The sequence below is a fragment of the Vanessa atalanta genome, chromosome 19, assembly GCF_905147765.1.
Source record: "Vanessa atalanta chromosome 19, ilVanAtal1.2, whole genome shotgun sequence".
In the NCBI taxonomy this organism is placed as follows: domain Eukaryota; kingdom Metazoa; phylum Arthropoda; class Insecta; order Lepidoptera; family Nymphalidae; genus Vanessa; species Vanessa atalanta.
Window position 1 is genome coordinate 4,808,027 of NC_061889.1, and position 138,067 is coordinate 4,946,093.

At 31.7% G+C, this 138,067-nt stretch overlaps 21 protein-coding genes and 1 non-coding gene across 26 annotated transcripts; 10 read left to right on the forward strand and 12 right to left on the reverse strand.

Annotated features, from left to right (window-relative positions):
* Positions 1-465: 465 nt before the first annotated feature.
* On the reverse strand, positions 466-4,600 carry LOC125071423 (the record flags this gene model as incomplete). The annotated part of the gene is made up of 3 exons (XM_047681667.1): positions 466-1,175; positions 2,059-2,175; positions 4,426-4,600. Coding segments are annotated over 3 exons (867 nt in total), but the record flags the coding sequence as incomplete, so codon positions are not given.
* Positions 4,601-13,912: 9,312 nt separating this feature from the next.
* On the reverse strand, positions 13,913-14,807 carry LOC125071362 (proteasome assembly chaperone 2). The gene has a single exon (XM_047681576.1). It carries the CDS (start codon positions 14,680-14,682, stop codon positions 13,939-13,941), a length of 744 nt encoding a protein of 247 aa, XP_047537532.1. The 5' UTR covers positions 14,683-14,807; the 3' UTR covers positions 13,913-13,938.
* A 538-nt stretch (positions 14,808-15,345) lies between these two features.
* On the forward strand, positions 15,346-17,353 carry LOC125071287 (peroxisomal biogenesis factor 3). Its single transcript, XM_047681465.1, has 2 exons — positions 15,346-15,560; positions 15,796-17,353. Exon 2 carries the CDS (start codon positions 16,014-16,016, stop codon positions 17,133-17,135), a length of 1,122 nt encoding a protein of 373 aa, XP_047537421.1. The 5' UTR covers positions 15,346-15,560; positions 15,796-16,013; the 3' UTR covers positions 17,136-17,353.
* A 1,559-nt stretch (positions 17,354-18,912) lies between these two features.
* Positions 18,913-45,424, forward strand: LOC125071351 (glycoprotein 3-alpha-L-fucosyltransferase A). The gene is made up of 8 exons (XM_047681559.1): positions 18,913-19,128; positions 34,250-34,493; positions 34,601-34,749; positions 37,056-37,296; positions 37,552-37,749; positions 39,525-39,757; positions 42,117-42,288; positions 42,599-45,424. The coding sequence occupies exons 2-8, from the start codon at positions 34,323-34,325 to the stop codon at positions 42,779-42,781; spliced, it is 1,347 nt and encodes a 448-aa protein (XP_047537515.1). The 5' UTR covers positions 18,913-19,128; positions 34,250-34,322; the 3' UTR covers positions 42,782-45,424.
* Positions 45,425-46,902: 1,478 nt separating this feature from the next.
* LOC125071232 (scaffold attachment factor B2-like) lies at positions 46,903-56,458 on the forward strand. Of its 3 annotated transcripts, none has more exons than XM_047681347.1 (18): positions 46,903-47,174; positions 47,265-47,705; positions 47,951-47,978; positions 48,633-48,756; positions 49,287-49,321; positions 49,404-49,549; positions 49,641-49,758; positions 50,205-50,338; positions 50,439-50,561; positions 50,674-50,751; positions 51,515-51,675; positions 51,855-51,968; positions 52,112-52,238; positions 52,346-52,475; positions 52,971-53,058; positions 53,558-53,667; positions 54,303-54,467; positions 56,076-56,458. In XM_047681347.1, the coding sequence occupies exons 1-17, from the start codon at positions 47,055-47,057 to the stop codon at positions 54,461-54,463; spliced, it is 2,238 nt and encodes a 745-aa protein (XP_047537303.1). In that variant the 5' UTR covers positions 46,903-47,054; the 3' UTR covers positions 54,464-54,467; positions 56,076-56,458. The 3 variants fall into 3 exon arrangements, with proteins under 3 accessions (XP_047537303.1, XP_047537304.1, XP_047537302.1); XM_047681348.1 differs by having other exon boundaries at positions 51,518-51,675; positions 54,303-54,503; positions 56,076-56,457; XM_047681346.1 differs by having other exon boundaries at positions 54,303-54,503; positions 56,076-56,456.
* A 100-nt stretch (positions 56,459-56,558) lies between these two features.
* Positions 56,559-59,391, reverse strand: LOC125071233. The gene is made up of 4 exons (XM_047681349.1): positions 58,976-59,391; positions 58,356-58,750; positions 58,033-58,123; positions 56,559-57,251 (listed from the first exon to the last, which is right to left on the reverse strand). The coding sequence occupies exons 1-4, from the start codon at positions 59,219-59,221 to the stop codon at positions 56,898-56,900; spliced, it is 1,086 nt and encodes a 361-aa protein (XP_047537305.1). The 5' UTR covers positions 59,222-59,391; the 3' UTR covers positions 56,559-56,897.
* Positions 59,392-60,316: 925 nt separating this feature from the next.
* On the forward strand, positions 60,317-62,553 carry LOC125071473 (abasic site processing protein HMCES). The gene is made up of 5 exons (XM_047681732.1): positions 60,317-60,530; positions 60,601-60,841; positions 60,930-61,130; positions 61,611-61,823; positions 62,297-62,553. Exons 1-5 carry the CDS (start codon positions 60,511-60,513, stop codon positions 62,543-62,545), a joined length of 924 nt encoding a protein of 307 aa, XP_047537688.1. The 5' UTR covers positions 60,317-60,510; the 3' UTR covers positions 62,546-62,553.
* On the reverse strand, positions 62,481-65,115 carry LOC125071472. The gene is made up of 5 exons (XM_047681731.1): positions 64,845-65,115; positions 64,599-64,784; positions 63,722-64,504; positions 63,403-63,634; positions 62,481-63,332 (listed from the first exon to the last, which is right to left on the reverse strand). The coding sequence occupies exons 1-5, from the start codon at positions 64,953-64,955 to the stop codon at positions 63,232-63,234; spliced, it is 1,413 nt and encodes a 470-aa protein (XP_047537687.1). The 5' UTR covers positions 64,956-65,115; the 3' UTR covers positions 62,481-63,231.
* Positions 65,116-65,859: 744 nt separating this feature from the next.
* On the forward strand, positions 65,860-67,227 carry LOC125071432 (S-adenosylmethionine sensor upstream of mTORC1). The gene has a single exon (XM_047681679.1). The coding sequence runs from the start codon at positions 66,093-66,095 to the stop codon at positions 67,053-67,055; it is 963 nt and encodes a 320-aa protein (XP_047537635.1). The 5' UTR covers positions 65,860-66,092; the 3' UTR covers positions 67,056-67,227.
* Positions 67,228-67,547: 320 nt separating this feature from the next.
* On the reverse strand, positions 67,548-69,045 carry LOC125071433 (SAP domain-containing ribonucleoprotein). Its single transcript, XM_047681680.1, has one exon. The coding sequence runs from the start codon at positions 68,918-68,920 to the stop codon at positions 68,105-68,107; it is 816 nt and encodes a 271-aa protein (XP_047537636.1). The 5' UTR covers positions 68,921-69,045; the 3' UTR covers positions 67,548-68,104.
* Positions 69,046-73,810: 4,765 nt separating this feature from the next.
* LOC125071447 (E3 ubiquitin-protein ligase KCMF1) lies at positions 73,811-78,480 on the reverse strand. Of its 3 annotated transcripts, none has more exons than XM_047681699.1 (8): positions 78,279-78,480; positions 77,940-78,107; positions 77,174-77,310; positions 76,848-76,967; positions 75,793-75,887; positions 75,368-75,539; positions 75,141-75,294; positions 73,811-75,020 (listed from the first exon to the last, which is right to left on the reverse strand). In XM_047681699.1, exons 1-8 carry the CDS (start codon positions 78,292-78,294, stop codon positions 74,734-74,736), a joined length of 1,149 nt encoding a protein of 382 aa, XP_047537655.1. In that variant the 5' UTR covers positions 78,295-78,480; the 3' UTR covers positions 73,811-74,733. The 3 variants fall into 3 exon arrangements, with proteins under 3 accessions (XP_047537655.1, XP_047537656.1, XP_047537654.1); XM_047681700.1 differs by having other exon boundaries at positions 75,141-75,279; positions 75,368-75,548; XM_047681698.1 differs by having other exon boundaries at positions 75,368-75,548.
* Positions 78,481-78,879: 399 nt separating this feature from the next.
* LOC125071326 (histone acetyltransferase type B catalytic subunit) lies at positions 78,880-82,293 on the forward strand. Its single transcript, XM_047681524.1, has 8 exons — positions 78,880-79,255; positions 79,336-79,505; positions 80,013-80,184; positions 80,457-80,616; positions 80,791-80,956; positions 81,072-81,220; positions 81,299-81,467; positions 81,544-82,293. The coding sequence occupies exons 1-8, from the start codon at positions 79,195-79,197 to the stop codon at positions 81,709-81,711; spliced, it is 1,215 nt and encodes a 404-aa protein (XP_047537480.1). The 5' UTR covers positions 78,880-79,194; the 3' UTR covers positions 81,712-82,293.
* A 461-nt stretch (positions 82,294-82,754) lies between these two features.
* Positions 82,755-91,469, reverse strand: LOC125071342 (protein male-specific lethal-3). The gene is made up of 13 exons (XM_047681547.1): positions 91,096-91,469; positions 90,752-90,930; positions 90,520-90,644; positions 90,145-90,259; positions 88,007-88,195; positions 86,188-86,313; positions 85,772-85,932; positions 85,317-85,554; positions 84,824-84,925; positions 84,633-84,735; positions 84,030-84,117; positions 83,864-83,948; positions 82,755-83,063 (listed from the first exon to the last, which is right to left on the reverse strand). Exons 1-13 carry the CDS (start codon positions 91,195-91,197, stop codon positions 82,991-82,993), a joined length of 1,686 nt encoding a protein of 561 aa, XP_047537503.1. The 5' UTR covers positions 91,198-91,469; the 3' UTR covers positions 82,755-82,990.
* LOC125071619 lies at positions 89,950-90,040 on the forward strand. Its single transcript, XR_007119931.1, has one exon. It is a non-coding gene; the product is annotated as a U6atac minor spliceosomal RNA (small nuclear RNA).
* Positions 91,470-92,952: 1,483 nt separating the features above from the next.
* LOC125071517 (larval cuticle protein A2B-like) lies at positions 92,953-93,817 on the reverse strand. Its single transcript, XM_047681802.1, has 2 exons — positions 93,716-93,817; positions 92,953-93,631 (listed from the first exon to the last, which is right to left on the reverse strand). Exons 1-2 carry the CDS (start codon positions 93,725-93,727, stop codon positions 93,068-93,070), a joined length of 576 nt encoding a protein of 191 aa, XP_047537758.1. The 5' UTR covers positions 93,728-93,817; the 3' UTR covers positions 92,953-93,067.
* A 14,888-nt stretch (positions 93,818-108,705) lies between these two features.
* Positions 108,706-110,017, forward strand: LOC125071515 (cuticle protein 19.8-like). The gene is made up of 2 exons (XM_047681800.1): positions 108,706-108,752; positions 109,051-110,017. Exons 1-2 carry the CDS (start codon positions 108,741-108,743, stop codon positions 109,951-109,953), a joined length of 915 nt encoding a protein of 304 aa, XP_047537756.1. The 5' UTR covers positions 108,706-108,740; the 3' UTR covers positions 109,954-110,017.
* Positions 110,018-113,578: 3,561 nt separating this feature from the next.
* On the forward strand, positions 113,579-115,755 carry LOC125071518 (larval cuticle protein A2B-like). Its single transcript, XM_047681803.1, has 2 exons — positions 113,579-113,604; positions 115,336-115,755. The coding sequence occupies exons 1-2, from the start codon at positions 113,593-113,595 to the stop codon at positions 115,753-115,755; spliced, it is 432 nt and encodes a 143-aa protein (XP_047537759.1). The 5' UTR covers positions 113,579-113,592.
* A 3,116-nt stretch (positions 115,756-118,871) lies between these two features.
* LOC125071514 (outer dynein arm-docking complex subunit 4-like) lies at positions 118,872-120,653 on the reverse strand. Its single transcript, XM_047681798.1, has one exon. The coding sequence runs from the start codon at positions 120,651-120,653 to the stop codon at positions 118,872-118,874; it is 1,782 nt and encodes a 593-aa protein (XP_047537754.1).
* A 1,438-nt stretch (positions 120,654-122,091) lies between these two features.
* Positions 122,092-123,371, reverse strand: LOC125071516 (larval cuticle protein A2B-like). The gene is made up of 2 exons (XM_047681801.1): positions 123,329-123,371; positions 122,092-122,776 (listed from the first exon to the last, which is right to left on the reverse strand). The coding sequence occupies exons 1-2, from the start codon at positions 123,338-123,340 to the stop codon at positions 122,186-122,188; spliced, it is 603 nt and encodes a 200-aa protein (XP_047537757.1). The 5' UTR covers positions 123,341-123,371; the 3' UTR covers positions 122,092-122,185.
* A 5,686-nt stretch (positions 123,372-129,057) lies between these two features.
* Positions 129,058-132,996, reverse strand: LOC125071570 (cuticle protein-like). Its single transcript, XM_047681891.1, has 3 exons — positions 132,985-132,996; positions 131,915-132,496; positions 129,058-129,612 (listed from the first exon to the last, which is right to left on the reverse strand). The coding sequence occupies exons 1-3, from the start codon at positions 132,994-132,996 to the stop codon at positions 129,058-129,060; spliced, it is 1,149 nt and encodes a 382-aa protein (XP_047537847.1).
* Positions 132,997-133,586: 590 nt separating this feature from the next.
* LOC125071477 (cytochrome c oxidase subunit 5B, mitochondrial-like) lies at positions 133,587-135,431 on the forward strand. The gene is made up of 3 exons (XM_047681739.1): positions 133,587-133,649; positions 134,326-134,493; positions 135,217-135,431. The coding sequence occupies exons 1-3, from the start codon at positions 133,643-133,645 to the stop codon at positions 135,390-135,392; spliced, it is 351 nt and encodes a 116-aa protein (XP_047537695.1). The 5' UTR covers positions 133,587-133,642; the 3' UTR covers positions 135,393-135,431.
* A 1,086-nt stretch (positions 135,432-136,517) lies between these two features.
* On the reverse strand, positions 136,518-137,141 carry LOC125071571 (larval cuticle protein A2B-like). Its single transcript, XM_047681892.1, has 2 exons — positions 137,103-137,141; positions 136,518-137,024 (listed from the first exon to the last, which is right to left on the reverse strand). The coding sequence occupies exons 1-2, from the start codon at positions 137,109-137,111 to the stop codon at positions 136,518-136,520; spliced, it is 516 nt and encodes a 171-aa protein (XP_047537848.1). The 5' UTR covers positions 137,112-137,141.
* Positions 137,142-138,067: the final 926 nt, after the last annotated feature.

Below are 138,067 nucleotides of genomic sequence, written 5' to 3' on the forward strand. Positions count from 1 at the left end.
ATACATTACTTCAGAATTCTTAGACTTCTTTTAAAATAAACAATAATTTACATCGTTTTATAATGGCATGTAGTAAAGATTTGTAAAAGGACAACAATGTATAGTATCTTCAAAGATTGGTTTAAAATAAATTTAAAAAATCTTCAAAAATTCAAAATCAAATCATTCGAGTCAAAATATTGAAAATTAACAAACTTTCCTCGATCAAATCGCCTTATCAAAACATTTCACTTCAATTATTTTCTTTAAATACCACTAATTAAGTTAAATTACTGTGATCTGAAAATACCAATAAATGAATTAATCAGTTCTTATTTATTTTTAATAATTCTATTTATTGTAATTATTTAAAGACATATATTGTATTCTATATTTTGACAACGAGTTTGCAAATATCAAACCATTAGTAAAAAGTCGGACCCATAACTATTTTTAAATAGAAGTAAAAAAAACATATATGGAATTAGACAAAAAGGTGTTATTTGGAAATTTTGTTCCCTTAGTTATTCTAATTTAAAGTCAACGCTATGGACATTAAAATATTAAAAGACTCGTGTACAAATTTTTTAAACAAAGAATAACTTATTTCACTGTCAATATTTACCAAATCGCATGTCGATAAAATATTGTCAATGCTAATAAGTATGTATTTATAATTACGGGAGCTACTTTATTTTCTTCTGCTGGTAAGTAAGAACTAGGAGCGGCAGGAGCTGCCGCTTGAGACTTAGTCTCTTCAAAATTTCCGCTCCCCTCGACCTCATCCTCATCATCATCCGGTGGAACGGTTGCTTCGTGCTTCAAGGCTTCAGCCCGCGGTGGAACGTCTTCAGCAGCGCCAATTGATGTTAAACCAACCGTCGTTGATTGAGCGGAAAAAAGCGTTGTCTTTTTTTCCTCCGCGTCTCTAACAATGGTTATCGTTTCATACAATTCCATTTTAGTCACGTTCGCAAAAAAAGAGGATTTTAGAAACGTTTCGGTGAGCTCAGTGCTAGTGTTGGCAGGGATTTGCGTTGAAAAATTGAGTAGCTCATTTCGAAACTGAGAGGAGTACGGCGCGTTGCAGAGGTGATCGTTGCATATGCAGGTCATCTCTAGTGCCAATTTCGAATTATAAATTAATGAACAAGGTGACTCGCTTGCAGTTGCGCAGGTAAGTGTAGATGTAAAGTCTGGAATAGCACATTTCGTGGTTAATAAACATAGCTACAATATATTTCATACATAAAATAAATTAATATTCGATTAATTTATAAAATAAAACGTTAATAAGTACGGTATTGATTTTGTCATATACCAATATATTAAATATAAATAATTTTCCGACATCTGTTTTATTAATGTTGAAAGAGGTGAGTTATATTTCGATGCTATCAGAATCATTGTAATAATATTATCACAACCAGACATCATTTTACCAAATAGTTCTATAGACTTTGAGCTTTATAATTTATTATTACATCGAGCATTTCTCCTAGTTTATACTCGTACAATCTGGCAAAATTTATTGGAAGCAATTCAGCTTTTATTGGAAAATTGCGCCATTTTTCTGTAAACCTCATGGTCGAACGTGTTTAAAATATTTATTATAATGTATTTTAATTAATTCAACCAATTAAGGAGCAAAAACGTTTAAACGGTAAAATTTATATTATTACCATGTAATTACAATATTAACGAGTTTAAATAATACAAAAGTTTGTTTTGTTTTCATTTTTTGACTGGTGATAAAGATTAGCGCAGGTGACCCTTTTTACGTACCACCCTTATTTGTACTTCGCGAAAAGGATATTTATGGGATGATTGTATTCGGATGAATGATTGAGTTAGTCTTATTAGCACAGCTATTTAAATTACAGTCACATAATGCCAGTGTCTAATATAAATGTGAATCATTAGTAAACTATGAAACACATCTTCTTTTGCAAAATAAATTAATATGTTTTATAATTTAAACTTCAGTTTTTTCCAGTCGTAAATATATAATACTTACTTACTTATACATTTAGAAAGCAACTATAAGTCCTAAAAAGAATAAAAATGAATTAAACATACTGGGTGCACTCGCCACGGTGGCGCATAATGGCTGCCCAGCTGGACACACGACAGGCGAACTGTCGAGTTCACAACGTGCTTTGTGAGCACAGTGGTGGCATCTACGAGGCGATAAATCTGGAAATAAAAGTAGCATTAAAACAAAAACGACTTTTAGGTATTATCAAGTTTTTGTCTGGTTTATCTGATTCCAACGAAATGACGTGAGTCCTAACTTCGTCTGCTTCACCTGTTTGTGACAATTAAAAACTTAAAGTATCGTAAGATTAACTGAAAAAAAGCATTTGGTTTGCATATTTTAAGATACATTCTCTTATATCGGAAACAATTTATGCATTTTAAATAACTTTACATAAAGATCTTCGTCAAAAGTATCGTAACGAACTTTAAACTTCCTGATATAGTTTATACGTTAGTATTACGTATACGAGTCATTATGAATTAAAAGGTTTAATCTTAGATACATATCGCAACTCAGTGAAAAATAATATCAATGCATTGTAGCAATGACTTAAATGTTTGTATAAGTAGAAGTATGAAACAATAATAATTTTAAATTAAGTTTGCACATAATTATAATCCATCTAAACAATTTCTTACACAGCTCTATAAAATAAACAGGAAATTATTTACAATTATTTATTGACTTACCAAAATACTCATAAGTATATTACTTATTGAATACAAGAATGATAAATAAAGTTAGATAATGCTTAGTATTTCGGCTTTGTAATGAAGTTCGTTGTTTGGCAGGGTACGTACTGAGTGCAGATATCTTCATACCGCAAAGTCATAACTCAGTGGCACAGCTTTACTAGAGCCACTCAACACAACAACGAACTTTGTGTTTGCGCAAACCACTCCCAACTTCCTGTCCCCGGCTTTAAACACGTCTCTAGTAATTTATGAATTTTCTATATATATTTTATAAGACATCCCTCGCGCTTTGTCCTTTAATTGAAAATAACGCTATTTTCAAATTAAGATCTCTTACTTAAATTTCGTTGAATGTTAAAACAATAAATAATACTATTAAATTCAGCTTGTTTTCTTATGTAGCAAATCTATGTATGCACATAACAACACATAAATATATCATTTTATAATCAGGTCCTGAAATTTAATTTTATCAGAGCGATCTCAAAAGAAAATTGTTTCTAAAAGTTTATTGTTTTTAAATCAATATACTCGGTCATCGAAGCGATCAAAGATGAAATATAAATTTTGTATTATATTCAAGACATTAATTTTACTTTATTGTATCCATAAATGTAATCCAGTCTCATCCTAATACTTAAATATTTTTACAACGACAACAATTTAAATTAAAACTGTTGAAATTGTTAGCGCTTCTATTTCGACAAACAATAAAAGGGCTTTTTGGCGCAGACACAACCCCTTCAACAATGCCATTATAAGTACAATCATGCTTAATGCGTCGATCGCTTAACATGAGTGGGTTGGACAGCGACCTCAATAGGAAACATAAAATGTATTTTATCAAAAAAACATTAGTATTATGTTAAGAATTTTAATTATAATATTCGACGTTATAGGATTATATAGATGATACAAAACTGGTTGGTATTGTTTTTTATATGGATTAAAGATTAAATAAATAATAAATGCATATACTTTTTTTAAACAATAGTATTTCCGCAGCCTTTTCGATCTTGAAGTAGGTGTATTTTTTATTTTTTTTATTTACATCTGATTTATGAACCTTATCCTGACAGATAGAAGCTTTAAAATTTAAATTTAGGAATAAGGTTTCGGACTCGATACTTGAAAATGTTTAAAGCAAAACCATGCTTATGGTGTTAGTTTTTACATTAACTCGACTATACTGTATAAATGTGCACATGTATGTGATTTAATTAGGAAGTAACGGTTATTTACGTTATAAGTCGCAGATCAAATTGGTGTGTTCAACAAATCTACCGACTTATATAAAATATTATATTTATAAAAATGAAAGTTAGGGCTACATTATATAAAATAAATGTTAATTTTTATTAAATGGAACTATGTTTTATATACTTTAAATTTAAGTTTCATTAAACCAACAATTTGTCTTTAAATAAGTATTTTTTTTTGTATTAAGATTTTTTAGCAGACGCTAAGTGACTTTTCATTGTTAATAAAGTTATATGAAATGCTACTATTATTAATTTGGGTCGGAGTGAGATATTTTAAATGTAAATATGGCCCATTATTTTGCGAAATTATTATGTGTTTTTATTGTTCATTTACCATTTCTGTAACATGTGCATTTTTAATTGGATTTTTTTTAATTACATACAAATCCGAATACTACGTTGTGTAGTTTACAAAATCATAATATTTAAAAAAGATCTTTAGTTTTACCTTTCTGCTGTAAAGCGCCCGTTCGTACGTCTGCCACAAAAATTGCGAAAATGCTTAAAATCCACAACAACGAACACATTTTTATTACACTTGTTTTAGTTCCACTCTTATTCCTCAGTCTTCTTTTTTTTAATACACTTAAAAGTTTCTGTAGGGAGAGGCGCCGGCTAAAACGTGAATAATTTTCACATCAACGCGCATTATTTTGCAAAATCGCTAAAATGCTAACATTTACTTAATCACTTCTTTGTTCAGAAAATTAAACCATTTTGCAGCTTAATTTGTTTTAATCAGCTTGGCTTTAGGCGCCCTTTGGGCTTGCCCCTTAATATAATAAAATATTAATTGTTCTTTGTCTAACCAACTGTTAAATATTTCAAATAATTTTATCTTCGTAAATATTTTATGATATGAAATGAATAATAATAACATAAACTTTATTGAATTAAAAAAATTTTTATACTACTACTAACTCGGAAAGTTAAATATGTAAACACCAATTCTAAATAATGAAATTGATAATTAAATGATAAAATGATTATGACAACAACATTCGATTTCTTCAATTTTCCAATTCAGTCTCTCGTTCCCGACGTTAGCTGTAATAATAATTCTCTCTCAGCCGCAATAAAATCAATACTAATTAGGGTGATATCGAACAAAAACATAAAAAGATAGATTTAAAGTGTTTCTAAAGATATATTATACTAAATTTCTACATTAGAATTAAAAATTATTTAAAAATTTATACTATGACAATAAAAACAATACCAGAAGGAAATTTATTTATCACAATGATAAAACCACTAACATACGTTTCTTTTAATCGGTCAGTTTTGCACGAACCCGTAAAACGCGTATTTTAAAACGCTACGACGTAGCTAAACGCGTAGCGCTTTCAGCTACGTCACGTAGGCGACTGCCGTAGCGACCGAGATGCTGTGAACCCCAGTGGCTGTACTTATTCTCTCAAAAACATCTCAACATTCGACACAATCTCCTTGTTTTGTGCACATTGCTGTGTACATACTGAAAATGTAATAATTGCGTTAACAAAAACAGACATGTTGCTGGATTCTGTGGTAACGTAACCATTCGTTAATGTAACTTAGTTTATCAATATCATGTTAATGGCAACAAGCTGTCACTCAGTGGATTGCGTGGCAATTGAGTGGATGATTGTCTCTTATTTTGTAAGATACTTATACTATTAATCACAATTTTGATCATTTTCCCTTTTTATTCTTAAAAGGAGCATTTTATGCATATTTTGATTACAAACTATTTAATAATAATTATATTTTAATGAACCAGTATAAGTTACGATTGATAAAAGCTCATGATTTGTTATAATAAATATATTTGGTATGAAACCATTGCAACGATCAAATATAATATTGTAAAAGTGCATATGCGAAACAGTAGTATTGAAAACAATTTGACTAAAAAAGATGACACCTGCCCATTGAATTTTAACTGTGGGAAGAGTCACAAATCCGCATTGCGGGAGACTAAACATAATGATTTACAAATAAGTGTAATATTTTCTGGGCCGCAATAAATAAATCTTTCGAAAAAGTATCGGAGTTTTGGTATGAGGGTGGAGACAAACGACGGGGTGGATACATTAATTGGCAATTTCCGTATACAAATCTCCCATATTATTCATCGGAAATATTAGATAATAACGCTTACTTACGCGCTAGTCGATTATGACTTGAAAGGATACCGAATATTATATGAAAATAATATTTTTATTTTGTAACTACAACTGTACTAAATTTCTCAAGTATCTTTCGACTATTTTGTAATCAAAGGATTTTAACGAATGCGGAATTTAATGGACTCTTAAATAGAAAATATTTTTAAGATAAATTAAAATAGCAACATTATGAACAACAACAACAAGAAGACACAGTTATTTTTATAAAGTCTATCGTTATTATTCTGTCCTTAATTGTATATTTAAATTATTGCCATAGCTACAATTTATATTCCTTTTTTTATGTAACAGTTGAACATAGTAACATCTACACATTAATATATAATACACTCCATTACATGAAAGAGACCGAGTAAAGTAATTTCCACACGAACATATATTTTGTGAACATGAGATATGAAATAGATATACAAACATTATTATTATAATCATTACATAGTATAAAACAAAGTCGCTTACCGCTGTCTAGCTGTCCCTGTGTATGCTTAGATCTTTAATATTACACAACGGATTTGATGCGGTTTTTTTTAATAGAGTTATTCAAGAGGAAAGTTTATATGTATATGTGTGCATGTAGCACAATATAGTAGAGAAACATTGATAATTTTAGAGGTTTCTAATGTGATGTCATAAATAACCAAATTATTCAGCTTACATTGGCTCTAACAAACCCTGGCTAAACCCAACGAGATAGATCAAAATACGTAATAAAGTATTGTACACCTTAAAAGGTCTACCAAAAGTCTGTGATGGTATATGTTTGTCTCTTAGGGACAGCACACAATAACCATTTTTTATCTTTTACTTTTTACGAAAAATAATGGCTTATTTACGAAGCAATTTTAAGCAATACAGCATTAATCCAATAAAGTACATTGTGCATTTAATATAGATCAATATGGCTCTTTACTGCATGTAATTTAAATGAATATTTTCGAAGATATTACAGATTTAAAATGCAGGGACATAGCGGTTTGTATTGTCTAATGACAAAAAGCTATGGACTTTGTATATAATGACATTCTGTAGTACATATGTATATTTAGTATCAGTATTGCACCCGTACGAAGTATTTTATACCCGGGACGCTAGTATTTTATAATAGTTACGTATTGATTCAATAAATAGTTAATTCTCGTAGCTTTAATTTAAAAGAATGAAACAAAATGTGGTTATTTTGTTATAAAAAAAGATTTGCAATCAAAATATATGAAACCAATTAAAAGTTTGGTCGAGGAAACTTGTTACGTGGAACAATAATTATGCTTGTCGTTCACACTCCGCGCGAACTGTGACACCACGAGAATACCAACCTAGAACACTTGTTACAACTTCGAAGTTGTTAATGTATTTCGTTGTGATATTGCAGTAGAGACATACGTCTTTACTTTAATATTAAATAATTATAACAAAATCGATACATTCACACATACATATATATTATATTAATTAAATTCTTAATAGAATTGCTTGACTTTTTTAATATAGGTAACATTTTTTTCAGTTAATAACATTTAATTTAAAAAAGTAATTAAGCTTATGCTACATTTTCTGATACAAATGAATTGTAAGTGACTATTGACGTGTTAATGTAAAAGTTAAAAAAGTAGACATTGAAAATTGCAATTAGATAAAATGAAAAATACTGAAATTTCTACTTTTATAATATTTTACATACATTAGCAGCCTGTAAATTTCCCACTGCTGGGCTAAGGCCTTCTTTCCCTTTGAGGAGAAGGTTTGGAGCACCTAACATTAGTACAGTAATTTTGAAAGTAATTAATACAAATAATACAATTAGCAGAGCCAGCATCACTTGACTTGACTTCGACTGTACGAGTAATTCAGAGAAAATAGAACGGAGAAAGGGCGGTGACTTTAAAACGTAATGGAGTCGTAATCAGGGCGAAAGCAGTTTAATCAGGCGACAGTCGGCGCGGGTAGCTAATGCAATTACAAGATACGACTTAGAAGACACCGATCTTACGATACTTCACTTTTACTTAACACATAAGTACCTACACACACACACTTTTTTTAAATAATATGTGACAGTTCACTTCTTATATATAACTGAGTCACGATTGCACGGTGGTTAGTACACATGGATCTTAACCGAAATTTGCGGGTTTTAATCCGGAGTTTTCATGTGATTAAGTTTTATTATAATTTATCTCGTGCTATAAAGAAAATATGAAAAAATCATTCATTAAATAAAATTCTGACACAGCGTATCATCCCGCAGAACAGCAGCGTGGTGAAGTAAGCCTCCCCTTCTTACTAATAATTAGAGTCAATTGTGGTCAATCTCAAGTACTCCGTAATAAACTTAATTTAATATTTCATAATGATCAGGCAATTGTATAAAGTCATAATTAAAATGATCTTTACTTTATGCAAGTCGCTACAGTCTGGTTTTCGAATATTCATTGTCATGCTATCTTTCTAAATCAACAATACATATACAATAATACGCACATTAAAAATACACAGTAGGACCTACTCCAAAATTCAAATATTATTCAGTACTTTTGAAAAGTATGAAAATATAATAATCTGCCATTCAAAACATGCTTTGTCAAGGTAGCTTATATCACAGCCAGCCAACCTCATTATTTTAAATCATATAAAGTTTTTTTCCATATATTATATACTAGCCGACCCACCCAGGCTTGCACGGGCGCAATACTGATACGATAAATTCTACTGAATGTCTTTATATACAACGTCCACAGCTTTTTTTGTCAATAGACAATACAACCGCATCCCTCCATTTTAAATCTGTAATATCTTCAACTACATTCTGTAAAGGGCCATATTGATTTATATTACATGAACCATGTATTTAAGGTAGGTACTTAATTAGATAAGGATTATTGCTGTATTGCTTAATATCATTTCGTAAATAAGTCATTATTTCTAGTAAAAAGTAAAGGGAAAAAATTGTTAGCGTGGAACATCCAAAGTAAGCGAAAAAACATGTGTTTATTTACGACATCACATTAGAAACCTCTAAAATTATCAGTGTTTCTCTACCATATTATGCACGTAATACATGTAAATTTTCCTCTTGAATCACTCTATCTATTAAAAAAACCGCATCAAAATCCGTTGTGTCCTTTTAAATCTAAGCATACACAAAGACAGATAGACAGCGGAAAGCGTCTTGGTTTTATACTATGTAGTGATTTTAATACATACATCTATAAAATGGTATGGTATGGTACGTGATGGTATCAAGTAATTTACTAGCCAAAGTTTCTCTTTGTGTATAATTTTTCATATAACATACTAAAAATATCAAAGCTTTTTAACAACACTCGTTCGTTTTTTTACCCTCAAAATGAGCGACGATACGTCAATCTACGTCATCAACATTTGTTATCGAAGAAGCAATCATCAGTGGCGGAATATAAATGGGACCACTTTACGGTAATATTGATGTATCTTTGGTTAAAAATATTTTACGTATACTTTCTAATAAAATATTTTTCATATAATTTCTAAATATATCGCTCTCTCCCTGCAGAATAAAATGAATAAGTGAAGTGTGAATTTTATAAAAAAAAGTTTATAACACATCATCATTTTTCTTCAATAATAATAAAGTATATAATTATAATGTGAGCTGAAGTTTAATACATACACATATAATTCGTTTTTTTTTACAGTTACAATAAAAATCTTCACATTTTGATCTCCATCCCTCGGTTTCATACGTGTGAGGTTATTTTAAAAAAAATCTTTGAGTGTACATTTATAACGTATATATAAATCATCTCGACTTGCGTATTAAAATGAACTACTAAGCGGTTGGAGCTATTTCGATGATTTTTTTTGTGTGCTTATGAATGCGGCCCTGGACGGTTTAGATACTAATGTCATGCAACGCGTAATTTCATTATATTTATATATAAAATCCGGTGTGCGGTGTGTGAAAAATCCTTAATTTCAGCACCTTTCAAACCTCCTCTGGTTAAAAAATATATCCAAGTAAAGCCTTTGTTTTACTTTGTTGTACAATAAATAACCAGAAGGAACAGTTTTGTCTTTAAATTAACCTGCAAAAATATAAACGAACGCTTTGTTACAAAAAACAAATAGGTATGAATAAAATACAAGATGAATTTGAACATGTAAATATTACTAAACTTTATTTGCTATATTATTAAGAAAAAAGCGTCTCATTTTGATGTAATTGAAGCGTTCAGGGTCGTCGTTAATAATTCTTTATTTTCTCGAATGTAATGAATTTTATTTTGTGTGATAGAAACTGTTTTCTTTTAAATTGCAACTTTATTGAGTAAAGACTGCAGCGTAACTCATGCGATTCTTGCTGACGACATTAAACAATGTAGTTATCTCATTCGGTTCCTAGAGAAAACCTTTTTAATCCTTGTATCAGTACCAAATATTTAATTTATTTATAAGCTAGGCAGGTGTGCGCGAAATATTAATTCGGCTATTACAAACGCTTCCAACACAAATCGGATCACACCGCCTGAATATTAACATGTACAGAATCAGGATTCTCCGCGCTAGGATTACGCTTATACCACAATCGAAATGGACTGTGGATCTATTAATACCATTGTATAAAACATGAAATTATTGTTATTTTATTTTATGGTTAAACTTCATTTTTATATAATTCGTTTAATTCAAGAAAAAACAAAATGCTAAACTAAATTAAAACGCATCATTGAATGGAAAACGTAAATTTATTTAGTAGGAGCATCAAATTAAAATGTAGGACAATCAAAGTCAAAGTCAAAAATCTTTCTTCAATATAGAGGTGTTACATTTGCTTATTAATAATCAAAAATCTACCATAGTTTCGATACTAAATACCTCGGACCTGACAGGCGAACCGGTGAAAAAACACAGCAGGATTTTTTTATTAATATCCTATTTTACAATTATTGTTTTCATACAATAAAAATTAATATATTTTCGTTATTTGAAATAAATAACCTTAAGCCGATCAAAATAGCCTTAAGCCGATCACCAAATTCCCAAGTAGTTTTCTCTTTAGCACACAAACCCGTAAAAGAGTTACGATCCTTTTAAATTTTACAATTGAATATTTTGGAACGTTTTCTGGGATCCTTTTGTAAAAACGTATACATTGCCCCACATTAAAGTTACTAACATTGTCAAAAACAAATGAAGAAGCGGTATTATATAGTAATTATTTTGATTCTTTAAGCATACATCTTAAATAAACTTTTGGGCCCGAGTTATAGATTACACGAATAGCCCTCTTCTGCGCTTTACGCCAAATAACTAACTAAAATTTATAAATATGAATAATAACAATAATTAAAATTATAGATATATATTTGTTGGTAAAAATAAACAATAAAAGTTGAAAAAGTAACTACAAGAAACAAAACTACAAATCGCACTTGTTCTCTTAAAAAGTTCAGCGCCTAAGTTTTGTGGTCGTTTATAGAAATCTCTTTATCCAATAGAAAGCATTTCTTTTTTATGACGCCATAAAAGAGTTATTGCTTAGACGATAACAGGCTATTTATAACACTTGCGTCGCTCTCGCTGAAGCTTCACAGCTACGAGCTAACACATTTTATGCTTCCACGTAAATAATGATGCTACTTATCTGAGTCACAGATTTTAGCATTTGAATAACCAAACATTTATCAATATTATTATCTCACATATTATATCTTAATTTAAGCAAATATACTGGTAAGCTTTACTAATTTATGTAAAAACAATTCTGAAGTAAAACTAAATGTCTTGTTTTCAAAATATATAATAACGCTTTTCAATAAATAGAACAATATCAAATTACGTAGGAATGTACTTTAATTCTTAAGAAATTTAGTAAAATAATTTCATAAAAAGCCCTAGATCCTGCAATTTTATTCAAAATAAATATATACTATATTCAAGTAGTTACCTACGCTTTTTCAAATACGTTATTTTACAGTATTATATTTTACAACGCCAAACTAAGCTTGACCTAGTATCGATTCCGCATTTCGGATTGATACCGTTTTAAGTAATTGGGTAGTCCAGCTTTGTCGTTAGAAAATTTGGTTGAAATCATAATATATAATTCACAAGCAGTTCCGATCTTTCTAGTAAGCTATATAAAATTCAATTTCCTGATAATAAACAGTACAACATACTCGTAGTTTAAAATTATACCAAACGATACCGTAGAACTTATAAGAAAAAATATGGCGTAAATGTAGTTTTGTATATTAATGTGCAAATTAAATAAGTGTGCGTCCTTTTTCGCAAAAATGCATTGCCTCTTAGGCAGATAATTTTAACTAAATAAATGAGCCGAGGAGGCCCAGTGCAGTACTCAGAATACGTGGGCAACGACGAACGACCTCGTGATTAAAAGGGCCTCACATCCCCAAAACTTAGAATTAAACAACTGATATTTAATACGGTTACCTCGGTTTTGGGCACTCGAATATTGTAATAAATTAATATCTTGTTTGGTACATTTTGGTACAATCTGACGAGACAGATTGTAATCTAACGATGTTTGTAATCTTACGGATATATATAGAATAATGGGTACCTATGTATAAACTTTTATAATTTTCATTTATTAATATTTAGCAGATATTGTATTCAAACTGGTGTTCTACCTTATTCAAAAAATATATAATATGCATGTCTATAAAAAAATATATATTCAGTTAAAAAATCGTTTTATAAAATTCTACTGTTATAAAAGACAACGAAACGAAACTTTGTGATGATAGTGCTCTAATGCATCAAAGAGTCTCGCAAAATTTATTTTGCACACAAATATTTGGTCTTGAATCGCCACTATACTATGTAAACAATTTGATAATCGCAAGACTCGCTGTCTTCATATTTTACAGCTTCGTTGCTTCATCGAAAACAGATTCAAGACTCGATTATGATAACTTCATAATGACTACTTATTCAATTATAAATAAGTACTAATTATTATGAGACACTGATCACTGAACCTTAACGTGATATGCCCTCCAGAGAATTCTCTTTCGCCGTCACGTCATTCTCGTATTAAATATTTGCACATCATTAACTATAAATAAGTATATTATAAAGAATTATGCATATTTATTTCCTTAGATCATCTTATTATTGAAAAAGATCGCAGTTCGTTATTTTTATTTATATGGCTAGTAGTAGTGATCAAACTAAGTTATTATGACTATTAATTATCTAAGTATGTAAATCGGGTAGATAGACTCCGAGCATCATATCCACAGTGTTAGGACATATTTTACTGAATCTATTCAAAATCGAAATAAGGTTGTTTTTAAGTAGCTTCTACCAAGAATTTTTGAATTATCATTTAACACAGCTATAACAAATGTAAATCAGCCACTTGTATTAAGACATATATGTATATAGCAAGATAATAAAATGCCAAAACTATTATAGTTTTTTTAACTTAAGATTTAAATTTATTAATAACCAAAGTACAAAATGGACATTTTTTCTATAGTATAGGTATGATTGCTTTGTCCCAGATAGGATTAAATAATCTTTTCTTTACAAATGAGAATAATATAAAAGTTCTTAACTAGTTTTTTGTTTCACAAATTATACATATTTAAGATTTTATTTTTCACTTTTAATAAGGAGTACATTTGTGTTATGGACATACCATAACACAAATGTCCTTCTTCTCAAATCTTATAAAAAAAAAGACAATTTATAACATGCAAAAATTTACAATATAAATAGAATAGTTTAAATGGGTTTTATTAATAAAAAGCAAAATTTTATGAAATTATGAAAATATATTTTCAGTAAACATTTTGAGGTGGAGGTCTACCAAAGAGCAATGTCCAAGAGACAGGTTGTTTCAACTGTGTGAACAAGTCCTTTTCTTCAGAAAATAAAGGACACACAGTCATTAAGATCTTAATCATGTCATAAGCATCGGGTATGTTGTCACCTTCTGAACAATATTTATACAACACTAAACATGGTAAATTACTTTCTTGACATATTTTATAAAGTAGCGATGCAAATCCCCCGCCAAATATTTTTAAATCACCAGTATCATCTTCATGTTTCACTATGTCCGCATTTCTAATCTTGTCTGAATATGAACTTCCTTCACTTACCACATATCTAAATGGTGAAGAAAGAATATGTTTCTTTTCATGAGCATAGCTACTAGATAAAATAATCACATCCTTTATAAATTTATCTTTAAATATTTCTATTATTTCTTCGAGAAATTTTTTGGCGTATTTAAAAATCAATGGCGATTTTAGTTGTAGGACACATATCCTTTTGGAAACAGACTTATAAATTTCGCAGGAGGTTGAAAGACATCCAGATTTTAAATTGTATGGATCACTTCCTATAACAGGAATTTGTGCTGTACTGTATACCGATGCTATTTTCACCATACTTAATGAAGAAATAAGCAAGTCACATGAAAGTTGACCGACATTCCCGACAGCAACACTTGGAACGATTAAGGTATATTCATTAAGAGGGTTCTCATCACAAAATTTCCATATACTACTCTTATCCATATTTTTGTTTTTTGATTTTATTTCATAAAAAATAAGTCTTACGCGAATGTAATTAATTATAAAGAATTTTATAGAATTGGATGATATTTATATTAATGATTTTGACATAATATACAATATTTGACACAATGACATTCAAAAACAACGAACGTTTAAGAACAAAGAGTATATAAGTTTAAGAACGTCAAAAACTATTTCATTGACTGAAGACAGATATTTACAATTAAATCATATCGCGGTAGTCAAAATATAAATAAAATAAAGTATACAAATATAAATATTTTCAGAAAATAGCGTTATCGATAGTAGCAGTCCTTTCAAAGAAAATTATGCATAATATAAATAACTCACTGTGACAGTTTGGTTTTTTGTTATTTCTTTTTACAAATGTAAAACCCAACTAACATGAAACGGTAGACTTAGTACCGGTGCTTTTGAAGTGAGAAAAGGATAACTTCCTAACTCTAAAAGATAGATAGTATGAGTTTCTAGATCGAAAATATTAGTACATTTAAAAAAAATCGAATCACAAGTAATATTAATATTTTCCAGTATATGTAAAAGATATTACTTGACTGTTTCTTAAACATTAAAAGTTAGCGATCAATAGTAGATGTCTTTACATTTTAAACATCACTAAGATACGCCTATCGTAAGTTCTGACAAGTGTCAAAGTGACAAGTCCTTTCGCTTAAATTATGCGGTACTGATAGCGCCTGTTCTTATAATTAAAAATTAATATTTCGATAGGTATTTTGTCTCATACACAATAAAAAAAATATCAATAAAATATTTATTTGATTATGAATGAAGCACAAGGTGTGGATCCACAGTTTGAAGACTTTATCCTGACAGAAACACAAAAACAACGATTCCAGGTAACAATGATTTGATATTTCTTTAGTATTATTAAAAGGCGAATAGGAAAACTAACATGTTTTCCTCTTTAGATTTTTTGGCTTATAACATTATAGATTCTCGCCAATGTATTCTCGAGTATTTCAAGCGCAATATTTTTGTGATTCTTTATCCGACCTTTGCTCTTTTTCAAGATTTTATTATTCAACAATCTGTCATTCCTTACTAAAGTTTGTGTTATTATATTGTTTTCAGGTTTTAGTACACGGACTCACGGATACGTGTTGGGATACGTGTATGGGTCGACCTTCAATTCGTTTGGATTCCAAAACTGAAGTATGCATTATGAACTGTGTTGAAAGGTTTATTGACTCCACGACCTTTATAACGAAAAGACTTATGAATACAACTAAATACCGTTCTGACGCACCACTTGAATTTCAGTAGAAGAAAAAGTAAGGAAAAAATAAAAAATGTTTTCTATGATTAAAAACTTTTTGCAACGTCATAAGAGGAAATTTATAGTTACCGGTGCCGTGTTTGGCTCTTTATACTTGCTTATGGGCTATGCTCAAAAGAGGCTCAGGGAATGGCAAGAAAAAGAAGCAAAAAAATTCTTTGAAATGACTCGTAAAAAACAACACTTTGAAAGCACAGAAAGAACATGTAATCAAACTATACTTTCATTATCGAAAATAGTTTCTGAAAGTATTTTAAGTATACTTAACACTGAAGAGATTATACAAAAGTTGCAAGATAATCCTGATAATAAACTTGCTTTATGGGAACAAATGAAAGTAATGATTTTTACTAGGATTTGTGTCTTAATATATGCTTTGTCTATACTAAATGTCACTTTACGAGTGCAGTTGAATATAATTGGTGGATATCTGTACAGAGATTCGATGCATGAAGACGAACCTCTTATAGACAGTGAGCTACAAGCCAAATACTTATCTCTCTGTCATCATTTTGTTGGCCCAGGAGTTGAAGATTTAGCCAGGCAAATAGAAAGAGCTGTTAAAAGAGTTGTAGAGCCTATTTCTTTAAAAAAGAAAATCACCTTACAGGAAGTTGAACAAGTATTTTGGTCCATACAAACAATCTTGTGCACAGATACTAATGATGGTGACCCCATTAAAAAGATGGTTCATTATTTGGTGGACCATACTGAAATAAATGATGCTAAATTTGATACAATTGTTAAAGAAACAATGGACATATTAGAGAGTGATGAAGTAATGTCAGTTGCTATGTCTACAGTTAGTAGAAGTTTTTCTTCTATTGTGGATGAAGTGGCAAACTTATTTACTGCCAAATGGGTACCGACTAAGAAAAATCACTTAGAAGTCATAGAAGATCATGTTATTACAAATGGAGCCTTGAAATTGGGAGGCAATACAGATCCATTTATTGATGTGAACAAACTTGATATGCACTTTGTGAAGCTTTTGCCAGTGGTCAATGAACTTATTACAAAAAATACTTGCAAAAACAACACCAACATTCCAGACTTACTTACACAACAGCTTACATTAAATGAAAAGTTAAAAGTTCTTGGTGCAAATGTATATGAAGTGTTTAGCAATTTATAAAAACATATTGTAAATGTGATTTTTTTTTAAGTGAAACAAAATGCCTGTTAATTTTATTTGGAAAAATTGTAATGTAAAATTTAATTTACAATTATATTTACATTCATTGGTTTATAAATATGGAATTGTTTGCACATGTTGTGGGATGGTATAAAAATAAATATTTCTTATTTTATGTGTTACTCAATTTGGGGTCAGTAATAAAAGTGTATGATTAATTTGTTACCTTATTTCGAAGAAACCTAAAGATTATCACCAGTATAATGTAATTAACTATAGATACATAAGAACATATATTAAGAGATTAAATCAATTTAAAATTATTATACTTAAGTACATACATATTCTATGAGATTTTTGGTAACTATGGCACAATATTGATATGTGTATAATGCTTCTGAGTTTCGAATGAACTCTTCATAAAAACTTCTATAAAATGCAAACCATTATGTTATAATATGTATGAAGAACATAAAGGACAACTAAATATTCTATAAAAGCAAAGTTATCTTCAGCATCCTAAATTTTGTATTAAAAACCCTGTATCAGAGTACCTGCTCTGTAACCGTATGTGTTAGACGCGGTTGACCTTTTTAGGTATAAAATAGTCTATTCCTTGGGGTTCAAGCATGCTTCATACAATATTTCATAAAATTCTGTTCAGTGGATTAGCCGTGAAAGTGTAACACATTTATATTATTATACTAGATGAAAAAAAGATTCTTACTCTTAATACATATAGGAGGTATAGTGACAAATGAACACCTGCCGTTAGTGGTGACTATAGCTTTTAAGGCCATTGGCACTGAAATAAATATGAACTTTCGCCAAAATGCTACTAAACTAAAGACATGATAAGTTACGTCTCTTGTGTCTAAAATGATATGGGCTCCCACCACAGCACCACCTTGAAACCGATATACAACAATACTAAGTAGGAACCTAGTGCTGTTTAGCGATGATGTGGTACCTAACATTTCAATATTATTGTCATTTGTTATTTACATATTTTTTCATTAATTTAAAATAGACAGGCAGACAAGCAAATGGGATACTTGATGGTATGTGGTCACAACCACCCAGAAATTCAAACTGTAAGCAATATTAACCATCCCTTTTATCGATGCGCCAATGCGCCACCAACCTTGGGAAAAAATATATTATGTCTCTTGTTTCTGAAGTTTTACTAGCTCACTCACCCTTCAAACCTGAACACAACAATATTAAGTATTGCTGTGCGACTGTAGAAAATACAATGAGTGGGTGGTACCTACCCAGATGGGCTTGCAAAAAGCCTACAATGAAGTGAAATATGAAATAAAAAGTGTAGGTATGTTTATTAACGTTTCTACTATGAAAAATAGTTTAATTTATATCCAATAAAAATATGTCAATAATTTCATATCAAAATATTTTATGGCTGAATCTAATGACAAAATAAGCAGTCTGTTGATCCTAAGAAACGAGTTGCAAAAAAAAACAAAAAGATAAACCTTAAAAAATATAAAAAATCGCGCTTATACCTATTTAAATAAAAAATAAATATTATTAATAGTGTCAATTTAAAAGTCACAATACAGGTAGAAAATAATAATCCAATGAATTTCCTATATAAACTGCAGGTACAACTGAGAACATTATTCGAATTTTATAATAAAAGTAATAAGAGTCAGATAATATTGTGTCCAAACTCGAAACTAGCATGCATTGAGGGGTGTCCGAGTAATGCCGGCGTACGTCACGTCAATGCAGAGATATGCCGCAGACGGTACGAAATGCGCGCGCACTTAACCGCGCGCCGCCAATAACCCGTCGCAAAACGCGGCAAGCGCGCGCCTCTATCGATGAACAGTGAAACGTGCACACACCCGACTATATTGTGAAAATTTTGTGTTAAAAATTACTAACAGTGAAAAGTACCTATATAATCTAACAGAAATATTAAAATATTTTATATTAACTAAGAAGTTTTTCACGGGATACATGTTAATACGTAAGTCCATTCATAAAATTCATTTTTCTCAATTTATATTTTAGCAGGAAATAAGAATATGTTGTAAATATATTTAAGTAAATATTTAAAAAAAAAAAACAAAAATTTAATAAAACATTTTTTTTATTTTACGTTTAAGAAGAATAGGTCATAGTTTGTATACTTATTTAAAATTTATTATCGAAAAATAATTGTACATAATTAAAAAATTACTTATATAGTATACTTTAAGCAATCAAATTTATTATCTAAAAGTTTTTTTATCCTTTTGGTATACATACGTAATATTGATTATAGATAGTAGATTCAGATAAAATCGAACATATTTTTTTATTCATAACATTGCACGTATTATAATTACATTTGAGCACTAAAGTATCCGTATCATTGTGGGTATATCTCGCCATCAGTCCATATGTTTATGATACTCAAACAACGTTCGCATGCTTCTGCATAGCTGTTTATAGTTATGAAACCACATCGTCATTCAACGCTTGTATTCGACTTTATTAATCTAAACATTTTGGATAACATAAATCCTAGTTGATTGAAAGATTGGAAATATATACATATATATAGATCGTCTTATTTAGTCTTCTTTATAGTTACAATTAAAATTGATTAACGTGATAATTCTTTAAAAAAGTAGAAACGATGTAGTACGTAATATACTTATATATTTTTATATACCCAGTTAAGTTCAGTAGTTTTGTTAAAAATATTTTTCTGTCGTGGATTCATTTTATAACTCACAAAATTCCCTGCGATAATATATATTTTTTTAAATAATGATTTTTTTTATATTATATATACGTTACATACCTTCTATTTAACATACGCATTCTCCGCCTGTATTGTAAGCATCACCTCTTTTTTTAATTATTAATTCTTACAATAATCTACGTACAAACACGCCTAGGTAATGAATAAAATATTATTTTTAAATTACTTGATTTTAAAAGTTAAGCATTGTGTTGGTAAGTGTTTTAGATAATAGTGAATTAAGCCGTAATATTTATGAAAAAAATATTCAGTTTAAATCTATAAGTAAATAAATCAGTATTCTATGTCTCTCTAGGATAGAAGGTATCGCTCGCGAGAGCAGGCAATTAAAGGGAAAAGCTTATGATTGATCCTTGTGTAAACAGTACGTACGTGAAAATTTCTTCTTTCGTCAAGAGTTATTTTATTACGTACATAATTAAATAAGTATATATTGAAAAGCGAATATTTTTATTTCGTTAAATTTAGTTCTAAATTAATAACTTTCGTCTAAACTGCACGAATAAGTAAATAAATAAGAAAGGCAATAAATTATAAAAGCGCTCCCGTAATAAACAATAACTTAAGACGTATACCAAACCCTATTTGAATCATTAATCGAATTGATGTTATGTTATTTATTTTTAAAAATAAATTGATTAGTAAAGCTATACAAAAAAAATCGCTTCTGTTGTCGAAATTTCCCATACATAGTATCTATATATTTTTACTAAAGATATAGTAATACTATAGCCAATATTGTCGTTGAAATCGCCCAGATTGTCTTTTTTATCAAAAATAAAAAAATATATTTACATAATATTTACCCGAAACTATATTCTATACTACAATATCGATCAGATTAAAGGCTCATTTTGACCCAAAATAAATTAGAATTATAGTGTATCTCCTCATAATATTAATAGGATCTCGGACCTTAAATAAATTAAAAAAAAATGTTTATCAAACGATTCATATTTTCAATTTATTTTCATGATTATGTGACTCGTGTTAAGTAAGTACTTCCTATTCCATAGGTAGTTATAATAAATGCTTAGGATTAACGCAAGAAATTATAATTCTAACGGCGCATACTAAATAAGTAATTAAACTTACATTATATTAGTTTCCTCATTTATTCGGTATCATAACTATTGTTAATTATATTATATCTATCCCAGGAATTGGCAGGATGTCTATAGTGTATACTACAGTGCATGTATACTCTATCAATCGTCATCATCATAATTTATTTTATTTGTCTTAATACGTTAGTTTAGATTATTTTAGTACATATATAATAAATGTTTAATTGCCATTAATTATTTAATAGCATACAATTTTATAAAATAAACCTAAAAAATATATACGTAAGATACGATCTAAATGACAAATTTTGTTTATAATTTAAAATAATTAACCTCAATTAATTAAAATTGAATTGAATTGATGAAATCGTGACTTTGAGAAGAAGTATTTAAGTTGTTTTACGGTTCCTGTTTTAAAGGTTGTTACCAGAGGAAGAAATTACAGATAAGACATAGTTTATAACAGGTAAATATTATTTAATTCGGGAATAGTTTAGATTTATATATATATCTGGGTTTATTGTTTATATAGTTACAGCGAATATGATTGCAATCTTGTTTAAGAAAAACCTTAAACTCTTCTCAGAGCACGATGAAAATGATCAGAATGTCAGAAATTAATATACGACATTGACTGTCATCATTATGATATTTAAAGGATATACGCATCGAAATACAGTATCAGCGTGAATCAACTTAATCTTTTCGAGAGTAAGATACACGGTTTTTATGGAATAGCACTGCAGACAGCAAAAGATAAATGACTTACGTCTCCGTGTCTAAATGCATTTGCTTAAAGCAAGTGACAGATAATCTTCATTACAGATACTTTGAAATACAAAGTTATTTTAACATTTTATATGAACAATTTTTATCGAGGTTATATTACGTAGGTTATTCTATAAACAGTTTATTTTGATTCTTATGAAATATTGCATACAAATCGTAATTATCTCGAGATATAGAACGAAATATGTACTTTAGACACCTTAATAACTATAAGTCATTTTAAATTTATAAGAAAAATGGGAAATTAATTAATGTATAACAAAACTGTGGACGATAGGAAGATTATAACAAAATAATAAGAAATAAATTTTAAATGGCATTACTCGTAGACTACTACGGACTTATTACATTTGTATTGCTAAGTATATTCCATTCTTTGAGTGAGCCAGTGTGATTTAGATGAAGTACAAAATAGGTACATTAAATCTTACTCGAGACATGTATTACACACACATTTACAATAAAATAACTAGCTTATACCTCAAACATCGTCAACAGGCCCGTAAATCACCATTCTATAAACATAATTTTTATATAAATTTATTCTATACATTGTAAAAAACTGTTACATAATTATTTAAGCACAATATGAAATTACCATATTCCAGGTTTCAGAGACATATACTCTATTCCAACAATAATAGGAAAAAGCCAAATAAGCCATTTCATCATTGATCGAGAGTTTGATTAATTTATGATATTCACACTAAGAATTTGCGAAAAAATTGCATTTTTAAACGTCGACGAAAGTGTTAGTTGAAATTTGGTAGTAAAATTATAGTGGATATAAGTAGTTAAATGCAGTAGTGTAGAAGATATATTAATCATAAATTCTTAGCAGTGCACAATATAGCTGAGTTATTAGCAAATCGCATGAAATACGTATATCTAAGGTTTGTTTATCTTTTTTTCCCACTTCCATTGGAATAGGCTGTAGAGACGACTTCGTTGGTCTAGTAGCTCGAGGTACTGGGTTAATGTGTATTTCATCATAAAATTCTCATTAGCAACCCGAAGTCACATGAAGCCCTTGGACCTGCGCTTAAACTCATTCTGGCCGAGTCGGATCGGTCTATATTTCTAAATATATTCCAGCACACGCCTTCCCGTTGACCTGATCGATCAGGCTGTGAATTGATAGATTTCAAAAACACGCCTTCAGAATGTGAAAATCGATTTCACGTAAGCAACATAAATAATTGAAAATACAAACGAACCACTTCGTAATGGAAAAATGACTCGAATCAACCCGCCACCCGCAATAAGTATAAATTTTTCAGTCTACCGGTTTTCCTAATAAATAAATGACGATATATAAATTACATGAAAAAATTTAGTTGTTATTAGTTTATCGCCTACATTTGATATTTTTACCATTCCACGTATCTACGTTACTAACATACTTACATGTATCTAACATGTACTATATCTTATCATATTTACATACAATAGAGGAAAAAACTAAATAAATGTTATCGTCGTTTCTCTGTGCTATCTTTTTTATCAACTAATCGGTATTTGCAGAAACCAAATGCATATTGAATTTCCCTATACGTGGTATTATAATCAAAATATTAAAATTTATCGATGTAATTAATCATGCTCCATTAGGTTTATCTAAACATTTATGTCTTCAAACTTTTTTTATATTTAATTGATTTTATTTTTGACTATGATGTCACACCCTTTTTCTTTCTCATACGAATATATATGTACTAAATATTTTCCAAAATATTGTTTTACCTAAATAGTAAGTGGTAAACATCGTACATAGGCATTATTAAAATATTAACCCTCAAACCTTAAGAAATAAAATGTATTGAGCCTTGACCTTCGTGCATGGAGTTACACCGGCTCACTTACCCTTTAAACCGGAACAAAATAATACTAAGCTTTAGAGTTTAGATGTATATATAGTACCTACCCAGACATGCTCTAAATCACCGTACTTATCACCAAGTAAACATACATATATTATATATATATACTTCTATGCGCATACTTTTACATATCCGGTAATAAAAAAAAAAGAATGTGCGACAAGCTTGCACGCGGGAACATATCAAAGGAAATTATAGGTGTTGTAATGATTAATCAAAATTTCTTGATTAATAAAACTTGTAGTTCGATAGCGTTAATTAACAAAAGGAATCCTACTTTGATAATCACAAACGGAGGATCAGCATATAATAAAATTTATCACTTCTTTTTTAGTGAGATACAATTGGTTCTCTATTTTTTATTAACAATGAAAGAATTAAAAAGGTTAGAAATTGTAGCTTTTACATCATTCATAGTCTTAATCTTTTTTTCAAATTAAATTCATGTTCAACAATATAGAATTAATTAAATTAATGATATATACGTATGTATGTCGTGTTTGAAGATCAACTCACACTTATGTATAATCATGTTTTAGACTAGTCCAAACCCATTTTTATGTTTTGTAATTGGTTACGAGCACTTTAAGATTGCTATTGTTTTAATACGTTAGCTTAGTATTTTTTAAAATGTTTTTTGAACATTTATATGTACATTATTTGTTATAAAAATTCTAAATTCTAAAAAAATAATAATGCTTTATTTATGCCGTCATAATTAACATATTGTCTATCGACCTTAAAAAATAATAAAGGATCCTCAGAAAATAAATAAATATCTCAAATACATTAACATAGAAAGAAAAATCATTTATATACACCAACAATTTAAAAGGACCTACAATTGATCCTTGTAGAACACCTTTTTTTTCTAGAGATACAAACGATTTTAACACTGATTAATTGTGAGATTAAGTATGATATACTAGGAGATCTAAAGCTTTAGCGGTAACACTAGTTAAAGTTTTAACTTATATAAATGCGCTACTCCGAAGTGCGATTTCTATCTACCTGTGTTTTTCATTTTAGCATTATTTTCCAAATCTATCTATCATAATTTTTATTTTATTTCATTGGAAAATGAAGAATATAAAAAATACTAGAAATAACATCTTCGGCTTACTTTGACAGATTATGTTTCTTAATATTTTTTTCGCACGCGGTAAATCACGGTGCGAAATAAAATATATTTCATATTATTAGATACAACGATTAAATTATAATTAAAAATAGGTTGATTTGTATGTATTATGGCTTTCGCTGTTATCGTGAGCCACATCTGTCGGAGTGTGCTCGCGCATCACACGCCTATACAAACAAAACAGACGTAGGTAAATAGGTCGCTCAAAGATACGCAAAGTGTTGTAAATACATATACCCAGACAAGCGAGTGACAAGAAAAAATACTATAGTAAGCTTGAATATAAAATTAATTTCGTGCAACAATATCATCGGTTGTTAAAAAAAAAATACGATGTAAAAATATTATATCATTCCCAAATGTGTCAGGATGACCTTAAATACGTTATTATATGATAACCTTTTTAATATAATTCAATAAGGTTTTTTTTTGCTACACGTTTATCTTTTAAGTAAATCTAGTAAGTTGTATATTTATATCATACCATCGAATTTCAAATTAAAGTCTTTCAAAGTTTCCCAGTCGCAGGGAGCGAATTGGGAGTTTTTGCTCCTAAAAGCATAACTAACTAATAGGTTAAAACTATGTTAAATTTTTTACAAAAAAATATTGTCGTGGTTATTCCGAATTAATCCGAGCGCCAAAAAAATTTGAGAATACAGTGCCCTGTTATATCTTCAAAAATTATATAAATCAAAAAAATAATATTAAATTAGATTCTTTAATATAAGTACTTGGCATACATAGATTTTGAAAATATGGGTTTAAGACAAAATTGCGGACGTTTGCACATATCATAGCATTTTTCTACTAAAAATTAGTTATTGTTTTGCCTATACAAAACTTAAGCAACAAGTATATAAATAACTTAACTGATTCTGTGAACATTTATCTTATATATTGTAAATATAATAATTTACCTTACTTCCGGTATGACATCCATCGATTATAATATAAAAATTGTTGTATGTTTGGTATCAGTTGAATATTTTAAATAATTTGTAAAGGTCGGACTTGGTGGTAAACTAAAGAGGTGGATATATTTCCTTAACCTTACTCGATTGAAAGAAAGTGTAGATACCACCCTCTCAGCACATACTCCACGGTTCTGGTTTAAAAAGTGTGTAAACTAGTGTAACTACAAATATCAACCAAACTTCTTAGTTCCGCAATATGAGTGACGTATCGACAGTCAAGAGACACCAAAAAACCCTGGCAGCATTGGATCAGCTGCAATAATAATCCATATTCCCTTTAAAGTGCAAAATTCTTAATGTAATCGTACAAGTCTGGGATTTGACATTCGTGATGTCTATTCTCTAAGTTAGACTGTTAATAGCCCATAGCTAATTAATTAATACCTCACCCGTTTTGAAGAATGAAATTTGTATTTAACGATTCTTTTTTCTTTTAACTTACTTAAAACGAGTATTCGTTTTTAGAAACTATATTGCTATCTTTAAAAAAAATTCACGTACTTTAAGGAGATTATTCTTAATCATGGGGATAATACGATAAAACACTCTGACTTTGTAAAGACAAGCGTAAACATTTTAAATTTATATTAATATTTTCTTTTTTTTACAGATACATTATTTTTTAAAGCAGAATTTCCAGTTTATACAATGAAAATTATTATTAAAATTTCTATATATATTTTAAACAATAATTCTCCTCATAATAAATTGAAATGAATAAACGATTATGTAGGTACTTATTTCAAAATAGTATATAAATTAATACACAATACATACAGTTTATTCTTTACTTGATAACGTATAAGTATTAATAACTGTTTGTGTTCAATAAAATTATAATAATAATCAAGTTCCCTATTACACCAGAACGGGCGGGTGCGACGAAAGAAGCGACCTCGGAGTGTGAGAGAGGTAAGATTGAGGTGTGCTAGTTGGAACGTAGGACCGATGTCTGGAAGAGGAAGAGAACTATTGATAGATAGGGATACATGGTGGTGGAATGACGAAGTGCAAAATATATGTGGAAAACGGCTATCATGTTGTGAGGAAGGTCTTGAGCATGGATGTGGATGGATATAGAGGTAGGGGATGACCAAAGAAACGTTGGATAGATTGTGTGAAAGAGGTTATGGTTATAAAGGATGTTACTTGTGAGATGACGTCCAACAGAGAAGTTTTGAAGAAGAAGACATGCTGTGCCGACCCCAAGTAAAATTGGGTTAAGGGCAGGAGGATGATGATGATGATAACTTATTATCTATTAATTATTTTGTTCTATTATTTTTGTATTATATTTATTTTGCGCATGACTACACTAATGTAACTGCATAACGGTTTATGCGGTAATAAAACATTAACCTCATTAAAAAAAAAACATAATATATTAAAGATATAATTTACATAAAACAGCTTTTCTTTAATTGAGTACCCAATATTTATATAATTAACCATTAAGTTTGGTTTTGACGTTACGGTAGGTATACGATAGGTAGGTTAATCGTACTTCGGTTGCGATTTAGTTACGGTTCAGCTGAGTTTAATATTACTAAAAAATTAAAATAAAACTAACCGTTGTAAAATCATCAGTCTCAGACTAGGTATCACATATAGTTGTTTGTTGATAATCTGAGGAATAAAGTATAGATTAATACAGTCCTTGGATGGCCTGTTATCAAATCCGAGTGCTGTAAAAATACCATATAGGTGCTGTGTTTTTTATTTAAACGACACTTATGCAAGTTTGTATTGGCGACGCTTAGCGGATAATGCCTTTATCTGTTATATTTATCGCTCGTAACGTTGATAAAAATATCGTTTTTTACCTATTTCACAATATACATGAAGGTTCTAATAATCGTCAGTCTTCAATATAATTTCATTACTATTTTTGTACACATCATTTTTCTGTACGTCTGTATAAAAACTCACTTAACTTCTAAACGATTGAACCGATTTTGATGATTTTGACCCGGTGGCGCTGCACTATGAATCGAAGATTTTCTTAACAACATGAGTTCGGGACGAATAGCTTTTACCAAATATAATGTTTAAGTTGCAGAAATGTAGATAGAAACAAAAAAAACACTTGGTAACTTATTGATGTCCGGATTTGAAATCGGGGTTTTTCGGTGTTCCACATGTGCTATCGACTGGGTCATCTCTCTTCGTACACACACGCATTAGTTCTAAATTATTTTTAGAAACGGTTATTATTATTTGTATTTAGTTTTCTAATTTGTCTTCGTATACGAAGGTTATAATATTTTCCGAAACATAAGGGCACGTCTTTTAAGGCATCAATCATAAAGTAAATAGTATAAAACAGACTATTAAAAAAATCCTTTACCTAACTTTGCCCAGGTGTACTTTTACTTAACATACAGGTAAGTTAGAATGTATGACATATTACATTTTTTGTGGCTTTTATTTGTGCCAGTTATTGTACAGATTATTTTGTCAATGTCACGTGTGTACATTTTATATTCAAAGCTTATTTGCATAGTAAGTGTCTATCAATACCACGTTTAATAACATACCAGTTTTCTTATTATGCTAAATTGAAACAAAACAAAAACCAATGAAGTAAATGTAACTAGAGAAAAGCACAAAAACTCCGTGTTTTATTGATTTATTTATAAAAACTCTTTCAAACAACCAAAATGAACTTAGAGAAAAGGTTAACACTACGATCTAACTTTAAAATTAATACAATAGGTTGCTTTTGTTAGTAGTCGTTCAAAATAAACGGACCTACAGGCGTCTGATAAAAATCTTCCACATGTGTTTTCACCACTGGTTAGTGGAGAATTGTAGTGCAGTGGAATAAGCTCCAAACCTTTTCCTCGAAAACCGACAAGTACTGTTCATTCAACTATTCAAACGTGTATGTCATACAGCTAAATCATTGCATATAAAAAAAAAAATTATTGAGGCACCTGATAAAATTAAAATGACATGGAAAATTATTAATTGTGAAACTGGAAGAGTCAAAAATAACATCTCCGACTTTAGCTTATCTATTGACAACAATTTATTTTCCTCAGATCGGGATGTTGCAACTGTTTTTGAAAATTTTTTTGCTGACATTCCATTTTCGACAACTAACTCATTAAATTCCTCTCCTACCGTTGCTGAATCATTATTAAAAAACCATGTGGAAGAATGTAATATTAGCTTTAAATTTAATACAGTAAGTGTAAGTGATGTAATAAGTTCCTTCAGATCACTAGATATTAAGAAAACGGCCGATCTGTGGGGGATCTCTGTCAAGGTAGTCAATTCAATAATTGATGTAATCGAACCCTACCTTGTCACTATATTTAATAAATGTGTCCTTAGTGGCGTGTTTCCTGACCTCATGAAACATAGTAGAGTATTACCAATATTTAAATCAGGTAGTACATCAGACCCCAACAACTATAGGCCCATCTCTGTACTACCAACTCTTAGCAAGATCTTTGAAAAGTTATTACTAAATCAAATGCTAGTACATTTTAACAATAACAAGTTGCTACACAAGAAACAATTTGGATTTACAAGGGGTCGCTCGACAACTGACGCTGGTGTTGAGCTCGTTAAAAATATTTACAGGGCCTGGGAGGAGTCACAGGATGCCTTAGGGATATTTTGTGATTTATCTAAGGCCTTTGATTGTGTGCAACACGAAACTTTGGTCAGGAAGCTACGTCATTATGGAATTAGGGACACTGCACTCAGTCTTCTGATTTCGTATCTGAGCAATCGCATTCAGAGGGTTGATGTAAATGGAAAGAGATCTCCCGGGTCTCCAGTTACTGTGGGGGTCCCTCAAGGATCAATTCTTGGACCATTTCTCTTCCTTGTTTATATAAATGACCTGCCACATCTCCTAGGTGATAAACTCGAGATAGTATTGTTTGCTGATGATACTTCTTTAATTTTTAAAATAAAAAGACGTCTTTCGATATATGACGATGTGAACAATACTCTCTCTGAAATAGTAAATTGGTTTAGTGTTAATAATTTAATGTTAAATAGTAAAAAGACTAAATGTATTAAATTCACTACTCCCAATGTAAGATGTGTCAAAACGAGTGTACGTTTAAACGGGGAAGCATTAGATGTTTTAGAATCAACAGAGTTCCTTGGTATGACAATAGACTCTAAGCTCCAATGGGGCCCCCATATAAATAAATTGGCGAATAGACTTAGCTCTGCAGCCTATGCGGTAAAAAAAATTAGACTTTTGACTGATGTGGATACGGCACGCCTTGTGTACTTCAGTTATTTCCATAGTATAATGTCGTATGGCATCCTACTCTGGGGTAATGCAGCTGACATTAATACTATTTTTGTACTGCAGAAGAGGGCTATTCGTGCAATTTATAACCTGGTCCCAAAAGATTCGTTAAGAGGTAAATTTAAAGAAATTAAAATAATGACTGTCGCTTCTCAATTTGTTTTTGATAATGTTATGTATGTACGCAAAAACATAAATGATTTTCCCAGAAATTGTGACGTACATTCTATTAACACTAGGAACAAGAATAAACTTGTTACTCCAAGTACCCGATTACACAGGGTTAGTAACTCTTTTTTGGGGCAATGTATACGTTTTTACAACAGGATCCCAGAAAACGTTCAAAATTATTCAATTATAAAATTCAAAAGAGTCGTTAAAGAGCGTTTGTGTGCTAAAGGATATTACAACACTAATGACTTTTTAGTTGACTGCACACCTTGGGAATGAAATGATCGCCTCCAGGCTGTTTCAAACAACTAAAATATACTTATCATTGTACCTGCATGGAAAATGGTTAAAAAAAATAAAAAAAATATATCCCGCTGAGTTTCTTTCGCCGGTTCTTCTCAGGTCCGAGGTGCTAAATTCCGAACCGGTGGTAGATTTTTGACAATCAATAAGCAAGTGCAAACACTTCTATATTGAATAAAGATTTTTGACTTTGACTTTGACTTTTGACATTAACGGGCAGAAATTTTTCTCACCCTTAAATAAAATAAAGGTATGCAATGTTATATTACTTGACGGTTATAGTCCATTGCTAACATTATCTTACTTCGATAACAATATTATAAAGATATTCATTACTTCGTAATTATAAATCCAGGCTATAATCTTTAGTAATTTCGTTGTATTGTTAAATGGATATTCCGATTATTTAATCCAAAATAATCCCTAGATTATTATTGTCAAAATATATATAAAACTATTTATTTGAAAAAACGACAAAGACGATTTGACGAGACGAGATCGATTAAGAAGAGTTTCAACAAACATCTTCTTAATCATTTATCCTCTAATTCAAATAAATCAATTGTGTACACATCAAGTAATTATTACTAATGACTTACTTGTATAAAAGATTGATTATTTCAATTTAGTAATTTGCTTGAAATATTTATTTCAGTGTATATAAACATTATTTCATTCAAAGACAATGTTGCGAATAAAGTCGGAGTAGATGAATGCTTGTGTACTTGCAAAGTCAATTCCATTGGAACTCACGTGTTTTAGTAACAGACGTGCTGATAAAATATTGATGTTCAATATTTATAACAGAGAACAAGCTAGTAAGCGTCACGATCGCTTTATGTTTTGAACAATAGATACTTCGACGCGTGTACAAATACGTTAGTACTGTATAAAATGTATCTATTATACTTTTATTCAAATGCTTTATATGTATTTGAATAAAAGTATAATTATTATCATAAAAAGGTAATATTCAATATAAAGTATTCTTACTTTTATGATAATCACTTAATTAATAGAAGTATTTTTTTTTTATATCTTTTTTCTATTTTCGAATCTGCTATGTTATTCTGTAAGAAATTAAATTTTAGATCACTTGTATACTTGTTCTTTAACAAAAACTATCACGTTGACATGACAAAGGGTACGATTTTTGGTCAGTGCGACACTGTTTCAGACTTCCAACAATTTGTGGCCGCAACCAAAAATATATATCGCTACGATATATATATATATATTATTTATGTCGTAGTATTTACAAACAGAAGAATTTCCTTTTTTTGTATATAATATAGTCAGGCGGACCGGCAAATGATCCACCTGAGGGTAAGGGGTCACAATACACACATAGACAACAAATTAACAATTCCTTACATCACCAATGCGCCAACATCCTTACAAGCTAATTTATCGGTAGATGCACTGGCTCACTCACCATTCGAAACACAAAAATAATAAATATTGCTGTTTTGCCAAACAGCATAGCAGAATATCTGCCCTAGCAGCAAGTATTACGAACCAAGCCCGAATTACTACTAAGAATTACTTGACAGACAAACCAAATTCGTTTTATTGGCCCAATCAAATGGTTGTGTAGCTACTTGAAAGGTTCCGATTTGACGGGCAGAAGTTTTTAGCAAGTTTCATTATTACTTAGATTTGAGTAATCATCAATAAAAACACATTTTTTTTGTATATTTTATATTATATAGAAAATAAAATATCATTAAACAATAATATTACGTCTATGAAGTGATTATTAAATATATCATATATACAGTGGAAAATAACAGTTAGAACAGCTATTACGCTAATTTGAAGAGCACCGTTATTTGAGTTACTATTATTGTATTCTAGTATGTGTACTTAAGAATAGTGAAAAACCGTAATAAATTAGCGCCCCGAGTGACGCGCCACGCCAATGGGTCATTGACTAATAAACATTGTCAAGTTCATGAAACCTCCATTTACTTTAGTTATTAAGTTAAAGGAATATGTATCAATGGTCGGTGCATACTACATGTTACTCAGAACTATATCAATACATTCTAACTATAATATGTAATATATTTTTCGTAGTTATTTATATATTACACACAACAGAGGATAAAACTATTTATTAAAGCTCTCTGAATATAAGATTTTAAATTAACACGGGTATTTTTATTACTATAAGTATTTAAAACGGGATATTTCCTGTGCGTTGATAGTAATTATGGGCTCTAATTCTACTAACAATTTGACAGTTTATTGCAATCGAATCGAAACGTAATCGTTGCCGTTCAACTGAGTACCTATTTTACTAACGCAACGCTCCAGTTGCGATTCGGTCGTAGTTGAATCGAAATATAATCGGGATGGATCACAACTAATTCTCAGTTATGATTAAGCTGTGGTTAATTTGTATAAAAAATAGTCTTAGTTGGAATAGAATAGAATCAGGAACGTAACATTACCGTTATAAATAGAATTAACCCCAGGACGAACGATTTTATAAGTATGGAAGAAAAAAGATTGCATAATATACACAAATAATTATTCTTTAGAAATAGGCGTTGAATAGAATAATAGAAACTCTTTAAATAATGTAAATTAATTATAACGTCAAATTTTGTTTATGTAATGACATCGAAGTTAATGTCACAAATCAACTTTTGAACTATTTACATTTATTTATTAACATTTTTAGAATATTTTTTAGTAATGACATGAGATAATTGAATAGACTGTATGTAACGATTTTATATTTGTCAATAAGGCAACTTTACCGTATTTATAAACATATATTTATTTTATTTTTTTATAAATACAGACTAGGTACCAACTTTATATTATTCCAAAACTTTAACATGCATAAAACGCAAAGTTAGGAATATCGTTAAATAGCTTTTTAATAATGACAAGGGAACTGAAGATATACTATGTTAATATGAACTAACTGCCTGGTCTGGGGTAAAAAGAAGTGCAGGTGAAGAGTAGAGTACGGGTCTAATTACATTTAAATTAACATTTAAAACGACAATAAAGTCTTCTCGGTAAGACTGTCGGACATTCGAACTTTGAAAAGGATTGGAGGCTTGTTCCAAAGCATTATTCTAGTGGGTATTGGTGAACATATATACATACATATATCTTACAATGTTTTCCCCAGACTATACTCTCATTGAAGTTATTAACATTTAATTGCCTATTTTTATTCAAACTTATTATTTTAAATTAAAATAATTCAATCAATGTGATTCAATAATGAGATATCATGTGAGCATTGTAAAACGATAGATTTTTGTTAATTAGATCACAATCACTGAAAAAACAATTTAATGTTAGACTCATAAGACTCCAGACTGGGTTCTAATCCTAGGTTGGATAAATCAAAAGTCATAGGGCTTTTCTGCCTAGAAATTATCAATAGCAATCCGGAGTTTGGGCGTTGACGAGTTTACATTTCAATACCTCGGAAAGCACATTAAGAAAGATCTCTACGAAATTGTCGAAATTATAAACCCAGTTGAATTGCCGTCTCGTCGAATTATGAGAATCAGGGAATAGATAATAAGGTCTACAATATCACCTACGGAGGTAACTAATCTCCATTGCGAACGGCCGCCGTTCTACTCTAAGCAACACAATTCTACTCTACTGGCATTCCCCTCAAATTATATATGTAATATGTTTCCTTAAATAAAAAGTTTAATATGATAAGAAGCTTATAAAGAATAATTTGTTCGCAGATGTTAGTGACACGATAGTTATCGTGAGATGGGAGAACAAGTAAAACGGGTAGGGCGAGCGCGCTGACTGGGCATGTGGGCGCGCGCGGCGCGAATCCTGCGGCGCGTGGCGTTGCTGGTCCCGCTGTTGTTGACCGCGCTGGCGCTACTGCTGCTGCCGCGCCCTCCACCCTTCAGCACCTCAGCGCGGCTCCCATCACCACCATCTACCCAACCATTAGTCAGAGATGAATTTCACGCACAAGTACTTAACTTTTACCTTAGTAAATTATAATTATTCCACTTGATTGTTCTAAATTTAGTCTTAAAAACATATTTATACCGAGATTAACAATATAATTATTGTTTCAGAACTCTATAACAGAAAATGAAATTATATTTAACGAAGAAGGCGATGAGTTTTCTAAACGACCATGGTTCATATCTGGAGGTGAACAGCGTCCAAAACGTCATGAACCTCATGCTAAGATCTTCCCCGAAGATTCTCCAGGTGATGACAGGTAAAAAACGTCATTTAACCAAGCCTATCTAATACTTTAATATGACAAATATAAAATGAATACTTATCAAAACAAAAACATATGTATATTATAAGAACCTAGCCGGGTACCGGATGAGATATTCTATCGGAAACTTTATAAAGAAGTCTTTTCCTCATAATCACTACTCCAAACTCCGCTTTCCAAGTTTCTACCATTAGTCATCGCCATTTTAGCCAACAACCATGCATGCTTTTATCACAAATTTCATCCTCTTAAGGTACGAAATTTCAAAAACAATAGTGTTTTGGGTATAGACCCATTATCTTTTACTCTCAAATAAAACCGATTTATATATTTCAAGCATAGAAAAAGATGAACCTTTATACAAAAGTCCATCTCTAATTTCAACCTCTTCTATGATGAATTTTCAAAAATAATAATCTTCCATATACATAAACTTTTGTCTTATGTTTCATCCGATTAGGTGCCAATTTTGAAAAAAAATCTTCCCTAGTTAAACATCTCAGTTTCTTTAAAATATGTCTTTAACTCAGTAACATGGCATATGAACTCGTCATTTCTGATGTTCGGTAACTCTTACTGAGTTGACGAGTTTCGGTACAAACTTTCATCTTGATGAGTTTTCAAAAAGCTGTTACCTACATTCCATAAAAAATCCTGTGCAAAATTTCATCCCGTAGACCGAGCGGTTTAGGTTTTGCGTTATATAAGTTTGCAAATTTAGACACTATACATTAGGGTACTTATCTCATTTTAATAAGTTAGAAGTGTGTGATGTCTTACTCCAATTTTATTAAAATACTATGTTTATTATATACATATATACAGCCGGACGTAACCAATCTGAAAAAAATGAAACAATTTTTCTAAAAGACATTGTAATTTATATAATATTTATGTTGGTACTAGATAGATTATTTTTATAGTGTATTCCGAGTTAAACGGGTGCAATTAGAGTTTTATAAAAATATCACTAAATAATATAATGCGATTACTTTCGCCAAGCAATCTGCGCCTGTATTGAGATGACGTGAACATCTACAACCACAAAAACTTACAATTCGGGCCAACGTCTAATACGTTTTAATTCAATTTTGTAATGTCTCCATAAAATATGTTTTAAATTAAGTAATAAGTAGCATAAAGGGCAATTTTTATTTACGTATTTCTGTACTTTTTTATTTACTTTTTTTAAAACAAATTAATTTAACAGCCTCTTCGTTCTTGTTCTTATTTGAAGTCTAATAGTATACAGAAGAGTCGAACTTGATACATGAAAAATAAGATTTGATTTATGGTCGTATTTTTCGATGAGTCTAGATGTGTAAAAACCTACATATATATAAAACTAATTTTGAGAGGTTTATTAGTTTTAATATTTTTAAAAAATGTAAGTATCTTTAGTCACATTTTATTCGTGATATTAAGGAAATGCTCTGAAAACATTTAAAACGATTATTTTCTGTGATTGTCAAAACTGTTACTGCCAATACCGAAGCAAAACTTTGTTGCATTTAAAACTTGGCTCAGATTCAGAAAATAATTATATGTATATTTTATTATAACAATAAAAAGGAGATTCGAGTGGTTATTTTAAAATATCTATATTAAACAAGCATTTTATTTAGGGCGGTCCCCTGTAGATATCATCGGCAGCAATCTACAATGAAACATTCTAAGATTTAATTTTGACCTTTACGTACAGTAGTACATTGACGAGCATTCGCCTGTTATATAATATTCTAAAATTCGATTTTAAGTATTCTTCTACAGTCGAGTCGGGTTTTTTTACTCTGTAATGCAAGATTCTTCTCTTTCATTGACGTAGCGTGGTGGAATATGCTCCAAACCTTCTCCACAAAAGGAGAGGAGGCCTTAGCCCAGCAGTGGGAAATTTACAGGCTGCTAATGTATGTAATGATTGACGTCTTTCTCGTTGGTCTAGTGACTAAATATAGGACCGCAGTTCAAATCCCAGGTTGGACCGATACAATGTTATTGGATTTTTTACGTAGCCTTCGCCTAAACTCTTTCTGTTCGTGTCGGAGTGTCCCTTGAGATTGGCCTCCGGAGCCGAAATCGGTCAAAAGGACATTATTATCTCAATGATGTAATGTTACAAATTGTATCATTAAAGGTTGCATACTGTAATGCTCAGCTCTTCTAACTCATTTATGTTATTATCGAATCTGAACTGTTACAATGTAAGCTAATACCCCCGCTGAGGGAGGGCTGAGGTATCGCATCAATCAAAATGTATTGCTTCCACACTTACATATGTTAAAAACAATTTTTTCAAACAGGATTGTCGAGCAATTAATGTATACGTTGCCAAAAGATGAAGATGTGCCTATCAAGAAAATATTACTAGCGAACGGGTTAGGAGCCTGGGGGGTATCAGGTGGAAGAACCGAGTTCATCAGGAACAAATGTCCCGTTGATCGGTGCACGTTAACAGCGGACTCACGGGAGGCCGCCACGGCTGATGCTATATTGTATAAAGACCACCATACACCCTTTAATGTTAAAAGACCAATTAATCAGGTAAGGACATAAATATAGTCTTTTGTCATTATAGATTATGATTACATTTAAATTAACCAAGTAATTTATGTTCACAGTTATTTATAGTTAACCTACTTGTAATGTGTATTTATTAATCATTACAGAATAATACCTAAATAATTGTTAGTTGACGTATGGACGCAAATTTAATAAGCCCACCCATATATTAGACATATTAGATTAGTACCTCGCGATCTTTATTTAGATATTCGACATTCTCCTTTATGCTTTCAGATTTGGATACTATATTATTTAGAATGTCCATACCACACAGCATCTCTTCGTCCTACGTCCCTGGACGTATTCAACTGGACGGCGACCTATCGTCGGGATTCGGACATAGTGGCTCCGTACGAGCGATGGGTTTATCACGATGCATTAAACACAGAGAAAGATTTAGAGAGGAATTATGCTGCAAATAAAACAAAAAAGGTACTTTTTTTAAATTTATTTAGTTATTTGAACATATCACAAAAATCATAAATAAAAAAAACTCTAGTAATCTCAATGCGTTTTTTTTTTGTTTTAAACAAATTTTCAATCACGTTTTGGCAAAGTTTTAATTAAACACAATATGTTTACCCAAAGTCTCAATGTTAAATTTATTTTAATCAAAGACTCACATTTTATCGGTTTGTTTAAACCGGTAACAATTCTTAATTACACAAATAAAACAGACTCCCACAGAGTCACTATTCGATATACATACAAGTACGTCATATGAACACACGTACATGCACGTGTTTGTAAGGAATGCTTAATACGACAATAAAATCAGTTTCCAAATACAAAATCAACTCCAAATATAAAGCCTACCACAAAAGGCATCTGAATATTCATCGCTAACTCGTTAAATGATTCTATCAATCAATAATCTTTGTTCTTGAAATGGTATTTTATTATCAGTACAGTAAATATTACGCATTAATAATCATATCATCAGGTTGTATATATATATAATTATAAATAATACCTGCAAGCAGAGCCATCTCAAATTATCCTGGCGCCCTTGGGCACCCATGAATTTGGGGTCATTTTGGTAGATATTTACTACCATGTACAAATAATTTGCTTATATCTTAAGGTTATAGTATATATATTTCTATCATGAAATGCACGTTTATAGCTTTCTACTTTTAATATCGACTATCGTCAAGCCTAGTCTTTTAATAAATACGTTAGTTATTTCTTACAAATATGTCAATTTCGAAAATATAATGTATAATAGCAGTTAACGTAAGCACAAACGTGTGAAATTTGTTGTTGGTTCTTCGGGGCCCTATAAAGATGGGGGCCCTGGGCACCCTCCGTGCACGTGCTCTATGGTAAAGACGGTAATACCTGGAAGGAATTGTGCATTCAATCATTTCATTCAACGAAGTAGTTTGGTATGATTTTCTTGCGGGTCACGATTTTGAGTAGATTAGAACGCTAGGTGCGATAGGTTCATTAAATATGAAAACGAACTTGTTATTTTTCACAATGACGTCATGAAACTTATTTAACACTGTACTCAAACTGTAAATTGTATAATTTTAGTAATTAAAATTTATACCTAGTCTTAATGAGACTAGTTTTGTGTACTATTTAATGTTTTTTGTTATTTATATTCCAGAAATTAAACAGATTTGTAATAAGGTCAGAATCAGACACACACATACACACAAACTACTATACATAAACAAATAGATAGGTAAATGAATTCTTTATCGCATGAATTAGAATAATGACCGAAAATGCTCTTTGAACTTCTTCTCGTAAATGAAAATAGACATGCTAGTGTCGATCAGTATTGCAGTGAGTTTTAAAGTCTCGATATTTAATCAATAGAGTTGTAAAAGACACGCAACAGAAGTTGAAAATTGTAACGACGGAGAAAATTACAAAGATACAAGAGAGTTAAACGTTATCGAAGTTAGTTAGTTGATAAATTATTAAGCAAAAATTAGCAGATTTTCGTGACAGAATTATTTAACAATTATTAATTAGTCGAACTTAGTATGCATTTAAGCAAGCCAGTAGACGAACGAGGCACTTGCCGCGATAGTACTATAGGGCCAATATAAAATTAGACGTACCTAATATGGATTTGTATTTGTATTATTTGTTGAGAGTGTATCATGATTGGAGTAACTGTCTTTATCTGTTAGTTTCTTCTGTTAGTTACTATCTGCCACATTAAATACAAACATATATCTCAATCACAGGTCGCATGGTTCGTCTCAAACTGCCACGCCAGGAACCGACGTTTACAATATGCCAGACAATTGTCCAAGTTCATTCCGGTCGATATCTACGGCGCATGCGGCTCCCACCACTGTCCGCGCGCTGATCCCAACTGTTTGGAAATGTTGGATAAGGAGTATAAGTTTTATCTGGCTTTCGAAAATTCCAACTGTCGTGATTACGTCACTGAGAAATTTTTCGTAAACGGATTGCAGTAAGTGTCCTTTTATATTATATTGTCCTTTTATATAAATATACTTCGTTTATTACATCAGTCCTAGTATGAATAAGCAAGTATTATTAGGTACAAATGCAGAGTTATATGAATGCTAGAATTCCTTCACCATAATGACATTGGAAATGTGTATGGCTAAAGCCGATATACAGATTGTCAGAACGCTGTCTAATAACTCTTACTACACATAGTTTATGACTTAATTCAAAGAAATAGAGTGCCCTAAGCCGCTCTAATGAGGCAATCTTATATCGCCTGGTGTAATACACTTTTACCTTTCACAAGATCACTTAGGTCTATGAAAATAAAAACTCTATCCTTCTGTTTCTAATTTTTTCTACTAAAGTAACAATTGAATTTGGCAACGTTATAATTAATTAAAACAGTGTTAATGATTTTCGAATACTTTAATTATGCATATATTTATCTTGTATATGTAGATAAGTGTTTATTTTAATTAATAAGTATTTTATTTTTCCAACTGTAACATGTTATCAGAAAATAATCGTAACGAATTTATTGTTACCTCAAGGGCATAGCGATAAGAAAGTTCTAAAACCGTATACGTTTATGATTATGAAAAAACTATTTATACGACCCATTTATATTTTCTAATTTTCTAACAAAATTACATGTGTCGTCAAGTTATATGAACTATTTAAATGATTTGTAGAACTTGACGATCTTGACATATTGGTTATGTCAAGCTTTTTAATTATTGCATAAAAATCAAAATATATTTAGAATACAGAACGTATTATTGTTAAAAAAAAAGTATAAGTTAAAATCTGTAAAAAAGTAGCATACAATTATGCTAAAACTATTTTGAAATTGAAACATTAAAATCGAATCATTAGTTTTCACAACACAACGTCTTGTCGTAAATCGTACCACGACGCGACGTCGTATCGCGTACATCTTTGTTTTGGCCTAATGAGATACGTTGCATTCGCACACAGCACATAGTACGTGTAAACGCTTCTTTTAATTAAGTGTGGTTTTAATTAATTTACTTACAATTATAAATCTCTAATCAAATCTGATTTCAAGCATAATTTAACAATATTGTTAGCTCTTAACTCAATTCAATACTATCATAACTATCTTCTTTTTGTATAAATCGGATTAAGCCGTTACGCTGGTAAAAATAAAAAATAAATAACGAAAGAAATCCAAAGTGTCGTTGAATTTTCTATTTTACTATTTGGAAATATCTGTGGAAGTAAACTTAAACTAGACAATTAAATAAGTTTTAGAAGCCGATAATAATTAATATACATATAATTTGCGTTAAAGAAAATTTTCAAAAGTCAATGTATAAAATAATTAGTATTTAAATTACCAAAAATTTTATTAGCAGCCTGTAAATTTCCCACTGCTGGGCTAAAGGCCTCCTCTCCCTTGAGGAGAAGGTTTGGAGCATACTCCAACACGCTGCTCCAATGCGGGTTGGTGGAATACACATGTGGCAGAATTTCGTTGAAATTAGACACATGCAGCTTTCCTCACGATGTTTTCCTTCACCGCCGAGCACGAGATGAGTTATAAACACAAATTAAGCACATGAAAATTCAGTGGGTTTGAACCCGAAATCATCGGTTAAGATGCACGCGTTCTAACCACTGGGCCATCTCGGCTCATACCATAAAAATTACAAATCCATTATTTTGTAGTCGGTGTTGGTATCCTTTACGGCTGATAAAGTTTCAGGCAAAAGCTAACATATGTAAAAAAAAATTTTAGTTTTAAAAATAAGAGCTTTTAATTTTTAACTCTGTATAAACAACGCTAATATGGCCAAAACACGACGTCAAATCAGTGCGCCGCGCGAAATCATAGCACAATGCGACTTAACATCGTAACGTGTATGTTTTGGCCCTTAAAAGAAACACGTATCATTGCTTATCCTCTATCTTCTTTATCCTACTTTTCTACCTTATATTAAATATCGTAAAGTATAACTTAGTCAATATTTTTATTCAAATTGATTCCCACTCAGCGAACATATCAAAAGTAATGGATATATCTACGTCCTATACATAAAAAACCAAAATACTTATTTATCTCTCTTAGAATTGGACTTCTTTTTCAAATTTAAATGTGGCTAAACATTGAAATTTTTACATCCTTCTTTTTTCAATCATAAATGAATTTATAAAAGATCGTTAAATTTTACTTTGTAATCTAATGCCTAATAATATTGTAATAAAATATGAAAAAAATAATTAATACTCCTCGTGCACTTTAACCCACAGAAACCACCTCTGTTTTTGCGGTGTTGTTTTCGTAATATTATTATAATTATATTTTGTAACAATATACAATTGTTATTTACCAGACATGACGTCGTACCCATAGTAATGGGAGCACGTCCCCCCGAATATGCAGCAGTGGCGCCACATAATTCATACATTCACGTCGAAGAATTCGCTGGACCAGAAGAGTTAGCTGCTTATCTGCGACGCTTAGACGAGGATGACACACTTTACAACTCATATTTCAAGTGGAAAGTAAGTACCACAACTGGACTATAGTTAAAGGGCTCGTAGGACATATCGTTATAAACCACAGCCAGGGCGGTATTTCTCAAGTCAAGGATGGAGTTTGTAGTGTTTGTTTGAGTTCATCTGACTATGATAGTGTAGAATCACCATCACTATCATAGTCAGATGAAATAGCAATACAGAACGACCACACCAATGGTACCGGGACCAATGGCTTCACGTGTTTTCTGAGGCACGGACGCCTCGACATGAGATTCAAAGATTAATCATTGTATCGTTTTTAATATCGGTTACCCAACATAACATTGACTTACAGGGCACAGGCGAATTCATTAATACGTACTTCTTCTGTCGCGTGTGTGCGATGGTCCACGCAAACGGCCGGCGCCAGCGTAGTGCTCACTACACCGACGTGCAGGCGTGGTGGCGCGACGGCGCCTGTACGCGCACCGAGTGGCGCGCCACGCGTGATCAGCAAAGCCTACGAGACCCGCCATAATCAATTAGCTGTATATTAAAAAAACCCTTAATTCTTAATTGACAACCAAAAGACAAGGTCAAGACAGAACTACGTAAAACATCCATTGTACCTACATTTTAAAGGCAATTTGATTTTTGAGACAGTCATTAAACGCACATTACGCTCGAGCTTTATCGTCGCATCTCTGTAAATTGCAACCCCATAAATGGTCCTATAAAAATATTTAACCACACATGTGAAGTATCGATAAATATTTAATCTTTAAATTAAAATCGCATCATTAACGTGGATTACTTTGAAAAGACGACCTCATTCTCTTAAGCACAAAATATTAAGTGTTACTTAAATTTTATTTCTAGTTTTAATAAAATATTTTATGAAACGTGTTTTTTTTAAGTGGGAAAGTATGAGGGGAAATCTTAAAAATATATCAATTACATTAAGTATTATAATCTAAACAGTCAAGCATTAGTTGTTCATATTTATTTTTCTTTGTATCTATCTACTTCGAATCGGTGGTAATGGCTACAATTATTGCACACATAGACTGATATAACACCGGCGAAAAATGGGATATGATTTTAAGTGTTTATGTTGTTCTAAGAACGAAAATGGAATTTTTCACAGAATATTTTCGTTTGACCAAAAAGATGGTATAGCATTAAAAAAAAGGCAACAACAACAATAATTGTACCAAAAATGATTTTTTATCATTTATAACGTTATGGTTGAAATTTTTCCTATACTGTCTCAGTTTAAAAATAATACACGATAATATATTTTTTATTAAGTATTTGTTATGTTAAAGTGGTTAATTGAATAGTGTACTTATTGTACGACAATTTTTGACTTTGATTTTTTTGCGAATTGTACTTAGTTCAAAAACATTCCACCTACCATAATAAAAAAAAATACTATTCGCGTCCATTATGAATATTAGTCCACGACGGCGTTGAATTTACTCTATACATAGTATGATATTATATGTATTGCGTCGATAGAATGTTTTGAATCATGTTATAGTTGCAATTACTATATCGAGGATTTTGAAAAACGAGAATATTCTTAAATTAATTGTTAAATTATTTATGCTTACTTCGTTGTTACCATAAAATGTTTGTGAACGAGACCTGATAAATAAAATACCTAATTAACACGATAGGTACATAAAAACGTTGATAAGTTTTAATTATATGCAAGATGCGCATGTTTCTGTCAGAAAAATAGATACTTTTAAGATTAGATGGTATTGTTATACGCTTTATGTTAAATATTTATATTTCTAAGGAAAAGACATTAATTTGTTATTTTTATTAAAATACTATTGCATACTGAGCCAGTAATTATAATTATTATATTTAAAAACTTTTGCTTTTTTTTCTGTTTACTGTGTTTTTAGTTTTTATTTACTTAATATAATATATTTTTAAGAATTAATGCAATGTAATAGTTATGAAAAAGTAGTGTTTTAGACCATACAGGGCATTTTAAGTACTGCAAACCCTTTGATTCAAAGGTTTTTACCGTACATTATTTTTCTTTATTAGATTTAATGTGACAATTATTCAATTATCAATATAATAATATAATAAAAAAACGAAACAAAATATGAACTAAACCATAAAGTTCAGTGTTTTCTAAAATTAAAATAAAGCTGATAAAAAATCAATGTAGCTACGTCACGCTTAACACTGTAAACCTAAAGATGTTCCAATATTCTTTACTAATCTCGTTTCATTTGTTTTACTCGATAAGCCTTTTGCCAATTCCTTATGCAACAAGTGCGAGCTTACGAGAAATATATTGTTTATTATTTGTACAAATAAACTAATTTTGTTTTATATTATTTTTTACACATAATGTATTTGTATATGTCTGTACATAGTCTTCAAAAATCTTGTTAGAATCAAGCTCATGTGTCTAGTCATGGCGCTAATGGAAATTGAGCACAAAAAGTATTTTTTACATGCGATTTTAATAAGTGTTATTATTTAATTATAGCACAAAGTGTTATTTTAGTTATAACATACCATATTGCATTTTATAAGTTATTTTGCACTTCTCTAAGAAGTTTTCTATGTTTACCTTAAGAGTATTTAAAGTTTGATTAATAATTATGTTGCAAGTGTTTTTTAATAACTGTTTTTACCAGTTAGAAGTATAATAAATTTATTTCATCAAATGTTCATCAAACACAAAAAAATAAAATATTTTGTATGTATTCAATATATGTTTCTATGTCCAAATACCGAAAATTGTATGTTTTTTCTTTACGGTTTTTAAATTTTTTTGAGTCAATATTTTGTGTGTATTGCCATAAATATTATTTCAGTTACCATAAAAACCTATGGTTAAATTTTATTGTGAATGTCAGGAAATCGACTAAAATATAATTTTGTTTATGATGTATTATTCTCATATTCATTAGAAATCTTGCAAGTAATAATTTATGGACTAATATTACCTAATATATATCATGATATTAAAACACAAAGTATGTATTTGAAATTTTGTGTGTTAATTTTTCAATAAAAAAAAAACTGTTACATAAATATAATTAAAATTTGAGAAGGGACATGAATTAAGTTTTAGTTACAATCTTTTCAATCCAATTTTATACAATATTTTCTTGTAACAAGCACATTCTTATATACTTAATCGTTTCTAACTTAAGTAAGTGTCTGAAATTCTTTAGTGCTAAATAGTTAATTAGAATGCATAGTTTTAAAAGTTATCGATTTATTTTAAGTTTACCAAAAAACTACACCAGTCAAAGATTAGTTCTTTGTTATATTTGTATTTAATAAAAATCTATAATATTTAAATAAATAAATTTCTCACACTTGAACATTTTGAAAAAAAAAATATTTTTTTACATCTGGAATAGTATTTATACATTGATTAATTTTGTAACATTAACTAAATAATGCAATAATACATCTTGCTTGTACAGTATTACCATAAAAATGTTACTTTAATATAATATAAATAGCAGTTTTGTCACTGTTCAAATAAATGAATCCAAACAAAAAATGGTATTTCATTATTAACATTTATGACTTACTTTATACATCTTTAACATTTTAATATTATTGATATTCTCAAGTATTTGTATCTGAATATTAACACAATCAAAGACAAAATTAATAGTATTTTGAAAAATATCTTTTGCTTTGTGTAGATTTTGAGGGACCAAAACGCCAAACCAATTTAAGGGATTTACTATACTGGCACTGGTTTTAGCTATCTTTAGTTGTTTTATATTATCCTCTACGATGGTATCACAAGTCACAGATGCCGAAAATTCTGTACTACTCTCTGTTGGCAGTCTCTCCTTACTAACGGAATTCTGCCCCATGATATACCTAGATTTAGCCAAATGAATACTTCCATTATTAATACTTCTTTCTATATTCAGTTCACAGCTAATTTTATCTTCCATAAGATGCAGCTGTCGCAGAACGAGCTTGTCTAACAAATCACAAGCTATTTTCATTTCACTAACTGTAATTACAAAAGAGAAACCATGGAATGCAATTAATTTATTTTACACTAGAATTATAACACTATCACACTATCTTACCATTTTCGTAAGCAGTCATTATGAAATAATTTATATAATATATTTAATTTTAGGTTTATTAATAGTTATGTCTATTTGTATTTTATGGGTAATTTTAAATTTATGAAATACTACTTTATAAGTTTACTATTTCAACGTTTCAGTTTCAGTCAGTGTTTATCTTTTTATAAATCACATGATGACATTATTGACAATTGACATTGTCATTAGCCTTTTTTTTCTCAAAAGTCATATGTATATTCAGAGACTATTTAATATCTTTTTCCTACGTGACATTGGCGAAATAATCTGTCCGTCGGCACAACTAAAACCATTAAAATACATTGAATTAATACTTTCAAATTTGACTTTACTATAACTTGACTTTAAATACCAGTTCCACTTTTTTTCACAATAGTGTAACGTTGTAATAATATACTCTTTACTTACAAGCAGTTGCATTGGAAATGAAAAAAAAAAACTGCTGCTCTATGAGCAGACAGCCACAGAGCTTAATAAAATAAACATACCATAGCCAACAAAAACAAGATCAATTTTTCGTCATAGGTATTAGGACTAATGTGTGCCTGAAACGAACCGCCATTTTGATCTTTGCTACGTAAAAATTAGCATCGTCTGTGAGATCTTGCTAAGATATTTTATATTGCTAGATTATAAATTGCATATTTACGGATATTATTAGAATCCAGCTCAAAATACCATCGGGCGATGTCGGAACGGAAACGATTATTGGAAGATCTTCGGGTAATAGATTTACGCGCTGAGTTAGAGAAGCGAAACCTAGATAAAAGCGGTGTCCGCGGTGTGCTCATACAACGTTTGTCAAAGGTAATAAATAATAATGATTCCACATTAAACCTATATTTAAAGATTAACTAATCTCTTAAAGTATTTTATTTTATATTATATTTTTCGTAGCATTTGGAAGAACAAGGTATTGATCCAACTACATTTACTTTTGAATTGACCACTGCTGATCCAAAGACACCTTCTAAGAGAACTAGACGCACCGAAAGTTCCCTTGAAACGGCTGAGTCTGAAGATACTCCTGCCATGGAAGATATGATCGTTCAAGACACCGCCGGAGACGAGGAAGAAACAGAACAAGCTGAAGGAAATAAAAAAAATAAATCTGCGAAAGATTCTCCAAAGAAATCAGAAGAAAAAATGGAAGTAGAAGATACTGAGAAAGTTAATAGAAAACGGGAGAGCAAAGATGAAGCCGAAGCTTCCCAAGCTAAAAAACAATGTCTTGATAAAAATATTAAACACGAGGAAGACCATAAAACGGAAAATAATACAGATGCTGAGGATAGCATTAATTTAGATATTGGAGATGACGAATTATTAAATGAAGAGGTATGTTTCTATGTCTTCAAAGTGAATTTTAAGCTACCTTTAGTTAAAACAAATCTTTCTAATGGATTTCTGATGGAAATAGACTAGATTTTTCAATTTAAAACTATTTAAATAAAACTGAAATATTATGAATAATGTTCTATTTTTTTAATTGTCTCATTGCCTAACAATGATTGTGTTGCATTCATTCTACATTAATCTCATCCTATCATAACTAAACACTAAATAAAACTTTTCTATTACAGACTGATAATGCTGGAAAACTAAAAAAAGGTAAGATTTTATAGAAGTATTCAATTATGCATAATTGTGTTTAAATACAATTGTAAACAAAAACAACGTGGTTTAAAGCTTATTTGTGATCATTTAATTTTTCAAAAATGTATTAAATTACTTATGTATACTAATTGAATGCATTGTGAAGTGACAATGATATTGAAGTGGACAATGAGAAGAATGTTCATAGAATGGGCATCTACAAATCAAAATGGCATCTGCCACCAGGGGAAATTGAAGAAAATAACATATGCACCGGAGGAAGAAAAATCTGTGCAAATGGAGCATTTGTCACCATCCTAATATTACTATTTGAATTCATCCATCTCAAATACCTTGTTACAGTGGCTCTTCTATTTTAATAATTAATGAGACTTCTTGCGCCTTCCCAGTATTGATCAGTAATAATATATACTACATAATTGACACAGGAATAATACCTTTGGCCATTGTATTACATCCATGTGTCATAGAGACACTGGTGTTAATATCAAATCAAGTTTTCAGGTCAAGATGACTTATTTCATCAAAAAAACATCTAAGAAACATAGTCCTGTTAGTGTAATATTTCACAAGAAGAAGGAAAAGCAGGGCGGGCCGCTCTTGTCGAGCGACCTGTGCTGACCAAGCTGACTGTTACCACTGACGTAGATGACGCCGCGCGAGAGGAACCTGCGGCGGCCTCGGGCGACGACGTGGAGCAGAAGGACACCGCGTCTGCTGACACCGCATCATCAGAAAACCAACAAGTAATCACCGAAGCAACAGCCACTAGGTTGGTGAACATCGAATGGTCGTCGCGACGCCGCCTCCTTGCAGCTATATACCTCGATATTCACGTTCGAATATTTTTTATCGTTATCACTTACAAAGTTTTGCACCAAATTATGACTGGAGACTGGAGTCAACAACAGACAACAGCTTACTGAAACGTCTCTGAGATGTTAAGGAATATGCATCTTGGGCTTGATTTGGAATTGACACTAAGGTGAAAGAGTATGAAGCTATCTGCAGACCAGCATTGGGCCATCTGGAAGACTCCATTACAGAACATATGATTACATATTGAGTGCTACACTCAAGTGATCACCTCCATCAGTACACCGACTACAGCCATAGAAGAAATACTACATCTGCAGCATACACAATATGCGGTGGAGTAATGGTGCAAAACTTTGTAGATGATGTGTGTGTATCTAAAAATATAAGTTAGGAATACATAAAAACCTAATGCAACAAAATTAGATTTAGTAAATGATCCTAAATATAATTATGAATCATTAAAACTTTTTTTTTTAATTTCAGTAATGATACAGAGAAAAATGAGAAAGAAGAAAAAGGTATTTACTTTTTGAGTTATGATATATTAGAAATTTTAATGCCAAGAAAAGATTTAAATTTACTTTTGTTATTTCATTTAAGATGAGAAAGACAAGGAAGGAGAAAATGATAAAAGAGAGAAGAAAGATGAAAATAAAGAGGGTGGTGCTCGTAATCTGTGGGTTAGTGGCCTGTCAGGAGATACTAGGGCTAAAGATTTGAAGCAATTGTGTAGCAAGCATGGCAAGGTAATATTTTGAATATTGAAGTACTTTCATTATAGGATATCTTTAATGTTAAAAAAGTTAAAAAAGTAATAGTAATGTTATTTTGACTCAGGTTATTGGTGCCAAAGTTGTAACTAATGCCCGTACACCTGGATCTCGCTGCTATGGATATGTGACAATGGCTAGTGCTTTAGATGCCGAAAATTGCATCAAAAATTTACACAGAACAGGTATGTAATCTTTAGTGATTTTCCGTTAATGTCCCAGGCTAGCAAACTATACAGAAATCATTTTTAAGTATGTGTATGTATATGTTATACAGCATCTAGATGACTAATAAAGTGCCTATATAAAACATTTCCGAATGTATGTGCTTTGCCTCAGTTATTCAGCATATTGTGTAAATATTCTAGATCCAGACTTATGTAATAAGGCACTAAAAATATGTAAAAACATTTTTTATGGTTAAATTTTCTCAATCCATCATTAACAAGGTATTGTTGTTCAATTAAACGTTTGCCTAGCCATGTTTTAATTTTAAGCGACAAAACTTTCTTTAATGTAATCAGTTTTTTTTGTTGATTGACACTATATTTTATTATAAATAAAAATTACATTTATGCAAATGTTTTAACTCATGTAGTATGCAAAATGTAAAAAAGTACTTATTCTACAGAACTACATGGGCGTATGATATCTGTGGAGAAGGCTAAATCTGAATCAGAGTCATCTTCACGCCGACAACCGTCTTCTGTTCGTCCAGAAAGGCGCTCAAGCATAGATCGTAAAGACGAAATCAAAGAAAATCTAGTAAGTTTCGATAACTGTGATGCAAATATATTGGAATAAGATTGTAGTGAGATTAATGACAAAATATATTACTTACTATAATGTTACATTTTTTTTAAAGGAAACTAAAGAAGGGGTCGAAAAAGTGGTTGATTTAAAACCGAAGAAAGAGGGTGATATTTCTGGGGCAGAAAGTACCAGATCTACATCGCGCACTAGAGAAAAATCACATCGATCAGATAAGGTAAGTTGAATATGAGCAGAACCTATAATATGCATATGAATACTGTAACAAAAACTGTTACAATATATATCGATTAAATCTGATATTGTGCAAAACATTTCCATTTACACAGGAGAGAGCCAGGCGTAGCTCTAGAAGTCGTGAACGAAGGAGATCGCCCCGGGAAGTTCTTTCGTTTTCTAAAATATGGGTAAGCTAATTTTATCACCTACTTCCAAAATTTGAAATCTTAGCACTTGACTAACTGATAGATAACACATAGCCTAAGCTGGTTGCTCATTTCCCAGGTCTAAGAAATTTAGAAAAATGTAGCTTAATTTATAATTATAGCAACTAATTAATTTTGTTGAAGTAAATGCACCCTAATGGTAAAAAAGAGAGCATCCACCGAGTTATCTGAAAACTCTTACGTTTGCGAAATGGCCCAGGGCCGCAATGGCTCAGTAGTATTATGTAAATCTTTACACAAAATCAAACAAGCACCACTGAATTTCCATGTCCTTAATATGCTTTAAACCATGAACATACATAATAATAGTATGATAAAATAGTACACAAATTAATTTCGTTCAAAAAAAAATTTAGTTTTGCAATAGAAGCATTTTGTATGCTATCTGGGGTCCTCACCGTATACATATTGCCCCGCAAAAGATTTACTGACTCTTTGCGACTAACAGGAGCAATTAGTTTGTTTTTATTCCTTCTTATGTGTGTATTGAGTATCACATTTTTTTACAAAATCGTTATTATTTTTCCGTACATACATAACATTACAGTATATTATATTGAGAAGCAACAGTCAATGTCTTGATATTTTTAAATTGATGACTCATGTGTATGATATGTGTGCTATCTATAACCCCTCCTGGGTTATAGGTACCAGCAGCATAATAGTGTAAAGGCTTTTACTGTTATCGATAAAAAATAGTGTAAAGACGTCTATTTTTCGGCAGAAGGAACGCGACGTAGCACGCGCTCGCGAGCGGTCGCGCGCCGCGCGCGAGGAGGAGCGCCGGCGCCGCGCGGCCGAGGACGCGCTGCGCGAGCGAGAGCGCCGACAGCGGCAGGAGAAGCACCGCCTCGCACTCGAGCGAGAGAAGCTGCGAGCAGAGAGGTTCGGGCTCCTCTTATAAGTTACTTAAGCAATCGAAGCACATAAAGAGTTAACTTACAGTACAAGCTTATTTTATTATTTTAATCTAATCTACCATGTATAAAATGTGGAAAATTTTGAAAAAACAATATTTAACAAATCCTATTATACAAAAATCTTATAATAATACATTGTTTCAGAGAAAAAATTGAACGAGAGAAAAATGAACTGCTCAGACTAGAGCGCGAAAGGCATAGATTAGAACGCGAGAAACTGGAACTTGAAAGATTAGAATTAAAAAGAGCACAACTACGGTTTGTATCATAACACAATTATTAAATATACTAAGCGTAACTAGTTTTCTATGTAATATGTTCTATTTACGATTGTAAATTACCATTACAAAAATAATATATTATATATATAATAATAATATTATCTATAATTCAACTGATAGATTAGAGGAAGAAAGACGTAAGCGTGGATATGAAAATAGTGCATATCGAAAGCCAGCCGCCAGCCCACCCCCTGAACCTGGCTATGAGCGAGACTCAAGACACAAACGGCCCCCGCCTCCGCCAATGGTGAGCATCCATCGCACAAACTACTCATCTGACAAAGATTTACCGACTTTATATGCGTAAAAAAATGTAATAAACTCATTAATGTATATAATTTTCAATGTTAACAGGCGTCAAGTCGCGGACAGTTCGAAGCGCCGCCGCCGCCGCGTTTCGAGATGACGGCCGCGTATGAGCGCAGTGCCGACAAGCGCGAAAGAGATCGGGATTATAAGCGAGACTACTCACGACACGTTTCTTGTAAGATATTAATGATAACGTTCTCGTTAGTCTAGTGGCTAGATATAAGTCATCAATCCCGAGGTGCACTTGGGTTCAAACCTGAGTTCGGACCTATAAAAAGTTAGGGCTTTATTGTAGAAAATTTTCAATAATAATCCGGCGTTTGAATGTTGGAAGTGCTTAAATACTCATGCTTCGAAAACGCGTATAGCCATTCGTCCTGCGCCTGTAATCTTTCCGGTCATGTCGGATTCGGATCAGATCGGATTATGAGAGTGCACTTGTGCTTGCGCCCACACATGTGTACTACAATATGTTGATGGCTAGTTTCCTGAGTTTAATTGCTGTGGCGGAAATCGGTCATGACGAAACCATGCGCAGCAACAAAAAAACTTTTTTTCCATTCAATACCTTGCGAATGACCGTCATAGCCAAAATCGATTGAATTTATATAGCTTGTGCCAGTTATCTTAGATTATAGCGGCTGTCCAACTTAGTTATTTTTTTTTGCAGCGGGTAGTATAAAATATCCAAGTAATGGAAGTACTACTGAGGATTCGAGGCAACAAATTCGACCAGGCACTAGACCTAAAGAAACAGGGTGAGTTTAACTAAGGATTAAACTCTAAAAACAAATAAATAAATATATATATATGTCGGAGAAGCAGGATGCCGAACAGTTGGGTTCGGGGATTGATCCGACATTTGTAAGACTATGTGGGCGTGCAATGGAGATATTCACAAAATAAAACGTATTTAATATCGTCTAATCACTGTATTCATTGATTCAATAATCGTACACCACAATAATATCAAAGGATTACAATAATTCATCTCGATTAAGAGCAAATGGGTTTGCAAGCAACCATCGCATTCGAGAAGCTTGTCAAAACATAACGACTCGCGTTGCCATGACACTTACAACTCCATTCGGGGTGACCCGCTCTTATAAGTAAATCAGCCATCAAACATTATTGCCAACTACTCGATTCATTAATTATCCAAATCAACAACTAAAGTAACCACGCTCCGATATATATATATTAATAATTCTCATAACAATTGATATTTTATGTAATAAATCAAACAAAATTTAATAGCCGATATGACTCGCGAGAGAGCCCTACATATCGCCCCTCGCCTGGCAAGCCAGAACCTAGAAGTTGGAATGCTTCTAGTAGATACCCAGATGCAGCTGCGCCTTCTAAAGGTAAATTTATTACGTATTTTTAAACTGTAACTTGAAATTTCTGAATCAACGAAATTGTTCTTCAAAGTAAAAAAAATATAGATTATCTAACTTAGGCGTAGGTCGAAGTTCTTATAGTAAAAGTATCTAATTTGAGAGGTGAGTCATAGTAAAAGTAGTTAACTCCTTAATTTTAATTGTATTGATTGGTGTAAAAAATATGCTTTCAGTTACATAGAAGCCTTGCTGGTACACTACGTACCATCAAATACTTATTGTATTATGAAATATCGATAAACATCCCCCTGCTATTTTGTTTCCAAAATGTAAAATTAATTAAACTATTGTTACCTTAATAGCAGTAATCACTAGTTCATATTGCGAAATTAGTAAGTAGTTTGATAGCCCATACGTACTTGAAATAAGTAATTGAACAAAGCTGGATAAGTGTTCATCCATAAAACGAGATTGAAGTGAAAATCTATCACCTTAAAATCATGAAGTTGATAATAATTAAGGATCTGAATAGTTCTCCTATACAGTACTAATTAAACAAAATAATTATAAAAAATACTTTAAAATATTTAAGCTGCTTCGATAGTTTGATCTGAAATTATTTCATTGGTATTTAAGTACACTTGTACATTTACTCTCAGGCAGTGGCACCGGGGGCAGCGAGACGTGGTCCAGCGGTGAGGCGCGTTACGGCGGTGCGTATGAAGCGCGCTACCCGCCCGCCTACGCCGCGCCGCCTCCTGCTGCGCCTTACGCCGACCGTTATCCGCCCACCGCCAGAGACTACGCGCGCAAGTACTGACGAGGTCGAGAACTACGACACATACATGGCCTTTAAATTGGTGAATTTCTAGATAAATTCTTAAATCATTAAAATCCGAGGTATAAGTTTAAATATAAAGTATAGCCTAGATCAATTGGAGTTTGGATTTAATTTGCTAATAAGGAACAAAAATTAAATTATAGTGTCAAAGCCACATTGGATACCTGTAGGGTTAGGGACAGTATCACTTACATAAATATGGCATGGAAACAGTGTTACTAGTGAAGGGCAATAATATCAGCATTGTACATCAGAAAGAAAGATTTATACATATATTTTTTTCAAAGTCACAAATCCAATTTACAAATTAATAAAAGAATCACCATATTTTAAATTTGAACATTATACAAAACTACTTGTGGCTCTAGTAATTAGTTAGAAGGTCTTTAGTTACAAATGTTAATCTTTCTAGTAGATATCAGTATAATGTTAGATACACATAACACACCATTGCTTTGTTACTACCTGCTTTTCCAGTACTAGGTTTTCTATAGATCCGGAAGTATAAAAGAAGCCGAATTTTATGCCTTCATTCGTAATGTTAATATCTGGGTTAATTCCTGTTTTAATTTCTCGTTAAGTTTTATAATCTCATGCTCTGTTGTATGGTCTTTGTCTATGGTGGTACTTGTAATGTTTTCTTGTAATTCTCACTATCTCATCTCTTTCGAGAATTTCGTGTTTTCCATCATTGAGAGATTGGTTTATGAGTTCATTGCAGCCTTTCTTTAAACTTTGGAACTTTGTGATATTCTTTGCAATAACTGCTCTTTATTCATTATCATAATATTTCCTGATTGTTGCTTTATTAGTTAGATAACTCTTTTAGTGTTTCCCTAAATTAATTGGTTTTGTGCTCTATAGTCAAAGTTCAGCTCATATAGAGATTTAAGTGTTTTGTTGCTAAAGATTTTATGCTGGATAGTATTTCTTTCATTTAATTCTCTTATCAAATCTAAGACTTTCTGTTTCTATTTCTTGTAGTTACTTGTTCAGGGGTTGTAAATCTTCCAAATTAATTGATAGACAGACCATGTAATGTATTCTTGTATGTAGCCACTTTTCTTCTCAGTTGTCTTAAGTTGTTATGATAGAGCATTGAAATCCCTTTTACTGATATTAGGCTTTTTAATCTTCAGGTTATATCTTAATCAGTGGTCATGCAGGAAGCTTATTTTTTTAAACACCTCTTTGTAATTCATAAAAAAATTAATGAAAACTCAGGATATAAACAATTTTCATTTTTTGTTTTATAGTCTGGAACACCACGGCTATCAACCCATGTTCATTTTCTAGAAGTTTCTTCTCAAAAAATGTTTCCATAATAGATAGCTTATTTCCGTACCCAAATTGTATCTAACTTTCACCCCATTCATTCCATACTTCATTCTAAATTTCAACAAAATTTGAACCACATCAGCCACTTTCGAAAAATCCAAAATTAATTTATATATACAAGAATTGCTTATTCAATAATATTAGATAACTACTGAAATTTTTAATCTGTTTTGCCCAATCCCTTTTTAAAGTGAAAAAATATGTAAATTTAAAATATTCTAATTTTACTAAGGTGTGTTTTTTTTTCTTTCAGATTTTAAGTTCTTCTATACAACATTCGCCATGTGTTACTTGTTTTTTTAGTAGTTAACACTAATAGATAATGTTTCATTCCCACAAGTATTCTTTTGCAATATGTTGTAGATATTATGCTTTATGTAGAGAAATATCAATCATTACGATATAAGTCATGTTGTATGTTTATGAAATATGAACCTTTCTAATATTTTATAAGACTACTGATACTTCTACTGTGTTAGCATGTGCATACTTTTCATATTTTACTGATTAACGAATTTGTATGCATAAGCTGATTGCAAGGTAACAGACTGCTGTGGAAATATTTGTAATATATTTTATATTATTATAATTATCTGAACTATGATAATAGATGATGTTATGGGATAAAAAATGTTTTATTTTATATATTTATTATAAATAAAACTCTCGTTTAAACTAAATGAATATAAGCATTTATTCCATTTTTATTACAATATAATAAAAAATTAATCGATTTTATAATTTCGGCACCTTCTTTTTTTAGGTTATTTTAAAATGCGTCAATAAAATTAAGGCTGTCATATTAAATACATAGTTTTGCAAACTTACAGGCGAAATTAAATTTCAAATACTTTTCATTTGACTTACGCTTATTTTAGAGACGTTAGTATGAAACTCATAGGTAACTAATGAAAGACCAAACATTGTTTTTTTTTCAAATTAACACATTAATTGTATTCAAAGAAAAAGTATACCCAGTAAACAGTAACTTGCTTTAGTTATAGTAACATTATATAAAGCAAATGATTGACAAAAGAATAACTACCACCAATTAATTAAAGAAATAAAAAAAATATTAGTAAATCATTGGTTCATAGTTGTAGTTGTTGGTCTGTAGAAGATCTACATTCTCGACGAAAAGCTTAGAATGGGTTGGAACAATATTTGAATGTTTTGTAAATTGTGAAAACTGCTTACTCCAAGAGCTTAAATTACTGTTAGGTGTTTTATCAATGTCTGAAGCATCTTTTAGAGAATTCAATGCTTTTATGGCATCCTGCTGGCCCTGTACTGCTGCAAGTCGTAATAACCTTATAGCTGTTACGTCATCACGAGAAAGACCACCACGCCCTTGTCCATAATATATCCCAAGATTATAAAGAGCACCTGGATGCTGTAAGGCAGCTGCAGATCGGTAATATTCCATTGCCTGTAAAAAATAATAATTATGAAATTAAGCTATGTTTATATTAATATAACAACATTTTATAGATGGTAAGTAGCAATAAATTCATTTAGTTATTTATATTTACTATTAGAAGTCTGAACTAAAACTCAAACTAAAAAGATTAACATGACACATGCGGGGAGTTCCAAAAGTCTTGGCACTGAAAGATCTGTGAATAAAAAACAAATATTTTCGTTTTTGGCATAAAATACCCGACCAATGCATCATCCCTAATATATACACTTATCGAAAATCATCAATTTACAGGATAGTAGTTTGCATTGTTTTTTTTTTAATATTGTATAATTATTTGATACCAAGGTTTTTTTTAGTAGACTTGTTTAACATTTCTGGTCATCTTAGGTCATTAACATAAATATCAGAATTAGCTTGGGATTATAAAAGCATAGTAAGTTCCCATTATATTATTAAACCACCACCTGTGGTTTAACTATACCAAAATGAGGGTATTTACTATGGATGTAAGTAACCACCCAAAAATAATCTATGTATCATATATGATTCAGGCTTATTGTTGAACTATTGTCTTCTATGTGGACAGGAAAAATTATTTATAAGTTTCAACATAATAATTTGCACATTTTATAAACATCTAAATTAAATTTCTATTTACCTTTATATATACATATAATGCCATATGTTAACGGAACAAAAATATACTTTATTGTAGATAATGTATAAATGTAGCATATGTATATATTAAAATTATGAATTTATATACATTAGAACATTGTTTACTTACTATTTTCTCATTTATATCCACACCTAAACCCAGTTCATAACAAAGAGCTAGATTATATATAGCTGGTGCATGGTTTCGATTAGCAGCTGATCTATAAGAAAAAAAAAATTGTCTTATAAGTAACTATAATTTCCTTCTTTTTTATTTTAAATAAGTTCCTCCTAAATATGAAAAAAATATATTTAAATAATCTACTTAAGGAATCAGTAAACCTAAAGGTTTTGAAAAAATTTAGAACCATAACATATAGAACAAAAATACTTTTTGGAAGTTTGCTTAAAAATTATTGATAATTCTTATCAATAAAACTAAAGTTGAATTACCTCAGCAAATTTAATCCCTCTTGTGGTTGTCCATTCTCAATAGCTGCTAAGCCGAGTCTGTTTTCAATAGAATTTAGGACTTCTCCTAAGTCATTATCAGAGTTTTCGGAAGTGCCAGTACTATTACTTCCACTGCTACTTGTACCTTTATCATTTTCTCCAATGTGTTCATTTGATATATATTTAACTGCAGATGGTATTGACTCAACAGAATGATCCAATGGAATTGTTATATCAAGTGGATTCAGGCTTTTTTTGGAAACATTGTTAAAAATTGGCAAAAATTCTAAGATGCCATTATTTCTTGATATACACTGTGTCTTATCATTTGACTGTTTTTTAAATTTCAGGTGAATTAGTTGGCTTGTGTACCACCCAAAAACAAGAGCACTGCTCTGTAAACAAAATAACACAGTGAGAATAGTTATGCATATTCATAAATCATTAATAGTTTATTAAATTCTTAAGGAATTTATAGTTATTAAAAGCCAGACTTATATTAGTTATAATTTATAGTTATTTTTAATAACTTCGTATTTTACTATCACTAAAAAATAACAGCAAATTTGTTTTGGTAATAGGTAAACTGTCATGGCTAAAAATAAACAACTGAAATTTACCCATGTAATGGCACCAATCCAAGTACGGTTTAATTGTTCGAAGTTCCACCTTTTGCTGTTAGTATCATTTTCACTTTGAAAAGAATTCCAACATTTTTTGGTAATAAAAAAACAGCAAGGAGAATTTTTATTTTTGTCTTCAGATAAATTATTGCATGGATTGATCACTGCAGAACTACGTTTATCAAAATGATTAGCGCTTCTTTCGAAAGTATCCCTGAATCGACGAGTTACATATTTCCACATGCTTATTCAATTTTTTTTCAACTAAACTAAAGAATCTTCTCCATTTTGATATAGCAATAATGATATTGCTATTAAATAAGTAGTGTAATCTTTATATTTGTTTATCTACAGATGTTCTTGGACTTTCCTAGAGCAAATATATTGAATAATTGAAGGACTCGAGATTAAATGTCAATTGTCAAATCGTCAATGACATGAAATGAATAACATTGAACTTTCCTATTTATAATCTGTCATATGTTAATTTAAACAGATCGAACACAAATAAAGGTCTGGAATAAGCAACAAGCGTAGGATGTATTCACATTTCACACTATCATTTTTGTTTTAAAATGTATCATAAAATGTCCCTGAATTGATTTATAAGTTTTGACAATTTTTCTTTATAGTAATATCAGGTAAAAGTGTCTTGGTGATTAAGTAAGTACTTTATATGCTAGATACTAAATCAATCTTTCTCTGAGTAGATATCATGGTTCCTTATAAGTGTAAAACCATAATAAAATAAGGACGGGTTGTGAACAGGCGAAAGAAAATTAGGGGTTGTTGAAATGGTTTAGAGAGGTCTGAGATGCGCTTTTCAAACATTTTACTATATTCTTCTAAAACTAGAATACTAATCAACACGGTTTATTCCTGTTTAGTTTGATTGATTAAATAAATAAAACATTTTAAACAATCACACTAATTGATCCAAGAAATTAATAAGGTTTTTGTGCTAATTTTTTAAAAATATTTTAAGCTCTAATTTAATTTCTTTTTAAACTTTAATGATGACTTGTTTCAACTCTGACCTTTATGACTATTAAAAGAATAAACTTTCAACGTTTTGTCGATAGCTTTTTTCAATCAAAGTAGGAATAAAGATAAACAAACCTTTGATTTACATATTTCATGCGATTTGCTAATAGCTCGGCTATATTGTGCACTACTTCAAGATTTATGATTAATATATCTTTGATTATAATACAACATTGTTACACTGAACTACTTGTATTATTCATTTTAGTTTTATTTTTTTTTAAATCCATAGTTAATATTATAGAATAATGAAGCTCTTGACCAATGATATCGCGTCAATTTGCGTCAAATGTTGTTAGGGGGAAAATGGACAAAGTAACACTGGCTTAAATTTTAAACCGTTTAATGTTAATATTTATTTATTGATAAATATCATATTAAAAGTGTACCTCAAAAATTATTAAAACTGATGTGATGAAAATATATTTTTTTTTATAGTTAAATCGAAATAGATAGCTTGCTTAAAATATTGAAAACATTTTTTTTTAATGTGTGGTCGAACAGGATTGTAAGTTACCTTGTAGCACTTGTATTTTGTTCAATACAACACACTAATGCTTGAATATTAAATTTACTAGATCTCTAAATAAGGAGCAAGTTCGGTGTGCATGCAGCTACAAACAGAAGGATGGAAATACCTATGTTAAGCCTGATTGGCTTCACGAGCATAATGACGGAAAAGAGTATATTCCCTCCTATAATATTGCTCCAAGTGATATAACACCTGTTCTAATTGCAGGCAATAAGTATGAAGGACTATCTAAAACAAGTAGAGTTATTAAGCCAATGATGTGGGGAATTATCCCTCCATGGCACAAAGTAAGTATTTTAATAACGTATATTTATTTTGGTAACTTAACAGTTGATCTGGTGAGACATATTAAATTTATTAAATTTAATTAACTAGGGTGATTATAAAAATCATAACTTAAGTACAAATAACTGTCGCATTGAAAACATAAAAAGTTCCAAACTGTACAATCCAATTTTGATAAATGGAGGCAGATGTGTTATTGTGGTAGAAGGCTTTTATGAATGGCAAACAACCGTCAAAACTAAAATAAAACAACCTTACTACATATATGCACCTCAAGGAGACAATACTCAGGTAATAAATATATGATTTGAGACTATAATATTTTTTTATTTTTTAAATGTTTATGAGGATGATGCCTCTTGCATCTAGTATAAAATATTTTATAAGCGCATTTTAATCACTCCTCCTAACCATGTAATTCCCCCACAACCTAACCTTTCGCTAATATACTATAAAGATTGTGCCGGTTAATGGTTGTGTTGTTTTCTTTGCCCCTGGCTGTAATGGTGCACTCTTAGCTTATCCTCAACACTTTTAATATTTATTATTTAAAATTTATAGTCAAGATATTTAAAAAAATATTGATAATTGCTGTTTTTTTATGAATTGATTAAAATAAATTACATGATAAAATTATTAAATATTCACATTAAATTTCATTACTTCAAAAATACTTTCTCCTTAAACATGTAATAGTTTTGTTCTATATTATTTAGTATATTATATCCTGTATGTATTATTCTTGAACTATTATTGTTTATAAAAAATTAGGTGGATAATCCAGAAACTTGGAACAGTGAATTTAATGAGAATGATGGTTGGAAAGGAATTAAACTGTTATATATGGCTGGGTTATACCATGTATGGCAACATGATGGATCAATAGTCTACTGTTATTCTATTATAACTATGGAGTCTAATGACACATTTAATTGGCTTCATCACAGAATGCCGGCTATTTTAGACTCCCAAGAACAGATAGACGTAAGCATCCCCTTATGCTATAATTTATTTTTCTTTTTGTATCTATCATGTCAAAACTACTGAATGTATTGGAATGAGACTGTAATCTGACCTAATTCAGTATGTTATTCATTGACCTGATGATAAACATAGAATAATTCATATATGATAATTTTACTTATCTACCAGGTAACTATTTGTAAACTTTACATTTAATTCAGTATTGTAACATAGTGATTATATTGTTTGGAAGAATACTTCGATTTGATTTAATTTAATATCCAACAAAGCAAGTGGGTAACAGCTATATAAGTTTGATATATTTATATATATTTTGGGACGTTTGGTATGAGCTGGACATTATTATATGACTTTAAATTGACCCACATTAAGTGGTAATTATTAATTTAGTATGAAATAATAATATTCTGTTATCTCCAAGAATGTTATTCACAATTTATATTTTATCAGTTACAATTTTTGTTATGTTACAGGCATGGCTTGACATTGATAATGTAAATTCAGAAATGGCTCTTTCATATTTAAGATCTGTCAAAGTATTGTCCTGGCATCAAGTATCTACAGAAGTCAATAATTCTAGAAATAAATCATCAAACTGTAACAAGAGAATAACAAATAAAAGTAAACAAAAAACCATGACTTCATTTTTCACTAAGGCTGAGAAGCGTAAATATGGAGAAGACAATATGACCATAAAAGATTGTAAAAAAATAAAACCATAAAAGCTAAACTGTTTAATTTTTTAATCAAATAATTTGACTTTGCATGAATATTGATGTTGTTATAGTGTTTACTTTTTAGTCAAAAGTCACATATTTTTTACCAAATTTATCTTGCTATTATAACATGATGTAGTTTTAAACAATGCTTATTTATTAGTTTTGCCTTAGGTTGGTGCTGGAGGACAACTTAGAGACATCCACTGCTGCATAATTATGCATTAATGGTTAACAAGTTAACTATAAACTATTGTTAAATTGAAAAGCAATGTGTCCTAGTGTATCTGCCGCTAATTATGAAGACACCTGATAATATTGCTTTTAAAAATAATTTTCATCATGGTGGTGGATTTTCCATGTATAGGCTAAATTTTGTTATTTATGTGCCATTAGAATATATAAATGAGTGGTACCTACCCAGATGGCCCGACATAAAGCCCTATCACTAATAGCTTGCTGGTAAATCCATTGCTGTTTTATCATAAAATTAACATATTTGAGTAACAACTGGTCAGTAATGACATTTATATACTATCAAGATTTTTTTGGTAATATAGATTTATTTTCATATAATTGTCTTAAGTTATTACTTATATTGAGTGTACCTAAAATTAATTTGAAATATGAACACCATAATTATAATACTAAATTTTGTAAAATATTTTTGTAAGGCACCTTTGAATGGAAAGTTAAACATTTTCTATTTTAAACTGTTTAAAGTCAGCTTCACAACGGATCATCTTATGGCTATTGAGAAAGTCATTCACAAAACTTTGTACTTCATATTCATCTGAAACAAAATATTCAATTAAATATAGAACTTGTAATTATTAAGAAAAAATAAATATATAATCACTTACATGGATATTTACTGCACTGGTATATGAGCCTTATTAAGTGCTTGGCCAGTGACTTAAATAATGTTTTTCCTCTTATCCTACCCTTGACATAATATGGTGTTAATATTTGAACAACCCAAGGTGCTATTCTTTCTTTACAGCTTACAATAAACTCTGTACTCTCTTCTAGAGGTGATACTACACCTTCATCATCACTGTCTTCACCAAAAAGTTCTATTAGCATTTCTTTAATCTAAAAAGAAAGAGCAAAGTACACTCTTTAATTTAGAATCATTTTAGGCTACACAACTTAAATATGTGGAAGAATAACTTATCTTACACGCATAAGTTTATTTCGGTCACAATCTCTAATTTGATCAAGTAATTCAAAAAGTTTGACCTTCTGGAAGTATTCTTCACATAACCATTTGCTTGTTCGACTTTTTCTATTTTGGTTACTTCCAGGATCTTGAGTAGGGTAGTGCATATTATTTACCAACACTCCACTCAATAATTCCAGTCGTTCATCCAAGCCCTTTTTCTTTGTTTCCTTGGATTCTAACTCTTGTGAAATTGATATATTCTGTATGCTTTTATCAACCTCTGGTATGTTTTCTGTATGAGATATCAGTTTATTTTTTTCTATGGCTTTTGAATGATTTGCTTCACAAAGGGCTCCATCAAATAAATCATCATCATTTGGATCTTCTTGAAATAGTTTTTCAAGTTGTTGCATTAATTCATCTGAATTTTGCATTTCCATTTTTATTTTTTCACTTATTTCTGGTAGAGATGTATCACTTTTCATATCAATTAATGTTTCTGTTTTAATTTTTGATATTAAATTATCAGGGGTTGGCATAAAATTTTGATCAACACTTATAGACATTTTATTGATTTGATTTTTAAAAGGAATATATTTACTCTTAATACCATACACATTTTTTGGTGAATCTAAGATTTTCTTTATATTTCTTTGGTTACATGAACATTTACAATTACAATCCTTTGTCATGCCAAGAGTTACCTGTGTTTTCTTTTCATTTTCAGGTGCTTGATGAAGAAAATCATTCAACATTTTATATAGTAAACCATCATTTGTATTCTTTTTTAAATCTTTTACCTTTTGAACAAATAAAGAAATTAGTCTATTGTATTATTAAATAATGACAATATCAATAGTGAGGACACAACATTCAGGTTATTGAAAAACTTACAACATTTGTAATACTTTTTCTATAGAGTTGAACAACCATCGAAGCTTGAGCAGCAGACATTTCAATCATTTTAGCGCATCTCCAAATAGCACTGGGTAGATATATGTTTTTATTTTGCAATTTCTGGTTATTTTCATAGTTCACAGATAGTAACTTGATTAGATATTCCATATAATGTTTACGAACCTATTAAATGCCATTTATTAGAAAATTACCGCAAATACATTTTTAATAATGACAACTTACTTTCGATATGAGGAGATGAGGGCTGGATTCTATAGCCGGTATTGACATAAATGTGTCATCATTTTCTCGTATCCATTGTTCTACAATGGTGTCTGATTCCCAATCTTCCATGTCCTTTTTTTCCCAATAGGAATTGTTTTTCTTAAATAAATAAACAACAAGAGAAGAAGCCCGGCTGTCACTGTCAACTAATTTTTTAATTTTAAATTATCTCCTAATAGAAAACAAACGTATTTCACTATACATCTTTAGTACCATATTTTATTTAAATTTGTAAAGACCGTGATATGTCATTAGTATGTATAGTAGATAAATTTTGAGTCTATTAGTGGAAATTGAACTTGAAATCAGAAAACATATTTCCCAAAAAAATGTATTAGTTATATTTATATATATGTTCTATGGGTAGTACAGTTTAATTACCAATTGTATAATGTACTTCTTATAGGACGTAGTGAAAAGAAGAATTTGCCGACATAGGATTTTGTTTCTTATTTCTTTTTTACGATAAATTTTGAATCTTTTTAAACTCATCCTGAAAATTTCATGCCTATATTCAGAAAAAAGTAGGTTTTGATGTATTATAGTCAGAAGGTTAAAACAAAAATTGTCAACCAATACCAACAGTGAAATTAGCAAGCTTTAGAAAACAACACTGTTCTATCGAACCTTACTGTTGCGGATTGCGGAAAAAATAACTTTAAAATGCGTGATTTAAAGAAAACCGTGTTTTAATACTAAGTATATATATTATATGTGTATACTCTAATACAAAATTGATACGACAAACAAGGTTAAAATAATTTTTGAATTTTATTGGGCATAAAAACGTGCAAAATTGAATAAAAGTTAACACAACATAATAATGAATATTATAAATCGAAAACAAACAAAGTTCTTTTATACGGTAAAAATCAATAATACATATCAATTAAGACAATAATAGATCGATAATCAAAATGTTAAGTTATGACTTATGACAATCACTAGTTTCATATGTCAAAAAGTTGTCGTTTGAAAGGTTGGCCAATGGCCATTAAATTAAACTAAGAATTCAATTGAAATGTTCGATACTTCAATGAAGTATACTGTTATAGTGATCATATACTCTTACCTTACTAATATAAAGGCAGTCGCACTCTGCAGAAAATGATGTTATAGAATTTATATCCACAATCAAACTTAATTGATAAAGTCATAAATGTTTCTTATTAAATTAAGAATTTAAAAAAAGACGGAATCGACATCATGGCAAGTGAAGAACATAAGCAATTGGCTCATTTTTTAAAAACCGTTCACTCCACTCTAAGAAGTACATCAGCTGCTGTAGGAAGTGATACAGCGTGGCATAATCATTGTAGTAACAAAGAAGTTTTGCATACATATGCAAAGTTCATGCAGAAGCTGGCTACCACTCACTGGGAAGAAAACTCATCTAATGAGCTCAGTTCGGCCTCTTCCCGCATTAAATGGTCTGCAGATTTCTCATATGATTACTTTGTCAACAAATCTTTTGAAAAATGTTCACAAAAAGAAGTAGAAATTGGTGAAAAAAATGATATCATAATAAATATTAAAGAACAATTCTCTGAACCTTTCAAACTTCTTGATGTTGGTAGTTGTTATAATCCCTTTAAAATATATGATTTCTTAGATGTTGTAGCCATTGACCTATGTCCTGCTAACGAGTATGTGATGGAATGTGACTTTTTACAAGTTTCAATTGGCACAGATACAAATATTGTTGAAAATAAAGTGAAGCAATTGCAAGAAAATAATTTTGATATTGTAACTTTTTGTTTTCTCTTAGAGTACATTCCTACCTCGGAAATGAGAATAAAAGCATGTGAAAATGCATATAGGCTATTAAAATTTGGTGGCTTATTATTAATATGCACTCCTGACTCTAAACATGTGGGAGCTAATAGTAAATTAATGAAATGTTGGAGACATACTTTAGCTAATTTAGGGTTTTCTAGAATAAAATATGAAAAATTCAGACATATGCATTGTATGGCATTTAGAAAATGTTTAAATAAAGACATTGCTGTTAGATGGGCTGTCATCCACAAAGAGTCATATATGGATGGCTGTTTGCATATTCCACAAGATTTTTCAAATATTAAAAAAAATAATAATAACTGTCATGACTTCAATATTGAAGTCAAAGATTTTGCAGAACTACCATTTAGTGATTCATGTTTTATATAATTTAAATTAACATTTCACATGTTTTGATGAGTCTATTAAAAACTGATAGATCTTAGAAAAGTATTTAAAAGTAGACTTCTGTTTAAATTTCTTATTTTAATTATACTATTTAATTTTTAGTTCTTAAGTAATCATAAAAATCTTTATTTATATAACTAATATATATTTTTATACTCTCTAAATTATTGATTTTTTTTTTACAAATTGTGTTTGCATTTATGATCATTTTTAGTCTAGTTGTAACCATTGATTAATAAGTATCCTTTTTTTAAACATTCAGAATATCAAAGTGCAGAATGAGCACCTATTGACTTAATGTAGGAGAAATAATAATTCAATTGTACTGTAATTGTTAACCTATGTAATTTATTGCTGGAAAAGAATATCTGTTGAGTTTCTAGCCAGTTTTTTTTTATAGAATTTATATTCAATTAAACTTGTAAAATGACAATTCGAAAGGGCTTGCAAGAGGGACCTTAAAATATCCTATATGTGTCTTGTAATTTTTATACAGTTTTAGCAATAACAAAAAAAATTGCTACTATTTACTTAAGAGCTGAAATTGTCCAGTGGCCAGAACATGTGAATCTACTGAAGGTGGTTTACCTCCGAATCTTTGTCTGCCGTCAGATACAAATTAATTTGAATTAATTTATTTCATACTTGGTGGTGATAGAAAACAAGTGGATTATTTCTAAATGTGTCCAACCAAATTTCACCACTACCTTGCCCTAATGGTGGGGCAATGTGGTGGTGTGTAAGCCAAGCTCTCTGCTTTACCTAGTAGTGGCTCATCTACAGTCTGTATATTATATAGTAGTATATTTATTAGTAGTAATTTTATATATTTATTAGTAGGTAATTTTGATAACTGATCATTTTATAAATGCATTAAATGAAATTGTCCTCAAATAAATCCCTTTATGTCATGAGTTGTTAGTCTTTACATTAGAAACAGTATCGTTAAAACAATGAAATCCTTAAGTGCTAATTATTTATATTGGTGCAATATGCACAAAATACCAGTGTTTTACTGATGATCAGTATTTTTATATCTTTACAGTTCCAAATTTGGCTTTTCGTTTTTCCAATTTTTCTTTTTTTTCAATATCAGTCATAATTGCTGATACAGACTGGCCAAACCGTTCAGCTCTTTTCTTAAATTTTTCCAAGTTTTCAGCTAAAGATTCTGATGAAGAGGTTATATTCAAAGATGAGCTATCTGACGAAATTGTGTTCTGGTTGAATCTCTGCTTTCTTGCTTCTTTTCTTTGTTCGTCGGTCATTTTAATAGGTAGGCCAAACCTTTTAGCTCGCATCTCCATTCTTGTCTTGGTATCTGTTTCAGCTGATATTTTAATTTTACTACTTGTAAATGTTTTGTCGGTAGAATTATTATCTGGAGGTTCAATATCCTTTTTTTCATCCACAGGTTTGGCAGTGTTTGTTGTTAGGGATATTGTTCTGTTTAAAACTATTTTCTTTGCACCTGCCTCCTTATTTTCGACGGGTTTAGGTGTCTCAGAGGTGATTTTTCTTTTAAGGATTCTTGATGGCTTTGTCTCTGGTGGCTGTTTTTCTGGTGAAGTTTCTTCAAGCACAAGTTCCTCATTTAATGTGTCTACTGCGGAATCCTCGAGTATATCATTGTGGCTTTTATCGTCCTCGTCTTCTAGTACTCCATCCGAGTCAATTTCATCAGAATCTAAGTTAATATCCCCATGATCATCCTGCGTTATAGCACCTTGTAGCCGCGCAACAAGCTCAGCTTTATCCCCAGCGTAGGATAGGCCACGTGATTTTAGTTCTTTTCGTAAATCCACCACCTTCATTTTACTAATATCATTCATAGTAGAATCGGCCATGATGTAATTATAGTTTTTCAAGTAAATATAATAATAACAATTACTATTAAATATTACCAGCCCCTATGTTTTTAATATCACAGAAGCGTCAAGCGATGAAATTATGGCCACAGCTTATAAAAATTTATAGTTATTAGTTATGTATACAGATATACTAATATAAATGAAACTACAGACTTCATAGAAATAAAAGTCAGGCAAAATAATATTCAGGTAAGTCATTTATAAATAATGTGTTAACTTTGAATGTTTCTTTACAGAAAATACATTAAGTTTCATTATACTGTATTATGTAGTGCTATTCTCAATTCTGGTCATTTATGGACTCCTTATTTTGATACTGATTTTCGGGTAAGACCCATATGAAAATATTCTACTTAGCGAAACGGAAAGACCGATTTTACACCTTTTAAATGGATAGAGGTTTCTGACAACCCATAGAATAGGTGGCGCGCGATGCATATCAAATACGTATTTATTTACAGAAAAATATTATATACGTATGTTGCAACGCATAGCGTATTTAGTTTGGGCTATTTTAGTTTAAGACAGTAATCAAACACATGAAACTACATTTTTAATTTATAAAATTTAAAAATATTAAAAAGTAAAAAATACAGAATTTTAAAATGTTGTTTTAAGTTTAGTAAAAAAGGATTTTTTCTGCTTTTTAATTTCATTTCGAGACATTTATTTATCAGTCAACAGGCTAAATTAATTTACATTTGTCATTGTAGGTTTTATGAAAAAAAAACATGCTATAAGAGAATAAATTTATTAATGGTACACTCGCACATTATTTTTTTAGCGTGCCAATTGCCAGTAAATATTTCTCACTGCCGAGCAAAGATTGTCGTCTCTTGGGGAGGAATCTTATAAATATATATTGGGAATTTTTTTTTCGTAGGTATAATATATTTTTTATTTATTAGTTTTTGCTTTTAAAATTGCATAGCCTTGTTTAACGACAAAATATTGCATGAATTATATTCGGGTAATACATCTTTTTCATTTAATACAGGTATATCGAACGATTTATGATCAATAAGTCTATTTAGCAAAATGTCTGACTCGAAAATTGTCTTTATTGCAAAACATCCAATTAATTCTAAAGCATCTATGTATATGATAGTCCAATGATCAAATTGTCTAATTTTTTTATGGATAGTAAACAAAAACCAATTCATTAGAATTCTATTTTTTTTCTTAGTAAGATAAAATAGTCTTTGGAAAACAGGCAAATCATTTAAAAACAATTACGAGAATCTAATCTATCGTTTACTAATAATTCTACACAATTCCATAATACTGAGGCTTATGCTGGCCATAAATAGTTTGTCGAAACTTAAAGAAAGAGCGTGGAAAGAGGGTGCATATAGAGCCGCTGTTTTCTTCCCGGTCATCTTCGGCAGAGCGAGTTAGAGGAGGCACTATCCTTATGCTCTAGCTCCACGTTCTCCTGCAACTGCAATATAGTTTCGATAGTTGGACGTTTTGCTATAAAGACAATTTGTTGGTTAGAAGTCAATATTTTTAACCAGCAATTTGATTTTTACCCAAATTAGTACCAAGAATGGCTATTTTGCGATCTAAATAGACATTATGGGACCCTGGACTTCTGCTTAGACTTATTGATAGCCATTCGAACAAGGTTGGGTTAAATCAAACATTTTTTTTTACCTATCCATACTAACTTAAGTCTTTTCGTCATTTACAAAACTTATCTTTATTGGCACCTGGATATTTCGGTATCTGAGTAACGATATTTAGATAATGATTATAGAAAATAATATATTTAAAATACACAATAACATTGCTAAAAATGTTTGATAAATAGCATTACAATTAATGAGTTTTACAACCATCCATTATTTTTCCAGCGACAATTTTCTTAGGATAGTCCTTCGCAACGAATGGCCAGGTCACTGCGAACAATATGATTATCATTTGTCAAATTTAACATTAATAATTTAAATGGTAATCTTACTGATATGTAAGCAAAAACTGGGTACACTTTTTATTTACAATCAATTATATTTTTGATAAACGGAAAGCAAGTAATTTATCCTATATCACATAATTGTCATAACTCCTAGAACCTATAAATAAAATTTAGAGAATTTTTTTCAAACAGAATATACATCGCTACAACAACATACTGTTGTTTATGTTTCAAGAAAATACCTTAAGAAATTGATAAATACATATACATAATACCAAAGGTGGGCATTAACTCGTTAATCCGTTAATAATTAATTAACGAAGTTAACAATCTGCTAAACGGATTAACTTTTAAGTTAATTTCAAAAAATGTTAACGCTTTTGTTAACTTCGTTAAATTTAGTCCCGTTACATTAGTAGTTTGTGGACACGCTGTCGTTATTTTGTTTGTTTGAATTACGCGCCTTGCCACGCTCGTATATTCGGCGATTTTTGGCAACAGCGGATGACTGAGTAATAACTCAGTCTGAAGAAAATAGGTCTAGAAGCCAGAAATCTCTGAAAAACAAAGCTCGGTATTTGATAAGAACATGGCTGGATACGAAGTCAAAAGAATATTTTATGGACGCTGCCTTTTTAGGTGAACCAGTGTTAATACATCTTTTATTAAATATAATCATGCTATCTCATCTTGCAGTAGAACGTCTTTTTTCTACTATCATCGCTGTCAGATGTCAATATTAATATGCTATTTTTTATGAAGGGGAATATGCATCTAAATTACCTAATGCAAAATAACAATTAATAATACACTTATTCCTGCCTACTTTATTATCGACATAAATAAATGTGTGGTTAACTTTAACTTGTGTTAAATTTTAGAAGATTTAACGCTCTACCTATTATCGAAGTTAACTTTTTATTTAACGAATTAACGCAGTTAATTTTTGGATTAACTGTGCCCACGTATGCACAATATATGCTTGTCACTTGAATAAATGACAACTTATTATTTTATAACAGTTTACTACTGAATTATATACATAGCATCAGTACTATAAATTTCCGCCAGGTTTAAATAAAGGTTTGTTAACGTATTATTCATTTTAAGATGTAAATGCAAGGAGGTTAAATAATTAATGGGCAGGGTCAGATCTACAGAAGGGCTTTTTGAGCTACATCCCAGGGGCGCCTCTAGCTCTTATTGGAGAAAAACGGACAATATTGTAAATTTAAATTAATTTAATTCTGCCTTAAACTTGGCATTGCCAACCCTGATGTAATTACTTTCCGCCGCTGTATTCATTGTATTTTCTCCCATTCAGTGATTTACAATCGTATAGGCATGCATCAATTTGTCGGCGAGCGACAAATATAATGTTTTTCCCACTTCTGTGTACTCGTCGTCAACGAGCCAGCTTTTTGAGAAGATTCTCACTGTCCATCTTATTCAGCAACTTCAGGAGGTTGGCTCAGATCTCCCAGAGGGAGATCATCAATATACGTTTAGGGCGGGTCGATCAATTGTCGGCGCCCTGGACGCCTTGAAGACTTAGATCATGGATGCGGTGTCCCGAGAGGACGTGGCCCTTACAAGCGAAAGCCTTCAAGTCCTCAACTCCTATATGGGAGGCACTGTGATACTACATGGTACCGTCCAATTTCAGGAGGCTGTCGGGGGCACATCTTCAGGACCTATCTCCCAACCGTAATGGTAGCTGGGTCTCCAACCGGGGTTTGTTAACCCCTGGGAATCTCGCTAGTAGAATCGCTGGGAATCAACCATGTAGACGGGCAAACAGGGCATGTGTTCGATATATCCAAACATAGGTATCCGATGTCGTTGGAATATCAGATGTCATCGATTTTAAGTTGATAGGGTAACTGTTTTCACAACATCTAACAAACTTAATTTTTCGGTAACCAGTCTGTGAGAACGAGATGAAACGAATGTGTAACCGATTTCGATATAATATTCGTTCCATCTATTTCTCACAAATCATATAATGTAAAGTTAAACAAAGACTCATACATTAAATATCGATGTTAACATCTCTAACGGATGTCAACATAGATATTTAATCCAAATATCCGTTGTACAAGCGATGTCACAAAAATCTGATATCGCCCATGCCTAGGGCAAAACCGTCAGGACATCACGGTAGTATACGCAAGCGATCCCGTCGCACCCAAAGAGTCGGAATGGAGATGTAGAAGAATAAATAGAATCTTATCATTACTTTAAACAAAAAAGTTATTATAAAATAAGGTTAAAGATTAATTTTACAGATAGTGGCCTTTAAAATATAATAAAATAAAAACAAATCATGATATTGAATTCAACGCGATTTGCTCCAAAAGCAGAAAATTTTAAATAAGATAACTGGTTAGGTTTTGCTTGGACGTTTACATCCTACTTTCCTCAAACACGAAGAATGGAGGGGTGACGATGAGTATGGGACTCTGGAATACCTAATAAAAACTGACGGTATTCACTCCATCTCTTTAGGAGGCATCATAAAGGCCCTTGTTTGACCTCTAATATCTAAGGAGCCCAATAAACCCTTTGAGTCGTCGACGCTAACAGCGAAGGAAAAATATCATAGCACCAGGCAAAAATTAATTAAACAGGCCTTAAGCCTATTTGCCCAGAACCCCACAAGCTCACGGTTTGACCCTGCTAAAGTGTAATAAATACATATAAGAACTATAAAATACATTTTCTGAAATAAGATATACTAATATAAATAATCCAAAATGTTAGTGTCGGTATAACATTGTTTAAGTTTATAAATAGAAACTAGCATATTAGTTTCAGTCTTTTTTATCTGACTCCTTTAACTTAGAAATTGATTCATCATGCTGTGTATATAATATGTATTTCATTTTTTTAATATACAATTTGGTATTGGGTATCAATCAGGATTACGCAAAATAAAATACCATCACTAATATTATAGAATTTAATTAGGGTACATACAAACATTTTGTAATGTTGGAGTATAATGATCAAACTAATAAGCACTTTTGAATAGCTAGTGACAATTTTTTAGTGTAAGTAGCTTTTCATTTGATTTACTAAAGAATAAGATGTTGGAGAGGAGCCTTAGTAATAAATATATAAAGCATAGTGTTAGTAGTTGCTTTTATAAAAATACATGTATCTATTTACTCTAAATATATATATTTGACAACAAAACATAATCTCATAAAAAATTACTCTCAATCAATACTGCTTTTTGTGTCTCTCTCTCTCGAGTTAATATTGAATACTAGCGGGTTACAATGGTAGACTCCTCTCTTACACATTTATTATAACTAACAGTCATTCTCTGATCTTGTTTTCATCTTATGTATAGTTTAAATTGATTAAAACATTCCATAACTATTAAGTATTCTCTATAATAAAGGAAATCACACTGATATTTCGAAAGCCAACAAAACAAACATAAGCATCCACTAATAAGTGTTAGCGAAAAACAACGTAGTAAAACCGGTTAACGGGCGTCACCGGTCCGACCGTGACGTGCGACGTGCCTGCGACTCCATATTTACAACGGATACTCACTAACATCGACGGCCGCGAACTTCACCACCCGAGCGCGAGCGCGACTCGACCGGTCCGTTCGGATCCGACGGCGCGCCGAGATAAATAATAATACATAGACTACCGTAATGCCTAACGAACGAACATTAAATAGTTTCATCTACCGAGGTCCGTACGCGGTGCAGCGTTTCGCTCGGGAGGCGGCGGGCGGTCGCTCGGGGCGCGGGGGTGCGCGGCGGGGCGCGGGGGCGCGCTCCTACCTACGCTCGGGCAGCGCGCGCGCCGCCGCCCCCGCTCCCACCGCCTCCTGCAACACCGGCGGCGGTCAGACGGGGCGCGGGCGCGTGGGCACGGCGGGCGGGTCAGGCGGCGCAGGTACCTTGGTGCGCGGCTGGGGCTTGGCTCGCGGCGGTGGTTGCGCGGGCGGCGGCGCGCGACGCGCCTCGGCTTCGCATGGCGCAGGCGCGGGTGCGGGGGCGGGTGCGGGAGCAGGCGCACGGGGTGCGGGAGGCGGAGGGGCGGGTGCCACTCGGCCTAGCGATGAAAGCATCAGCCCTCGCAGGAGCGTCGCGCGAGACTCCGTCTCCTCGGGATCGGTTCCGTTCGTAGCGCCTGTATAAGATATTATTGCAAGTTAGTTAAATAATTTCCAGATTTATTTTAGAAAAATATTTTCCTATATTACTATAGGAAAATTAGATAGGTCATTTGAAAAAATAAAACATAAATCACCGAGGAATCCGGCGAGAAGGAACTGCGAATCGGCAGCTTCAGGTTGCGGAGGCGGGTGAGCTGTGGGCTGAGGGGCAGGCGGAGGCGCACTGGCGCAGCTCGAAGACGCCGCTGCTGGCCGCCGAGGCAGCCGTTCTAACTGTTGTCGGGCAGCCTTTAAATTGTTTAAAATTATTATGATTTTTTATTAATGTTGGTTCAGAGCAGCGATATATGAATACACTTACAGTGGCCTGCTGTCGCTCGAGCTGAAGCTGCATCTGTAATTGCTGCAGCTGGCTCGGGGTTCCAGGCTGCGCACCGCGTCGCACGCCCGACAGCTGCGACAACAGCTCCGCAATGGGGTCAACGACCGCGTCGCGCGACGACGGCGACAGCGACGAAATGCCGCCGCTCGTGCTAAACGACATGTAGCGATACACACACGCTTTGAGTTACATACCATGAGAGAGTCACACCTAATGTACATTTTCATCTAAACACAGGAGTAATTGAAAACATACTGTGCATTTAAAAAGAACCATTAATTATATTAAGTCAGATTATTTAACAATACATCGTGTCACATCAAAAAACTATTAATTATATTCCCAGATCCAAGAACGATGTAGAAAATCCAATGTAGTAGTTGTCGAGTGAGAAATATTAGTACCTGAATTGCATGTTGGTTCGACGAGCGCGACTCACGCCGCGGCCAGAGGGCGGCATACGACGCACGCCACCGTGTCGGATACCGCTAGGCTCATCGTATGGTATGGTTAAGGAATCATATTATAATAATTCAAGGGGCATACCTAATACATGACATTCTAAGAAATACAAATACCTAATATATACTTATAGAGGAAAGAGTGAGAGAAGAGGCTACCTAATAGATAAGTAGTATGGTATCATGGTATCATTAAGGAATCATGTGTTAACAATGTACACAATCATAATGATAAAAGCAGTATACCTAATACATATTAGATGTACATACACATTTTAATATACTTTTACTTGGTGGTAGGGCTTTGTGCAAGCCCATCTGTGTTGGTACCACCCCCTCACCAGATATTCTACCGGCAAACAGCGGTACTCATTAATGTTATGTTCTGGTTTGAAGGATGAGTGAGCCAGTGTAACTACAGGCACAAGAATAACATTTTAGTTCACAAGATTGGTGGCTCATAGGCAATGTTAGGAATAATTAATATTTCTTACAGCGTCAATGTTTATGGTGGTGACCAATTACCATCAGGAGTCCCATTTGATCGTCCGTCAATGTATACCATATAAATGAAAAATAAATAATTAAATAAAAAAAACATAAAAAGGAACAATCAATATTGATTGATTGATATTACTAACTACTACCTTTTGGAAGAAGTTAGCGAAGAAGCCACCTCATGAGAAGTGGTTACTGTTAGCCCAGCTATCATATCATTCAGATAATTATAAGAAATTTTTAATGTTGTAAATGCCTTTCTTATTGTGAGACCTATGATGTCTCTTGTGCATTTTATTGAACTGGTTCATTGAAAAAGGCAATATGAAGGTCCTATTAGTTAACAAGTAATAGGACCTCCACACTACCAAAAAAACAAACGCTGGGCACACACCATTTAGATGGTATATATATTGACTTGTATATATAGCCCTACCAGCAGTGCAATTTTGCCACCACTAATCATGTCTTTCATTTATTTAATATTTTGAAAAGGATATCAGAAAAGATATTAGATCTCGAGGTCCAGTTCGGTGTTCAAGTGTAAGGTGGCCCGCAAAGTCATCAGTCACAAAATTTGGTTCTCCACCAGGCATAGATGCACACACTGGACACACTACCTATAAGTTGACACATTGTATTAGTTCCTATGATTTACATTTAAATCATATATGAAAAAAAACAAAAATACTTTATATTTACATATGGAGTTGTTATGTAGGATTATTTATAGATCTTAGTTTAATACTTTGACTAAAACGGAGTCATTAAATATATATATGGGAGAAACAAAAAAAACCTTGAATAGTTGTTTAGCTCAACTTACAGCAAGTGTTGTATCTGCATGTTCTGCAGTGACATGTTCCATGAGAGCTGCATCTGTGAAGCCCATGCGATTGCAAAATGGACATGTGTAGGCTTGTGGCTGTTCCAAAGTAAGTGTTTCTCCGCCATAATACAAGTCTGCAATAATATATAAACAAATATTGAAAATTGTGCTTATTTTAAAAGTATAATGAAACTAATTAGTATATTTTATTTATGTTAAAATGTTTAGATTAATTGGATAATTGAAAACATAACATAACATAAACATGCTAATTATAGTTATATTATTAGCCCTTATATTTCTTAAAAAAAAAACATTATGAGTTGAATATAAATTAATAAAATTATACAATTTCTTATTTTTCTTGTTAAATTTCTTATACTTTTTTAATAGATCATTAATTAAAATGTTATCTTTTAAATTCTAGATGTGTTTGCAGAATATATATTCATACTTATTTTAAGTTGATAACATGAACTATCTGTGACTATGAATAATGTATTTATTACAATTACTTGCATTTTTACTAAAATTTTTGTTTATTAGTGGGTTAAGTAATATTTTGAGTGTCTTCCTTTCATCAAAATCGAATTAGTAACAGGTGAATTAAACTACAGTAATTAGTCTTTGTAAAAAAAATGTGAGAGAAATATCTTAAATCTAACACTATTTTAATCTTGTCACAACCGGATCGCATAAATTTCTCATATAAAAAATGTAGGCCAATTGTCTTACGTTGAGTCAGAAATAAATAAAATCTCACCAAAGTCACTTCTGGAAAGAATACATTGCATGGGATGCTCTGTTGTATGTTGGTTTGTTGTTGCGCCAGACTCATAACAAGCGGCACATAAGTCGTAATCGATGCATATCAAACATTTGTATCGTCGTCCTCTAAAGTTATTTTTCAAACAAGAATCACAGCTGACTCCTGTAATTGTTAATATAATATTAAATAGATATTCTTACTTCTTTCGCGTAAAATGAAGACGATTACACGTGAAAAAAATATCATGATCGTAATTGGTAACTGTTTGTAATTTTAGCTAAGAAATTTGTGGTGACAAAAGCATCGCACAAATTTTTGATTATCATTACCCACCTTCATGGCGATTCATTTTCGCCACAAAATGTCGCCGAAATAATCACTTCTTGGCACCAGAATTACTGCTACTGAATGAGGTATTTGTATTACTAATCTAAAATAAGTAGCACAACATATAATACACTAAAATACAAGACTTTTAACAAAAATTTCCAAGCAAACCTAACCCAACCAGGCCATAATGACGTCACATAATGGCCGTGTGTTGACAGATTAAAGAAGAATCATGAATTGTACAATATCTAACTATTACAAAATAGTCTCAAATTTACTTATCACAAATTAAAATTTAATATTCATAATTGTTCACAAAGTAGTTTAGATCCATTACGTTATTATTTGTCAAAAACATTGGTATAAATATCAACCAGAAATGCCTATGTATTTGTTTTATATTTTTATTTTTGTTGATATTTTAAAGTTATTATATTATACATGGTAAAATAATATGTACTTGTATAAGCTATACATAATAACAAAAAACACCCATGATATCATTCAAAATAAAAAAAATTACAACATGCCAATTCGTAATAATAATCTTTGAAACCTATATAATCAAATTTTAACAGTCAACTTGTCAGTTGTCAATTGTTATTAAGATTTACTTACAAATATAGTGTGAGAAGAAGGTATTTTTAACAAACTTCATTGTTCTTGGTTTTAAATTATAATAGTATTGATATTTCAAGACTGTAATTGTGTTCTTAAATCCTTCATATTACTACAGGAAACTTTCAGTATACCTTTTAATAGTAACGATTAACAAAGGAATAATATTGTGCTGAAATTTGACGGTATTTTGCGCGGGAAGTTGATTTGTAATGAAAAACTTCGTTAGCTATTTTTACTCATAAGCTGTACTAGTTAATTATTATAATTAGTTTAGGGGTAAACCTTAAACTTTACAACAATGGCAGACGCATTAGAACATTTGGTCGTTGATGGTAATGAAGTATTAGAAATGAAGTTAGGTAAGTTAACCTTGCATCTTTTAATTATATTATTCTAATATAATATAATGATGTTTTGCTCAAAAAGTTATCTTTTATAGTCAGATCAGTAGCAGATATAGAAAATGACGATACCAGTTTTGGTCCTGAAATGTGTCATCAAGTTTTTGGAGAGAATGAAAACATTTTTGGGTACACTGACTTAAAAATAAAACTGTACTATAGTGCTGGAAATCTAAAGACTTACCTTGGAATATTATACTCAGACATGGTAAGTTTTTTATCAATGCTAGGACGTCTTCCGTTCTCAAGGATCAAGGATGGAGCTTATTCTGCTACATGTTATTATGATTCAGTGCGTCTTGGGTAACATTCTCGCACAAAATGCAACAAGAACGTTATTTGATAACTAAATATGCAAAATGCTTTTTAAGAGTTAGAGAAATTTAAAAGGTAATCATAGCAAATTTATTGCATGATTCAGTTATAAAATAAATAAAGCTTACTGTTAAAGCCTAAAATAGACAAAACTAATGTTTTAAATGATTTTGTGTTGTATAAATTTACAAAAATATTACATTTCTTTTAAAGAAGAGAATCTGTAAAAGAATCTTAATCAAGATTGTGCAGGCATTATAATATATACCTGGGGCACTGAGCTTTGACTTTGATGTTATATAAAGTTGCTTTTGTGAAAATTTTCAGAAGAGATATAAATAACAAATTGTTTTTGGAATACAATTAACTAAGTTATTATGTTTATAATTTCAATATACAGATAGAACCAAAGAAGTCAGGAGGTCTTAAAGCGGATGATATTGAAGGAGCATTAAAGAATGTGTTGGCACCTGGATATGTAACCAATTTGGATGTCTTTGTCTCTTTGCTAGAGAAGGATAAACTGTTTACTCCTCAAGGAGAACTAATTAACTCATTCACAATAACACCATGTAAGTATTGATGTAATTTTAAAAGTTGCACAGTTAATAAAATAATTTATTTTCATACAGAATATACAAAATTTACATGTTTGTAATAATCAGTATAAAAGATACAACACATAGAATATGTATAACTTCTTATATGTTTTGCTGTTTATTCTAGGAAAAGGAAGGAGTTTGATGTCATGACAATATATGAAAATTTCATGCTTGTAGCTTGTAATTTGTTTTACAATTGCTCAATTTATTAAAAATATATTACCATAATATATACCTTCTAGATGATGGTGGTGAGTCAAGAACATTTGAGGTTTATTATTGTGAGACATCCACACCAGGGTTTTTAAGTTATCATGAAAGACTGCAGACATTTTTGTTATGGTATGTCGATGCTGCCTCCTTCATAGATGTAGATGATGACCTATGGACTTTCTTTACAGTGTGAGTTCTTTGGCAATATATAATATATAGATTTATGCTTGTTGCCATATTCTTGTTCCAAAATTCCATAAAACTCATATATATAAAGATAGTAAATTTTACTTAAGTGGTGCCAATGAAAACACTCACATGGAATGGAAATGCCTTATAAATATGTTCATTTGGGCTCGGCAGATTCGAAAAATACCGCAGCAGCGAAGGCAGTACGCGGTATGCGACGGCAGCGTACGCAACGGTGTACCGCTACTACGCATACCCACAGCACACGCGCCCACGCGTCTCGCAGGTGCTCACCCTGCCGCCTTTTAGAAAAATGGGCATTTGTGCTCATTTGCTACAGGTACTTTGATCTAGTCTTTTTACTTAACCATGAACATTGTCTATAAATCAATAGATTTGAGACAATAATGTATAAAATTTGTAAGTTTCAGAACTAAATATATAAACTTTTGCAGGCCATCTATTCACACTATATAATTCAACCAGAGGTGGTAGATATTACAGTAGAAGATCCATCTAAAGACTTCCAGAGAATAAGAGACTATGTGGACTCAAAGTATTGTGAATCTCTTCCAGCATTCCATCCTTCAAAGTTAACTCAGGGGTCTGTATCATAACATTTTCAGACATATGATATAATGGAGTAATTTTTGTCATAAAATATTCATTTTATTTATTTTAGTTTTTCTGAGGAAATGGCAAAACAAGCGTGCAGCAAATTTAAAATAAACAAAAAGCAAGCAAGACGTATTTACGAAATACTCCGTTTGAAAAACACTAACTTGTCTGATAAAACTGCTTACCTAAATTATAGATTAGATGTTAAAAATAGGCTCAATGCTCCGTTTCAGGTAGGTTTATTTACTAAGTCACATTTCTTTCTTATAATCTATATATTATATTAAATCGCTACATATAATTCCATAGAAAAAAAAATTAGAAATGAAGAAACTAGAGAAAGTTTTAAAACCGGAGGAGTTCGCCGCAACGCTGAATTCGAGTGGCCTGGCTGAAACGCAGGCGCGACTCTCCGCACACTACTTGGCGCTGGAGGCCGACTACCGTCGCGTCGTGCACCGCCTGGAGCACGACTAGTACACCGGCGGACAAGCAAACCGCGATAAATGTTAACAATAACTTGTCAATTTTACTAAATGTCGTCGGAAAAAGTTTTATAAAACCAAATTTTAATTTAAAATGATGGGGGTAAAAACGCGTTTTCGAAATCATCATAATGTAGCTTTTTTCCTTTGTAATTTTATATTAATTGTGACTTAAGAAGATATGTGGAATGTTGTACACTACATAGAATTCATGGTAACAGTATTTGCTTGCATAAATTCTGATTATTAACTATTCCCTAAAATACTCTTCATTTTCGTTTTTATATTTGTTAATACATGATTAAAATAGATCACTTGAATTTTTTTTTGATAATTGTTAATAAATATTCAGTCGGGCAAAACAAAAGTAGGCACTGATATAAATTGTTGATTGTTCTTTGGTTTAAAACCAAAATTTGTGTTGTTTCTAATTGGTTAATTGTTATATAAGTTATTAGTGTCTCGTAATTTGATGTCAAACAAATGTTTATACACGTTAAATAATACCCAATTAATACAATAATAGAATTAAATGTAAAATTACACTTTCAAATAAATTGTTTGTCTACATTGTTATTATTTTTTCATCTATTTTATATAGCAAAATTAATTATTTTTGTTCCTAACTTAATTGACAAAATGTAGTATTGGCTAAAAAAGCAAAGGTCAATCACAAGATAATTAAAGAAAACACAATTTCGATCACATTTTTTTTATTATGATTTTTTATAAAAATAAGCAGGCTTTAAGTGAGATCCTTAGATAACTAAAAACATGACGATTTATTTGTAGAAAAGTCTAAAATCTTACGACGAATTAAAGTAACAAATATACCAACACTCGCGAGCTACATTAAGTATTGCTTTTTGAGGTAGAACTCCTCTCATTGTTATTTAAACGGCGACATTTAATTTTTTAAACGATAATTCTTATGATAAGGATTAGATTGTGGCACAAAATTTTTTTTTTAAATCATAGTAATATTAATAATTCAATTCAATCATTTATTTTATGGAAGGATAGAAATGGAAAATTATGTTTTTTTTAAAGGAAGTTCAGTTTATTAGTAAAATTACACGTATAATCCTGTTGGAATATTCCAAGGTTAGTCAGAATATTTAACAATAAAATAGGACTGAAGTCGATTGTACTGACGTTAATCGTTTATAAACCGATTTGTAATTAAAGCTCTGTATATTCTCTCCATAATCTCTGAAGGTTTAACAATTTTCATTATCTTCGTTGCTTGTTTCAACATTTTGTAAAAACTCTCAGTGAGATCTCGAAACTCCGTCTGTGACGTAATACATTTCACCAAACCACTCGCTATGTTCATCTAAGTACCTAGAAAAGTAAAAGAAGATGTTTTCGTGTGTAAATATCCAATGTCATTTAAAAAAATATATATTCAGGCACTTTTAAAAATATTTTTTATGTAATTGTATAAAAATAGATTTGCAGAAGATTAGATTATCACGGATTTATATTTAATATTATAAGTTGTTCATTATAGTAATCTCACTCCAAGGGCAAAAGTGACCACTTTCGATCAGGTGGAAATAAATAATAAAATGCTAAGAACAAAGAACTTATATTAAAAGTAGAGTTGAACTTTGATGCTGTTATATTAATAACAATGTATTTATTTTGGTTATTAACAAGATTATTATATAAATTATTTCCTTTCCTTACATAATTGCCTGTTATGAAAAGTGTGCAATTCTTAATGTATTTCAAAATTATACATAATCCTTTAATATATTAATATATTTAATACATTTAGTAATTGACGGATTTTTTTCTTATTTTTTTCACATATACAATGGAAAGGTATATTTGTGCTTTTATAGAAGTCGAAGAGCTGTATAAAACAGGGTGAGTATTATGGTGGTTTCTGAAGTAAAAGTAATGTAACAGCCTATACATTACTTATAAATATCTACATATTATATAAAAAAAAATTTAATTAGGTACTTATGTCACTTTAGATTTTGCTGATGGCAAAAAAACAGATCTGCATTCTTGACCATATAATTATTTAAACATTGTTATTTAAATTATATGCAGATAACAATTATAATTATAAGCAATCATACTAAATAGAATAATGAAAAAAAAACAAAACAATAATATAATATACTCACTGTACAAACATATCTATATGTTTTAAAATAAGTTTCAACTTGAAATCAGGCATTTGTGTTGCATTAAGAAAATCTGGGAGTTTTACTGTAAAAAAAATTGAATACACTTTTAAAACATTCTAATAAGATAAGTAATTAACACTGAAAAAATCCATTAAAAGATCACCAAAAAGTCTCGCTAGATGAATCGCTCCATAAACTCTGCAAGGTAGGTGTTCGGTATCTTCTCGAGGTACAATTTGCCACTTCGCTACCTAGAATTATAAGTAATTTTTAGCCACATTTTAAGAATACGTCTTAGTTTTTAACATTTTAAGAAGTATACATTGTAATTGAAACACCATTTTCTCGTTTTCTCTAGTCTTCACAACAAACAATGGTAACGGTATGTTACACACAATATAATTGGTAGCAGAGCCGGAGTTAAAGGAGCCCCAGCCCCTAGGGCCACAAAAAGACCCTAGAGCACCAGAGGATTAGAGGCCCTAATTATTATTTTACAAATTAATTTGATTGAATGAATAGTCAGGATTCTCAATAGTACGTTTACTCTTTTATTTTTAAAAGATTAATTAATAATATTATTATAATTTGACTACAGATATCTAAATAAATATTTAATTAAAATTGTTAACTCGTCGGAATCTCAATTGCGGAGGCCCTTCTCTTGTGGAGGCTCCAGGCGTATCACTGCCGGGCAAAGGGTTCATGTCGCCTAGTAGTGCAGCTGGGCACTGCTGAAAAGTGGATCGGTGTACGCATGAAGTACCTTGTCCAGCAGCTGCGACAGCGGGTTCCGGGCGGGAGGCGCGGGGGGCGCGGGCGGCGGGCGCGCCCAGCGCTCTCCCAGCGACGAGCCGCTGCTGCCCGCACTGCGGACAACACACATGTAACGACCGGCTGGAGTGAGTGCCTGAGTGAGTCTTTAGGGCTCATCGATTTACTTTCAAAAAGCTCTACCTCGACGAGAGTGTTTCGAAAGTCCGCTGCTCTCCTGTTGAGGTGGAAGGCGCCGGCTCTTCGTTTTCCGACTGCGATACAGCAGATTTGTGAGATCGTAACCTGTTAAGTTAGTTATATTTTACAAACTATTTCATTTCAACTGTATTGTTCGTACATTAAAAGGTATGTTTGTTTACGATTTTTAGGTATTATTCATAATTTATTATGTGAAAAGGTAGATGTAAAATTAATTATTAGTTTTAAATCTTGAAACATTTTTCGCACATCTTAACGTTTTGTACAATTTATTTTCATGACATTACTGAGTTACAGAACAGTTAGCCCCCAAACCGCGATGAATAGGCGTGGGAGAATAAGCACTCTTAATAAGCAATCTTTCTTCCTAAGAAAGAAAATCTTTGTCCACTAGTGGGACATATACAGGCTGTTATTTGTTTTATAGACTAATCTGTATCGTAACTCTAATAAGCAATAAGTCAACGCGCATGACCTCCTTGCGAGACTGTGCCTGGGCGCCGCTCGCGGGGAGCGCCTGGCTCGTGTCTCCCCATCCGCTTTCTCCTCCTCTTCCGCATCCACCTCCCCTTCTGCCTCTGCTTCTGCTTCTGCTTCCGCTTCTGCAGCCGTCTCAGCTTCAGCCTCTGCTTCCACCTCCCTATCCGCTTCCCGATCTGCTTCTGCATCTCTCTCTCTTTCCTTTTCTGTCTCGTTATTTTCATGGGATGGTTCTAAATGATCATAATTGGAGCAGATTTTATAATAATTATATGCATATCACACGGAGTAAAAAGAATAGTGCGATAACTAGAAAAGTATCAAAATTATATAAATACGGCTGTAAAAATCATTATTTTTAAATTTAATCTTATCTTTTAATCTTACTTGTACTTTAGCTTTGCGTATTTTGAATTAATTGGAACTTGGTGTTAACTAAATTGTACTGACCATCTCCATTCTCTCCGTGCACGGGGTCGGGAGGAAGATGAGAATATTCTGGAATCTTGGGACTTTTCATGTCTTCTTCTGCTGTGGCTTCGTCTTGAGACACATCTTGCATTTCCTCTTCTTCTAGATCTTCATCCTCTGGTTCTGTTTTTATGTCAGGTCTGGTGATGATTAACAGTCAAAGCTTAAAGTGATTTTGTAATTAATAGTCCATTCATTGAAGACATAAAACGGCTTTCACAATAAAACGACAAGGAAAGTTCAATTTGGTAGATTATGTTAGTTTGGGTTTGAAATAATTTTCCGAGTTTGCGATGATATAAAATAATACTTATAAAATAAGTTTTACTAGAAAATATTCAACTAAAACAAACAAGTCATGGGACGGGGTATCAAAAAATCTATAAGCGACTTACTCATCAATATATTGTCCACATATTTCATAATATTGGTCGAGTTCTTGTTTGTACAGTAAATGACCCCGCAAAATGAAATCAAAGTACACTCGTAATCCATCTGCCACTTCGCGAAGTAAATTTAATCTGAAAACCAAAAAAATACATTAAAAATATTTATTTATGGTAATTAGTATGTATGGTTCAAACTTTTTAGATGATTATGAAATATAAATATTTGAACAGAGATCAAACACGTGGACACCTTAATGACCACAGCACTAATAGTAGAATATAACTTTTAGATTATAATCTATATCCAATAAAAAAATCGCTGCTTTTTTAACGCGAATCACCCAATTACCACTCCATATTTTGACATGAACTTTGTACTATTATTTGAAGAGTGTTGCAGAGGTTTTTGTTTCAATAATATCACAAGGTCTAATAGTAAAACAAAAACCAGCTAAATTTAGCTTCAATGAAAACTTGGGAGAAATCTAATAATCTTGACAGAGAAATACTGGTTACTGTTTGTGTCAATTAGCTGAAGCATAATTCTAGCCAAATTAAGCTAACATGTTATCAATTTTAATATTTTGCACACTAAAATCAGAGCATAAAACTCAATAGATTTCGACTCTTGTGTTGTAATTCTCGACATAATATGAGATGCTGTTATTTATTCGCGAAGTTACTGTCTCATTTTTTCAAATCTTAGGAACTATTAAGTTTAAACTTATTAAGAGCTGTAAAACTATGTTGGATGCCTACAGGACTAAAGTTTATAGTTGGGATGTTGAATCCACAGACATGAACCTATTTAATCTTATAACATTAATCATGAGCGTTATTAGGTACATTTCTTTTGATACTTAGGGTCCAGAAGTCCATCTTAGAATAATATTTTTGTTTCTTTTGTCACTACGTTTAATATTAAACAAGTTTATATTTTATGTATCAATGAGTGTGATATGCAGTTAAAGGTGCTCTATATTCAGAGCAGGCATACTGAGTGAACGGGTAAATGTGTCATTGTATCAAGAATATTGCGAATCAAGGCGCGGGTCGAATTTAAAATTTGTTCAGATTTAATAGAAGTATTACGACTAAATCGACGTAACTTCATTTTCGTAAATAACAATGCTCTGCTTATGGGTATCTACGCTAACTCTCAGTTTTAAATATTTTATTTTAAATATACAATTAAATACATTAGTTTAAAATATATTTATTATTGTTATTAACAATACCATATTTGCAACAAACGAATAAAGTAATTTTATATTTCTATATTAAATAAATAAAATTTCATCGTCACTTTCAAATATGTGTGTATTTAGAATTTAAAATGCAGCCATTAATTTTAAAGTTTTAACCATGTTTTAAAAATTTTAAATTAAAATAATACTAAATATTTGTACTGCAGAAAATCAAATAAATGATTTTCCTAATAGAAAGAAGTTTGTAAAATATAGCTATTAGTGCAGTATTTATAGTAGATTTCGAATTCTACATTTCGTAAAGGTCATTTCGTTTCATTCTAAAATTTTTTTAGTTCAGTGGTTTAATCATCAAATATTTACGTACATTGACGAAAATTGTCGACAAATGCTTAAAGACGGTAACTTACTTTATTTTTCTACTACCATTTAAAATTTTCGAGTTACAATGTTTGAAAAATCAAATATATTCGAGATTTATGGAGGTAAAATATGTACAGAAATGGCTCGGAGAGATGTTTGTATGTCGACGTAATGTGGAATTTGGGGGTCAAAGGGAATCGAACAATACATTTTGGCCGAGTCGTCGAGGTTCTAGTGTCGCAACGAATACGCACCGGCAAGAGACGTCCAGCATGTCGGGCTTGTGCGGCGGGTCGTGGCGCGCGCGCGGCGGATTCCACGCGCCGGCGCGCGCGAACCACTTCACGAACGACTCGAGGATCTGCGCCGCGCACGGCACGGCCGGCAGCCGAGACACGCGCCCGCGCTTCACCACCAGGTGGTAGTCGAACGTCAGCCGGTCTCTGGAATTCCAACACATTTTTTATGATGCCAACTTGGGGTGATTCACCACAAATTTAGGGGGAATCGAGATGTACAGGGGATTTTAGAGTTAAAATTAACAAAAGATTGGTAGAAAAAACTAAAACTATTAGCTAACTAACTTGTATGAAAGGAATATGAGGAAGAAGCAAATTAATTGTATGAAAAATTAAATTGAAGAAAGAAGTTAAGAAACAAATATAAAAATTGTTTTACAATAATTTGAAATTCATCTCAAAAAGGGTGTACAATTAAAACATTATTAGCCTAGCCTAGCCTTATTTAGGAGAATATCTAGATGGTTCTAGGTGATACAATCTGTAGGAGCTGACATTTTAGAGGTCAACTATGACCTCGAAAACTATTCAGAATATCGATAGTACTATCGATAGCTCTCCGTGAGCAATACTATTGATTACGGTAATACTATAGATACTATCGATAGTATCGCAAGTTCTCTGTAAACTATCTATGGTATTGCTCATGGAGAGCTATCGATACTATTGATACTATTTATAGTATTGACACGTGACAATATTATCGCTAACACCTTAACTATCGATAGTCTATCGATAGTGGACTATCAATATGTAACACTGGTTGGCATCACTGCGATAACCGACTCGCAGTCGTACACGGTGATGACAAACGGCAACGCTCTCTTTTGCCGTCATGTTCTCTCCGCCGCCACGCTGTACTACCTTTGTGTATATACCTATCTACTATGTACCTCGTTCCTATGTATTATAATAAAAAGAAAATTATATGTATTTTTAATTTATTAACGAAACTATATTTATATTTATTTTATTTCTAATTATTTATTTATTCAGATATTCTACCGCCAAACAGCAGTACTCAGTATTGTTGTGTTCCGGTTTAAAGGGTGAGTGAGCCAGTGTATCAACAGGCTCAAGGGACGTAACATTTTAGTTCCCAAGGTTAGTGGCGCATTGGTGATGTGAGGAATGGTAAATATTTCTTATCATAAAAAAAAAATTAACAATAAATTTCGATTCGAATGAACTTGACGTCTCTGGAACAGTTTTGAAATGCTAGAAAAATGTAAATAAAATCTCTGCTGGTCTTGTACGCTAGGTACATCTATCGAAAATTTTTGTAAAGGAAAAAGTTGGACGTCTCATGAAAATGAAGCTCTTCAGAGAAAATTTTCTTCATAGTAATCAATTGCGAAAATTTTCCCGGGATCCTAGACTATTATGGTTAGTCATTTTTATTAAGTATAATTATTAAAAAATAATTGTAATCATAATCTGTGATAAAAACAACAATTGTAAAAACATAAATATACCAAAAATATCAACTATAATATAATTTAAATATATATATATTTTTAAGTTTTTGAATCTTTAGTACTAAAGTATAATTTTCTATTTTTCACATTTTTACAACTTACTTCTAGATGGCGCTGTAAATAGTAGCGCCATCTAGAAATTCGCAATTGAACCTAAACGTAACGAAAGATGGCGCTTGTTTGTAAATTTTTAGGAAATACGTTTTTTTAGAAATATTATTTGATAAATAATGCATAATAGTAATTATGCATTATAGTTACTATTATGCATTATAAAAAGTTATCTTGTGCTATAAATTTGAAATGCTTATTTAACCTTTTTTATATGTAATAATAGTATTTTACCAATAATGTCTGAATCACGCTATCAAAGTTTTCTAACTGCTTAGTATATAAGCAAAATTCAAAAGTAAAAATCTCGTGTCTATTGAAAGGAGAGACGGTTAGCACTCCCCTTGACAAGGATGGAACACAATAAAATGGTGAAGGCACTACTTTACCACATTTTTTTTATTATTTTAATTTTTTATGTTAAGCTCTAAATATTTTTTCAATATTTTAATTAAAATAATTTATCATTGATTATGGGTCAAGCAACAAAAAATATTAAATTACCTGAGAGCGGATGGCAGTACTATACTTGCTCTACCAGTATGAGAGTTTGGGGGAGAATTAGGCTGTGCACTAGACCCAGAACCAGACGAAGAGTCTGTATCTCCTGTTTCACCTTCTGTAGTAATAGAGAAACACAACTAAATCATAATTTACCAATATCAACTATTGTACCAATCATTACATTTTAATGAATATATTATATATGAAAACTATGTTAGTTATTTATAAGTAATTATTGCTAGATAGATAAAACTATGATATAGTTATAATATTTATAATGAAGTTGATAGTTGAGAATAATTATGATGAAGTACAGAAGATCATTTAAGCAAGTTATTTATAAATACCATATATTATATTAAAATTAATCATTACCATCTGGCTGAGTACTAGTGGAAGAGCCATCATCGCTAAAGCCATGTCTTGCTCTTTTAGTAGGACCAGAAGTTGAATTTGTACTATTACCCTTCTTGCGTTCCCGCCTATATAAGTATGCTCCTCTGAAACATTAATTTTATTAATTTACAGTTTTGTGTCTTTTGTAAAAATGAGATAAAAGCTATAGTTCTACACATTTACTATTTTATTTAATAAAAATATTAATTACAGTTGTAGTTGTGATTTTTCTGCAAGATCTCGCTGGAGCTGTCGGTTTTCTTCAGTATCTTTTAAGACAAAGTCTTCACTTACACAGCGATCCCAAGAGGAATTCCAACCCTGGAAATGTATTAGGTATTCCACAGTACGCCGTCCACGCTTGTCTTTGCTTTCAATGACTTCTAAAACCTATAAATGGATTGGGGTGATGAAAAAGATATATACAACTGTAAATACGACATAAATTAAACATAAATTCAAAATGTTAATAATTTTATGAGAAAATCGGTATATTTCTAAAATAAATATTTTTATAACATAGTTAAAATTATACTCTCGCAAAAATAAACAAACCTTGGAATCATATAAAACTTTAGCTTTTGTAGGATCAGGTTCATAACATAATACACGTTCTCCTTCGCTAAATTTATATCGGACACCTCTTGTTGAGACCATTACTGGGTTTTACTTATTTGAAATAGCACTATGATGATCCAAATTTGCACAACATTTATCACAGAACCGGCAACATGACTTTGAATCGAATAACACGGGTAATAAACGAACAATTCATAACAAGACACACCCCGTTTGTTAAATGATTGTTATTAAAGTAATAGTATGAGACTGTTCCGAACTTAATGCACTACAGGATTATTAATATCATAATTTGTTTCGGTGTTTACTTAATAGATAAAATTATCAATGAATTGGCTTCTTGTATACAAATTTCGCGTAAACAAATCGCTTGAACCTTGAGGAATACAGATAATAATAAAGTGACGTTCAAAAACTTGTACATTTTTAAGTAAATAAAAAAACAAATTAAATAATTAAAAATAATGATGATTAATATTATTAATGTTTATACGTTAATAATAAACATTCAGTAATCATAACAATACTTTTCCTACAACAATAGGTAAGGGTAAGGTAACTATGGTTACCTATAATGTAGTATATTATATAATTTTGGCGCCAATTTTTATTTATATTATGCTTTAAATTTTTTTGTACTCATTCATAGTAAAAAAATCGTGTGGAGGGTAATTACTATATATCATAGTTCTATTTGTAACGAATTTGAATAGCTAACTAGCTAATAATATACCTTGCAAATCCTGCAAAATTGAACTTAAATGGAATTGAATAAAGTAAAATATTGACGATTAAACTGTTGTGTTTTTGATATAATGTAGTAGTAATTTTTTATGGATTAGATTTGTCACATCATACTTAATATCTATAGAGATAGAAAGAAATCATTATAGATATTTTCGTTTAAATCAAAAACGACAAGTATCATCAATGTGAAACAGGAGTTAAATTATTTTTGTTTACAATACAGGTGAATGAAGATGGTAATTGGAAGGTGAATAATGGTTTGACAAAAGTTTTAACTTAAAACGTTTTGTCACACCATTGACTTATATGTATTCAATGTTTCAGAGTTCAAACAGATGCTGATGCACGTGTTATATTTCCTGAATCTAATATTTATTGATATTATGTGATTATTTATTCGGTTATGTATATAGTAAATGTATGTATTATGTAATTATTTATTAAAAAGAGATATAAGCATCAGAGACATGTCGAGTAATGAGTAGAGTTAAACTAATGAAAACACATAGTTATTATAAATTAAAATAATATATTTAATATAATCCTTGACTACCAAATTTTTCAAAAATTGGACAAAAGCTAGGTTCTAGTTATAGAAGCCATATTGAAATGAGTAAGCGGGGCAAAGGTGTTTGCATGAATGGAATTGCGCAAGCGCCTGGCTGTCCCAGTCCGAAGTCGTGGGAACTAGATAAATATCAAGGTTGTGAATATGCGATGTCAACCACCTACTGATGATTGTCGAAAATAATATTAAATGTACTCTTTTGTCATGGCATTATATTTATTAGAAATACTGAATAGTCATTTTTTAGAATTTTATTATTAATAATAATCTATAACTATTTTATTTAATGGTCAATGGTAGTGGAAGTCGTATAATGAATCTGTATAATTATAATAAATTAACCTTCTGCGACCTCATAACATTTCCTTTGGCAGATGTTAACTTTTAATTAACCTTTTTATGGTGTCAAGTAAATAAATTATGTGTTTATAATTATGTATTTACCTATCTAGTAAAGACGACAAACTATTCATTAAAATAAATAAACATTTAAGAAGTGTGTAATAAAACGTATTAAATTGATGGTAAAATAATTTATTTAACTTATCCTAATGAGAGACATTACATCTTAAAACTCCACTTGTAGTTACAATTATGCGATGCTACTACACTGCATAAGTTTTTGGCATATATTTAGTGGTGGTAGTAAGGAGAAGAGTATGAGATAGCAGGGGCAGCAATTTTCGCTATCGGGGCGGCGTGTACAACGGGAGCTGCGGCGTAGGCTACAGGGGCAGCATGCACGAATGGGCTCACTACTTTAGCGACTGGGGCGGCGTAGGCGACGGGGGCAGCTTTAACAGCCAAAGGCTCCTTGTGCACAACTGCGTTGAATCCGTTGTGGGGGTCAGCAGTGTAGTCAACGGTACGCTTGGTGCCATCGGGGTCAACAACGGAGTAGGAACCTTGTACAACATCGCCATCCCTGGTTTCATGTTGGGATTTGGAGTCACCAGTAAGACCGTCTTGCACATCATAGGCGAAGCTGTATTGGGGATGAGGGTCGTATTCTTCGACGGCAACTTTGGCTACGGGAGCGACTGCAGCGTATTTTGCCACAGGGGCAGCATAGGCCACGGGGGCGGTGTGGTAGACTGGAGCAGCTGCGTGGTATGCTGGAGCTGCAGAGTATGCGAAGGGAGCTGCTGGAAGAAAACCAGCGCTAGCAGTTGCCACGAAGCAAGCGAGAACGATGAACTGAAAATTAAAATCAATTATTCTCTGTCCGCTTCAATGAATATCTTATTCAACTCCGTCAGGGGAATTTGTGTGTTGAAATACCTTGAATGCCATTGTGCTGGTTTGATGTGAGGATGTGGAATGATAGTTGATGGGGAGTGAATAGAGCTTTTATACCGCCGGCGGTGGCTCACCCTTTCACTCGTTGGAGTCGCTCTGACGTTGCGCGACCCTGATGTCTAGCCCTGGGGGCGTTTATCCGACTCCTGTGTGATGCTAAAAAATGTTGTGTGATGCCAAGTTTGTGATTGTTTATTCCCCTAGACTTCCTTAAATAATTAATCCGATGAACATGCGATTGTAAAACTTCGATAGGGTTTGGTTTCGAGATGCACGTAGTTTAAATATTATGCATATGTATATACAAACTGATCTATATAGATCAGTTTGTCTTGTACTCATAGATAAGCGTAAAGGGTTACAATTTCAATTAATTTCATTGTATAGTTTATATAAAAATGGAATGTTTGTAATTTTTAGTAATTTATCATATTAATACGGTATAATTACAAAGAATATTACTTAATTTTAATCAAATAATTATAAAAAAGACTGTTAGAATTTTATCGCTACTTCATCTATATAATGCTAGGTCATTACACTTAGTATACTATATTTTTATGCCAATCAAAAAAGCCGAGTTTTTGTTCCTTTGAAATTGTGAAGATGACATTGATCTATATTTCAAAGCTGACCTAGCATGATTAGAGAACTAGAACTGGTATAGATACTTGAATAATAAATGCCTACACTTTACGACGCTTATGTAACCGGACGCATGATAAAACACTTTTTTTTGTTATACTCGAAAATTCCATTTGCGATTATATATATTAAATCGTACGTTAAAGATTTGATAAAAAAGGTAATTAAGGATATAATTTAGGTAAAATAAATATGTTTATAAATATATAAATACATGTATAATACAACACAGATTATTATTAGTTTAGAGAACATAGGTAGGTATAGATGTTTGTGTTGCAAACTTTGAATCGGAGCATGCGCATGACCCAGGTCATAAATACACAAAGAAAAGCTCAGTGAACATATTATAAGCTATTTATCGGTCACGACATTGCGCTACACGAAGTAAATATTGTCATACACAATAATTCCTTTGAATAAAAAATATATCGCATTTTACTTTATCTTATAAATATCACAAATACTGAAAATTGAAAAAAGCTTTAAATCTTTTCATTAATCATTAAATGTTGAATGTTAAGACTTTTAAGATCCTGGTGGGTTGAGCTACTTTTACTGACAAAGCCACGTAAACGAGCCAATTTCCGTAGGTTATTAAAATAATATTTTTTTAAATTAATTTTATGCGTCAAATAAAAATAAAAATTATGGTAAATATGTCGTTTTAAATACTTGTAGTAATTTTGTAGTTATTCACTAGAATACGTAATTAAATTTACGAACAATTATTTTCGAATGATTTGTCTAAAGGAAGCTAGTATATTATATGTAATAAGTATGTATTAATTTATTTGTGTAACTTTTTCTGTGAAGTATTTTGATTTTGATTTAAAAAAAAAACCTTTTTTTATTAATAAACTATTTTATGTATAGTTAAACTTAATATATAAATATTAAAAACCTAGAAAATAAAAGAAGCATACAAAAATTTTAACTGATTCGTTAAATAATATACGTATCTAAGTCTACTCTTTAGATTTTTAATATTTTTAAAAATACATATTTACGAGGTTATATTGGTCATTTTGACATTTATAAATTTCTATACATTAGTCATTCACTGAATGAAGATATTGAATGATTCGGAGCTAGCCTCCATACCGTTTGAAACAATAAGGGGCACAACCTTGGCACTTGGTATTATACGTAGGTAGTATACAGAGTAGTTATACGTAAATAAAGAAGGTACATTAAAAAAAGTTAAATATACAAATAATAATAAAAATATATTTATGTGAATTTATTAATAAAAAAAACTACATAATTATAATCCGAGGTGGATTTTAATACTTCAAAAAATTATGTCTTGAAAAATATAATTTTTAGATACTTCTTGTTGTATAGTCAGTCCGTATAATGTTAATTATATTAATGTACTTAAGCATTATTATACTTATTAATAATACCGTCCTTAATTAATCTGTGCATAAAGTTAAGCATAGCAACTTATACTTGTGGATCACCCACATTGGCCAGCGCGGGCGCTCTGTGAGAGCCTTAATGTAAGAGATTTAATCGCAGACATTGTGAAATCGATCTATAATATTGTTCTTGTTTCATATAGTCTGGTACTATGTATTTAAAAATAAAATGTTTCAACTGTACGCAAGTCATTCAAATAAAAATGATGAATAAAATCTACTAAAGCTATATATTTAGTAGATTTTATATACCGATGAATATTACCGAAGTTAATTAACGATAATCACATGCTGGGAACTTAGGTACATTTAAGTGGTTTTAAAGTTAACGGTTATAAGAATATAATAATATAATTTACTCTTAAATTTAAAGAATGAAAAGTAATTAATTAACTATTTAAAATTAGTTCATGCTCCAATCCAATCTTATCAAATTAGTTCTAAAAATCAGCATATACTTGGGTGATACCGGGTCGTTTCTGTATAAAGGCAATAAGTATTAATTACGTTAAATTATATGTCGTATAATAATATTTTTAAAATTAACATTGATTTTATAACCACATAAGCGGAAAATGTTTTTTAAAAAAAATAGTACTAACATAACACTGTTACAGAAATATATTTCATAAACTATTTCTTAAAATATTTGTATATAGGAGACTAAATCCATGCTTATAGATTTTTTCTTTCAACCATACAAAATATCGCTATGATCAACTAAATTTACAATAGGCTAGTTGACAAAATTTGGAAATTAGTTTAAAACTATAAGCTTAGCATCTATTTCACCCCAAAAATATACTATTTTAAGAAAAATAGGTTTTTTATGTTAGTATTTTGAGTTTTTAGAAATGAACTTGAAATTGACCGCGAAAAAGGCCAAGACTGTCATGGCGTCTTGAATGACGTCACACCTCGCGAAACAGCCGTGTTTGTGTATGACAGTCAATTGTGTTTTTTAATAAATAATGAATTCCTCGTATTATAAATACTGTATGGTGCCCCAATGTGAAAGTACAATGATAAAAACGCCAGACAAATTATTCATATACGTGTAAAAGAAAGTTATGTGTTAATTAACTGCTGCAAGTTATTTGTACGGTATATTTATATAAGTTGTATGTATCACTCTTGAAATAATTTAATAACGTTTTTCTCTTTATTGGTTAAGTTAAGAATTAAAGTAAAACAACACAGTAATGTAAAATAATGTTATAACAACGTTCCCGCTTCCAGCGTATCCAGAAGAGAGCTTAAATTTCCCGCCAATGTTTTCTTTTTTTTTTAATGTTGCCCGCTTCAAAAATCGTAGCGACAACATCCGGCCCTCCTGCAGACGCATTCGCCCTCGAATGACGTTTTAGTCTGGTGTATACAGCTGTAAACGAAAGTTAAATAATATTTAAAATTAAAATTATATATATATATATAAATATAGTATTCATATAAGGATGTACACGTGATATCCCATAATGAATACTACTCGATCAAGCTTCAACCAGATATCTCATCACGGTAATTGTGATATTAACGTAGGTATTATTCAAGTTATCCCATCAGCGGCTAACTTATTCAAACCTCATGGCTTAACCAGCAGCACCTTAGGTCACTGAGGTTGCATATCACCATGTTATCTTTCGCAAGAGACAGCGTTCACATAGATGCCTGTCACATGCTTTTAACGTATACCATGATTCAATACTCTGTTGACAGCTTTGTACACCAGACATTAGACAATTGCTATATTTTTAAACATTGATATTCTTCGAAGGCATTAAATTTAAGTAACTTACAGTCTTTTTTTTTCTTTATATGCATTTTGACAACATCCGCATTTACTCATCATTGGATATGTTTATCCACGCCTTCATGTTCTCGACGCAAGCGACGCCGTTGTATCGCTTCGAAGACCTCTCAGCTCCTCTCATATCTTCCACGCGATATCTATCCTTTCCTAGGCATTGCTTTATTTGAAAAGGCCCTTTGAACTGAGGCAGTAACTTTTTACTCTGGCCCTCATTGTTATAACTAGGAATCTTGATTACCACCAAATCGCCTACGTTATAAATAGGGGCTTCTTTCCTCTTTGCGTCAAAAGCTTGTTTTTGTTTACAAGCATTTTCTTTAATTTTAGCATCGACCTTTGCTCTTAATTTAGTCACGTCCACAATAGGTACTTCTTCGTCCATCATGTTTTCATGACTCATCTTTAAGCGATAGCCAAAGAATACTTCACTGGGAACCGCCGATGTGGTTTTGTTAATAGTGCTATTTATGCCTTGTTGAATTGTAGGAATATGTTGGTCCCACTTATTGTTTTCGCTATTGGCCCCCATTGTGCGTAACGACTCTAATATAGTTTGGTTGTATCGTTCAACTTGCCCATTGGAACGAGGAACGGCCGTGGCTATAATGTGATGTCGTATCCCTCTATCTTTACAGAATGAACTAAATAAATTAGACGTGAACGCAGTACCTGCATCACATATGAGTCTTTTTGGATTTCCAAATACTTTAAATATCTTGTTAAGCTCATTGATGACACATTTACTTTTTGTACTCTTTACAGGTGAAATAAAAACAAATTTAGTAAAAGAGTCTACTATTACCAATAGGTAAGTATTCAGTTGAGTGGTTTTTACGAATGGGCCTATGTGATCTAAGTGAAGTGTATGAAACGGTCTCGCATATTTAGGAATGGGAAATAGCTTGCCAGGCTTTTTCCCGTGCAAGTTTTTAAAATAAATACACTGAAGACAATTTTTGATATATTTAGTAACAGTTTTCTTTAAGCGAGGGAACCAATACATTGAACTAATTCTTTCTACAGTTTTATCAACCGCGAAATGACCAACTTCATCGTGGTTTGCTCTGATTACCTGCCAGATACATTGTTTTGGAACTAGCCAGCGTCTACCGAATTCCGTGCGCCTATACACTTTATTGCCCAGTAATTCGTAATTATTAAATATTTGCATATTAGACTCGGCCTGTCCTGATTGTAAAATATCTCTAATGCTGCAAATTTTTGGATTTTGTAGCTGTACCGACAGCAACCAATCGCCTTCTGAAATGAACAAAACACTACTCTCTGCACAAGTATTGTGGTTAGCAATGACGACAGGATTCCTGCTTAAGGCATCCACGTGCTGCATTTGAATTCCTGGTCGGTGGATAGTCTCAAACGTAAATTCTTGGGTTTGCAGTACCCACCTGCTAATACGTGGAACAATATCCTGTTTATTTAAAGCATGACGAATCGCGTTACAGTCTGTTATGATTTTGAAGTTTGATCCTAATAAATAGTGTCTAAATTTATTTAATCCTACCACTATCGCTAACAACTCGAGTTCAAACGAGTGGTATTTTTTTTCTTCACTACTTGTTTGTCGACTATAAAAGTAAACTGGCCTCTCCCCTGATTCGGTCATTTGCATAAGAATACACCCTAAGCCCTCACGACTGGCATCGGTATAAAGAAAAATTGGTAACTTAGGATCAAATATTAACAGTATAGTATCACTTGTTAAAATGGATTTTAATTTATCAAAGGCAATTTCTTGTTCTTTTTCCCATTTCCATGTAATGTCTTTCTTTAAAAGGTTACTAAGTGGACGGCATGTCAAAGCACAATCTTTAATGAACTTTCTGAAATAATTTATTAATCCAAGGAATTGCCTTACTTCATGAACTGTTGTCGGTTTAGGGTAGTTATTAATAGCTTTAATTTTTTTTTGACACGGACTTACTCCATTTTTTGAAATATCGTAACCTAAAAATTTTATAACATCCTTAAAAAAAAAACATTTATCATAATTAACGGTTAAGCCGTTTGCAAGTAAGAGTTCTAAGATATTTCTTAAGCAGGTGACATTTTCCTTTAATGTCTCTGTTGCTATTAAAATATCGTCCATATAATTTATGACCCTATTAAATCTTAAATTGCCTAATACAGAATTCATCAATCTTTGAAAAACGGCCGGAGCATTGCACAGGCCAAACGGCATTCTCAAAAATTCATAATGCCCGTCCAGAGTGATAAATGCTGTCTTATACACGTCACTTTCTTTAACCATAACATGATGGTAGCCGCACTTTAAATCAAGTACCGTAAAATACTCGCAACCGCGTAACCTATCAATTAAATCTTCAATAAGTGGCATAGGGTACTTGTCTTTTATTGTGATTTTATTTAATTTTCGGTAATCTATACAAAGTCTTTTTTCTCCGGAGGCTTTATCAACCAATAATGCGGGACTAGCATATGGCGAGTTACTGCAACGTATGATGCGATTTTTTAGCAAATCTTCGATAATTTCTCGCGTAATTATACGCTCGCGATCTGACATACGATAAGGGCGCTGTACAACCGCTTTATTGGTCGCTAGTTCAATTTCGAGTTCGATACCAGGTACTTTGCCCAGGCTACTCAAATCATTCGTAAAACATTTAGGATAGTCTGACAAAATATTTTTAATAAGGCTTTCTTTAGATGTTTTGTTATCTATGGTACATATTTTTAATTCGCTTTCATTACTAAATTCACTAATAGTTCTAAATTTCAACGAATTACCGATACGGCTATACATTATGCTTTTATTTTCAGTAAAATTTCTACCTATGAGTACCCCGCAACCAGATAACTTTTTAACAATATACATTTTAACGGGAAGTTCTACATCGTCCATTCGTACTGTACAAGATACCCCATAATCTACAATCATCTTATGATCATTTGTAAACCCGAATAAAGAAACTGGGGTTTGTAACTTATACGGTTGTAATGAATATTCTTCAACAAAGTCAGAAACAATTAAGGAACAATCGCTACCCATATCAATAAATGCACGACATTCAAAAGTACTATTAATTAAAATGTTTTTAAAAAATTTTTGTTTCGATTCGGACTCGCTAATAAATTTAACTTCGGCATCTTTTTCCGGTTTCATTTTTAACCTACTCATGCAAGCCAATTCTAAATGGCCTGTTTTTTTACAAAACGCACAATTTATATTACCCTTTACGTCACAATCACTTCTTTTATGTCCGGATTCTCCACAACGAAAGCAACGGATATTGCTACTTCTAGTTCCTGAATCGGCATAATTCATACTCAAACTATTACTTGTATTATTATTTATAGGTACATTTCGAGATTGAAAAACCTGTTTTGATATATAATTGTTTTTTAATTGGTTACTTTTCTTTTCTTTTTCGCATTCATACACTTTGGCATGTAAGAAGGACGCTAATTCGTCACAATATCTAAAACTACCTGATTCCGATGCAATCGATATACTTTTATCACCTATTGTCCCTACAATAATCGAAATGATGTCTTGTTCCGAAAAAGATAATGATAATTTATCGATTCGACATTTTTGTTGAAAAAAAAATTCATATAGTGATTGCCCTTCGAAAGGCCTCGTGTCAATTAATTCTTTTAACAAAATGTAGGTATTTCTTTTTACCTGAAAAGTATCGGATAACCTATCACGCCACTGCCGCCATTTCCACGTAGTCCAACGTGTTTCAGTCTTTTGTAACGAATCGTACCAAACTTGGGCAGTTTTTCTTAATTTTTGTAATGATTGAAATTTAGTCATGGCATCTGACCAACCGAACGCACGGGCATTAGCTTCTACCACATTAATCCACATATCGATATTATCACTCAAAGGATCAAATTCTGGTATCACAGTCGACAAGATGGTACTTTGACTCACGGTTGACTTCTTTACATGGCGGCGACGCCGGCAGCGATCCCTCTCACTAGACGATGATGATGAACTTGATGAGGTGGAACTCGACGATGATGGTTTCCTCCTTACTTTGCTACGTGTTCGCTTTCGGTTTCGCGGCATCCTGTCGGTCGTATTATTCGTTATCCCACTTCTGATGTAAAAGAAAGTTATGTGTTAATTAACTGCTGCAAGTTATTTGTACGGTATATTTATATAAGTTGTATGTATCACTCTTGAAATAATTTAATAACGTTTTTCTCTTTATTGGTTAAGTTAAGAATTAAAGTAAAACAACACAGTAATGTAAAATAATGTTATAACAACGTTCCCGCTTCCAGCGTATCCAGAAGAGAGCTTAAATTTCCCGCCAATGTTTTCTTTTTTTTTTAATGTTGCCCGCTTCAAAAATCGTAGCGACAACATACGTACCAAACAATAAATAAATACGAATAAAGTGCTTAAAAATGGCATGGAGGCAAGATGCTCTTATTTTGTCAACTAATTCCACAATTTATTTCTGTGAAGATCATTTCGATGTAAGTATTAAATACAACTTTATATATCTAGTTATAAATGTATCGTAAAAGAAATGAATTTAGCAAATATAATATATTACACATAACCTATAAAATGTTAGGACTAGAATAGGACTTTATAATTTGTTTGAGTTAAAATATTATTTTCGTTTTATAAAATGTAATAATTCAAACTCTTCTTATGTTTTTAGTTGCCAAATGATATGACTAATTATACAGAGTATCATATTATGGGTAAAGACACAAGTGCGCATGAAACCAGGTTATATACCAACGAAGTTCGAATGCCAAGAAGATATATGTTGAAAAAACAAAGTTTGTCAATAATCGCAGAGTGTTTGAAAGATCCAGAACCAAGTAGTACCCCCAGTTTATCTGCCATAATGATAATTGATAGCAACAACGTAGCGTTCCGCGCTTGTTTCGCGAGGTGTGACGTCACGCAACTCTGATTGGTGTTTAATGTCACGTGATTAAATGCCTCATTTTGTCGATTTTATTTTCCAAAAATATAATTAATCTTTTATTATTTTTGTAGAAAAGTTGTTTTTTTATTTACTAATTATCATGGTTAATCATTAGAAACTCAAAGCCATCCGATTTATTATTAGTGGAAACAAGCCTATAGTCGTAACGTTTTATGCTTAATTTAATTTAATAATAAGATTAATAACGTGTATTCAAATATGATTAAATGAGCTTATTGTGAATTGTTATTATATTTTCTACTGAATATAATAAAAGAAATCGATAATAATATTTTTAAACAGAGTCTAATTCTAGGACATACATATTCTAAGTACCTACAAACACTAATCTGATCAACAAAAATCCAACGTGAACATTCGAATATAATACAGAATTCGTTAACATGAAATAATGTAAGTGCATTTAATTTTGCACTTTTTTTACTCGTTTTGATATTTTTATAAAAGTAATCATCCTTCTTTTTAAGGTTAATATCTTTTTCATTGGCGTTACAATTTTTTTTATAGCTGCAGCTTAAGGTGCATTTACTTTGAATGCTTAATGCTTGTTTTCACATTTGTGCTCTGCTATTGAAATAAATAAGATGTAATAGCAAGTATGTATTTGTTCTGGCTTAGTACTGTTACAAGGTAAAGGCTAATGAAAGGGCCGCCTTAAATCCATTTCCACACTGTCTTTTTAATTAAAACCTTTTAAAGGTACGTATGAAAAATACTCTTAGGTTAGTCACTAATCACTATATGACAATTTGTGGCCATCTTTTGATAATTTAGCCTTTTATTTTGCAATTTATTTTTAGTTTAAGGATGGTTGGTTAACGAAGACCATTGAAATAATGAGTTAATTTATTTTCTCCATAGAGTACAAAAGTAAACCTTATCAGCAACTATTAATAATAATTCAATCGAAAATATTAAATATTTGTCACACACATTATGCGGAGACTGATGCCTAAAAAAGGTACATTATGTGCATCAGGTTATTAGGTCCTCAATCCTCAATTGCTACAATATTATTTGTACGATATGTATTTAAATATTTAACTTTGTAAAGCTAAATTTATGAAGGATATTAACGAAAAGGCTAAGTAAGGTAAGTAGTAATAGAATAAAAGGCATCGGTATTTAGTAGTGGATTTGACATTTATATTGTTAAGTATAAAGGATAAACAACATTAAAAAAAGTGTTTGTTAAATTACTTAAGTTAATTAATTAGTTAACCTTACTAAAAGCCAGATTATTTTTATACCTACTTATATGTGTCATTAAATAAAAGAGGCATGTAAAGTAAGGATCACCCAAAAATAATAGACAAGAATGTGAATAATTTAAAAACAAAATATTATCTATGATTTTAAAGAATATAATCATTCAAAATTTCGTTGAGTAGTTTTAAATTCGATTAGTCTTACAACTTTTTTATCAAAATATAAATGGCAGTAAAAAGTTTAACGTTTAAGTTTTGTACGATTTAAAGTGTGTAAATGCCCTTAATGATAACATATGCGTCGCTGACGGCGCGTACGCAACTGGAATTCATAAGTCTAAAAGGTCGCCAGACGCAAAGGTAATATCGAGAACATATCGAATTTATCCGAGTGAATGCAGAACAGGCGAAATTGCATCAGCTATATCCAATTTACAGTTTCCAAATTTAAAATAAGGGATATTAAAAAAATATATTATATAAAACTTAAATTACATGACATTTGAAGGGTAAATATTCATTTAATTTTGCTATAAAGTTAAATCGTTTCTAAGTACATTTTATTAACAAGATAACGTTAATATTGGAGCAGCGCCGACCATACTGAGCTGACCGCCACTACAAATGGATCTGACCCATATACCCACAGTATTCTACAAAATTAATATCTTTATTAACGATATTTAAGTGATAGTCACATACAATATATTCGTGCAATGTGTTCTTCCCTTAGATTTTCGCAATTATTACACATTGAAATAAAACTAGTTTTTAACGGATTTAATCGCGTATATTAATTATTTTAACATCCCGACGTTTCGAGCACTTTGCAGTGTTCGTGGTCACGGGCAGACTAAGGTGACATTTGTCTGTTCGAATTACAAAAGAAATATTATTTACAACTACCGCCAACGATTTTTCTTGATTAACACTGCAAAGTGCTCGAAACGTCGGGATGTTAAAATAATTAATATACGCGATTAAATCCGTTAAAAACTAGTTTTATTTCAATGTGTTCTTCCCTTGTTGCCTTGATCTATTGGCTATTTTATAAGGTGTTATTCCTGAAGCCCTGTATTTACCAGGGACTTTATTTAATTGGCCTGCCAGCAAAATAAAGGCCGGATTTAGAAAGTCGGTATTATTTTTACCTAATTAAGGGTTGAGTTGGCATAATGGTGTAAAACCGGGTTGGAATCTGAATTGATGAACCCATTGAAGTTTTATGTGGCTAATTGTATTTATAATTTATATCGTGTTCGGCGGTGCGTTTTAAGATAAAGCAAACATCGAAAGAAACACGTCGGATAAAAATATGCCACGTGTGTATTTAGCCACTCACATTGGAACAACGAAAAATGAATCGTGGTTCCAAACAATATTAAAAAAGTAAAAGTTGCCTATGCCCAGCAAAGGTCCATAAACATGCGGTTTAACTTAATCTTTATTTAAAAAATATTGGACAAAGGACGGGCGGATGAAATTAAATTAAATGTATAATCTATTTTAATAGATAACACACGTCTTGTAGAAAAGTGAAGGTAAATCTGAAACTAGTTCCATAGTGTATGTAGTTTAATGTCAGCGCCTGATATTATTAGAACGGGTTTACAGAGGTCGTTAGAAAAGTAACGCCGGGTGCGAAACGTAAATTAACCGTGTAAATGGTTTCAATGGTTTAACATTTTGTCATTTTTTTAATAAGTAATGCTGTCATTAAAAAAGATTATAATTTTGTTAACGTCGTCTTAAACCTTTTGATTACCGTCACGTATCACGTATTATATTTTTTTTACAAACCTTAACTTAAAGCCTTTTAAAACTAATGGCACCTACCCATAACTCTCTTTATTAAATTGTTGGTACTTGTTAGTTATTTAATGTTTCCAAAGTACTAACTGCAATTTGAGGCGAAGAGACAGAAATTTATCTGTTATTCCACAAGAATTAACTATTATTATATAGTTTTAAATTACTTTGTTTTTAGTTACTTCTCACTTGAGGACCCTGACGACATTATTTTAGTAGGTATTACATGCCTTCTACTTAACATTACTTCCAAACTTTCGTACAAGCGTTTCTTACTGCTCATTGGAAATTCGTCGTAAATGTATTGTTGTTATAATCATTGACTTGATAATTTTTTACCAGTTCATGTTTTAAAGCATATAATTTTAACACATCTATGCATTTAACTGCTAATTTAGGATTACATGATTTGCTTCACAATCAAAGAATTTAAAGCGTATGTTGGAATCCAAATTTATTGAGATTACACTAGTCAAAATTTCTAATATTAGGGTTAAACGTATACTGCGTCATAATTTAAGGACTATAATATCTCATTTATATTTATAAAGTATTCTCATAAAATTACTGTAACATTCGATATGAATCAGTGGCACACCGAGCGTGCTTCGCTGTTGCGTAAATACTGGCAGCCTTGTGAAGGACGCGTGCGCAGGCGCAACTCGGAAAATACTCGCCTATATTCATACGCGCATCGCTCATTAATTGGAGTTATCAGGGTTGTCAGAATAATTATATAATATATCGAAGTATAAAAGTTAATAGAAACACTGTAAACATTAATATCCACATTAAGATTATAACAAAGTACATATATGTATGTTAAGAGATGTTAAGGCAGTCTACAATAAATAACATGTTTCTTGTTTAATTATATAATTTAATTGACAACCTTTAAGCAAGGGGTACATAAGAAAAAGAATTGGGTTTAGCATTTTCATGTACGGCACGTTTAAGTTGGAATTTTAGGTTAGACCGGGGCGAGTCATACGTCTACATTACGTCGACCTTAGTATTGCGGCCTCGCCACATATCGCACAAGTAATTTTTAGACCAGACATAGTCAAATTCTTATCTGTGGCTCACCAATGCGCAATACATTTTTATCTACTATGTATAAGTGTTGTACATTTAAAAAGTACGAAGTTGCTGTTAATGTTAATGTAAAAAATATATATTTTGATGTTTCTTAGTGGAGTCCAAAAATAAATTATGCAATACTACAGAAGGTTAAATAACAATGTCTTAGACTAACTGCTCTATATACTAAGCAGTATCGCTTAGAATCGTGATTACATTAGTTTGAGCTTTATCTAAAAAAGTGTAATGCAAGTCATAAGCGACGTATATTAATTAAAAAATGTTCTTAAAAAGTATTTATGGCTTATATAACGATTCGATGTAAGTGCTCCCTAAATCATTAAAATAAAGAAAGGTCGATACTGCTGGTTGATTCTTCACGAAATCCAAAACTATAGATTGGTTTGATTGAGACAAAATTTAGCATAGTTACCCTTTTCGGGACGTAGAAGCTCATTTAGAAAGGATTTCTGGGAATACAACTTAAAAGAGTATTTATTTTTGAATGATTTTTATACGTACGAAGTCGGGACGAGGAACTAGTCCACTATAATGCATAAAACTTTCGATTTTATAGACATTATTATTTACTTTATAGTTAATATAACAGCTATTTTTTTATAAATATCTGCTTTGAAATACTTTACAACACATTTAAATTTATCGTTCCGAGAAATATAACAATGAGTGAGAACAATTCTTTCAGAATATTTAAAAAGTATTACGAGTGCTAATATTATGTATGGCACATATTTTCTATTAGTTTTGAGAAACGTTAAATGCTTTCAATTAAAAATAATGAGGGGTTTTGTACTTCAAAAAGTTATATAAAATACACATTACATTTTGTTTTGTCATGCACAGGGATACGAGAAGTTGTTAATTGTACTCCAGGTTAGACGTTAAAGGCATTTTATAGCCAATAGGGTAAATTATATAAAAACAGTAAGTATACAAAATATTAAGTTGAGATAGTTATTAATTAAAGTTATGTATATTTTTAAATATTTCAATAATATAGTTACTAATGAAACGATTAAAGTACACATGGACATTAAAAAGGGGACTAAATTATGTATTAGAATTACCCAAGTTCTTACTTTTAAATAAACGCTCTGGAAAAAATAGGATAAATATTGGTATGAGAATTATTAAAATATTTTATGGAACCTTATAACTCAAAAAAATATGAATGATGTATTATTATATTGTACTTTGCTGAATAATTATACCGTGATAAATATTTATTTAAGAAGCCTCTCGTAATATATATAAATCATTAATAGCATTTAAAGTCATTTCACAACTAAGATATTCTTAGCACGATCTGGACGAGTTTCAAATGTCCAATGCAAGCCAAAAGCATTTAAAGTAGATCACATGCACTGTTGAGAAAAAGGTTATGGATATCGCAACGTATTTGAATGTTTATATGTGAAGATCAGTTTTTTATCTATTTTAAAATTAATAATAACACATATTACGAAAATCTAAAGAAACAAAAAATCTATATCTAAAAAAGTACTATGAAAGATCGACATGTTTTAATGTATTAAAATTAAACTAATTAATGCATTAATCTCGCAAAAAATATCAACTTGTACATTTGAAAGCGTCATTAGGTATTTACAATAAATTTGATTTGATATACAATATACAAATAAAGAATCAATATGTATAGGTATATCTTTTATTTTCCTATTGACTATATTATGACCATTATAGTTATTTCTTTTTTTAAATGATCCGTTTTCAAAAATATTTTTTGATAATCGTGCAATACAGCTGAAGTTAAAATAGAGTCGAAAGAAAAATTGGCGTGACCGCGATGTTTCACAGCTTCGGACGAATTGCACAAGTAGTGCCTTTGTTTACGTGGCATTGTCCAGCCAACCCATCGACCAGGTTCGTACGTGCGTACTTGAATATATTTAAATTTGGAGATGCCACCAGGATGAGGCAAGAGTATAGCACGGTTTGCTATAAAATGCCGTTAGTGTCTAACATTGGGTACAGTTAACAACTTCTAGCATCCCTGTTCATATCACAGCAAACCAAAAACAAACCAAAATGGTCTTCAAGGTACGAAATTAATAAGGATTATTTGTGAAGTGTCAAAAAAGTGTATGTGAAAGTGTTAAAAAAAGTGAAGCGATTATAGGATTTTTTTACTTTAAGGAATTCCGAAAATAACTTTAGTTCAAAATTATAATCATATTTGTCCCAATAACAAACATAACATATGTATCACATGATACTTTTGACTCATTGAATTGAAAGCTATTATGAATCACAGTTCCTTTTAATATCTCATTATTTTCATGTAATAATATGAATTTAATTTGTAATTTAACATTAACGTTTTTTTTCTTTTTTCTAGCTTATGGTTTTCTCTTGCCTCGTGGCTGTGGCTTATGGTAGTGTGGCGCCTGCAGCAATTGCGGCAGCTCCTGTTGCCTACACCGCTCCTGCCGTTGCAGCAAGACTAGAGGAATTCGATCCCTTACCGCAATATAGATTTGGATATGATGTAGCAGACTCTCTTACTGGAGATTACAAGAGCCAACAAGAACAACGTAACGGTGACCTTGTCCAAGGACAATATTCACTGGTCGAACCTGATGGTACTCGTCGCATTGTTGATTACTCTGCCGACTCTGTTAATGGATTTAATGCAGTGGTGCGCAAGGAACCACTTGTAGCACCTGCTGTGGTTGCCGAACCAGCTGTTGTTCCGGCACGTATTGCTGCTGCACCTGTAGTTGCTCAACCTGCTCCTGCAGTGGTCGCTGCTCGTTACGCCTATGCCGCTGCTGCACCCGTTGCTGCCCGATATGCTGTAGCTCCCATATCTGCACCGGTCGCTGCTCCTTTAAGAGCTGCACCTGTATTTGCAAGATATGCTGCTGCTCCTGTGGCAGCAACTCAATACTACGCTGCCCCTACTGCTCCTTTCGTGAACGCCCGATATGCTAACGCTCCTTTCGTGGCCCGCTATGCTGCATACAGTGCTCCTGTAGCGGCTGCGTATACTGCATTACCCGCTGCTTACACTGCAGCATCCTATACAGCTACTGGTCCATTCGCTGCTTACACAGCGGCTGCTCCAGTTGCCGCTGCCTACACAGCGGCCGCTCCAGCCAGATTTGCAGTACCAACTGCATATGCCACGCCTGTAGCGGCGGCTCCTGCCCGTCTTGCCACTGCCCCTGTTGCTGCAGTAGCTCCCGCAGCACCAGCGAAAATTGTCGAAGCGACTGCTGCTGGTTATCGTTATCCTTGAAAGAAAATCAAAGTTTGATGGCTTATTTTACAAAGACTTGATATGTACATAGATGAATAAAGTTATTATTTTGTCTAATTAGTATTTTTTTCGCACAAACACATAATTATATAAAACAAGTGTTCTATTTTATGAGAACTACCTTTTTTATTATTAAATACACAGTTAATGATTATATCGACTAAAATTAATTTCGCAAATTGTTATATTTTCTCTTTAATTAGATATTAATATAATAATGGCTAATTAGTTTTACTTTTATATATAAAAAATGATATATAAATCTTTAATTCTAAAAATACGGGTACGAACCCATTACCTAGGAGTACGCAGCTTTATAAGCTAGCCACTATCAATACGTGTAAATCCATCTTGTCATACATTTTTTAATATTTATTATACAAGGAGGAGAATACAACCAACCGTGTGAATAGACACATTTTATATGATATCAGGCGAATTTGTTAATAATAGTTTTAATAATAAATCATGTAAATATTCGTCTGAACCAGCCATGAAAAAGTTTAAATGTAAATTAATGTAACCGATGATAACCGATTCGACTAGATAGACTGCTATGAAGTATTTATGATAAACTAACTAGCCGTCATCCTTCCTGAGTTCGTACGGGTAATATCAGATTTTATAACAAAATTTATTGTAATACATATTATGATAAAGCTTAATGTTTCTTAGTTTGTTTGGTTGAATGTGCTAGTCACAGAACTACCAGTCTGATTTAAAAAAAATTTTTAGTGATAGAAAGCCTATTTATCAAGAAAGGCTTTGAGCTATATAACATCAGGCTACGACAAGCAGGGGTCGAGTATCAATGAAAAGTGTTGCAAAAATGGGGGAAAAATATTCCTTTTGAGAGCTTCCGTTGCGTGCGCTGCGTAAACAGTTAAGGTTTCGCAAAAATATGTATGACAGAATAGTTCCTCTTCAAAGTTCTAAAAAAAAATCCGCGTTAGCATATTGCTATAATTTAAGGTTGGGTCACGGCCTTTATTATAGTAAGCAAATTTGTTCTAAAATAATGTATTATTCGCAAAAATTATTTATAAACATTATTATCAAGCTGATATTTAAATTTAGTGCTTTTAATACCTGCTAAATCTTTCGAGCGATGGGAGCCGCAGAATATTATACAACATAACATCAGCTTATAAGACAAGATTGCCGCCACCTAAGTGTTTGAAACTTTGTATTTATATTAGTTAAGCCTCAAACTTACAGGAAAAATTAGTGCTATACTGGTACAAATCGTTCGAATTACGAATAAAATCTTAGGATTTTGAAAAAATATTGTTCACACTCGCCACCTCCCACAGGTATGGCATTATCAGACTTCTATTTATGATCATACAGGGAACTGTTAAAAAAGTTTCAGGGTGGTACAAATAGTTTGGCGAAAAAAAAAAAATACTCCTTTGCTGTGGTCTGGCGCCCATTGGGAACTGTAGGAAAAGTATGGCAAGGTGATTTGCGTGAATGGCTACTCGTCGATGATTAGCTATGCAAAAATTAGCCTGGTACAAATGGTTGAATTGTTTTATTTATATTAATGTATTCACGTCGGTATGGCGGGCTGTAAGTCACACCCGAGAAGTATGGCATTACGCTACCGCCTTCTTCTTTTTTTTCGACTATCTGAAAATACAAGCATTTCTCTGGAACAAATCGTTCGACACTCGTTATTTATCCGACGCGTTCGATTAACGCCCACGCGATTGGGCCGCCGGTGCGAGCGCTATGACCATCATTTTCCTTTTTGCCTTTACGTAATTAGACCCCTGAAGAACCGCCATACTGGTACAAATGACCTAATATTTTGCGTCATCATCTCCCGGTCTATAACACTTATTTTATGTGTAACAATTTAATTCCAAATGCGTTTTGTAGTAGTTTGTATTTTATTTTAGTTGGTAAATTATTATGAATTAAGAAACTGATTAATGGCTATGCTGAGTACTTAATTGAGGCCTTGGATCGGTTGCAGCGACGTACGGTCCGCATTATTGGCGACTTAAAGGTCACAAGCACCCTCGAACCTTTACGTTTGCGCCGAGAGACAGCAGCGCTGAGCACTTTCTATCGACAGTGGCACGGTGCTCTGAGGAATTATTCTCTCCAATTCCTGCTTCCCCTTTCATTTGCGAGTCTACGCTTGCTGGCTCGCGATGTCACCGCCTAACTGTGTATCAATTCTATCGCGCACGAAGAAATCGGCAACTCTTTTCTTTGTCGTACTGCCAAAGTACCGCCAAAAACTGCCAAAATTAAGCACATGGAAATTCAGTGGTGCTTGCCTGGGTTTGAACCCGAAATCATCGGTTAAGATGCACGCGTTCAAACCGCTGGGCCATCTCGGCTCTCTACATTTATAATATATTATATAAATATATTATATAAATGCCTTATACCTTTTAAATTTTTAATTCAAGTAAATTGTAAAGTATACAGTGAGCATTGTCAAATTGGTAATTTTTATTACTTTCTATTTTTTTTTATACACGCACTACATTGCCCATAGTACAGCCATTTTCACTATAAGAAATCATAACCATTCCTTACATCACATCAATACGCTACCAACTTAGGGAGGTAATGATGTTAATAGATGTTATGTACCTTGTGTCTTAGCTAGTATAACTACACTAGCTCACTCACCCTTCAAACCACCACAATACTAACTATTACTGTTTGGTGGTTGAATATCTGATGAGTGGTTGGTACGTACCTACCTGGTGGTGGTATATAAGTGTAGATTTGAGGATATACTAAATGATTTTATTTATAAAATGAGTATTCTTTGAAAATTGTCTAAGGTATTAGTTAATTTATTTAGTAAATAGTTAGGGATGGATAGCTGCTAATTTGAATTTATCTTATATTGAATTTATCTCTTAAGTATAATCTTGTGGTTTTCCAGCCTAGGAACATTAAAAATATAATAATTTATTCATCAGACCAAACAAGAATATATAAGTTTGATTTTTGTCAGTTTTAATTTGGAAAAAAGTTTTTAAGGCCTCATCCTTATGACCTAATTATTTTCAGTTTTGTCTAATTTTATAGCAATGTATAGCAATGATAAAAATATAATAATAAAAAATATAAAACGAAGTAAATGATCATTTTACAAAAAACGTTTTACAAACTAAGTATTTAGGTGCCAACCATACTATTCTGCATTAATTTAATTGAATTAACAAATATAAATTAAATTGGATATTTAAAAAATTGATGTATCCCGTTTACATATACATCTTACTAATGCAATTCATGTTAAAAGTCACTAATAGCGCTCAACCCAAATCACAAATCATCATAGTTAGTTGACTCTATAATCTTGTTATTTTATGCAGTAATTTAATATATACAAAATTGTATCACTTATATTTTAGCTTGGACTGTTTAGTAAGGTTGACTTATATTCCAGTCCACGCGTGCTCTATATGAAGAAAGTATTTTATAAAGCGTAACAGAGTATTGCAGGTGTAACTTTCTTCAATGAGCCACCTGTATTGTGCTCACGTTCCTCGTTACGCAGTATTGTATATATAACGCGGTGATGCCCGAGGGTAGGCACAGTTCAACTTCAGACACTGCACATCCTCCCCTAAGCAAACAACCATGAACAGCAAGGTAAGAGAAAATTATTTTTAATATATTTTTGTTACATAATAATATCGACGATTTATATAAAAAAAAATCATATATAATTTTTCACATATTTTATATCATTAATAATTCATATTTATTACCCACCTTATTTAAAATAATAAAAAAAATTTGTATTGTTCTGTAAAAAAATACTAATGTTAACTCTGATTGGCATAATTAAATATTGAGGTACTCTATAGTTTTATCGCAAAGAAATCAAAATTGCGATTCCCTTAATTTTGTTATTGAATTGTTTTAAACATTTATTTATAATATTTCTTTTAAATTCCGTAGAAAATATTGTTGACGTTTTGAACCAATTATGAGATGTTTTAAGGATTATTACTCATTTACATCTCATATTCACCATTTTATCATATAACTATTGTATTAAATTAACTTAGCCATGTAATTTATTTGGAGAAAAAGATTAACTACTGATTTCCCTACGGTTTTTGTTGTTAAAATCTAAATTCGAAGCCGGTAATAGCTTTTCATTCAATCGTGTACAATGACGAATTGAAAATGCTTGGAAGAAGCTGCTTGAATATAATTTATTTTCATTTTGATCTATTCGTTTTTATTGTGCTAAATAATTAATATATCACTAGACGATTTATGCGTTTATTTAAATACTTTTTAATATATATATAAAACAACAGTGTTCTGTAAAAAACAAACTCAAAACTCAGTAGGACATGATCGTGAAATGTCAGAAATTTATATGCGATGCATGATAAGTCACGAGTGATAAGTCGCTTTATACATTTACATATACATTATACATACATTGCAAAAGCTACGAAATTATTTTTATATAATGACACTGCTCTTCGAATTGTATAATAAATTCCGTAGAAAACTTATCGTAGACGATAATAAAACTAATCGCGACCTCGACCTAAAGCTGGCTTTCAGAAGTACGTGTTAACAACGTGTTATCATTCAATCGTGCCTTTTATCGTACAATTTGGAAAGCAGCCGACACGAGCGACGTGTGCCTCGCGAATCGCGATTGACCAATGCACCATTTCTGGACTATTTGCGTCATTGCACTGCCTTCCTTGAGTGACACTTTCGTTTCTGCCTAAAATATCTAACAAAAATTGAGTGACCAAACAAAGCGGATACGTCCAAGGTACTTTACAAAACCGCGTGGTACTTTCTAAACAATGTTATATTTGTACTTTACCTGGAAAGATTAGCATATCACTGAAAACATGTTTCCAATCAGCTATATTTATCAAAAACATTTGATTTTATTTTTCTCCCTTGTATAAAATTGTACCGTTCTATCGTACATTCGATATAATGACAAATTAGGCTTTCATAATGCTTTATTTAAGAAAGAAGTAGATTATAACTATATATATGGTCGCACTTCCTTAAAATATATTAATTATTATTCCAGGCGTAAATAATTACGAAAATCGACCCTTTCTTTCTAACAGGAACATGTTGCAAGCCGTATCATGTTTGTATTCAGTTCGCTATACCATTCGTGCATACAAATTCTTCGGTGTATCCACGCGTTGCGTAACCGAAATAAGCTATAGCTCATTGTCATTACGTTGCTGGTAGCATTCTGTTTAATTGACCTATAGATATAACAAGTACATATATACAAAATAATTAATCAGTTTTAAGATTTGTTTAAAGATTAAGGATAAGGTTAACTTTAAAATATGCTTATATAAATATTTTTATTTCTAGATTGTACTATTCATCTGTATGGTAGGCGTGGCCTCGGCCAGCGTTGTTGCTCCAGTACCAGTAGCACGTGTTGACCCATTCCCGCAATACTCCTACGGCTACGATGTTCAAGACTCCATCAGCGGCGACTATAAGGGGCACCAGGAACAAAGGAACGGTGACGTCGTTACTGGTTCCTACTCCGTTGTCGATCCCGATGGTACTAGAAGAATTGTTGATTATGCTGCTGATCCTATTAACGGTTTTAATGCTGTCGTCCGCCGTGAACCTCTTGTAGTCGCCGCACCCGCTAAAGTCATCGCTCCGGCTCCACTTCTTGCTCCCGCTCCAGTAGCTCCTGCCCCAGTATTAGCGAGAGCACCTTTGTACGCTCCTGCCCCTGCACCCGTCTTCGCGCCACGACTACCCTATTACTTTTAGATGAATAAATACAATTTTGTTGTGTTGCTGTATATACCTATTAATGAATAAGGCTTTTATAATTGTTATTTATAATAATAAATGAATTGAATACATATATTTTTTTTGTTTATATAACTCTATTTTATCATTCAAATTTATTCTAATAGTACAAACATATATTACACTATAAAATAGTTATGCAGTTGAGCATACAAATAGGCTTCTCAATTAGGGTTTTTAAATTTTATTAACTTCCCGCTAACCTATTTAAATATCGAAGATTTGTGAAAAAATATTGGGTAGGTTAGTTCTCATAGGATCTCCAACTTTTTATATTTTATTGTAATATAATCCCTACTCAGCTTTAAAAACGACATCGTATGCTGAAATCGAAACACAATCAACGATGTGTTAAAAATTATCATACTTTGAAAATTTCTATATAAATGTTTTTCTACCGTAACTTCAAGATTTTTCAAACTAAAATATTTATATTTGAGTATATATATATATTTACTAAGTTTTTTTTTAATAACGATCATAAATTGTGTTTTTAGCTTGGAAAGCTCAAATGTACCTAAATATATTTTAAAGCAGTCTGGGCTGCTCAATAAACTAATGTCAATTTAAAAAGTAATCTACAGTGCTAGTTATTTATCAACATTGTTTGATTTATCTCAAGATTGATTGATCTCTGTGGGACGTTGACATTTTAGGTGTATTATGTGACATAGATTCACTCACGTAACGCATTATTTAATAGTTCAATTGCCCAAATTATGATTTCACTTCAGTTCGTTACTGTTTAAAAGTAACAGCATAAATGTCGTTGCCCAAGAGCTTGGAGCTTAACCCACCTCGGTGATCTTGCAGTGGTGATGCGGGACAGACATTTGGCAAATTTCTCCAGTGTTTTCTTTGGCTGCCGATTATGAAATGAATTAACAAACAAATTAAGCACATGATAACTCAGCAGTGCTTGCTCGAGCTTTTGAACGCGTTATCTTTGATTAAGATTCACAATTTTACTGTTTCACCAATCATAAAAATGCATTTATTTATGCAGCTAGTTTGTAAAAACTGTACAGTATAAAATGCTGCTAGCATTCTTGCTACCATTCCACGCGGTCAAGATATATACGTAGATTGATAATAATATTCAAAAACAAAAATAAATATATTTTAATAAATTAATTAATTGCCTCAATAATTTAGTAATAGTTTCCATCGGAATTTTATAATTGACTTTGTAAATAAAATTATACAAAAGTTATAAATCAAAGAGAATCGCCATGTGTTTCAAAAAATGTAAAAAGGGACATTTGAAATACTACAGTTATGTAGGGCTTTATGCCCGTCTGGATAAGTAATTTATGATGAGTGGGTACCCATCATAAATTCTACCGCCAAGCAGTACAAAGGACATAACATCAATGTAAATGATTGTGGTGACCATATATCAAAAGGTGGCTCATTTGCTCGTCCACAAGCCTATGTCACAAAATAAGGTATGGCATAGTCTTCTCAGTGAATAAATAATAGTACTATTAACGTGAGGTAAAAGTTAGTAAATATATTTGCATTTAAAAACATACGTTAACCAAATGACTATTGATTAAAAAGTTTATAAAGTTGTTAAACACGTTTTACATTAGACAAAATGGGCGGTGGTAGTCACTTTCCATAATTTTGTTTTTGCATTGGTTGGCGGACGAGCATATGGGCCACCTGATGGTAAGTGGTCACCACCGCCCATAGACAAAGGCGCTATTAGAAATATTAACGATTTCTTACATCGCCTATGCACCACCAACCTTGGGTACTAAGATGTTATGTCCCTTGTGCCTGTGATTACACTGGCTCGCTGACCAATAACACAGTACTGTTATTTAGCGGTAGAATATCTGATGAGTGGGTGGTACCTACTCAGACGGGCTTGCACAAAGCTCAACCACCAAGTAAAGTGTAATTTATTATGAAATTTAATAAGACATAGTAAGTTTTTCTTTTTTTTTAATGTGGCTGTCCTTGTCTAAATAAAAATAAGGAGATCAGATGACCGCATTTCTGTGGACATCGTGACCATGCCTAAGCTTCAATTTAAAGCGAAAGTCAAAAGCTTACTGCGGGTTCAATCACCGGACCAGAACTATGACGTCCCGTCGGTTATTCGTGTAAAACAACACGAATATATAAGAAGATCACGATTCATACTTAGCAGTTTGATTTGCCTATTAAGACAACTATATTCCTAAAATAGCATTTAAGGTAGTTTAATGAGTTGATTTTTGTTGGCGAAAATATAATGTTGTGTATAAATTCAAATTAATTTTTTTGCTTTTATAGGAAGTATAATAGTAAAGAAAAGTATATATCTATATTATTCCAAGCCATAATTTACCGGAATAAAAAATATTCAACCCTTATAATCGTGTAATGTGTGTGGCACACAAACTATTACGTTTTAATATATTTAACACAGCTAAAAATAAGACTGTCAAATAGATATAAAAAAAATCAAAAAAATTTTGATTTAATATCTTTTTCCGTCTCGCATTTTTTAATTTGCATCGATAATTATTGTTTCAATATTGACATATAACCAATGTTTATTAGTTTTATTAATCGGAAGAAAAAAAATTATTTTAATTGATACTTTGTTTTAAATAAATTTTTGAAGTTACATTTTTGACTTATTTTGAAAAAATCTAAAAAACGTGATAGCTCAAAAATGGTTCACTTTTGCATAATGCATATGGAGGTTAAAATTATTGCAAATAGTTACCCCTATCACCTCCTAACGTGAATACGTCGAATTACCAATAATCATGTATATCATAATTGAAAAAAAAACGTAGCCGTAAGAAACTTTGTTGTAATATTACAATAAGAAAAACTATAAAGACATATATTTAAGTATATAAAATCAGTGTAGGCCACGTCTTCTAAAAAGATGACTAGCTCGAAGTCCAGCGAAAATCAGCTGATGTTTGGTAATAAGATAAAACAAAAACGCTAACGATAAAAAAATACATAAAACTATTTACAAATATTTTTTATTACATTTGGTACAAAAACAAAATATTATATTACAGTTTAGATTGCATCTTTCGCAAAAACAATATTCATAAAAATTATATATCAAATATTTGAAAGCCAAGGGTCCCAGATTTTGGTGGAGCTGGTAAAGCCCGTTCTGGGCCTGGTATTACTGACAATCCTCTCTGGCAACGACGTTTACGTTCAGCTCGAGCTTCACCAGGCTCTGGTTTGCGAGGTAAAACGGAAAACCGTCTTCCAGGGGGAACTATTGACATTCGTTTGAAAAGGACTTGTGTTTCAACTCGTTGTTTCTCATCCATTACACTTACAATCTGTCTTTCACGTTGTACTATTGCCTTTCTTTCGTCTGCACTCATTGTTTCCGCTGCCATTTCAGCACATTTACATAAAAATGCTTGCACGCGTTCTGGATCCTGCATTTTCTTTGAAAATTCGTACGCTTCCTCGACTTGTATTCGTACTTCATTTGAATTCCCTTGTTGCATATCACCGCTCATTAGAACAAAACAACCATTTAACCACCATGTGACGTTACTTATTTCTTGAGCTTCCCGTTGGCAGCGCTTGGCATAAAACTTAGCAAGAGCATAATTTTTTTGAGTACATAAAAGGCGAGCTAATTCGTACATTAACCAGCATTTCATAGTAGAATTTTCACACATTTCTAAGGTTGCTATTACTTTAGCTGTAGCTTGTTTGATATCAATAAATTTATAAGGATAGTTTGCCATGACTGAATCGAATGAGGTTGGACGACCAACAGGCAAACCCATTAAGAAAGCAATACGACGTCGATTACCACGTTCACTAAGGGTGTATGATAAGCGATGCTGAGATAAATATCCTTCTCCAACGGCACGATATAACCGATCCGTATACGAGTCTTTATCTGGTAATGTACGCGGAGTCTTACTATCAAGAAACATTTGCATGCGTTCTGCTTGTGCTATCAAATCCATAACACGATTCTCACGCATACATTTTTCAATCTGTTTAAGAAGTCTTTCAGCAGTTCGAGCTCCAACTTCTCGTTCTTTAGTTAAAACTGATTCTTTGTACTTATTTTGATGTTTTGAATCAGCCTTTTCGGCTAATTTTACAGTATAATAAGGTCGCTGAGCTCGCAACATATCTTGCCTTTCACTGAGAGATCGTAAAGCTTCTTTAACAATGTCTTTCAATTCTATACTTCCCCCTGCATTTGCGGATTTTAATCGTTGATCTTCAGTTAGTTCCCGTAGAAAAAACTTATCGTAAGCCATAGGTCCTAAATATTTCATAGCTAAAACGCGAGCTAATGTTAAATTTTTTCGAGCCTCTAGTTGAGTAAGCTTTCGTTTTTTTTTTGGTCTAGGGATTCTCGATATATGAAGGGGCTTTTGAGGTTCATCTTCATCAATACGAGTAGCCTCATTTTGTTTTATCAAAGGTAAGAATTCTAACATAACGTTACCAGCGTTAACACCAATACAGTCTTGAATTGTTTCAACACCTTGATTAATACCCTCTATAAAATAAGGTGGTTGACGTCTACATCTTGCACCTCTATAATTCATCACAACAGATCGTTCGAAATCTGACATTGTGTACAATGCTCGAGCCTGCATGTTTCGCGCATTCATATTTCCCGGTTCCAATTTAAGAGCAAGTTCTGCATCGGCATATGCTTGAACGGGTCGGACAGCATCCGCACATACCTGACTACGCCCAGTAAGCATACGTACATCATCAGGAGAACTTTTGTAAGCTTCATCGTAGGATGCCTTGGCCTTTTCAAATTGTTCTAATCTTCTTAAATATGCACCTCTTTCACGATATACTGTTATAGCACCGAAAAGTTGTTTTTCCTCCATATTAAACAATAGCTTACCTTTTGCTTAAGCTATTAAAATTACAAATATAAATTTACTATTTATAAAATTTCGGGAGTGACAAAATTGCGTCACATTATGTTTTTTTTAGAATTCAAAAAATAATAGAATAGAATTTAACCTCTATAGAGTGTTGAATTTCATTTTTGAAACGTGACTAAACTAGGTTTCTAATTATTATTTGTGATTAATATGAACAATATATTATAGTATATTTAAGAAATTTATTGATATTTTGTTTTAAAATATTTTGTATGTACATATATGTAAACGAAATATATTAACGGTCTGCCATTTTTTTTTTGTTTTTAATAAAATAGTTCCTTACACGGGCAAATGAGCCACCTGAGGGTAAGTAGTCATCATCGCCCACATCGAACACACATTGATAATGTAAAAACTATTAACCATCCTTAAAATCGCCATTACGACCCGAATAAGATCAGGAGCGCTTTTCTGACTCCGATGTTACTAAGAATAATGAGTCGACTAGTAACAAATGTAATCTAACATTTTGACAAATGTTGGTAAAACAATAAAAACAGATTTTGGTTAAATTTCTTTGACTTGGGTTTACAAAACTTTTTAAATAGTATAATATATAAATATTAGGTTGAATTATTGCTATATGACAGTAAAAATCATTCTACACGAGTTATGAAAACTATTTTAATTTTGTAGATTGCTAGCTTTGAAACTATTATTTTAAGAATGCCGAATTTGATATTAAACCTGGCGCAGATAGCTATCTTTGATTGCAAAGACCATTGAGTCGATTAGTTTCAAAGGCGGCAATCTGTGCATTTTTCAAAAAAAATGTTATTTATAACATAGACGTTTTCTTTTGGGCATTGCTTTCAAAACTGGTAATATGCCATTGAAAAAGCGAGTCAAAGTTTCATATCAGTTTCAAATCCGGCAATCTGACAAACTTTGAATTCAAAACCGGCCATCTTACGCTGTCGACCAATCAGAAGATATAGCTACTTTTGAAGAATTGCAAGAAAATATTCGATACTCAGGAGACTCTTACCGCGAATGAAATTCAAGAAAATTATTGTGAAGGGACCATGGAACAGGTCCGCGATCTGCGCATATAATATTTTTTGTGCTTAATATTTAATAAGTTAAATAAAAAATAAAATTATCTGTCTACCATTTTTTCTGTATTTCAAAAATATAGTATACATAAAGATTTGTGACAACCCTGATTCTTGGTTATTACTTGACGGAAAACTCAGTAACTTTGTACTGGTCTGACTAAAAGTCATTCGATTCCGTTTTAAGTTTTGCAGCCTAAGGTAGCCAATTAGTAAAACAGAAGTTACATAAAACACTCAATATGAAGTACTAAATAAAAAACATTTTTTTTATTGAGAACATTTTTTAAATATTGTGTTGGGTAGGTTTTTAAAATAAAAGGTAACATATAATTAAATGTCACAAATAAAAAAGTTTATTGGCCATATAAAAGAGAGAGAAATCAGTCAATTTTAGGTGTAAATCTGAATAAATTAGACAGCTACAACTGGAGCTGCTGTCAGCCTAGCAACTGGTGAAGAATACGCAAATCTTGCTACGGGTGCTGGATAGCCAAAAGGTGCGGAGTATGCTAGTTTTGCAACTGGAGCAGTGTATGATGCATATGTCAAAGGAGCTGTGTATGCGGCAGTGTATTTAGCTACTGGGGCAGCAACGATGGGAGCTGCGGCATAAGGAGCAGCAGAAAGGCGGGCGGGTACAACTGCTGGTTCAGCAACTACTGCCGGTGCAGCAACTAGTGGCTCCTTTCGCACGACTGCATTGAATCCATTGACAGAATCAGCGGAATAATCTACAGTACGGCGCGTACCATCGGGGTCTACGAGTGAATATGATCCTTGCACTAAATCACCATCACGTTGTTCTTGCTGGCTTTTGTAATCACCGGTGAGTGCATCAGCTACATTGTATCCAAATCGATATTGCGGAAGAGGATCGAATTCTTCCAATCTGGCTGCGAATGCTGGTGCTGCCACTACAGGAGCCGCTGTAAGGGGAGCAGCTACTGCTACAGGTGCAACGCTAGCTTGGGCAAGCGCCAAGAGGCAAGAGAAGATAACGATCTGCAAAAATAAAGATAAAAACATTTACTTAAAATTCATAAGTTGAAATTGTCATTAGATAAATGACGGTCATATTCAAGTGTACTAACATTCAAGTATTGTACTTGAAATAGTAACACCGTTTTATGAGAATGACACTAGAGCTATTACGTAAACCGAGCACGAAGAAATTACTAATAGGCCGAGGATAGAGTCTGTCAAGGACGGGTTTGAGTTGCGATTTGAATCTCAATTAGTTTAAGCGTTAGTGGTTTCCAAATATTGCAAGCGTTACTGAAATATGACAGTTCTTCGAATTTTTTATGACCGGATATGCTTTGAAAAACTTTTATAATTTCGTATATCAATATACGATTATAACTAAAATTTTATATAATCCAATAATATTTATTTTTCTATGAAGTCCTTAAATTGAGAATTTACTATTAATATTTCGAATCGAAAAAAATACCATTTGTAATAATAATATTTCTCCATGGCAGCTTTTTTATATTGTATAAAATTTATAAAATAGTATTTTATTGTTATTTTCGTAAAAATAGTTTGTATTACCTTAAAGGCCATTGTTGTTCAGATGAGTTGGTGGTGAAGCCAAGTGTGACTATGCTCCTGAAGAATCTGCCGAGGTATATATACTGGTATGAGTTGTGACACCGGGCCAAGTTCACGCTTAGTATTATGTCGGCGCATCACTATGGATGTGCACGCAATTGGAAATGAGTTGTAATTTGTCAATGGCGGAAAATTCAGCGTTCTTGACTTTAGGCCAAATGTTATGAAATTTAACGAAACTACTGCCGTCTGATAAGGATATAACCTACATTTTGATTTAAAATAAGAACATTATTGCTCTTATAAAATATACCTATATTAATTAACTAACGAAGAGCATTTCAGCTTTATAAGCAAAGCTGTTTGAGACATTTAACTATGTACATATGTTAAACTTACCAAAACTCACCTAATATAACTCTAATAAAATTGTCTTTTACGAGTATGATGATCGCGTCAAAGTCGTACAACATGATTTTTTCATTAATCTTATAATGAATTTCGACTGTATAGCAGAAAATATAATTGCTTTCGAAGATACCTCTAATACGAGTATGAAAGATTGTTTTGCCAAATATAAACTAATTATCGAATATTTTAAGCTGACAATTAAGTTACAATTAGTTGAACTTACATATGCAGATGCGAAAAGGAACTTGGAAAAAATTGAGCCAGTAGGATTAGCGGTTTAGAAGGTTCGGCTAAGGGATACTTTATTTCACAAAAAAATATTACATTATAAAAATAAACTTGATTAATTAAAAGGATAATAAAAATAATTACTTAGTTTGGCGTTCGAACTACTTACTACGTTATCATCAATCTCTTTTACTGAATTAAAAACAACAAAAATAAAATAAGAAAGATTGCTTAAGATTATTAGATATAAATTCTCTCAATCTTTTTTTGAAAATTGATACACTTGAAGAATTTTTGACATTGCAAGTATTGTACATCGAGATTCCCTTAAATGGCGTAGTGTTGCCACACTCTTGCCAGTGGACCCTGTACATCGTTTTTAATTCTAATATTATATTTAGCAGACTATTGCTGGGATATCATTTGTGTATGTGTATTTCATACTAATACCAATATAATTATATTCCAATAACATATATGTATAACATGTATATATTTGTTAGATTAGATTAAATGTTTTAAATTTTTGTATAATTGTTCGGTCGGTGTTAGGTAATTGTAATGAAATTTTGTATTCTTTGCGTATTTTGGTAAATTTTTAAACCCCATATTTGTAACACGTACACCAATTAGGATTTCATGAATGTGTTGTATATGGAATACTTTAGTTTACAAGGTACATTTTTGGCAATGTTACGTAATACTCCAGTTCATTGTATAATTTTAGATCTTATATTTTATTTAGATCGTATGTCGAGTGCTTTGAAAGTCTGTCGGCCTGAATATAAATAACAAATATTTTTCTTGATTTGATAATTTTATCCGATTATTCTGTTGATTATAACTATTTTTCAAGACATCATGAAACAACTTAATTCGTCAAAAAATATATAAATATTAAAGGAAGTCACATTAGCAACCTACGTTTCGCAGATGATATCGTATTGTTCTCAAGAACCGCAGCACAACTTGAAGAAATGATAAACGAACTTAATTACGTCAGTCGCAATATTGGTCTTGAATTAAATATCGAAAAAAACTAAAATCATGTGAAACAAAACTCTAAGACCCATATTTGTAGAAAATGGACAGTTGGGATGTATTCATGAATATATTTAGGAAAACAAAAATCTTTTTCAAAATCAAGACACCGTGACGTCTTTTACCTTGCCTCTCAAATGCAAGTCAAGCCTGGATCATATGCACACGAAAGGAGAAGAGAATGGTGGTAGGGCTTTGTGCAAGCCCGTCTGGGTAGGTACCACCCACTCATCAGATATTCTACCGCCAAATAAGAGTACACTGTATTGTTGTGTTCCGGTTAGAAGGGTGAGTGAGCCAGTGTAATCACAGGCACAAGGGACATAACATCTTAGTTCCCAAGGTTGGTGGCGCATAGGTGATGTAAGGAATGGTTAATATTTCTTACAGCGCCTTTGTCAATGATCGGTGGTGACCACTTAGCATCAGGTGGCCCATATTCTCGTCCGCCAACCAATGCCATAAAAAAGAAGCATTCTTAACCTGAAACTCAAAGACAAAAAACGAAACAGCGAAATCAGAGAAAGGACAAAAAATATTGATGCGTTAACCCACTGCAAGAAACTTAAGTGTGAAGTGTTAATGTGGAAGTGGGCTGGTCACATTGCACGTCAGGATAGAGAGAGATGGACTAGAAAAATCAATGCATGAGCTGGCCCTCCCGGAAATAGGAAAAGAGGTCGCTCCCTGGAAAGCTGGGAAGACGAACTTATAGAATTTGGAAATAATGACTGGATGAGAATAGCCTAAGACTAAGGAAAGTGGAGATTAGTGAGATAGATTAGGTCTTCCCGTCGAGAGGTCTTTTTTAAAATGATATAAAAAAAAAAGATAAAAAAGCACTGTTTTTATTAACACTAAGGAATTAAACAGACTTAAATAAAAAAATAATTCTGTCTGTGATTTGATTTGGTAATTTATTGAGTGAGTGTGAGTTAAGAAAAGAGTTTTTTTTTAACTTTAGCAGTGAAAATTATATAGCTTGTTTAAATAATATTTATTTTAGGATTTGAAAATATTTAAATCACTTAGCACGTTTAATATATTGAAGATGGAATCTATAAAATAAATCAGGCACGTTTTGTCAGGTGTCAGGTAAAAATTGATTCATATGTACCAAATTATCACATCTGCTGGGTTAACATTTTTGAGAGGATCCCTTAAGTAACGTATATTACGACTAAATTTTATTGATATACGATTTATAGTTAAGAAATTGTACATTTGGCATATTATTCACAGTTCATGTTTTACGAGGAAGTTGAATATATTTTAAAATTCAATAGTAAGCGCCATAATAAAGAAATTCATATTATACCAAATTTATAAACTCAAAATTGGTACCAATACAAAAAATTAAGATTTGGTGGTTTAAATACGTTGTATTTTAATTATTTTAACCTTTAACTTCTGCAGGTCAAACCGTGGACAGAGGGGCAGTACTAGTATATGTATAAACTTTAAGTATATATTTGTTGGTTGGTATATGATACAGAGGTCACTATTTCCTTACCTGAATCTATAACCTTTGTAAATGATACGGTAACGTCTATTGCTACGTAAGACAAAACTGAATTATTCAGGTATCAATATTTTTCGTAGCGCCAGGTCGCATTACTGTTTTCTATTCATCCTTGCTTGCACTATTGCTTGACATTTGATATACCATACCATACCAATGAAAATTTAATTTTTAGTTAAAATGTATTTTTAATAAATACAAATGCTTTTTACAAATTTACCAGATAAAGGAATTAACTATTCATTCCCAAATACCAAAAATTACCGATCTCGACTCTATCTAAGATGTTTACAAATTCGGTAAACATTGACAATTTGACACGTTAGATAGCACGAAGACGCCAAATTTTAAATGATAACATATACATACATAGGAGGAAAATGGTAAAAACAATTATTACGACAATTAAATACGACACGTATAATAATAATAGCGACCCGTCCTGATTTCGCGCGAGTGCTATATATTAATAGAGAATGATATAAATATAGGGTATAAATAATACCCTACAACACTCAGGAATGATGTAGCTTCCTTTCAGTAAAAAAAATTAAATAGATCACATGTTGCGATGATTACTCCATAAATACAAACAAAAAAAACTTATAATATTAGGGTTCTACACAACTACAGAATGTTTCAATACACGGCTAGTCGGACCTAGGCATAAGGTCACTGGTGCAGTCTTTCACAAGGCTATTTACGACTTTTGCCTCTATCTCGATCACTTTGCTACTAAATTTTATCCTCTACCTGTTGTATTATAAATATTGTTAAATAAAATATTTAATGTACTATATGTACCTAAATGTTTTAAGAATCTGAAATTCTAACGTCTTTATTCGACATAGAAGAATCATGATTTCTTATTGATTGTTACACTTTTAGCACCGGGGTCAGAAAAAAACACCTTTATCCAAAGAAGAACTGGTAGAAAGTAATCGCCAAATAAATTCGAGTTAATAATAGTAAACAATATTTTTTTTAATAATAAAACCTTTTTACACTTTAAAGTCCATTCACAGTGACTATACAATCGATTTTTATGTTGTATGTGGTCACCATTGCCCATACACAATGGCTCTGTAAGATGTATTAATTAACCATTCCTTACATCGCCAATGCGCCACCAACCTTGGGAACTAAGATGTTATGACCCTTGTGCCTGTACTTACACTGGCTCACTCACCTTTCAAATTGGAATACAACAATAGTGTTCTTTTGCGGTAGAATATCTAACGAGTGGGTGGTACCTACCTAGACGGACTTGCAAAAAGCCCTACCGCCAAGTCATATTACAGGTACATTGGTACAATTTAAGTGGGTCTATAATGAGAAATACCTACTAATATAATTATTTAAAAAAAAAAACACGATTATAAAAAACTAGGTCGATATTTATAAGAAATGCGTTCGTATATAATTTATAAAATTGAACGCTTAATCCGAATTAATTAAAACTAACCTATTAACCGATTTAATTAAAATTTGGTATTGAGATAGTTTGAGTCCTAGGAAGGCCATGGCTCATAAATAAAATTGCGTCCTCTAAAAAATTTTCAGTTTGGACCTCAAATTATAGCTTTATTTCAATGGACTATGAGTCGAAAGCTAAATTTAATTATAAAGATACAGATACAGTTCGGACCTTCCAAACGGGACCGTTGGTTCTCACAACTCTGATAATTACTGTTAAAATAATATAGCTACTTTATAATTTGTGACTGCTGATTACCAACATAAAATACAAGAATTATCATATCGTAATTTACTTATTTACTTTATAATTAATTGACTGAGACCTACGCCATGAACCCTGTACCAGAAGCTCCTACCGATGACGGGCGTGCGGCTGATCTCTCACAGTCGCCGTCATATATAATATATATTTGAATCTTATAGAGATTAAATTTGAAAAATATCATATAATGAAAGACTGCTGGCGTACAGCCAGTTAACTCGTGATATTCAATTCTACCATCAAACAGCAATACTTAGTATTGTCGTGTCCCGGTTTGGAGGATAAGTGTGCCAGTTCAACTACAGGAAAATGGGACATACCATCTTAATTGCCAAGGTTGGTAGCATATGGCAATGTGAGGGATGCTTAATTTCGTCCACCATCAACTTCTGGCCTACTTGCCAGTCTGGCTATGTAATATAATTTATACTTTAATTACCTTTTAAACGTCTCGGCTAATTAAATATGCTTCCTGTGAATCTTTCAAATAGAAGCAGATTTAAAGTAAAATTTAAGATCAGAGTACATTATACTAGATATATTACATTGTCATATTTTTCGATCTGTCTGTTTGGCTACCTATTTTTTTACATTATTTTCAATACATATTTTTACAATTTATTATATATTATAATAAATTTACAAGAGGGTAAAGTAATACACAGAATATAGATCACTACAGATAGACACAAATCTGTTTCTATATATTATATTTATGAATACAGTGAATGAAAAAGCATTTTCCTATAATTATGTATAAATATATTCATGTTTTTTAAATTCTATTTAGTGGTGGTAGAAAGGAGCAGAGTAAGCCACAGGTGCGGCATGTACAACGGGGGCGGCTGCGTAGGTAAGGGGGGCGGTGTGTACGACAGAGGCGAGCTTAGCGACGGGAGCAGCGTAGGCAACGGGTGTGGCGACTTTAGCTACGATTGGAGCTGCTACCTTCACACTGAGAGCCTCTTTGCGCACAACCGCGTTAAACCCATTTTGGGGGTCAGCTGTGTAGTCCACGATACGCTTCGTACCATCGGGATCAACAACGGAGTACGAGCCTTGGACGACATCGCCGTCACGGGTTTCGTGCTGGCTCTTAGAGTCTCCCGTAAGTTCGTCTTGTACATCGTAAGCAAAACTGTATTGAGGGTGAGCGTCGTATTCCTCAGCGGCAAGTTTTGCTACAGGATAAGCTACTGGACTGCTGTAAGCAAACTTAGTAATAGGAGCCGTAGAGTATGCCACGGGAGCTGTGTGGTATGTTGGCGCAGCGTAGGTGACAGAAGCAGCTGGAATTATACCAGCGCTAACGGCGGCTACTAAGCAGGCAAAGACGACAAACTGTAGAAAAAAAAATTATTAATCTTAGTACTTTTATCTAATAATTCAAATTAACTATTTAATTTCACACCTTAAAAGCCATTTTAGGAGTTGTCTTGGAGAGCGAAAAATTAAATGTGATGATTTAAAGAAGTGAACCTACTGTTTATATACTGTAAGCGGTGCCTCGAGGCTAAACTACTAGGCGTATTCTACTCGCTATAAAACAGCGGTCGATGACATATTCCAAATCAATAATCCAATTGTATAACTTGATATAGTACAAGGACTACCGGATGTAAATGTCACACTTTAGTCATAGTCTCTTTTTAATTTTCTTCATAATTTTAATGATCTCAACTTCATTAATTTTTGCAATTTAAAAAACTTATTCCTGTTATTATTTTTTACTTTTTTAATATACGTATGAATTATTGACATTAAGGTCTTAAATATATTTTTTTTTATTTCATTATCCATTTCACATCATTTTTAGATGCAATTTTTATATAGGTATGTATAACGGAGATATCACTGTAAAAAATATAACATTATTTTGCGAATTACTTTCGATTAAAAGCCCTAATGGAATTTTCAATTATCATCGGAGGCTTAAGTTAGTACCAAGTTAGGAATATCAGAAAATGAATGAACATCTTGGAACTCGAAACTTCCTTTGGAATGTTTTTGTGAAAAACTTTGTAGCGTTACATTATATTTACAACGATCTTAGGTATGTATATCCAAAAAAAATCGATGTTTTCATAGAAACATTGTGAAAAAATGGTATAGACGAGAAATAAAAATAAATTTGTAACATCGCATGTAGCATTAATTACAAATAATATTTTATTTCTTACAAATAATATTTTTATAATGCCCAGTAACACGATAAAGAAGAAACTCTTAAAAGTAAATAATTAACGTACTCTGAAATTTTATTTGTGAATTTATTAAAAATCAAAATCAAAATATTATTCATTCAAGTAAGCTCCCACAAGCACTTTTGAATCGTTGTTACAGTGTTGAATAAAAGATGAAGCCACTTTTAGGTTCGGAAAGTAGAAGAACCGGTGAAAACCTCAGAAGTTACTTTTTTCAGCCTTTTTAATTACAGACTATGTCAGTAAAGAACATTTAAATTTTATATACCCTGCATAGAAATCAGTAAATACTAAAGTCCAAGCTTTTTTATCTTTAATATAATCTTGTATAGACGACTAATATGCCCTATTTAACAATGATTGTTGACATGAACTTTAAATTTAAAATAGGCCTTGTAAAAATAACTGTGATCTCTTATTATAGAAACGAATACCGTGTCCCAGGAAGAATGTAATAACTTTGCGAAATCGAAAACAAAGTGTTGTAAGTTTACCTTTCCTCTTCGTGTCTCTACAATGATTATCACTTTTCTCGGCAAATTAAATATTTATTTTACCATTAAATTGTTTTTCTAAATAAATATTTAATTTTTTTTAATTATAATTTAATGATCGTTCGATTATTATGTTTCCTGTTATAATCAAATATTTTTAACATTCACGGATGTAATTCATGCTAAAATATGTTGCCGTCTTTATAATATTACTTATGTGCATTTAAATTGTAAGTAAAAATACTTGTATTTAAGAATAAATATTTTATGAAAGTAGTTTTACAAAAAAAAACAACACGGAATTGGTAACATTGTTTTTTAATGTCCATCGTTATAAAAGTAAATCTCCTCAAAGGGAGAGGAGGCCTTTATCCCAGCAGTGGGACATTTACGGGCTGCTTATGTTATAAAAGTGCGCCCATATAGCTACTCTGTGCGTAGGGATTGAGAAAAAGAGATGGCGCGTTATCTTAGGTTAACTATGCTAAAAATCTTGATGTCTACCTAGACATCAAGATTATGATTATGATATGTGCAGAGATATACATATATATCACATTAATTTTTAAAATGTTATGGATATTACTAAGTCAAGTGTTATGGTAGAACATTATTTCAATGGATACTATTCTCTATTCTTTTATAAATATTTTATAACTGTTATTATTTAAATTTAAAATAGTTTTGTCATTACATCATTACATAAAACAATTGATTGTCTTATACATTTTAGTTTACTACTATATCTTAATGACTTTGTAAATTAGACGATGAGTTATAGATATAATTCCATGCAAGGTTTCTATATAAAATATGTAATAAGAAAAACAGTAAATTCGTTTCAAAGATTTATTGCCATAAATAGTTTTTATAAGCTAAAATAAGTTAATAATTGACCAATTAGTTTCTTGACTAAGACATAAATGTATTTATTCAATGATGAATAACCGGAGAAGAATAGGAAAAAGGAGCTGCGTGAACTACTGGAGCATGATGTACGACAGGAGGTGTATGGACTACTGGAGCAGCGTGGACCACTGGGGCAGCATGAACTACAGGAGCAGTAGCGTAGGCAACAGGAGCTGCAATTTTAGCTACGGCAGCTACGGTTTTTACGGCTATGAGCTCTTTGTGTACGACCGCATTAAAACCATTGTGTGGATCAGCGGTGTAGTCAACAGTGCGCTTTGTACCGTCAGGGTCGACGACAGAGTACGAGCCCTGGACTACGTCACCATCGCGAGTTTCGTGCTGGCTCTTGGAGTCTCCAGTAAGACCGTCTTGAACATCGTAAGCGAAACTGTATTGAGGATGGGAATCGTATTCTTCGACGGCAACGGGATCAGCAGCGAGTTTTGCTACTGGAGCAGAGTAGGCGATGGGAGCAGAATGCACAATGGACGCGGCTGGAGCAGCGTGCACTACGGGTGCAGCAGCATATGCGACCGACGCTGGATGTGCAGTGTAAGAGACAGGGGCGATCACGCCAGCTTGGGCAGCGACAAAAGCGCAAACCAAGACAACGAGCTGTAAACAAATAATGATAAATAAATATATTAATGTTATTAGTAATTATTATATAATCGAACAAACATATACACATATATACATAAATTGACGGCATTGTTATAGCTAAAAATAAAAATATAAAAAAATAGAATTAGAAAAATATAGCCAGACAAGCCATGTGAATTAAAAATGTCAATATATATATATATATATATATATATTTTACAAATGCTTTAATGTGTCTTGTCATACATCACTTTAACCATTGCATGGTGTAAGCTTAAATTCAAATGAAATAAGGATCAAATTAAAATCTATTATATTATATATATATATAATAGAATATAATAATATACTATTATTAAATTATTATATTTATGTATTCTAAAAATAAAAATAAACAGGTCAACGAAATATATCTTCATTTATAACTTCTTGAAACCAATCAATAAACATATAAAAATGACTTCGCATTTCTCAAATAAGCTACTTTTTTAGTATTATACCTTGAACGCCATTTTGTAGGGGAGGGATGTGACTTCACAATGAGGAGTCCTCAATTCGAATGTAATCAAACAAAATCTGTAGAACTTTTTATACGCCTTCTGGTTGCCGCGGGCGATGCAATGTATATGGTAGGTACCATTGCGTTGACACGTGAAATATAATGCGGTTACATACAAAATTAATGTTGCGCGGTTATTGTTTACCACATCTAAGGACATCAATATTTGTTCGAGTAATCTGAGAATAAGATCAGTAGGCTATGATTGATATGAAGCGTAAAGATCACTTCCATTTCAATGGAAACCAGCTTTCTTTGAATTTTGTCTTAATGTAATTTTATGCTTCATAGTTTTATTTTTTGATAAACATATCGTTTTGATTATAATTATTTAATTAGATCTGCAATGTTCATATACAAATAATCTCATCTCGCTAAACAAACATAAAAAAATAATTTAAAACGTAAATACGACTCAATATAATGATCAAGGTTTTATTAAAACATTTTTTTAATAAAACCTTGTTTTTAAAATGAATCAAACCATTGTGTTTTTATTATTTAAAAATATATATATTATGTCAATGTGTATTACCTGTCAAATAACTACTAACGAATTCGTTAATCATAATTAAACAATTTATGTTATTTGAATAATTATGAATAGTAAGTCAATAAATATCGCTCGTAATAAAACACAATTACCTAAAAAATTACCACCATATTGTAGCACTTTTATAAGTTCTAACATCTCATAAATGGTATATTATTAATTGATATCTATTTAAATTTAAAAATATAGCATTTAAAATAATTTAATGATGCGGAGCCTTGTGTATAAATATGATGATCTTAGATCTATTTACTCAAGAAGACGCGCCCCTCCACTTTAAATTATTATGGGCGTGCATTGTGTTCTTATGAGTGAGTGACGATTGTGCTCACAAGTTTTAGTGTGCGTGAGACAACTATGAATAAAAATTGTAAAATGAAAATTGTTTGCTATTTTTTTAAATTATAAAATAACAAATTTAACGTGATGGGGTTTGCTTCATGAGTGATCTATTCTGATATGTTTATGTAAATAACGATTCAAATAACATATTAACATGATAGAGCCCCGATTTTTCAATATGCGGTTTTTCTAACATTAACTACAAACTTTAATTAAAATAAGATAACGATGAAAATCTTTATATGCTTAGGTATATTATCTGTATTATACCCCATGCAAATAAAGTACTTAACTAATAAAAATATTTAATTATTTATTATTATTTGATGGTATTGTATTTTATCATTTCCTTAATGCTCATTTATATGTCTTTATACTATTCTACAGATATGATGTTTTTGTTGCGGTCCTTAAAATTTATGCGGCACAATGGAAGCAGGATGTATGGAGCTTTTCACGATACTTTAGACCAACTAACTGGAATTGAAAAAAGAGAACTCTTAGCTCATCTTGCTGGCGATTGTGACCCTTTCCGTATGCTGAGTATCAAGAAAGGTATAATAAAATAAATATGTCAATTTTAACATTATACGCCATGTAATCATTTGGATGTTTTAAAAATTTATACTTGAATAAATCAAGTGAGTGGACATTGTACCGCAAAACAGAGTCATTTTAACTGCTAATTAATAAATAATACTGCATACATTGAAAAAAATGTAAAGTAATATAATATACTTATCACTTTATAAGTGAAAAGAGGTTCTTGAAATAACTTCAGGAGATACATCTCCAAGCGTACCCGCAGGCTCTATGAGCTCACAAAAACCTTTCCAGGCGTTACCCTGCACCTCATGTGATATGCACCGTCCATATTACATTATAAGCTCATTTTACAGTCATATAAATTAAACGTAATATAAAATATTCAATAATTATCGCTTACATCGGTTATTCTTTTACATAATTCCAATTAATAATGAGTAAGAGTAATAGGACCTATGAACATAGCGTATACACCATATTTTATATATGAGCTATCTGTAAGATTCAAATCTAGGATAAATATAAAATCTGCCTCAAAATAATTATAATAATCATAGCGTAATTATAATAGTTTATTTGAAATACAAACGTTAATTTTGATGAGATTCATTTTATTTAATTTTTACTTTTTCAATCATGAAACTTAAGATGGGATCCAATTTTCAGATTAAAAAAAATATATATTAAGTGCGTATTTCTATTAAACTAATACTTTCAATGATCCCCTTTCAGGTCTAGGTACCTGGGAATGCCCTAATCTCATACCAAGTGCATTCTGCAAGCGGCTCGTGGGATGCGTTTGTTACCCCGAGACAAACCATATTGAATATATATGGCTACATCAGGGCGTGCCAAAGCGCTGTGGCTGCGGTTATTGGTTCGTGTTGTGTCCCATTGCACCACTGTAATGTTTTATGTAATTATTTGCAAGGATTAAAATAATATTGGACAAAATACAAATACAACACGATTACAAAGATTTATTTTGTAATTGTAATGAGTTATAATTATATTTATCTCTTTACTTTAAATAATCCAGTTTTTATTCAGGATTAGCCTTAGGTTACCGTATGTTTAATATAGCATATAATGTCATTTAATTTTCTTTGTCAATTGAGTATTATTAGTATTTATTTACTAATATCAAATAATAATAATAAATATTTTATAGGTCACTTTATTTAATTGTCCATCTACATAGTGAAATATGTATATATTTTTTATGGCATTGGTTGGCGGACGAGCTTATGGGCCACCTGAAGTGGTCACCACCGCCCATAGACAAAGGCGAAAGAAATATTAAACATTCCTTACATCACCTATGCGCCACCAACCTCGGGAACTAAGATATTATGTCCCTTGTGCCTGTGATTACACTGGCTCACTCACCCTTCTAGCCGGAACACAACAATACAGAGTACTGTTATTTGGCGGTAGAATATCTGATGAGTGGGTGGTACCTACCCAGACGGGCTTGCACAAAGCCCTAAAACCAAGTACACACAGTTAATTCAAAATCTAAATCTAAATATACTTTATTCACTACTCCACTTTACTATTTAAATTTTAAAACGTCATTTTACAAAACTATGTTAAGTATAGCTACCACCGGTTCGGAATGTAATATGTTTTATTGAATAATATACTTTTTTATTACTATATTTTAAACAAATTATTTAAACTTATGAATCGGCAAATTTCATATACAATTTTATATCATATACAAGTTTCTATTAAAGCGATCAATGTTACTGTAAATATATATAATATTGATTGAAAACTGTAAAGCCTACAAACTACAATGCATTAAACAATATTTTTAGACAAATATAGTGTCAAAAGTTAGTGTTTAGTACAAAAGCATATATAGTTTTCGTTTTCAAATAAAACACCAGTAAAATAACCATGACACATTTATTATATTTCATTTATTTAACTAATATCACAATAATATAATAGATCTCAATAAACTTTACAATAATTAATATAAATTCATAGTAAGCTTAAGCTTACTATGAATTTATATTAATTAATTAATTATGCATATAATTTGGCATAAAATATTCTCCCTGGTTAAAGTTGAGACGTTCAGATGACGTACCATTGCCAGGAGTAAAATAAGTCGTTTGATCATTTTGAACAAATCGATTCAATGAAAATTTTGGGGATACCATTTTTTTTAAATACGGAACAGGATATATGTAACCATTCCCACCAAAATTATGTACATTATTTGGATTATAATTCATATGCCGCTTGTTCTGCAGTTGGTTCGAAGTAAAGGGTTCATTACGAACAATCGCTTTAAATCCGTTTTTAGAATCAGCGGTGTAGTCAACAATCCGTTTTGTTCCATCAGGATCTATAACGGAATACGAACCTTTAACAACGTCACCTTGTCTAAATTCGTGAAGACTTTTGGCGTCACCGGTAGAGGGATCAACTATGTCGTACCAGTAGTTGTACTCTGTGCTCGTTGGTGGGGGGTCTGTAACTATTATGCTTAAAATTCCATTTACTACAAAAGAATATACCAGGACCTGTAAAATATAAAATAATATCCCTTATAATTACTGAACTAAAATATAATATATCTAACTATTTAATTGAATAATTACCTGAAGCATGTTGCAAATGGTCTCGATAAAAGGATCCGAAGTAATAGCGAACACAATCGCGACATTGGTCGTATTTATAGAAGCGTGGCGTTCACTAGCATGTTCCGTTTTGCAGATCTAGTCACAGAGTAACCAAACATGTGCAAATAGAGCATGAATAAGCGACTTAATTTTTATTTTATTGAATTTTAAATGAGATACCTGTATAGATTAAGCTTTAGTTTTATTCGTTATTCTAAGCTGTTAAGATATTTATTATAACGTTAAATAATTTACAATTATCCGAAAAAGAAAAAATAGTTTAACTGTAATCGTACAAATAGAAAAGAGAGTTTTCATAAATGATCAATTAAGAACAAAAACTCGAGTTAATTTTCAATATCTTATGATTGTCCATCTATCTATGGTTATTAACTATCGATTCGCTATTCATGTTTTCAGTAATTTCAATAGGTGAATCTTAAATATAGCACAGTCAGTTTGTTAAAACTTTTTGGTTTGCGTGTATTTCAGACAAAATATATATTACCATAAGAATAAGTTGTATTCAACAATTATGTTTATTACATAAATTCGCTAGTCGGTGTTTAAATTTGAAAGTAACATAACAGGGTCAAATAGAGCACGTTAAAGGACTTTACTTAGTTTAGAAGGACAATTATGTACATTTTTATTATATTTTCGCCTGTATAAATAACCCAATCCTTACTACAAACAGTTACAGGAAAATGTATTACACAATTAATATTGGCAGATACTTCCCTTGCAAACATTATTAATTTAAAAATTTAAATTGACACAACCAGAGTATAAAATATATATTTTATAGTGTATGGGTATGTATGTATACGCACATATGCTGCTTACATTGCTGGTCACTATTTTTTTTCACTCGCGACAAAAGTAAGTACAGCGAGCCATTGTATAATGTTTGATGACACATAAATAAGTATTTCACTTTCTAA

Excerpts from the sequence above, each read along its gene's own strand:
- LOC125071570 (XM_047681891.1), bottom strand. Across the intron at positions 129,613-131,914 it reads TTTCCTATTCTTCTCCGGTT|TTTGTCGTCTTTGCCTGCTT; the intron begins ATTCATCATTGA and ends TTTTTTCTACAG.
- LOC125071232 (XM_047681347.1), top strand. The coding sequence starts at position 47,055 with ATGTCGGAACGGAAACGATTATTGGAAGATCTTCGGGTAATAGATTTA. Across the intron at positions 47,706-47,950 it reads ACGAATTATTAAATGAAGAG|ACTGATAATGCTGGAAAACT; the intron begins GTATGTTTCTAT and ends TTTCTATTACAG. Across the intron at positions 49,550-49,640 it reads TGTGTAGCAAGCATGGCAAG|GTTATTGGTGCCAAAGTTGT; the intron begins GTAATATTTTGA and ends ATTTTGACTCAG.
- LOC125071433 (XM_047681680.1), bottom strand. The coding sequence starts at position 68,920 with ATGGCCGATTCTACTATGAATGATATTAGTAAAATGAAGGTGGTGGAT.
- LOC125071432 (XM_047681679.1), top strand. The coding sequence starts at position 66,093 with ATGGCAAGTGAAGAACATAAGCAATTGGCTCATTTTTTAAAAACCGTT.
- LOC125071477 (XM_047681739.1), top strand. Across the intron at positions 134,494-135,216 it reads TATGCTGAGTATCAAGAAAG|GTCTAGGTACCTGGGAATGC; the intron begins GTATAATAAAAT and ends ATCCCCTTTCAG.
- LOC125071514 (XM_047681798.1), bottom strand. The coding sequence starts at position 120,653 with ATGGAGGAAAAACAACTTTTCGGTGCTATAACAGTATATCGTGAAAGA.
- LOC125071473 (XM_047681732.1), top strand. The coding sequence starts at position 60,511 with ATGTGTGGTCGAACAGGATT. Across the intron at positions 61,131-61,610 it reads CTCAAGGAGACAATACTCAG|GTGGATAATCCAGAAACTTG; the intron begins GTAATAAATATA and ends ATAAAAAATTAG. Across the intron at positions 61,824-62,296 it reads ACTCCCAAGAACAGATAGAC|GCATGGCTTGACATTGATAA; the intron begins GTAAGCATCCCC and ends GTTATGTTACAG.
- LOC125071351 (XM_047681559.1), top strand. The coding sequence starts at position 34,323 with ATGTGGGCGCGCGCGGCGCGAATCCTGCGGCGCGTGGCGTTGCTGGTC. Across the intron at positions 34,750-37,055 it reads GATTCTCCAGGTGATGACAG|GATTGTCGAGCAATTAATGT; the intron begins GTAAAAAACGTC and ends TTTTTCAAACAG. Across the intron at positions 37,750-39,524 it reads CTGCAAATAAAACAAAAAAG|GTCGCATGGTTCGTCTCAAA; the intron begins GTACTTTTTTTA and ends TCTCAATCACAG.
- LOC125071287 (XM_047681465.1), top strand. The coding sequence starts at position 16,014 with ATGTTTTCTATGATTAAAAACTTTTTGCAACGTCATAAGAGGAAATTT.
- LOC125071342 (XM_047681547.1), bottom strand. The coding sequence starts at position 91,197 with ATGGTCTCAACAAGAGGTGTCCGATATAAATTTAGCGAAGGAGAACGT. Across the intron at positions 86,314-88,006 it reads ATGCTGGACGTCTCTTGCCG|ATTAAATTTACTTCGCGAAG; the intron begins GTGCGTATTCGT and ends TTTGGTTTTCAG. Across the intron at positions 83,064-83,863 it reads CATATAGATATGTTTGTACA|GTACTTAGATGAACATAGCG; the intron begins GTGAGTATATTA and ends TTACTTTTCTAG.
- LOC125071447 (XM_047681698.1), bottom strand. Across the intron at positions 77,311-77,939 it reads TCTTTCCAGAAGTGACTTTG|ACTTGTATTATGGCGGAGAA; the intron begins GTGAGATTTTAT and ends ATATTATTGCAG. Across the intron at positions 75,295-75,367 it reads TCGAGCGACAGCAGGCCACT|GCTGCCCGACAACAGTTAGA; the intron begins GTAAGTGTATTC and ends AACAATTTAAAG.
- LOC125071362 (XM_047681576.1), bottom strand. The coding sequence starts at position 14,682 with ATGGATAAGAGTAGTATATGGAAATTTTGTGATGAGAACCCTCTTAAT.
- LOC125071233 (XM_047681349.1), bottom strand. The coding sequence starts at position 59,221 with ATGTGGAAATATGTAACTCGTCGATTCAGGGATACTTTCGAAAGAAGC. Across the intron at positions 58,751-58,975 it reads GGATTGGTGCCATTACATGG|AGCAGTGCTCTTGTTTTTGG; the intron begins GTAAATTTCAGT and ends TTTTGTTTACAG. Across the intron at positions 57,252-58,032 it reads TGGATATAAATGAGAAAATA|GCAATGGAATATTACCGATC; the intron begins GTAAGTAAACAA and ends TATTTTTTACAG.
- LOC125071472 (XM_047681731.1), bottom strand. The coding sequence starts at position 64,955 with ATGGAAGATTGGGAATCAGACACCATTGTAGAACAATGGATACGAGAA. Across the intron at positions 63,635-63,721 it reads ACCGAAATAAACTTATGCGT|ATTAAAGAAATGCTAATAGA; the intron begins GTAAGATAAGTT and ends CTTTCTTTTTAG. Across the intron at positions 63,333-63,402 it reads CCAGTGCAGTAAATATCCAT|ATGAATATGAAGTACAAAGT; the intron begins GTAAGTGATTAT and ends ATTTTGTTTCAG.
- LOC125071326 (XM_047681524.1), top strand. The coding sequence starts at position 79,195 with ATGGCAGACGCATTAGAACATTTGGTCGTTGATGGTAATGAAGTATTA. Across the intron at positions 79,256-79,335 it reads AGTATTAGAAATGAAGTTAG|TCAGATCAGTAGCAGATATA; the intron begins GTAAGTTAACCT and ends TATCTTTTATAG. Across the intron at positions 79,506-80,012 it reads GAATATTATACTCAGACATG|ATAGAACCAAAGAAGTCAGG; the intron begins GTAAGTTTTTTA and ends TTCAATATACAG.